Source organism: Carya illinoinensis, chromosome 1 (genome assembly GCF_018687715.1).
Source record: "Carya illinoinensis cultivar Pawnee chromosome 1, C.illinoinensisPawnee_v1, whole genome shotgun sequence".
Taxonomy (NCBI): domain Eukaryota; kingdom Viridiplantae; phylum Streptophyta; class Magnoliopsida; order Fagales; family Juglandaceae; genus Carya; species Carya illinoinensis.
In genome coordinates, this window is record NC_056752.1 from 22,678,786 (window position 1) to 22,822,964 (window position 144,179).

Consider the following 144,179-nt stretch of genomic DNA (forward strand, 5'->3'; position numbering starts at 1 on the left):
CTTGTTTAATCAATTGAAGGTTTATATTTGAGGAAAACAGCATGTCATGATAGGTTTCTAAATCAATATCTTGGGTTGATTGTTTAGCATGTTTCGGTTTCCACTTGTTTGGAGGTTATCCTGTGATATCATGATTAAGCTTCCCAAAGCATGTGTTATAAGCATCTAGACGCCTATTATCATCATGTTAAGAGTTAGAATGCATGATTCCTTAGAGCTATAAGAGCTCATATGTTAAAGAGAATTACATACATCATGCAAAGTGGTTTGGCGATTGCGTGATGTTTTGGTATTGTTCATCACTTGGATGTTGATATGATTCCATGTGGCTTAAAATTGAGTTACTAGTATGTTAATAAGATCATATTCAATGTTTGGTTTTGTGTTAACTTTCTCGGTTATAAAGAGTTCATAGAGATTATAGGCTTAAAATCACATGTAGTGAATATTAAGCCATAAGCATGTCATAGGCTGGATGAATTTCTCGTAGTGGATGTTTGATTCATGAAATTCTAAGATCATATATGAAATAAGAATACGGAATATATGATGTTTTTGCAATTTGGTGAAGTTTGGGACCAAAATGAAAATAGTGGATGTTTTTGGCTAAAATAGCAATTTCGGGAAAGCACAGTTTTGCAAATACTGTTTTTAGTTTATTAAATTCTGGAAATTTCTTGATTCCTAACTCTAGTATGTATTTTATTTTATGCGAGACGATTTTTAGAACTCAGGAAGTTTGTAAGTTAGCTTCTAACTTACACTTGGATAATTTCTCTATGATTCTTGTATAAACACCACATTCATGTTATAAATATTATTTTGATCATGAAATATCATATGATACATCATTGAGCATTTGGCTACTTGCATACATGGCATGTGTTATGTTAATTTTCCACAAAGCATGAACTGATATTGTTTTAGCATGATACATGAAAATGTGTCTTTTTAAGCATGAAGGATGGCATGTTACAAAATGAACGCATGTCAAGAAGCATAACATGAAAATGTTTTATCGCAACCCAATGATCGGGGAATACCCTAGTGGAACTCCTCTGTCCAATCTAGAGCGAGAAAAATAATGGAGTAGTAACTCCTGGGTTGACGAAGAACAATCAACAGGCTTCGAATGGATTCTTTTTAAAGAATTCCAGAGCGAAGTCGCATATGGCATCTAACGCTGGTGGGTGCATATGTTATGAAATGTTTAAGATCAATGCATTGAAAGATATATCTACACAGCTCTCATGACGTAAGATGTGTGAAAGATGTTCTCTATAATAAAATGTGCATCAAAGTTTTCTGAAAGATGTTGAGGAATATGGATGGAAGGCAAATACGGATATTCTGCATATCATGCATACATCTCATGTTTATCTTCTATTATGCATATCTTATCTCTGTATACGTTGGTTGTTTAACTTATTGAGATTTGAAGGAATCTCACAGTGGTAGTCACTACCATTCCCCCAAGAATGGTAAAAGTGGTGTCAAAACCAACTTTTGACAAACAAGATGGTGATGAACTCCACCCCTTGGCTACAGATGATTGAGAACGAGCCCGACCCCGACTGCAAGATGGATTGAGTTAATTGTGATATTCTTAGAGATGGTCCTATTCACCAAGGAGCGTATTAGAGAGATGATCTAAGTTATCTTCTATGAAACCACTATGATGTCTATCTATAATAAGGAGATGTCATCTCCAAACCATGTTTGAACATATGTCTTACCTTTTGGACCTCTATTAAGTAAGGCTCTATCTATGTTAATTTGAATGTTGGGATGTTTAGTTCGTTTTGGTAGAAAATTTAGAAGTCACCCTTTTTCCGCTATGATTATTGCATAATGCTAAAAGCATGCTAGGTTGCAATGCATATTATTTAACATAATAGGGGTATGTAATTTTGTATTGTATATCCCGACGCTCCAAGTCTCTATGTTAGACCCCCTAGAAAAGTTGCCCCGGGACAAGCCTCGACACACTCACTGACATGCCTAGTCGGCCCCCAGGGTGAGCCATCAGCATGCCATGGCCCATGCCATGGCAAGCCCACGGACCAGCCAACGCCCATGGCCCGTGCCATGGGCCATTTTTAGCACCGGCCAGCACCAGTCAAGCCGTGGGTCCCACATGGGCCCCACGGCCAGAATTTTATCAGCATTTTATTATTTTAATAAAATCATCTAGTATTTATATATTTCATTATTTCCTTGTTTTAGTTTTTTTTTTGATAAATAAATAATTATATTGATCAAAGAATGGCAAAAAGCCTGAATTACAACTCTGATACCCCACCTAAGTGGATACATTAGAGGCAAGAAAATCTCGAAGGGCCATGCCATTAAAATCTACAGCAATGGCCCAACTACAAAGAGTTCTAAAAAATAAGAATTTAAGCTCCTCTATAGATCTTTCCTTGTCCTCGAAAGTCCGCTCGTTGCGCTCCCTCCACAAACTCCACAAGATGCAAATAGGGATCATCTTCCACATAGCTCTAATCGGTTGCCTGCCTCTTATGCTAGGCCAACTAGCCAACGTTGCCTCCACCGTTTTTGGCATCACCCAAACCATTGCCAAACAAACGAACACTTCATTCCATAGAGTCCTTGCTACCTCGCAATGTAACAGAAGATGATTTACCGATTCTCCCTCTCCTTTGCACATGCAACACCAGTCTGCGATAATGATCCTTCTTTTCCTTAGATTATCAGTGGTAAGAATCTTACCCAAAGAGGCTGTCCATACAAAGAAAGAGGCTTTTGGAGGTGCCTTGTGACTCCAGATCTTTCTCCAAGGGAAATGAGAGTTGGACTCTGGGGTGAGAGCCTTATAGAAAGACTTGACCGAGAAAATTCCTTTTCTTGCTGGAATCCACCACATGATATCCTCTTGCTGGCTGTTAACTCTTATAGCATAAATAAAACTGTAAAAATCAGCAATGCTACTCATCTCCCAATCCTGAACTGCTCTATCGAAATTAATGCTCCAAGAAATCTGTCCCCCCGACACCTCCATAGCATCTGCCACTGATAAATCCTTTACACTTGCCATTTGAAAAAGAGAGGGGTACAAGTCTTTTAAAGCCCTGCTATCACACCATATGTCATTCCAGAATTTAATCATGGTTCCTGTACCCACCTGAAGCTTAACAAAGCGATTGAACACCTCCCAGCCTCTTCTGATGTGTTTCCACAATCCAACTCCATGAGCCCCACTAACTTCCCTAGTACACCACTCTCCCAATAAGCCTCCATATTTCTTTTCAATGACCAATTTCCATAGAGAATCTGGTTCCATGGCAAATCTCCATAGCCATTTGCCTAATAGTGCCCGGTTAAAAACCCTTAGGTTTCTAACTCCCAAACCTCCCCCCGGGATAGAGCGGCATACCTGTTTCCATTTAACCAAATGAAACTTGAATTCATCCCCCAAACCCCCCCACAGAAAATCTCGTTGGAGCTTCTCGATACGGGTTGCCACACTTGCTGGTATCGGGAATAGAGATAAGAAATATGTAGGTAAGTTAGATAATGTACTTTTTATCAAAGTGATTCTCCCACCTTTGGACAAGTACATTCTTTTCCACCCCGCCAAACGCCGCTCTATTTTCTCAATCACTGTATCCCATATTGAAGAAGCCCTCGAGACACTCCCCAACGGAAGCCCCAAGTAAGTAAGAGGGAAAGAGGCTATCTTGCAACCCAACGTTCTTGCCAAGAGGCGAGTGTTAGGAACAGGCCCGATTGGCACCAATTCTGATTTGTCCAGATTTACCTTCAATCCTGAGACTGCCTCAAAACAAAAAAGTAGGGCCTTTAACGCTTGAACCTGCCTTTGGTCTGCTTCGCACATAATCAAAGTATCATCTGCAAATAATAAGTGGGAGATATTGATAATACCCCTACTCGGGGTTCCGATCGGGAAACCTGATATAACACCATTCGCGACCAAAGCCGATAGCATCCTGCTTAACGCCTCCATGACTATGACAAATAGCAAGGGTGATAATGGGTCCCCTTGTCTCAATCCACGTGAGCTATGGAAAAAACCCACTGACACTCCATTCAATAAGATAGAGAATTTTGCCGATGAAATGCACCAATGGATCCATGTTCTCCATCGCTCTCCAAAACCACACCTCCTTAATAAATGAAGGAGGAAATCCCAGTTAACATGATCATATGCCTTTTCCATATCAAGTTTGCACATTATCCCTGTTTTCCGGGCTTTCATTCGACTATCAAGACATTCATTAGCTATTAACACCGCATCCAGGATCTGTCTTCCTTTTACAAAAGCATTTTGAGGTTGACAAACAATCTTCCCCATCACCTCGCTCAGTCTATTCGCAAGTACCTTGGAGATTATCTTATACACCCCACTCACTAGACTAATAGGCCTGAAATCCTTAATTTCCGACGCCCCCACCTTCTTAGGTATCAAAGCAAGGAACGTTGTATTAAGGCTTTTTTCAAATCTTCCATTGCTGAAAAACTCATGAAAGACCTTCAGCAGGTCTTCCTTAATAACTTCCCAACAACCCTGAAAGAAACCCATAGAGAAGCCATCGGGTCCTGGTGCCTTGTCCTTTGCCATTTTCCTCACTACTTCAAAAACCTCCCTCTCTTCAAAGTCCCTTTCGAGGCGTGATGCATCACTCAAGCCTATGGTGTTAAAATCCAGCCCATTCAGTGGAGGCCGCCATCCCACCTGCTCCTTGAGTAGATTCTCATAGAATTCCACAACATGATTTTGGATTACCTGTACATCTCTGCACTCTTCTCCATCCACCTTCAACATCTCAATATTATTATTTCTCCTGTGTGAGTTTGCAATTCTGTGGAAGAAACCCGTGCTCCGATCCCCTTCCTTCAACCATAGAGCCCTTGATTTTTGGCGCCAAGACATCTCTTCTAAAAGAATCAACCTTTCAACTTCTGCAACCAGCTCACCCTTCCTCTCTTGTTCCGCCTGAGTGAGGTGTTGTACCTCTTGCAGTCTCTCAATCTCCTGGATTTCTAACTTCGCTTTTTTCATTTCCCCTACGTTGCCAAAGGATTCCATGTTCCATACTTGTAAATCTTTTTTGAGAGCTTTCATTTTTGCCGCAAAAATGAAACTGGGAGTACCTTGGAACTGGTAGGAAGACCACCACTGTTTTACCCTATCCACAAACCCTTCCGATTTCAGCCACATATTCTCAAATTTAAACGGCCGACGACCCTTACGGATGCCTCCACAATCGGCCAATGATCCAAGCAAATACGAGGCAACCACTTCTGCCAAACCTCCGGATAATGACATTCCCATTCCGGTGAAATTAAAAACCGATCCAGTCGTGACCATGACTGATTATTAGACCATGTAGCAGTACCGCCAGCTAACGGCAGGTCTACCAAGTTCAGATCGAAAATGCATTCCGAAAAAGCTTCCATTGCTGGCCGTAATCTTCTACTTCCCGATGCTTCGCTTGGGAATCTCACAACGTTGAAATCTCCCCCTATACACCAAGGGAGATCCCACCAGTTGTGAATCCCAACAAGTTCATCCCATAACAAGCTTCTGTCTTTGTCTAAATTGGCGCCATAAACACCTGCAAAAGCCCAAAGATAGTTATCTGCTACACTCTTAAAAGAGCAAGCCACCGTATAATCTCCAACAAACTCCTCCACCCTTTCTACAACACGTCTATCCCACAATACCACAATTCCTCCTGACGCCCCATTTGATGCCAAGTAAGCCCAATCTACATGAACCCCGCTCCATAAACTTCGCACAATTCCCCTATCAATATAATTCAACTTAGTTTCTTGCAGACAGACAATATCCACTTTCCATTCCCTAATCATATTCCTTATCCGCAAGCGCTTATCTGCATCATTAAGCCCACGGACGTTCCAGGACACTATTTTTGGTTTCATGGAAGAACGGTCTGCCCCTTCCCCTTTACTCTACTCCTACTAGAGCTGCCCTCCACGTTCATAGACCAAGACAGTCTTTTGAGCTCCCGGTGCTTCTTTGATTCTCCCTTATTTTTTTGTTTATGCCCTGCCTCAATTGCTGTAAACAAGGCCATGAACTGCTCCTCGTACCCCTCACATTCAAGCCCCACTATTTTCTGTATTTCTTTCACCTTGTGAAATACCCAATCCGATACGTTCGATTGAGCTGGAAAACAGAAATTCAATGGAGTGGGTTCCTCCATTCTATTTAACTGGTTTCCTTGAAAAACTCCATCTAGAGTTATGTTTTCCAGCCCCATCTGTTCACCATCAAAAGGAACCTCAAAAACCCCCTCCACCGAAAGGTTACAGTTGTCGGGCCCCTCCCCCTCCAAAACTTCCATCTCCGAATCACTTTCTGAAAGGATTGAGAGTTCCAATCCACCTCCCTCTTGATCCCCTGCATAAATCGGCATCGTCTGGCCATCTCGGAGTGGGGAAAAAATTTCTGCAGTCGCCGGAATTGAAACACTAAGGATTTGCCTAGGGTACTGTACACCCCTCGCTGCCGGCACCTTGCCGGAATTTCCCCTGCTCCCGTCGGCACCTTCTGTGGACTCGCCGTTGGCAAGTCATTCGCCGGCGAGCACAACACGAGCTCGGGCGTAGCCGAGACTACGTTGATGGCTAACGGGTCAAGTGAAAGATGCTCCGGGTCACGCGAAAGGGACAACGGGTCAGGGCTCTGGATGCGAGTGGGCTGGGCCAGCCCAAGCCCAGGCCCTGGGTCACGCGAAATAAAGGGTGAGCCGGTCTCAGGGCTCAGGATGTGAGTGGGCTGGGTCAGCCCAAGCCCAGGCCCTAGGTCCCCTTCCTTAGCCGAGAGAGGCTGAGGCCCACACCTGGGCCCGTCTGGCCCTAGAAACGGCCCCGAGTCCACTACACCCTCAGCAAACTGCATCTTCCCCTTCCCTTTTATATCCTTTCTCATCCCGACATATTCACTGTAGACGAAAATGGAGAGAAAAGTGGGGAGAAAATTATTACTCTCTTTTCTTATTTCCACAGTGTACACACAAGCATATATATATACCCTAAAACCAAGAGACACATATACCCCTATACAAACACAGTATAGACAATATATTCTAACACTCCCCCTCAAACTGGGGCATATACATCATATAAACCCAGTTTGAAACAAATAGGTTTTAAACGACTCCAACACAAGGATTTAGTAAACACATCTGCGAGTTGATCTGCGGACTTCACAAAAGGCGTAGCAATGTCACCACTTAGTATCTTATCTCGAATGAAGTGACAATCAATCTCTATATGTTTAGTCCTCTCATGAAATACCGGGTTAGAGGCAATATGCAGTGCAGCTTGATTATCACAAAATAGCTGGAGAGGGATAGGTGCTGGAAACCCAATCTCTTGAAGAAAGTGTTGTAACCATGTCAGCTCACTAGTAGTATGTGCCATTGCCCTGTATTCCGCTTCCGCACTAGAACGAGCTACTACTGTTTGTTTCTTACTCTTCCATGTAACCAAGTTACCTCCTACAAAGGTACAATATCCAGTAGTAGATCTTCTATCTGAAGGAGATCCTGCTCAATCAGCATCTGAAAATGCTTCAACTCTAAGATGTCCATTTGGTCGATATAGTATTCCAAGACCAGGTGCTCGCTTGAGATAACGAAGAATATGAACCACAGCATCCCAATGTGAGATCCTAGGCGTTTGTAAAAACTGACTCAGTACACTCACTGCATAAGAGATGTCTGGTCTAGTGATGGTAAGATAGTTCAATTTCCCAACAAGTCTTTGATACATACCTGGATCTCTAAACAGCTCCCCTTCTTCTTTCAAGAATTTACGATTGGGATCCATAGGGGTGTCAATAGGTCGTGCACCCAACATGCCGGTTTCTTCTAACAGATCGAGTACATATTTCCTCTGAGATAGGTTGATGCCCTCTTTAGATCTACTGACTTCAATTCCAAGGAAATACCTAAGCTTGCCCAAGTCTTTCGTCTGAAACTGATCATGTAAAAATTGCTTTAGTCTAATAATTCCAGCAGAGTCACTCCCAGTAATTACAATATCATCCACGTATACAACCAACAAAATGTGACCTGCATCACTATGTAAGTGAAATACCGAGTGGTCTGTTTGGCATCTGTGAAGACCAAAGTTCAATACAGCATCAGAGAACCTTCCAAACCATGCTCGAGGAGATTGTTTCAAGCCGTATAATGCCTTTTTTAACCTGCATACAGTACCTCGATACTCCCCCTGAGCAACAAACCCAGGTGGTTGCTCCATATAAACTTCCTCATGCAAGTCGCCATGGAGGAATGCATTTTTTACATCCAGCTGAAATAAGGGCCAGTCTAAATTAGCAGCAAGAGAGATTAGCACTCGGACAGAAGAGATTTTGGCAACTGGAGAGAATGTCTCTTCGTAGTCGATGCCATAGGTTTGAGTATAGCCCTTTGCAACCAGGCGGGCTTTCAGACGTTCCACAGAACCATTAGGATGAAATTTGATAGTGTATACCCATTTACAGCCAACAGGTTGTTTACTAGGTGGTAGTGGAACAAGATCCCATGTGTCATTATGATGAAGAGCATCCATTTCACTTTCCATAGCTGTCCTCCATCCCGGATCAGATAATGCATCCTGAAGTGTCTTAGGAATAGAGAGTTTTGAAACTTGAGATGTAAAACATGAAAATGAAGGAGATAAGGCATGATATGAGACAAATTGACTAATAGGATGTTGAGTAACACAAGAACGACTACCTTTGCGAAGAGCAATAGGTAGAGAGTCTGAAGTACTGGGTAACTCAAGATCTGAAGATGGAGGCACGACTGGTTGGGGCAACTCAAGATCTGAAGATGGAGGCACGATTGGTTGAGGCAACTCAAGATCTGAAGATGGAGGCACGACTGGTTGAGGCATGGGAGCCGGCGGCCGCGAGCGACGTGAGTAAACCTGCGGTTGTGAGGGAGATTGTGAGGGAGATAATGTAAGGGTAGGTAATGGTAGAGGGTCACACTCAACACTTGAAGATGTATTTGAAAAAAAAGGTATGGACTCAAAGAAGGTAACATCAGCACTTGTGAAATAGCATCTAAGAGTAGGACTATAACAGCGATATCCTTTTTGAGTCCGAGAATAACCAACAAAGAGACACTTGGTAGAACGGGGGTCAAGTTTATCAAAGCCTGGACCAAGGTTATGAACAAAGCAAACACATCCAAAGATTTTTGGTGGAAGAGAAAAAGGTGAAGATGACGGAAACAAGACGGAGAAGGGAGATGAACCATTAAGAACAGATGAAGGCATACGATTAATAAGATGACAAGCAGTAAGAACACCATCACTCCAAAACCGTTTAGGAACATGCATATGTAGCAATAGTGCTCGGGTTACATCTAACAAATGTCGATTTTTGCGTTCTGCCACCCCATTCTGTTGGGGTGTATATGAACATGATGTTTGATGAACAATTCCTTTGTCACTTAGGTAAGTAGCAAAGGCACCAGATAGATATTCCCTACCATTATCAGAACGCAAAATCTGAACTTTTTTATTAAACTGAGTTTTAATTTGTTTCCAGAACATTTGAAATATGGAAAAAAGTTCAGATCTGGCCTTTATCAAAAACAACCATGTCACACGAGAGTAGTCATCAACAAATGTAACAAAATATTGAAACTTGTTTGATTCAATGTTGATTGGTCCCCATATATCAGAGTGAACCAATTCAAAAGGACTCGATGCACGTTTATCAATACGAGGAACAAAAGACACACGATGGTGTTTACTAAGTTGACACGCTTCACAAGAAAAGGGAGACACACTCCCCAAGTTCTTAATTTGACACTTCAAAAGAGAAAGTGAGGGATGACCCAGGCGACAGTGCCATTCAAAAGCAGATGATGAGGGGGTTGTAAGAGCTCGAGTGGGTGACTGTTGAACATCAAGATAATACAGACCACCAGCTTCATGCCCCGTACCAATCTTGTTCCCCGTCTTGAGATCCTGAAAAACACATGAAGAGGGATAAAAAGTTACTGAACATTGTAAACTTTGAGTAATCCTACTAATAGACAACAAACTAAAAGGAAAACTCGGAGCATGTAGGACAGATGACAAGGATATGGAATCAGTGAGTTTAGTGGATCCAATGCCTGTAACTTTAGCAAGAGAACCATTAGCAAGAGTGACACTTTTTACAGATGGTACAGTATTTAACTTAGACAGGACAGAAGACAAACCGGTTAAATGTTCGTTAGCTCCTGAATCAATGATCCATGGACCTTGAGTGGGTGAGACAAGACATGCAGATGCTATACCTGAGTGGGTAAGAGTAGCTGTGGAAGATGAAGCCCCTGTGTGACCCAAAAACCGCTCATACTCATCCTTTGATATACTAATCATCTCTGAAGATCTGTTGGAGCTCGTTGACTGTGGATCATCTTGAACAGTGGCTTGATTAGCAGACCCAGATGGTCTACCATGTAGATTCCGACTAGCAGACCCAGATGGTCTACCATGTAGATCCCAACAATAATCCACTGAGTGGTTAGTGCGACCACAATGGGTGCACTTACGAAATTCACGACCCCGAGTGCGATTATCTCTTCCCCCACGTGCACCCCCACGTGCACCTCTTCCACTCTGACCTCCACGTCCAGCAGGAGCAACATAGGAAGCAGTTAAAGCAGATCTCTCGTTACTCTGATCAGAAGATAATGTAGCTCGTTGAAGTCGAGAGAATACATCAGGAAATGACGGAAGCTGTGGACTTGCCAAAATCTGAGAACGCACTGACTCATATTCCGGTTTTAAGCCAACAAGGAAGCGAACAATATTAAAATCTTCTCGTTGTTTTAGCATACTTGGAACATCAGAAGTGACGGGTTGATACACTTTGAGTTCTTCACATATGCCCATCACTTGAGAATAATATTCTTCCAGGCCCAAAGCATTCTGTTCCAACACGAAGAATTGTTTACACAACTCATAAATACGAGTAATGTTTCCAGCACCTGAATACATCTGTTTAAGATGCCCCCACACCTCTTGAGCAGTGTCAAAATGTATTAAACTCGAGCAGATACTAGGTTCAATACTAGTCAACATCAGAGATAATATTTGAGCATCTTCCTGCTCCCATTGAGCAAATGTAGGACTAGTCGAAGCAGGAATAGGATCAATCAGATGAGTACGGCGAAGACCCTTGCCTTTCAAAAACATTTCAACGGATCTTGACCACAACATGTAATTCTTTCCATTTAACTTCACTGAAGTCATAGGCATACTTATATTTGGTGCAAGTGACATCGACTCAAATTTATTTGCCATGGGAAATATACCAATATATCACAACAATCCACTTAGAAACAAGGATTTCACATAAAAATCATGAAACGTGGACCAAAACTGGAAAAAACAATCTGGAAACGTAGAAATCCAGATTAAAAACCCAAATCCCGAGCCTGTATTGAGTGAAATAAGTCTGAACGGGTCAAAAAAGCGTTGTACCGGTTCGGAACCGGACTGTATCGGCCAGAAAGTCGCCGGAATCGGACTGTATCGGCCGAAATCGGCTCTGTTTCGGCCGGTATCGGCCTGTTTCGGATCGGATCCGGTTCGAGGCCGATATGCGCTGTCTCGGGTCCGGGTCGGACTCGGGTCAATTCCGGGTCGTTTTCGGATCGGGTCCGGGTCTGGCTTGTTTGGGCTGCGCCGGATAAGCCTATCCTAATCGAGGATAGGTTTATGCTATCCGCGTTACCAAACGCGTTTTATTCCAACCTGGAATAAAACCCTATACAGGTTCAGGGTTATTCCTACTCCAGAACAGGGATACGAGTTTACCTGCAATCAAACGGAGCTGGATCTCGGCGACGGTGACCTCTTCCGGCGGCTGGAGACGACGGCAACCACCTCAGTACCCACAGAAGCTGCCGGTGAGTTCAACCCTAGTGTCCGGTACCCGAGATGAGGCCGGAAACTGGCCGGAAAATACTTCAACCACCACACGGCGCCGGCAAGCACAAAAAACCCACGGAAAGCTCACGGAAACACTCCGGCGAGCACAAACACCACACGAGCTACACTTGAAAAATATTCTCAACCCATACAGAGCTCGGATTCGTGAGAATCGGCTCTGATACCATGTAGACGAAAATGGAGAGAAAAGTGGGGAGAAAAATATTACTCTCTTTTCTTATTTCCACAGTATACACACAAGCATATATATATACCCTAAAACCAAGAGACACATATACCCCTATACAAACACATTATAGACAATATATTCTAACATTCACGTAACTCCTGCATTTCCCGCTGTCGCCTACTACTCACCCACGTCTCCTGCCCAACCTTAGGCCTGCCATAACCTGCACCCCGTACAGCTTGGATGGCAAGAGACGCAACCCCATCCCGCCCGTAGTCACCTGGTTTCTTCTCGCCGTGCACTGGTCTCGCCACCATGAGAGCTTCTGCATACGTCAGGTTGGATTGTCTCACATTCGTTCTATACGCCTGAGCCCCAGCAACCTTCACTACCTGTTCCTTCAACCTGGTCATCTCCTTAGCTAGTTCCTTTAGACTCCTCCAACCCCGTCCACCTGAACCTTCTGGAAAACAGAGAAGGGAAACTCTTCCCTCACGTCCGTACTCTGCAACCGAGAGATAACGCCCACGGTGGTTTGTGCAACGTTGTGCAATGAAACTCCTAAAACCCTCCCTTACCACGGAATACACCTCCTTGCTCCCCCCTCGCAGACATTCCTCCAGAACATGTATGAGCCATAGCACCGTGTTACGGCACACAACCACCTCATATTTTTCCTTCCAGCCTCTTTCAGAGATGCGAAAGTTAGCTCCTACTCTCGCAAACACAATTCTCTTTGACTCTACCACTATCTCTCCAAACATTGCGAAAGTTACAGTTCCTTGGCTGATATTCTAAAAGTGAAAGCTTTCCTTGTTTTAGTACAAATAGGAATTAATTCCTTAGGCTAGTGTTACTAGGAATTAATTCATTTCTGGGATTTATTTCCTTGTTCAAGCACCATTAGGACTCTCCCCTTGTAAGCCTATATAAAGGCCACCCCAATCCCATTTTTCATTATCTTTTGACAAATTCCCTTTGTGATTGGCTTATTTGTTCTTGAGATCTCTTTCGGTGCTTGACACTTGGGCTATTTGGGTGCAACCCGTGTGAATCCCAAATAGAGATTCAACACCTTGACGTTTGTGGACGGGTGTTGCTTCATCTATCAATCTATGAGCAAGTTTGTTTCTCTTTTCCATTATTGAGTTTCAATCTTGTTATTTACTTGTTATTTGCATTACTCTTTTTGCACTTAACATTATATCACACGCCCATATCATCCCAACACACTAGATCTACTTTGCCAAGTAGATCTAGCCTTGTTGGATTATTCCCTTCATATTCCCTTCACTTCCATATCATTCCATCACCATATTATCATCCATATTCCTTTCATAATCCTAGATCTAAACCCCTTTCATCATAAAGCCCTAGATCTACACTAGATCTAGTGCCTCCATATTCCCTACCATAAACCCTAGCCTCCATAAGGATTTCCTATATTTTAGGAAACCTTAAACCCTAACCTCACTTCCATAATTACCATAATACCACCCAAGAGGTGCCTACCATAGCCTAATCACACCATTCGGCCATCATCATACCATACCATACCATCATCATCCCATACACCATACCATCCCACCAAGATCCAATTCACAAACCACAAACACTCATCATCCATATTCACCAAATCTCATCACTCAAGTCTAGACTCAAGTAAGAAGGCAAGCAAGAAAGATAGGCTCATCGGTCATAGTTGGGTGAAGTGGATCTAGAGAACCATAGTGTTTAGAGACTAGACCGAGGTCCCTAACACTCTACTCCATCTCAAGCGAAAGGTTGGGGGCATCATAAAAAATTATACAAAACACAATTATAATGAAATTTATGACATTATTGTAGGAATTTGGATTTTAGTCCAGATGATCCTTTATCTCCATTACTCTTGTTTTTGTAATAGAAGCTTTTAGCAAAATGATTTCACGTAACATGCAAGGTAGATTCCTTTTAGGATTCTTAGTGGGGGAAGCAAGTACCGGCATACTTGATATATACCATCTCCCATTTGCAGATGATACACTCATTTTTTGTGGGGCCAACCAAGATTGCATCCGAGCATTGAGGGCACTCTTACTTTGTTTTGAAGCCACACTTGGTTTGAAAGTGAATCTATCCAAAACTAGTTCCCATGGGAAATGTTCCAAACGTTGAGAGAATGGCCCACATTCTTAGGTGTAAAGTATCATCCTTGCCAATGAAGTATCTTGGTCTTCCCTTGGGTGCTTTAGAGTAACTTTGATAAAAAATAATAATAATAATTAAAAAAAAATACTCTCTAACTTGCCTATTGATTTCACCTCTTTGTTCCCCATTCCAACTAAGGTGGGCTACCGTATGGAGAAATTGTGGCAGGATTTCTTATGGGGGGATGGATGATAAGTTTAAATTCCACTTGGTGAAAGGGGTCATGGCATGCACTCCAATACCAAAAAGAAGGTTGGGAGTTCAGAATTTGTTAGTCTTTACAAGGCTCTATTAGGAAAGTGGTTGTGAAAATACCAACAAGAAAATGATCATTTTGGAGGGATGTTATAGAATCCAAAAATGGTAGGACTTGAGGAGGATAGTGTTCGAATGTGGTGAGAGGGCCACATGGGGTGGGGCTATGGAAGCAAATAAGAAGAAGGTGGGCCACTCTCTCTAGATATACTTGCTTGTGGTTAGTGATGGGTCTGAAATAAAATTCTGGCATGATTTATGGCAAGGTGATATAGACCCCTAAAGGAAGCTTATCTAGAATTTATGAAATTGCACATACACAAGGAGTCTCAATTGCAGATCTTCTCAATGTATCTAGTGGCCCTTCCTCAATGGAATATCACCTTTATTGGAGCTGCACAAGATTGGGAAGTTGACACAATCATAGAGTTCTACAACCTTATACTCTAGCAAAGTGCGCCGGAGAGACTCAGATAAGATCTTTTGGTGTCCTTCTAAGAAGAGGAATTTGCCGTATGGTCATTCTACAAGTCTCTAATCATGTGAAACACCAATGCATTCCCATCGAAGAACATATGGAAAACTACAGCCCCCCCTTAAAAGTTGCTTTTTTTGTATGGATGACCCCTTAGGAAACATCCTCACATTAGGCAATCTTAGGAAACACCAAATCATTGTCATGTATTGGTGTTGTATCTACAAAAAGAGTGGGGAGTCTGTTGGTCATCTACTACTTCATTATGAAGTTATCAGAACCCTATGGAATGATATATTTGTTAGAGTCAGCTTAGCTTGGCTGATGCCGAGAAGGGATGTTGAGTTTTTTAGCAAATTAGAGAGGCTCTCATGGTAACTCACAAATCATGGCAATTTGGAAGATGATCCCAATTTGTCTATGGTGGTGCCTTCGGAGAGAGAGGAATGAAAGAAGCTTTTAAGCATCGCGAGAGGTCAATGGACAAGCTTAGAATGTTTTTCTTTAATACTTAATTTCATTGGTCAATTGGAATAGATTTTAACTAGATGAATGCTCATGACTTTTTTGTATACCTAGAGACAATCATGCATAGGTGTTGCTTTTGTATATGTCCCGTGTACTTGGGATATACCTACTTTCTATCATCAATAAAATTCTTAATTAAAACTAAAACAATTCGACATACTTACCTCTCCTCATGAATAATAGCTTTTGTTGAAAAAAAAAAATGAATCAGAGTTTATGAAGTACTGATATAGATACAAGATGCAGACAAGCAATAACATGATACAGCTATAAATCAACCCTGGAAACGTAAGGTATAATATAGCACAGACGCATTTGATAGTAAATACATACATATCCTCAAAATAAACGATATGCTACTTTTTGCTTTAAAGATAGCTAAAAATCTATATTAAGTGTAAAATATGGGACATATTAAACCAGTTTGAAAGCTGTAAATAATAAGAGAATGCATAATGAATAGTCCATGATAAGAAATTCAGACTTTTGAAAGTTTTTAACTTCCTAAAACACTAGATATCTTATTTTATACCTTAAAAAAATTGTGAAAGAAAAAATCTTCTGCCAAAAATATATCTAAGTTATATATAAACCATAGCTGGCCCTATACATGAAAAAACAAAAAACAAATATTTCTGTTATGGAGATGTAGATCATACATATTTCCATTATGACATCAAATACGTATCTTTTTTCTTTTTTTTTTTTTTTTTTTTTTTTGATGTCAGGGAACCTCTCCAAGGCAGGGCCCTTTGGACCCACCCCTGCAGAATAAACCTCGGTCCCGTGCACCGCACTCTCGAAAGTTTCCCTACACGGAACTGGTTAAATCGCTGGCTTTTCACCAGGGGGTGTGGCCCCAAAGGATTGTTTGCACCCATGAGGTGTTGAACCTTGGACCTTGAAGGGAATGAGACCCCAAGACCAAGGCCTTCACCACTTAGGCCAACCCCTTGGGGTTATCAAATATGTATCTAATACAGGGACAGTAGCTATTTTAAAGCATCCCTTCTTCCTAGAGTTTAAAGTGAATGGAAGTTTACATGATTCAAATAATTTCTATGTGCTATAGGAAGAGCTCAAGAAAAGAAGAAAAAGTAATATCATGTGGAAGGTAAAGGTTAAATCTGTTATACTTTATATTTTATGGGCTAATCTTTAATACTTAAAGTAGACAAAAAGCTAGCTCTCTCCAACCTTTGCACAAAGATTGCGAGCCTCATTCCAGTCGATTTCATGATAGGGGACCGTATATAGCTCCTTTCTCAAAGATTGGATGGTGGGTGTTAAAGGACCAACAAACCTCTTCCCATATAAATATGACATGGGCAAATACACCATTCGACAATGACACCACATCCTTCCTGTAAGAAAATATGTAAATGCATCACCAGGAAGCTCAGGACATCATTTGCCACTCATGACTCAAAGTTCTGAGTTGTAATGTAAAAATATGCAGATTCAACAAATTTTTAATGATCTCATTGGAAGCAACACATGATACTTTTTCATCAATGAGGCTGAATATCTCATGTTGATAATGTAAGAATGAATATTTAAGTAGCAACCTGGATGGATTGGGAGAAGGTAAGGGCAAAGCCATACTTCTGGTGGCAGTGGATTATTCCCAGACCATTCATACACCCCAAGTACCTGAAACCAGTGTCAATCAGTCACTACTTAATATTTTCAAGGCATTACCTTTCTGGAACAATCTAACAAAAGCTAGTTCGGAGTTCATACTGAAAGCCACATTTTCCCCCATGAAGTGATTGCAGTTGCACCACCATGATCCAAGATCCATGTCCGAGCTTTTTCTGTTGCTCCTACTCCATCTGCAGCTCCTTCACCAAGCAATCTCAAACTAACATAATTTAGTGCAGTGCCAAACATGGTGCTTGGGCCCTCAATATGTAGACCCCACCCCCCATCTTTATTCTGCAATTAGATGTGTCACCATTGAACCTTTGTGTTCATCAATGATACAAGTGCTACTACTGAGTTCAATTTGTAAGGCTTTCATCAATAATATGAGAAATTATCTAGGTATTGAGGAATATAATTTTTAAATAGAATTCCGTCTATATTGAAGCCAAAGAGATTACATTATTAGCTTTCTTTTCTTTTTTTCAATTAACACATGAAAAGAGAGTATCAAGTGGAAAAGGAGACATAAAATGTTAATGTTGCAAGAAAATATTCTTGCCTGATGATTGTAGAGATATCTGCAGATCTCACGTTGATGTTCTTTTGATAAGATGGCATTTAGAGCACCAGTAATTGAAAGAGTAATCACCTGTCGAAATTGATAAGAAGAATATTCTATCAGCTCAGAATCACTCTTCTTTTCTCTTTTTCTTTTTTTGGGGTTTCTGTTTTTTCCTAAGGCAAAAAGGTATCGAATTCCTTGTGAAAAGTTTTTTTTTTATCGAATTCCTGGTAAAAAATGCCATGAAAGTCTGAATCAAATATACAAATTTTAAAACATGCAATACTGTGCTCACAAATTCAGACAGAATACATAAAATAGTCACTTTTTGACACACAAATTTATGGAGAAGACTTCTTTCTCTCATTATTACCAAACCAGGAATTAGAAACATGGGACCCCCATAGTCCCCTGGCCAATGACCGTCATGTGCCTGGATGGTCGAGTAGAAACTTATGGCCCTTTGTAAGGTCATAGTTACTGACTCCTCTCCGACCTCTTCTGTATCTTCAATTTTGATGTGTGGTGTATTTTTCAAAGCAGGTTTCTCCTTTGAAAACTGCATTTCAGAAAGAAACGTCAAGTTAGATACTGAGAATAAATTATAACAGAAAGAAAGTCCAAAAAAACCAAGACAGACACAAATATAGGGCCTCATTTTATTTAAATTCGAAGTGCATAAGTTTCCCTTGCTCATGTTATAAAGGAACGAAACGATATGTAACAGAAAAAAGGGAAAGGAAATTAACGGAATGGAATGAATAGAATTAACTGAAAGAAATGGTATGAAATAGAATGGAATCTATCTTGTTTGGATGTTTTAAAAGGAATAAATGGATCGGAATAAAAAAGTAAACTGCTTCGAAGCATATAATAAAAATGAATAAAAATAAATATTTTAAAACAACATTACTGTCATGCCCTTTTCTTAAATTTCCTTTTTTCAATTTAAAAATTGTAATTTATTGATATGAACTTTCAAATACCACTTTCATTTAATAATCATACTGATAGACTTGCAAATATAATTTTCACTTGATAATTTTATCAATACGAAATTCTTTTGCAACCAAACAAGAAAATATACTATGAATCTATTATTATTATCTTTCTCACCATACAACCATCTAAACAAAGCATTTTTTAAAGGAACACGTAGAGAGAGAATAAAAAGAAAAATTAAGAAGAATCTAAGAGTGAAAATGACAGAGATAGATTAGTATTTTAACAAAATATAAATAGAACAATACGAACTTTGGTCAATCTTCTATTAATTCTTATTACATTCCCTCTCATTCCAGTTTCGTAGGGAATCAAGTAAAAATACGAGAGAAATGGAGGGAATGACAGTTCCCTCTACCTTCTTAGAAACCTTCCAGAGTGGGTCCTGACCGTATAATCTTCCAGTTAGTGTCCCTGCCACTAGTCTTGACCGTATATTCTTCTTAACCACTAGCCAGTGGTTTCAAGAAACTGAGAAACGCCACTAGGGAAATATCTAACGGAAAAACGAACAGAATATTGTTTTCCTATTATGATGATCACAGACCCCATATCAAATAACCAAACAAGATCAACAAAGAATTATCACATTTGGGGTTCTGAGCTGACCTGAATCCGCATGAGGAGGTCGGAGCTGTGCCGCTTGTCAAAGCGTCTTTCCGAGAAATCCCGGCGAGCATCTTGGATCTGCTGAAGCTCTTCAGGGGTGCCGAGCTCTGGGTGAAATTCCCACACTTGGCGGCCCAGGTGGTTGTTCAGACTCCTCAGCCATCTTTCACTGCCACTACCGCCACCATCTTCTCCGACTGTCTCAGCACCGATGCTCAGCTTCCACATTGCACACTCTGTTGAAGAATTATTTCTCACAGGAAATGGAAGAGATTGAAAAGGAGAGGAAGGGGAGCCTGACACCCTGTTTTTCCCACTCTTCCACTTGATTAGCAGGAATAATTAATTGTTAATTGTATAACAATATAATAATTCGAAGGGATAGCCTTAAACAATAAATTTATAATTGTGCAAGATTGGAAAAATAAAATAAAATATTTATATTATTAATCGGAAAATATTTTAAACACATAAAAAAATCATAAAATTAAATTTATAAATTAATATAATTTAATGTGACATGTTAAATTATCAAATTATTTTTATTTTAAAATAAATCTAATAATTTATATTAATTATATTAATTTATAAATTTATTTTTACAAATTTTTTTTTATTAATAAATTCATGCCCGACTTGGTTTTAGCGTTGACTTTTAAAGTGATTAAAAAAATAAGAAAGTAGTCTATATTTAAAACAAAATACACTTCAGCTATCTCCGCATCTAGTCAAGGCATTCTTTATTATTTATTGAGTGGTGTTACATCTACGAATGATCAGTTTCAAAAAGTGTACTGATCACGTTACTTTCTTAAAATTATTGTGTGTATTTTTTTAAAATATTAAAAAGTCACTTATCAATATATTTTATCGGTGTAATAAACATTTATAAACATCTGTATAATATAATTTAATTTGTAAAATTTATTTTTTAAAATTTATTTTTAAATCAAATTATATCACGTGAATAGTGTATATTGTAAAATCCTCTAAATAAAATTATTTTTATTTAATTATTTATGTTATCATAAACATCTGCAAAACATTTATAATAGAAAAAATAAAAAACATTACAACTTTTTAAATTAATCATTATAATTTTTTCAAACTTTCAAATAAAAAAAATCAATTTTTTCAAATTTTAAAACAAAAATAATATTATAAAACTATATTCTAATAATATTTTAACTTTATAATATTTTTTATTCAGTTTTATCTCTCACATTTCTCAAAACTTAAAAAATATTTAAGTCAAACTATCTCACTACTATTTATAAGCTATCCTACTACTATTTACAAAATTTTTAACTCATCTCACTTCGCAAACGAGTTATAAATCAAATCATCTTGCTCGTGACCAAAATCCAGATCGAATGTAAATTTTATGAATCTATAATGCATTCCTAATTGCTTTTAGCCATATATCTCCTCAATCAAGTTTCACTATTGCAATCAAAGTTAATATGATCAATACCACATTTTCTTAAGGTTTTAATCAATAAATAATAGCCTCAATCACATGATAAACATTTCAATTAATATATATATATTACTAAAAGTCTAAAACTAATTTATTAGTATCCCCAAAATTCTTATTGCGCCGAAACGCACATTTTTCAATTTTGGAAAATTAATAGAAATCAATGAAATTGAATTGTAAAACATAGTACTTAGTTACAGACAATTAATTTCTAGAAACATAATAAAGTTACAACTCTTTAAGTACTCTATATTAAATGGGGAGTTGTTGCCCAAATGACTAACACAAGAGGGGGGTGAATTGAGTTGTATTAAAAAAATAACAATTATAAATCAAATATATAATATAAAATATAAACAAAATATGAAATAATAATAAATATAAAGAGTAAGGGTAAGAGAGAAGCAAACTCAGTATGTTAATGAGGTTCGGCCCCACTGCCTACGTCCTCACCTCAAGCTACCCCTTGAGGATTCCCAAATTCACTATTCAACCTCCTTAAGGTGGAGATAAAAACCTATTACACCTTTGAACAACATCGCTACAAAGGATCCGTGTATACAAAGGATCCGTGTAGAACACCCTCTACACTTGCAATCACCTTACACGTAGTGATTCAACTATTTCCCGTGTAGAATACTTTCTACACGCACAAGGGTTATACACACCCTTTTTCTGATACAAAAGCTGATAGTGGGTAGATTATCAGAAAACACTCCTCAATGAGTGAAATAAGAACAATACAGTGCAAACTATATCTCTCAAAATAAACAAGGATTAAGGCTCAATGCTTAGAGAAGAGAGAATGAAAGCTTTGAATGAATGTTGTATCCTCTTGGTGTTGTGAATGTGAAGCTCTCAAATGATCTATTTATAGGCATATGAGACTTCATATTCAAATTTAAAAAGATTCACATGTCAAAGACAACATCATTCACTTTTTCAAAAAATTCAAATAAAAGGTTTTTCTTTTTCAATTATCAAAGACAACATCATTCATTTTTTTCAAAAAAATCAAACCTAATCTTTTACTTTTGGCATATGACAAAATAAGCACACTTTCCTTTTCAAAAAATTCAAACCTAATATTTTACTTTTTGTATATGACAAAATGAGCACACTTTACTTTTCAAATTTTTCAAACAAAAACATCTACCTTTTGTATAAGTCTAAAAAAGCATCAATTACTTTTGAAAATATTCAAATAAAACATGCACATGTGAAAGATGACAATCAATCATCTTTAATATTTTCAAAATTTAACCCTTTAATCAAGGCATGCACATGTAAAAGATGACAATCAATCATCTTTCAAAATTTTCAAATTTAATTTTCAAAAAAATTCATGCACATGTGGAAAATGTATTTTAATGCTTTATGATAAAATATTAATTTTGAACATTAATCCTAATTTCGAATTTTAAGAGATTTACAACATTACTCTATGACTTTAATATGAATCTGTTTCCTTTTTGCTCATGCTTGATTCTTTGATATGCTTGATTCCATTGTGTGGACAACTTGAGTTTGAAACTTCTTTATTCTTTGAATTCATTTGTTATCATCAAAATCCATGTGTAGATTTATAATCACATGAAATTTGAAACCTTGGGTTCAACAATCTCCCCCTTTTTTATCATAACAAATACTTGATAGAACTTGAAACATGTATTAATACTTAAGCTCCCCCTGAAAATATGCGTTAGTTTTTCAAGCAAAAGTATAAATATAATTCCAACCATATATAACAAGTTTAGCAATTCAAACAATGTTAATGTTCTAGTTTAAAACTTCTCCCCCTTTTGGCATCATTAAAAATGATCAGCAGCAAGTAAATGGACTAAAGAAAAAGATGCGTTTAATAGTCACTGTAGATAGTTGAAAAAGGAGCCGTCCGTGACCCGACAAATGCTGCAAAGTCTCGATGCCTAACTCTATAAATTTAGTGCGGCTGGAGATTTAAACAATCGCCTGATGTTGTTGATAAACATGATTGAAGGCTCTGAGTTGCTATAAAAAATGATCATTTTCATCTATTGGATGCCAAAAAAATAATTGCTTCTTGACTTGAGTTCTGTTTTTCCACAACAATAGAATGGCTGAGCAATTCTCTTCCACTAATGTTCCAGACTTGAATCAGGAACCCTTGACGCATCAATCATCAATCTTCTCTTCTGAGGCCGTCAATACCATGATAGGAGCAGTGAACCGTTTTTCTAGTAAGGCTGATTCTGAGATTATTGCAGAATCAAGAATGCTCAGTAGTCAATATGCTGCCTCTGTTACGATCATGTCTCGGAGGTTAATGGCGAGGGTGAGTGAGATTGATCATCTTAACATGCAAATATTTGAGTTACGACAGAAGCTTGCTAATAAGGATAGTGAGAATAAAAGGCTAAAACAAGAAAACTAAGAGTTGAAAAAATTTACAGATTGGTATGCTCATGATCTGCAACCACGAATAGAGGAGCTGGAACAAGAAAGGGTTCAGATACAAGGTCAACATCGACAAATAACAGCAGAGTTTCATCGTTTACTAGAAAAATAGGGACAATATACTGTTAATCTCGCTGGCTTAGTAAGAAAACTTTTGACAATGTGTGTCCAGCATATTTTGTATTTCTTTTGACTAAATAAGATTTGAAGAGACAATAGTTTGTCTTATTCTTTATGCTATCTCTATAAAATCAGTCTTGAAGTTCATCCAATCCGCATCAAGTTTTCTTCTCATCTCTATAACTCATCTGCATTCCTTCAACATTCTCGTTTTAAGCCTTCTATTCTTTTCTCAATGGCTCATTCTTCTAATATTTCTCTAGATCCATTCATGAGGAATTCTGCATCTCAACCTCCTGTCCTTTCTGCAGCTGCCATTGGTGCCATGTTGCAGCAGAAAAATAATAATCTGACTAATAAGTCAGATTCTAATGCTATTTATGACTTGGTGAGTCTTGGGACTCGCTACTCTTCCTCTATTGTTGCTTTTTCTCAGCGGTTACAAGCCAAAAATCATGAAGTTGAAAAGCTCAAAGAACGAATTGTTCAAGAGTCTCACACAAGGGAATGAATCATTCGGCAGAAGAATAAACAGTTGAAATTTTTATTAGATTCTTCATTCCGCTTGCCGGTTCTCATGGATAAGAATAACATGATATTGTATGAAAAAAATAAGCGTCTCAAACATGAGGCTAAGAATCTCAAGTTTATGTAAAAGTATTTAAAAAATCTATCTCTATTTTTATTGACTCTGGTCTATCTTTTAAGAGATATTCATAGCATGCATCATACCTATTTCTCTTCTGATCATACATAATCTATCTTCTGGTAAAGGTTTTGTGAAAATATCTGCTAACTGATCGTGTGTGTTTGTGAACTCTAATATTATATCGCCTTTCTGCACATGATCTCGAAGAAAATGATACCTTATTTCAATATGCTTAGTTCTAGAATGTTGTATTGGGTTCTTTAAAAGATTTATAGCACTTGTATTATCACATTTGATTGGAATGTGATTATACATGAGTTTAAAATCTTCAAGTTGTTGCTTCATGTAGAGAACTTGAGCACAATAACTATCCGCAGCAACATATTCTGCCTCAGCAGTAGATAGTGCAACAGAATTTTATTTTTTGCTAAACTAGGAAACTAGTGCATGATCTAAGAAATGACATGCTCCACTAGTGCTTTTTCGATCTATTTTACAGCCAGCATAATCTGCATCTATGTAACTGATTAGATCGAAAGATGTGTGCTTAAGGTATCATAACCCTAGGTGAATTGTACCACTAAGATATCTAAGAATGCGCTTAACTGCAATTAAATGTGATTCTTTTAGAGATGATTGAAAGCGTGCACATAAGCACACACTAAACATAATATATGGTCTACTGGCTGTTAAATATAATAAGTTACCAATCATACCTCGATATATTTTCGAGTCAACTGGCTTACCGGATTCATCTTTATCAAGTTTAGTTGATGGGCTCATTGGTGTTCCAATTTCCTTAGCATTTTCCATCCCAAACTTCTTCAGTAATTCCTTAATATATTTTGATTGATTGATGAATGTCTCACTTTTTGCTTGCTTAATTTGCAATCCGAGAAAGAATGTAAATTCTCCCATCATGCTCATCTCAAATTCTTCTTGCATAGTCTTAGCAAAAACTTGACACATATTTTCATTAGTAGCACCGAATATTATATCATCAACATAAAACTGAATCAAAAGAATATCATCATTTTCATATTTAATGAAAAGAGTTGTGTCAATTTTTCCTCTTGAAAAACCTTTTTCAATCAAGAAACCACTGAGTCTCTCGTACCAAGCTCTAGGAGCTTGTTTAAGTCCATATAGTGCTTTTGTGAGTTTGAAAACATGATTTGGGGAAATATGATTTTCAAAACCTGGAGGTTGCTCAACATATACCTCTTCATTTATAAAACCATTTAAGAAAGCACTTTTAACATCCATTTGAAATCTTTATAACAAGCATATGCAAATAGCAATCGAATAATTTCTAATCTTGCGACAGGTGCATATGTCTTATCATAATCGATTCTTTCTTCTTGATGAAAACCTTGGGCTACAAGTCGAGCCTTATTTCTAGTAATGATTCAACTCTTCTTGCATAGCTAGAATTCAAGATTCATCAAGAAGTGCGTTATCAATATTTTTGAGTTCAATTTGAGATAAAAAAAGCAGTATGATTGCAAATATTTCTAAGAGATGATCGAGTACTTACACCTTGTGAAGGTTCTCCTAAAATTTGTTCCACTGGATGATCTTTCACAAATTTCCACTGTTTGGTTGCATCTTGTATTAAATTTTGATGATCTTTCTTGATGGCTTCATGTTGAACTTCCTCTATTGTTTTCTCTTTATTGAGATTGAGACTTTTCGTGTTATTTATATCTCCTGTTTCTTCATCAATAGATTTCTTGGAGAGTGGAGAATTAGATTCATCAAATACTACATGCATAGATTCTTGTACAGTCAAAATCTTTTTATTGAATACTCTATAAGCTTTACTATTAGTAGAATACCCGAGAAAGATACCTTCATTAGATTTTGCATCAAACTTGCCTAAATTATTCCTGTCATTCAAAATAAAGCATTTGCATCCAAATACATGAAAGTAACCAATGTTGGGCTTTTTCTCATTCCAAAGCTCATAGGGGGTTTTATCTAATTTAGACCTTAGCATAACTCTATTTATAACATAACATGCTGTACTTACCGCTTCAGCCCAAAAATAACTAGGCAAGTTATTCTCATTGAGCATTGTTCTTGCCATCTCTTGAAGAGATCTATTTTTCCTCTCTACTATCCCATTTTGTTGAGGAGTTCGAGGAGCAGAAAAATTATGCAAAAAACCGTTTTCATCACAAAATGTTTCAATATTTTTATTAACAAACTCTTTTCTCCTATCACTTCGGATACTTGAAATAGTATAGTCATTTTTATTTTGAATTCTCTTGCATAACTTGGTAAAGGCATTATGTGCTTCATCTTTATGAACAAAAAAGATGACCCAAGTATATCTAGAGAAATCATCAACAATAACAAATGCATAATATTTTCCTCCTAGACTTGCAACTCTATTTGGTCCAAAAAGATCCATGTGTATCAGTTGCAATGGTCTAATAGTGGAAATATGTTTCTTAGTTTTAAAAGAAGTTTTTGTTTGTTTACCAAATTGACATGCATCACAAATTTTGTCTTTAAGAAAATTTATTTTTAGTAAACCTCTCACAAGATCATTTTTTGAAAGTTTGGAAATAAGTTCCATATTGGCATGACCTAATCTTCTATGTCATAGCCAACTAGTTTCATTTTGATCTGAAAAGCAAATAGCATCTTGTGAGGTAATTTCTTCAAAATCGATTGTATAAACATTATTGTTTCTAAAAGCAATAAAACAAATATTACAATCATGATCATTCAAAATAATGCATTTATCCATTTTGAAAGTAACTGTAAATCCTTTATCACATAATTGACTTATGCTCAAAAGATTATGTTTTAAACCTTCAACAAGTAGAACATCTTTAATTATGAGAGAAGATTCATTACCAATTTTACCTATTCCCATGATCTTCCCTTTCGAGTTGTCTCCAAATGTCACGTGTCCTTCTTCTTTAGATCTAAGATCAAAGAACTTAGTCTTGTCTCCCGTCATGTGTCTTGAACATCCACTATCTAAAAATCACTTGTTTTTGCTTGTGGATGACTTCATGCATACCTATAAAAACAATTAAAATGATTTTTCTTGGTACCCAAATTCTTTGGGTCCTTTATTTATTAGTATTAGAAAAAACAAGATTTTTAGGTACCCATATGGCCCTAACAGTCATTGTATGATTTCTTCTAATAGGACAAGTATGATAATTATGATCATTTCTATTACAGAAATTGCAAATAGCATGTGACATATATAAAGAACTTGAATGATTATAATAATATCTTTTTTTGACAAAATTATTTTTATGAAAAGAATTTTGATTATTGGTTTTTGATATAGAAGGATTATCAAAAAAATTTTTATAAGGTTTGTATTTTTGTTTTGGCATATATCCCAAGTCTGCCTTGTCAAAAACACATCTTTGACTACCAAGAAGTTTTTCAAAATTTCTTTTTCCATTCGTAAAGTTTTCAACAATATTTTCTAAATCGGTTTTCTTCTTATTCAATTCAAGATTTTCATCTTTCAAAATGATATTTTCTTTTCTTAAAATATCAATTTCATTTGTTAAAGAAAAATTTTTCTTTTTCAAAGCAGTATATTTGATACACAATTTTTCAAATTTCTCATAAACCTCTTCTAAAACATTTTGCAATTCTTCATATGAAGGATTTTCAATATTATCAAGATTTGTTACCTCAATGTCATCTTTAGCCATAAGACAAATATTTGCTGATTCTTCATTGCTTGCTTCACTATCTGAGCTATTTGAATCATCATCCCATGTAACTTCATTGCTTTCTTGCCCTTGTTTCGATCTTTCTTTAGCAGAAGACAATCTGGCTTGATATGACCAGGTTTATTGCATTTATAACAAATTAAAGTGTCATTTTTACCTGAATCTTTCTTGGAAAACTTTTTGAAGGATTTCCTCGGAGGAGTTCTATTTTTCTTCAAGAACCTCTAAATTCTTCTTGTTATCATCGCAACTTCTTCATCTTTATCGTCATTTTCCTCATCTTCATCACTTTCACTTTCATGAGGAACAGCTTTAAGTGCTAAGCTCTTCTTTGGCTTTCCTTCTTCTTCTCCTCTTTTCAATGTGTACTCATGGGTGATAAGTGACCCGATGAGTTCATTGATTTCGAACTTCTTGAGGTCTGTAGTTTCAAGAATCGCTATAACTTTTGATTTCCAACGTTTTGGTAAAGAGTTGAGAATTTTTCTTACTATCTCCACCTTGGAATAAACTTTGCTAAGAGCTGTCAAGCTGTTTATGATGTTAGTAAAACGAGTGTGCATACTAGAAATAGATTCATTATCATTCATCTTAAACATTTCATATTCATGAGTAAAAATATAAATTTTTGATTCCTTGACTTGCGAAGTTCCTTCATAAGTTATTTCCAAATTATCCCAAATTTCCTTTGCCGTAGCGCAATTCATTATTCTATTAAACTCATTTCCATTAAGAGCATTATATAATAAATTCATAGCAGTTAAATTTAAAGTATAAAGTCTATCATCTTCACGATCAAACTCTTCTTCTTCCTTTTTGACCTTTACTCCATCAACCACTTTTGTTGGAATATAAGGTCCATTTACAATACATTTCCAGATTTCTCTACCTTGAATTTGAAGAAATATTCTATTCTAACTTTCCAGAATGAGTAATAATATCCACAAAAGAGTGGAGGCCGACTGCTAGATTGACCTTCACCAAATGAAGCTGCAATGTTAGCCATAAGATTTTAACTCAAAAGATAGTTAATCTTATAATATAACTCTTAGCTCTGATACCAATTGTTGCCCAGATGACTAACACAAGAGGGGGGTGAATTGAGTTGTATTAAAAAAATAACAATTATAAATCAAATATATAATATATATAATATAAAATATAAACAAAATATGAAATAACAATAAATATAAAGAGTAAGAGTAAGAGAGAAGCAAACTCAGTATGTTAACGAGGTTCGGCCCCACTGCCTACGTCCTCGCCTCAAGCTACCCCTTGAGAATTCTCAAATTCATTATTCAACCTCCTTCAGGTGGAGATAGAAACCTATTACACCTTTGAACAACACCGCAACAAAGGATTCGTGTAGAACACCTTCTACACTTGCAATCACCTTACACGTGGTGATTCAACTATTCTCCGTGTAGAATACTTTCTACACGCACAAGGGTTATACACACTCTTTTTCTGATACAAAAGCTGATAGTGGGTAGGTTATCAGAAAACACTTCTCAATGAGTGAAATAAGAACAATACAACGCAAACTATATCTCTCAAAATGAACAAGGATTAAGGCTCAATGCTTAGAGAAGAGAGAATGAAAGTTTTGAATGAATGTTGTATGCTTTTGGTGTTGTGAATGTGAAGCTCTCAAATGATCTATTTATAGGCATATGAGACTTCATATTCGAATTTAAAAAGATTCACATGTCAAAGACAACATCATTCACTTTTTCAAAAAATTCAAATAAAAGGTTCTTCTTTTTCAATTGTCAAAGACAACATCATTCATTTTTTCAAAAAAATCAAACTTAATCTTTTACTTTTGGCATATGACAAAATGAGCACACTTTCCTTTTCAAAAAATTTCAAACCTAATCTTTTACTTTTTGCATATGACAAAAGGAGCACACTTTCCTTTTCAAAAAATTCAAACCTAATCATTTACTTTTTGTATATGACAAAATGAGCACACTTTACTTTTCAAATTTTTCAAACAAAAACATTTACCTTTTGTATAAGTTTAAAAAAGTATCAATTACTTTTGAAAATATTCAAATAAAACATGCACATATGAAAGATGACAATCAATCATTTTTAATATTTTTAAAATTCAACCCTTTAATCAAGGCATGCACATGTAAAAGATGACAATCAATCATCTTTCAAAATTTTCAAATTTAATTTTCAAAAAAAATTCATGCACATGTGGAAAATATATTTTAATGCTTTATGATAAAATATTAATTTTGAGTATTAATCCTAATTTCGAATTTTAAGAGATTTGCAACATTACTCTATGATTTTAATGTGAACTTGTTTTCTTCTTGTTCATGCTTGGTTCTTTGATGTGCTTGATTCCATTGTGTGGACAACTTGAGTTTGAAACTCTTTTATTCTTTGAATTCACTTGTTATCATCAAAATCCATGTATAGATTTATAATCACATGAAACTTGAAACCTTGGATTCAACAGGAGTAGTTTTATAAAAATGAAATTTATTTTTAGTAAAGTACTAAGATTATATTAGATAACTGTAAATAGGGTTATATCATTACCCTTAAGCATTAATCACAAACCCCGTAAAATTTTTAATTATCAAACTCTAATTATGGTATTAGTCAATAAATCAATTAAGAAAGCGTACCTTTATGGGTTTCATTGAAGAAAACTAGGGCTGGGCTTTGACTCCTACAGAGTCAAAAGAGTCAACTCTGATAGAGTCAAAAGAGTCAGCTCCAACCTTTGAGTCGGAGTAAAATTTTTACTCTGACTCCAAACGGAGTCAGAGTTTGACTCTTATCTCTGATCGGAGTATGATTGGGCTACAGCCCACCTTCAAAGGCCCATGTCCTATCTAAGGTCCAACTACCTAATTGACTTTCAATTTCAAGAAAATACTGTAAAAAAATAATAAAAAAGCTTAAATACAAGTTGGCAATGATTAAATTATAATCATATGGCAATATGATCATATGATTAAATTCTATATAATTTACAAAACCAAAGAATAGTAAATTAGTAAATGAACATTGACAAACACAATAATATAATATGACAATATAAATTAAAATTAAGAAATGAACAAAGTCTTGATTCTTGAATTTGAAGCCACTACCATTCGTCCTCACAAGCTTTTATCTACAAAATAATATATTCAAAAATACTTTAAAAAAAATATGGTATGAATTACGTAATGGTCAATAATATTTTAAATGATTTAAATATACTAATATAGTACCTGAATAGCATCACTTCAACATATGAACACAACTCCTCATTTTATATAACTTGTAAGACTCTCAATTATCACTCATCCACAATTATGCTAGGGTTCACAAATAGGTCTACAAAATTATAAAAATTAGAAGTTAAATAATTAAAACATTACAAATATTTAAATTATCATTTAAAAGCATATAAATCATAAAGTTACCTGATTCAAACCTATAGCTCTCGAGATCAATGATATCTAGTCCAGTGGGCATTTCACATAGCCGGTTCTGTGTGTAAATGAGGGCCTCCACAGTTGTCGGTAACAATGAACTCCGATAAGCATCCAACACATGATCTCCAGTGCTAAACGCAGACTCAGATGCAATTGTGATGATAGGAATAGCTAACAGATATCGGGCTATTCAAGAAAGAATAGGAAACTTGGTAGAATTAACCTTTCACCAAGTTAATAACTGAAATGCATCACTAGGTACCTCGACATCTTCCATCAAATAGCACTCAACCTCAGACCCACATTGCATAATATTCCTCGATGCATGCCTTTGATGATACCACTACGCCAATGGTAATAAAAGATTTGCACCTCTGTAATCACAAGAAGATGTCGAGTTAGTTGGGTGTGAGAAGCTATGGCTACCACTTGTTAGAGTAGGCTGACCACTATTGTTATAGTGACTATATAAGTCATCAATATTTCTCAGCTCTCTATAAACTCTTCAGCCTTCTCTTCCCCGAGGACGTCAATAATCCAAAATTCTATAATTTCCAACTTGTATCGAAAGTCAAGGATTATAGCCATAAGTAATAATCTATTTAGCTTCACAATATCTCTCAATATTTATCATATTTGGATTTCATCCTCATAACTGTAGCACATAGCAATCACTCAATGTTAGCATAACTCTGTTGCAAGTGGTCATGAATCCTCGAAAGCTCGTCGAAGTACAAGTTGGCAGTACAATATTTGGATCCAGATATCCGCAAAGTTGTATCATAAAACAACTTTAAAAAATCAACAAAACACTTCACATTGGCTCAATCAACTGTATTCGGCGCACTGAGCCCCCTTCTCCCCCCACTAGACTCCATCAAAGCATACCTTAAGCCCACATCCTCAACCTTCATCCGCTGGAACGCTCTTTTGTACTTCTGTGCCACTTCCAACATCATATATGTCGAGTTCCATCGAGTCGGATTGTCCAAGCACAACATGGCAGAACATGGAATTTGAAGTTGTTCGGCTATCGCCTTAAACTTGCCAAGCCTTTAGGAGGGAAGCTTTCACATATCTTACAATGTTGCGAATTTTGGTAATGGAATCATCAACCTCCTTCAACCCCTCCAAAATTATGAGGTTGATTATATAAGTACATTATCGAGCATATATAAACTCGTTTCCACGAATGATATCATATTTTACCGTCGTATTCCTCTTAAACCACTCAATTACAGTGTCATTGGCATTGACATTGTCAATTGGGATACAAAAGACTTTTTGATTTCCCCAATCCTAAATACAATTATCTAACATTGCTCCAATAGATTCACCCTTGTGATCAACAATCTCTTTAAATCCAGTTATCCGCTTATGCAGTGTCCACTCACTATCTACAAAGTGGGATGTGATACACATGATTCTGTATGGACGTCTATGTATCAGTGGTAAATGACACTCTTTGGCCAGTCCGACTAAACATCTCCTTCATTTCCGCATTCTCCTTCAATGCCTCTTCAAACAATCTCGTATAACCGTATACCTTGAATGCATGGGAAAAGATGGCTCAAGAGTGCGCACAAATTTATTGAAACATTTTTTGTCAACTGTGATAAAATACATCTCATCAATAATGATCATATCTGCAGGTATTGCCCACAATATCTTCTCGCTGTATTAAGGGATTGTAAGCTTCTTAACATGCATACCGGTACCATCAGTTGCCATTTGAGTTTCGTAACTAAGCTTGGTTTGATCAGTGGTTGCCAATCCCTTTGCAATCTTATACCGTTGGCAACCATTAAGATGTACTATTAATACACTAGTGTCTTGCTTTTTCAAATGGCAACTACAAAATTGCCCACAGTGGTAATATCTTGCTTGTGGGTTTGCTTTATCACCGGAAATTTTAGTGAAATGCTCTCATGTCCACAACCATTTTTTAGAAGCCCGTGGTGAAAGATCGTACTCAATGGGCATCTCATCCTCTTCATGGAACATATCTTCACTTTCTCCTTCTACATCCAGTAGGAATCGACTACTTGCATAGGAAGTAGCTGCTCTAGATTTTGGTTTAGATGGGGCTTTAGGGGTGGAAGTACCCACTTGTGTAGGAGCACTGGCATCGTCTCCATAGACTCCACTTCCACTAGGTCTAGCATCTATATTATTATCACAATCAAAGAAGCTAAAAAAAATAAAAAATAAAAAAAACAAGGAGTTAGTTGAATAATAAAATGCAAATACTGTAAATAAAATAAAATTTGAATGCTAAACTCATCAATAAATTTTGTATAGGTTAATCTTATTAGTTTTAGGGTCTATTACTCCATAAACTCATCAATCAACTTGTTGTTTGGAAACAATTATGAGTTTTGTTTAGCTAAAGAGAGTTTTGTTTTTGGGTTTTATAGAGAGCATACATATGATTCTATATATTTAGAAAAGAGCATGGTAAGATTACAGCATGATACATCAATCTTGGTTTATGTTGTGAATTGATGTTGAATATTTAGAAAAGTAATTACTTCTTTGGTATGTGAAGTTCGTGAGTTTTATTCAATTAGTCTTTAGAATATGACTTTAACCTTATGATTTGATTGTTTTTGAATCTTGGGTATCTAAGCTAGACAAGTTTGGACAATTGAATATAGAGTACAGGGTTGCAATGGAAATTTATAAAAAATAAATTAAGAACTAGGAAAAACAGACTGAAAAGTATACAAGAACCAAATATCATCATCCAGATTACTTATAGTTGTGTTGTATGACGAGACTGCAGGAAAAAATACAACAATAATTGTAATCATTACTGTGTATTTACTCTATTAAAACACAATTGTAGTTCTAGACTGCCTCTAACATTTAATCTATTTTGCTACTTAGAACAAGAAATTCCATTCTAAGAATTTGACAATTCACCATCAATGGACATAAGTATGCATGTTGGGGATCATGACAAGAGTGGAGAAATGCATTACTTCAATCTAAATACCATACTAATTGCTACAAATAGGGCAAGCTAATAAATGGAAAGGAAGTAGTAGTAAAAATAGAAAATAATGTTGATTGCTTAGTTAGATTTCCGTTAACTTTCCCAATATAATGTTGATTGCTTAGGTTACAAACAATATAAGAAAATTACAAACACAAAACAGTTCAAATAAAAGCATGGGTTGTGGAATGTATGGTTTGTGTGGCTATCTCATTGTGATCTTTTGTTTTGAATGGGTGTGGACATGTTTTATGTTTGATGTGATTAGATGTTGAAAATAACGTGTAAAACTAATATATTTGGCAGCGGGGCAACACAATGATTTAGTTTTTGTTGGCTTCTATTTATGGTTTTTCAAAATGGAGATTACTCATGTGTTAGCTAGTTCAATTGAATAAGCAGCTCATCAATCAACTTGTTATTCACCATCAATTGAAATGTTAACATCTATTATTATCTTCTAATATGACTTCTAATAATTGACAGAAGTGAAAAATAAATAGTTTTCAAGCAACTCACAGTGTCATTTTCACAAACACATTTCAAGCATTAGATAATTCCATTTCTATTCACTCTATTGTGTTCCTATCCACTCTATAGCATTTGATTTTACAATTACAATTAAAATTACAAGCATTCAAGTAACCTAACAGGCAACAAATATATAAATGTAAAGCATCAATTATATTGTGTATAATCCAACATTTCTATTTTGTTCCAGTCGAACCATTGACCACTCCATAGAATTTAGGGCTCCGACTCCACTTACTGTAAGTTACGGCATGATGGCATCCAACTCAGCTCAAGGGAATACAAGAGGCTTGTGCTTGTGATGACGACAAGACGACAGCAGATGGGCACTGGGCAGGAACAACTAACAGGGGACCTCCATTTTGCTTCAGTGAGGGGATTCGGGAAGAAGGAAGGAAGAAGGGGAGGTCCTGCTTTTTGGACCCCCATTCTGAAGCAAATGACATTGTTCCACATTAAATGGAATAACGTCGTTTAGTTATTTTTGAAAAAACAAATTCAAATGTAAAATGACATAGTTTTACATCTAATTTTTTTTTTAAAGTCGGAGTTCGGATCTCGGAGCTGTAGCTGAACTCTGATTCTGACTCCGACTCCTTCTACATCTTCAAATCAACTCCGATTCTGACTCCGAATTTTGATTACTCCAACTCAATCAAAGTTGGAATCTGAGCAGAGGTCAAACAGATTTAGAGGGTCAGAGTTTTTGCACAGCCATAAAGAAAACCATCGACAAATGTTTGATTAGACCATTAGCATTAAATTGTCTATCCATTAGTCAAGTATTGTATAATATTATACATTTTACCTTTTACCTATTCTACTTAAAACCTAATCTCACATTGAATTCTCTATCTAAATTCTATATAATCATAAAATAGTATTAATTTTAAATTTTTAATTTTTTTATCCATTTTATTTTTGTCATGTCTTATAGTTCTACCGACCATACGTTAATTTGTAATCAAATGAAATATAGTTTGTGTTATGTTTCATAATTTATAACATGCACTTTTCTAATATTTTTCTAATATTTTTATATTCAATAATGTAAAGGTTTTCTAGTTCATTATAATTAAATTATTGTTTTTACTTCTATTTTCAATGGTCATTTGATAGTAATACATAAAATTCATTATAATTAAATTTGATAGTAATAATTTGGGTTTAAAAAAATATTTTTAGACTCAAAAATAATTAGTCTAAAAATATTTTTTAAGCCAAATGTGACATAGTGTTCTTGAAGTGGGCGGGAGGCAAGGTGGATGGGATGTTCGCCCCGCCCCTGCCACCTGGAGGCGGACATGGGATGGAAATACCACCCCCCTCCCCCGCATATGTGGGGGTGGGGTGCGAGGAAGGGGTGACCACGTCCCCACATATGCAGGTAGCACCCCTAACAAATGTCATTGCATGAGATGAAATAATAGAAAAAAAGAGACAATTGCATGGGAAATAAAAAGAAATAGAGAGAACAAAAAGAGAGTTTCATTGGACGGGACGAAATAATATTAAACAAGTGGTTTAGCCTTGCTATAGTGCCAACCAAATATGACTCCTAAGAACTAGCTAGTTACCATAGCTCTAAATTCTTATAACTCCAAGATGCCTAATCCATGGTAGATATTTTTTAATTGAGATTAGGCATATTGAGGACTTTATTGACATCTTTGGCTAAGCCAATGTCAGTGCTCATATAAAAAGTTTTTTTTTCTCTTTTTTTTTTTTTTTTTTTTTTTTTTTTTTTTTATAGAAAAAGTAACTTCGTTGAAGATAAACAAGATTACAAACATTTATCAAGTCAAATAGCTTGACAAAAAAAATCTGGAATACAATCTTCCCACATCTCAATACTCACAACATTCCAAGCATGTATTACAAAACAATGTGTTGTCGAGTTACCCTCTCTAAACACGTGTAAAAGAAGAAGATTCAAAACAAGTTTTTAATCTCATTACTTCACTATAAAGAGCCCTAAGGTCAAAATCAAGCATATCGTTCTGGTTCAGAGAATTCACAAGCAACAGGCAGTCAGATTTCACAATTACATTCATGACACCCCCACCTGCACATAGCTACAGCCCAAGAAAGATAGCCAATAGTTCAATGGTTTCTAGGTTTTCCACTTCATTTTCAGCCATGCTTGTTGCCATAAGCATTTCACTATTGTCATCTCTAAGTATCACCCCAATACCAGCCTTCTTGAGATCACAGAACATAACCCCGTCAATATTAAGCTTCAAGCATTCAACTGGAGGTGGACACCATCCAAGATGTTTCTTCATTTGTGTAAGAGACTGACCCTTAACATATTTGTAACTTCTCAGGAGGCCTTGTGCATGTTTAGACACCTGTTTTATAGGCAATACCACATTCTCAAGAGATTGTTTCTTCAAGAGATTATCTTTTGTTGGAAGTCCATCTCTACATGCTCGCCAAGCAAAAATTTTAATCTTACTTGGCACCGGTAATTTCCACAAAACCTTCCAAACCACTTGTTTTCTACCCATCTCTAAAGTCTCTACTGCAGCAGCCCTTAATTGACTTGAAATAAAATGATAACAATTTCTGACTGAAAACTTTCCATTCCTTTCATGCTCCCACATTTGGATTGAAGAGAGATATAAGAATCCCCATATCCCAACATCTATGATTTTCAGCAAACAAACTCTCCACCAGGTCCTTTCTGTTATCCTCAGGTATTTCATAACCTTCTTGAATTAGAGTCTTATGTCCAGGTATCCATTTTTCAATTCATATTTATGCTTTTTTTCCATCACCAATCCTCCTTTTGCACCCTTCTTTAACCATCTCCTAGATTCACATATACCTCTCCAAGTGTAGGAAGGGCAATGACCCAAACCTGCCTCAAAGAAATTAAAATTTGAGAAGTATCTTGCCTTCAACATTTTATGAAGCAGAGAAGTGTCATCTTGAAGCAATCTCCATCCTTGCTTAGCAAGGAGAACAATGTTGAAAATCCTAAGGTCCTTAAAACCCATTCCCCATTCTGATTTCCTCTCTGACACATGCTACTCCAACTCACCCAATGGATCCTCCTTTCCTCTTGCCTTTGGCCCCACCAGAATTTAGCCATAAGACTCTCTAGATCAACACAAAAGCTACTAGGTAAAAGAAAACAACTCATCGCATAAGATGGAATGGAGAGTGCTATAGCTTTCTATAATACTTCATTCCCCCTTGAGATAGTAGTTTTTCTTTCCAACATTGAAGTTTTTACCATACTTTTTGTTTAATGGAATGAAAAGCCCTATTTTTTGATCTACCAACAATTGGTGGTCGACCTAGATACTTTTCATATTGTTGGAACTCCTCACTGCCCCACAACAACCCAATTTCTTCCCTCTTTTCTCTCCCTACATTACTACTGAACACTATAGCAGTTTTCTCCTTATTTATTTTATGGCCTGAGACACTCTCATAAGCATCCAACAAACCCTGAAATTTGTCTCCTTACTCCAACTTCCTTTAGCAGAGCAATTAACCCCTCTATATAAAGAAGAAAGGGGTAAGGAGACAAAGCATCCCCTTGCCTCAATCCCCTACTTAGTATAATAGGTCCCTTTTGCTCCCCATTGATTAACACTGAAAAAGCAACTGAGCTCACACAAAACATTATCAATTATGTAAATGACCTCTCAAAACCCATAATATTCATAACAGTTATAATAAAATTCCACTCAACCTGATTGTATGCTTTGCTCATATCCAATTTAAGTGACATGAAACCCTTCTTCCATTTTTCTTTTATGCTTAAGGAAGTGAATCAATTCGTAGGCGATAAGCACATTATCAGTAACTAATCAACCCAGGACAAAAGCACTTTGACTTTCCTCAACAACTAAAGGTAAAACAACTTTTAGCCTATTAGCTACCACTTTACCAATCAACTTATAGACCACATTACATAAGGAAACAGGTCCATAATCAGCTATAGTTTCAAGAGATTTTTTCTTAGGAATAAGAGTTATATTTGTATGATTAAGTTCAATAGGGAAGACACCTGAGTTTAAAACATTAAGGACTGCACTAATGACTGAAGATCCCACCAGATGCCAATATTTCTGATAGAACGGTGGTGACATCCCATCGGGCCCTGGTGCTTTTGGAGGATGCATTTGTGCCAATGCAGCAGAAACTTCAGCTTCAGTGTACACCTTGCATAACTCTTCATTCATTTGTCTTGTAATCTTACCAGCAAGTGGTCCCAAAAACTCAAGAGAACCTGTAGGATTGGAACTTTTGAAAAGATCCTTAAAATAGTTAAGGATAATCTGATATCTCTGCTCACCGGTATGCTAGTCCCCATTTCCATTTTTAATCCTCACCAATCTATTTTTCCATTGCCTCTGAGAAGCCTTCATATGAAAGTATCTCAAATTTGAATCACTTTCTTTTAACCACATTACTTTAGACCTCTGTTTCCACATTAATTCGTTCTTTCTAGCCACTTTTGTACATCATCACGAGCCTTACAATGAGCCTCCTTATTTTCCTCCAAAGGATCACACTCATGTAGATGAACAAGGTTTTGCCTTGCCAAGTGCAACTATTTTTTAACATTCCCAAAAGAATTTTTATTCCAACAGCTTAATTGAAGCCCACTCTCCTTGATCAAACCCATGACATCATTCATGCTACACCCAGCCCCAACCCTCTTCTAAGTGGACTAGATAATGTCTTCACAAACCTTCTCCCCAACCCACATTTACTCAAATTTGAACTATTTTCTAGTCTTAACAGGGATCTCCTCACCATTAGTATTAACCCATGAAGGAAAATGGTCTGAATAGGCAGCTAAGCCATAAACAACAAAGGCAAAAGGAAATCTAGTCCCCCATTGTAGGTTAACAAAAGCCCTATCCAATCTCTCATGAACACACTGCACTCCACTCTTACGATTACTACAAGTAAATTTCTGACCCCTATTCCCAAAGTCCTTCAGTTCACATTCGTTTACAACATTTCGGAATGATATAATCTGCCACTCAGGTCTATGGTTACCACCCCTATTCTCATGGTGATGCAAAACCTCATTAAAATCACCTAACACTAACCAAGGCTCCCCATTCTTCACACAAACTTCTCAACAAATTCCAAGTTTGAACTCTCAGTCCCACTTCAGGATGCCTATAAATTCCAGTAATAAACCACGGCCCCCCCTAGCATTAGTCTAAATGGTAGCATGAATATGATATTGCGAGTAACTCAAAATAGAGAGTGTTATATCCCTTCCCCAAAGCAAAGCAATCCCTCACTTACGACCATAGCAATCCATAGCTAAACAATTTGAAAAACCCAAATGAAACTTTCATACCTCTTCATGAGTTTTTAATCTTGCTTCTTAAATGAACAAGATGTCAAGAGCTTCCCTCTTCACTAAATCATAAAGGGTACGAATGTCTTGTGGGTTCCCAAGCCCACAAACATTTGAGCTGAGGACCTTCATTGATTCCAACGGCGTTGTTCAATAGCCGCCGCCAATTCTATTTGCTCGGAAAAGCAATGCACGGTGCTCCTCTTATCAAATCGCTTCCTAGAAATGAGTTCAACAGAACTACCCTTCCTCTTTCTGGTTTGTGGTGAAACTAACCATTGAGACCTATTAGACTTAGGATGTTTTGAACCCAGACCCGACAGCCTCCTCCACTTTCTACTAACGAGCCCATCTAGCTTTTCATGGCCCACCAACAACTCCTGAGAACTACAATTGACTCCTTTAACTGGCCCACTGACCAGAGCTGGCCCTTCATCTTGACAACTCACTTCAACGGGATTTTGAAATTCAAACGTATCCACAAATAAATCAAATTGATCACCTTCCTTCAGTAACGGCTCCCTCAACTCCTCCTGAACACCTGCCACCCTTTTCGCAAACACCGCTACTATCATAAAATTTGTATCCGAATTGTGCAGCAAATTCATCTCATCTATTACAATATTTAAAAGATTATCACCTGAATCAGCCTTACCACCTCCCTGCTCTGATGAACCACCTACTGCCAATGATCCACCCACCTCCTGGCTGCCATAGAAGACGGCTTCTACTAATCATGGTATCAAGCTTTACCATCTTTAACTTTGTCACTAAAAGATGATGCTCTCAACCATGCCCCATAAGGAAACAAAACTTCCTCTATGACCTCTAACAGTCATCTGACACACTCATTATCACCATGTCCCAGATATCCACACCAGTAACAAAAGTTTGGTAGATGCTCGTGACTCACTCCAAAACGAGCAGCATAAAGGCTATCCCAAGTGCAAGAGGATGTCGCGTAATAATTAGGATTAAAATTACTAGATCGTCTCCTTAAGAAAAGTGTGCTTAAAATTAAACTCATACAATGATGGAAGATATTTACAAAGAAAAAATAAAAGTGATGGTATATACAATGAATGGAAGATAAAATTACTCAGATGAAAATTTTGAAAGTAGCATAATACAACTAAAATGATAAAATAAAGAGATATGAAAAATGTTTACGGTTTCAAGGAACGACTAAAGTTTCAATGATCCGTATAATAATTTCGAATAGTCTCCAATCAATCTCTTCAATTAAACTAGAATAATGATTCCATTTAATTGAAAGATTTAGCATTTAAGGTCAAGAAAATTAATCACTAAACATTAAGAATAAACAATTGATTATTCAAACATTCACAAATCTATTTGAATATCACATGGATTCTTCAAGCATCCAATGTATTCGAAAATTACAATAGATCAAGAAAAATATATAGATACTCAAATTTTTTAATAACAAAATCGTTCAATCGATCAAACTCACAATATAAACTCTATTATTGATTGGAAATAATATCTACATTATTAAACTTCACCTTTAACTTTAGTAAAATGCAAGAAAAAAAAATGACATAAGCGAAATAAATAAACTGAAATTAATAAGAGCTAGAGAGGAAGCTACAGGCAGAGGAGGTATGGGAGACCATGACAATAGTGTCACTCCACTGTGTTGTCTCCCTCTCCCTACTTGAGTTCTCTCAAAAACAAAAGAAAGCTAAGAGAAAATTAAATTGACTGAAAAAAAAGACTCATTCTAATTATAATTGTGCCCCCATCAGAGAATTGCTTCCTTCTTTTTATAACCGAGCGTCTGCATTAAAGACCAAAGGATATAACCATGCATCCATGTGCCCATGTTTTCATGCGAGAAAAAGCGTGCTTGCTCTGTATCCCAAACTCGACAAAGAGGACAATTGAATTCGGATAGTTGTTGTGCGTTGAACCAAGACAAGATCTGTAACCTGCATTACTTCAGTCCAAAAGCAGGAAAATAATTTATAGCATGTCTTTTGCCTTTTCATAAGCACGTTTCTTGTTTTGCATGTGTGAGGTTCCCAAAAAACCAGAAAATCAGCTGCCCCATTCGATTTTTGCTTCAACATGCTGCAAGGTCTAAGTGAATTACACGGTCCAATGTGTTGTGAAAAGCTGAAAAGATGAAACTCATAAAGGTGTTTTCTTTTGTCTAATTGCTTTTTGGCCTCCACGTGCATTTATCTATGAGAGAAATAAATATTTTGTCTACTTTATATTAAAACATATAAATATATATATATTTATATATGTCAAAACAAGAAGTTGTCGTCCTTTTCCATTTCTCGTCCTTTTTCATTTTTCTTGATCTTCATGGCTTGGTGGTCCCATATTTCTTTGTCCCTTGTGAAATAAACCAGCGGGTACTTATCTTGATAGTGCCATGCGCTCTTGCCATGAAAAGAATATTCAGCTTCTTGGTGGATGAACCAAATTGACCGTTTCTCTTTTCTTTATTTCAAGCATGATCTGTTTCCTTGATGCACTTCCCATTGAAAGTGTATGCGCATAAATCAGAGATATATCAGTTTTATTTAAAATAATAATAAGAAGAAATAACATACTTAAAAAAATAAATTAAAAAAATAAAAGATTAGAATATTAAAAATATGTTGTGCATGTGAAGAATAATTATCAAATTAAATTACTAGTTATAAAATAAAGTATAAACTATGATATTAAACAATTTAAATTACAACTCAAATTCATGCTTATTAACCATATTTCTATCTAAAACCAATAATAATATCATGAAACAATTAAAATACATTGATTTTAGATATATAAAATATGCAATATTTTAACTCAAACAGCTCGTAAGAGAAACTAACACAAACTGGAGCCTCCTCCCATTGCAAACTTTGTTCCCCGTAGCAGAGGTTTTGTAACATCCAGAGTAATACGAACAATCATAAATTCTGCCCAAGCCAACTCTCCCTCATCCAAATCAACCTCCTCAACCCTATTGATTTTTAAACTAACATTCTTCCCCATATAAGCATTCATTGTCCTAATGGGGAGATCATGAAGCCGAATCCAAAACTGAGCCTAAGAAATTTTTATAGTATGAATTTGTTACCTGCCATCCACCTCCTTCATCAATACCAAATGCTTATCAAAAGACTAAGGACCTTTACGCACTACCTTCTCTTTATCACAGAGATCCTCAAATTCAACCAAAAAGGAGAGGAACTAAGATCACAAAACTAGACACTCTTAACCAATCGCCAAGCCTTCCTCATAGTTGATTTAAATGCATCCCTATTAAAAAGCTTCTCAATGAACAAAAACATCACCAAACACTTGCCTCGCCGCAGATTCAGCTCCTCCAACTTTTCCACCTCCACAATCACTTCATCATTTTCATGTTCCGTCAATGACAACTGCTTATATTGCTCTTGTAAATCACTATCCATACTTCTAGTGAAGAAACACCCCACGGAAAAAGAAAATATTCAACACTGCATGGAGGCAGTGAAAACACACCACCACTTTCGCCCTAGAAGCCTAGAGAGAAAGACAGGAAAAATGTCAAAAGTATTGATAATAATATGAATTGAGATATATTTATATCTCATTCTTTATAAAAAAGTTTTTAAAATACTGTTACAATATAATTTTTTAATATTATTTTTGTTTTAAAATTTGAAAAAGTTAAACTATTTTTTGTATCTTGTTTGGAAGTTTGAAAATGTTGTAATGATTAGGTAATTATTAAATGAAAAAAAGTTGAAAATTTGAAATTGAAAAGTATTTTTGTTTGAGCTATGTTTGCGAAAAAAAATTATAAGAAATTCTTAAATGAGATGAGATAGTTTGTGTTGTCAAACGAGGCCTTAGAGCCACCATGGTGTACTTGGGGCATCCCAAATGGGAGACTGACATTATGGTGGCACTAGAGGGACTCAATCTGGGTTGCCGAAAGTGGAGATCCAATTGTGTGGCCATTTGATACCCATTTCTTAATTTATGTTTTTTAAATATTTTATTCTCATTATGCATTTTATTAATTTTTTTAAAAGTTGACTGTGTATAAATATGATACATGTCCTGTTCTGCTTAATAATAATGCGGTAGAGCCATGTTAGAGTTCGTCATTGAACTAGAACTGTGCATTTCCTTAGTAACTCCAACTCCGCCCGACCACCTGCTCCGACTTCAATTCCAATGCAGTCGGAAAGTCATAATTCAGAGTTAGACTTTTTGTTCAAAAATTGATCAGAATCTCTGACCTTATAAAAAAAATTCGCGACTACCACTTTTAATTCCAATGTTTTCCATGTTTCTTCCGACCTTTTATTTGTTTTTTTCACTTCTGATTCCAATCTTTTCCATTTGAGAAAAATTATCTTCCCAAGCCACTTTTCACACCATTCAGATTCCCAACATCTGACACTTTAAGAAAATTTTCTTTAATATGTTTTCTTCCACCACTTTTTCTTTCCAAGTAACAGAGTTTCCTTTATGTTTGTTTAACTACACACAACTCTCTCTCTCTCTCTCTCTCTCTCTCTCTCTCATGAGAGTTTTGGATTGTCAAGAAAGAAAATAGAGAAAAGAGGAAGAAAATTCACACATTCCTTTAACAACGACAAGTTCATTCCTCTTATTGTTGGTCTTGTTCTACTTTCAACGAAAGGTTGAACAAACATAAATACAAAAGTAGTGAGTTGAGATGTTGAACTGACAACAACAAGTTCATTAATTTATGAAAATAGAAGGTGGTTTACAGAGAGGCAACTCAACATATTTTAATGAACTTGTCGTTGGTTGTGCTCAATACACTGAAAAAGAAAACCTCATTATAATAATTGTAGAACTCGGGGGATATGAGTTAAAATGAAAAGGAAAAGGGCAATGAACCACATGTTTAGGCTCATGCTCCTTGACTGAGCTAAAAAGGGATCTGCCGAAAGTAGTTTGCGTTAATTCAATAAGTGGATTAATTTTTATTTACTTTTAAGTAAAACTTTGTATTCATTTATAAATTGTATCACTCAGTATATGATCTTTCATTCTCTATAATGTTTCTAATACAATCTGGTACTTCTTCTATCCAAGCTAACTCAAACTGTAAATGTAAGGCTTCCTTTGCTAACAAATGTGTTGCCTCGTTTGAATTTCTGTACAAAAACTGGACATTCCACCCATTCTTTGTGTTCAATAGTTTCTTAACATCTTCTATAACACTCCCATAAAAAGCAATATCTTCTTGCACATCATTTACTGTATTAACATTAACTTGGGTATCTTCTTCAAAAATTACCTTGTTAAAATTAAGATCCTTGCAGAGTTCCATAGTTTTCCATAGAGCATAGCTTTATCCAACAACAGGATGATCTACATTGCTTCTTTGTCTACCCATTGCAACCACCTTTATTTCTTTTTGTTCCACAACTGCATCTCAGTTAGCCTTTACATAGTTTTCCTTTGGCTTCTTCCATTTTAGTTTTCTCCTTTCTTCATTACTACCTTGACTCTTCCTTAAAGTTTGTTGAGCCAATTGGAATTCTTTAAGACCATCCTTTGCTATTCTGACCACTTGACTTGGGCTTTTGAACTTCCCTTCAAATATAAATTCGTTTCTTCTTAACCATAGGCTCCACATAACAGTGGGTATCTCTTTTATCTCTGGCTTACTTAGCTTCTCCATCAACTTCTCTCATAAAGCTAATAGATCAGCTTCTTCGTTTTTCCACTTATGCACTACACTCAGAGATTCTGACCAAACATCACTTGCGGTAGGGCATTGCCATAACACATGCATAGTAGTTTCCTCTTCCTTTCTACATACAAGATAATAAGGATTATCTAAATTTTCTTGAGGAATAGGTTCATCCTCGAGGCTAAAAGCTCATTTCCTACTCTCCATATAAACAACATTACTTTCCCTAGGACATTCAACTTTTACAACCTTTTCCATCTTCTATCAAATTCTCTTCCCCCTTAAAATTCACCTTTAATGGTCTTTTTTTTTGGTCAACTTCCACATGGTATACACTTTTTACTGAGAATAGACCTTCTTTTGAATGGTCCCACACAAGTTTATCTTCAATATCCATTCTGCTTATTGATATACTACATATTTGGTTTGCTTCCTTTTTGTTAAAAATTCTTCTAATCAACTGCTCATTCCATTTCCCTCTGCACTACATCAGTTCACTAACCTTTGCTTCTCTATCCAAAATCAATATTGAGGATTGTATACTAAATGTTGAGGGAGTAGATAGCCATTTATTTCCTCATATCTTAATACTTTTGCCATTGCCAACCATCCACCTCAGTCCGTCTCTCAGTAAGTTCACTGCATTCCACACACCTCCATATGAGAGATGGTCTATAAGCCAATTTTGCCTCAAGCAAATAAGTTGATCTGAAGTACTTCTCTTTGTAAATCTTGACTACCATACTTCTCGAGTTCTGAATGAATCTCCACTCTTGCTTGACCAACAAAGCCATATTAAAACTTTCTACAGTAATTCTATGCATCAGCCTCTATTCATGCTGCACACCACACACTTATAGGTTTTTATAGGGTGTAGAGATGCTTTTCATAGGATATATAGATATTTTTATAGGGTGTATAGTGTGCAGTGATGAATAGTAGTTGCTCCTAATATTTTCTCAACTTTCTAAGTGCCTAAAACCAAGTCCACATCTTCATTTTTGCTTCCCCATCTTTTCCTAACAGCACCAGTGCACACTGTTGCATTTTTGTTGGTTTCCCCATCAAAATTTTGCAAGTATTATATTGATCTCTTAGGACAAGTTTTTTGGGAGTTTGAAATACTAATAGTGTAGGTTGCAACTGGTTGGAGTACAGCCTGTGACGCCCCCAGATTTCTGTTTGAGATCGGACAGACATCTGAAGTGTCAAGACATGCAATACAAGGTTACCTGCCCTATGTCATGACATATAGGATGTAATGTTCCTAACATACGTCTAGCATTATGCAATATTCGCAGCGGATAATAATTTTTTTTAATACTATGCACCAAACTTATAACATCCCAAATAATTAAAACATAATCCATGCATACTTAACAAAATAAATATCCACAATTACATCACGGGTCTCAAAAGACTGTAATCTCAAAACATGGGAGACTAGACTCCATATTTACAGTACCAAAATACACTACTGAACCAGTTCGTTGAGTAACTCGCTTAACTCAACTAACGAGGCTAGAATACTGTAAAAAAAACTAACTATAGAAGCTGAAAGCTTTGCATCGCGTCTGCGGTGTCTAGTCAACCTCCTCAGCCTATCGGTGTTTGCTCCATGTTCTGAACCTAACACATCACCTACCATTCGGAAAGAATGGTAGTTGGAACTATTACCGTGAGATTTGATTACCAATTTCAGCAAATTAACATGAAACTTTCACACAGGTTAATGATGCATGCATAAAAATAAAAAGGTATGAATGCACCATCAAAATCAAAAGTAAATATAACATAACTTGACATAACATGACATAAAATAATAATCATAATGTGACTTGACATAACATGGCATGAGCTGACATAATTGAACTGAAACAGAAACTTAGCTTGATGTGACATAAACTTAAATCATAACATGGACGTGAACTTGAAACATAACATGGACGTGAACTTGAAGCTTGACATGAATGTAAACTTAAACATTACGTAACGTGAAATATGACTAGAATGTGAAACACATGAATTTGGAATCTTATTCAATAGATTTAATTAATAAACTGACCATATGGGTGCTACACGGGACCCCTTGAGCCGTGTGTTCCTGCCGATTACCGCATCACAACACAGGTATCACACCATCTGTGAGTGTGTTAATACGTACTCCACAGTTGTTGTAGCACCACGTATTCTACGTGTTACAATTGTTGTGTCTTATGTAGTGTATACTCCATAGTTGTTGTGACCTCATACTTCATGCTCCACAGTTGTTGTGGCCCCATGAATTGTTTGTGCCACACTTGCTGTGTAAATTCGTAAAAATAAAATATGACTCCATCAGTGTTAGTGTCTGGCGCGCTCTGGTGACCAGCTAGTTAGGCCTCATTTGTAACCTGTTGACTGTACTTCGTCAACACAAGGAATTTCATATCTATTTAGACACTCAACGTGAACAAAGGAGTTCCATTAGGATATTACCTCATCCTATCACTTAGGGTCATGATTGATATGAATAACTTAACATGACTATTCTCGAGATACACAAACTGTATTCGAGACCAGACGCGACATGAATACGAAAGGACAGGAGTCCTGATATAGCGTAACGTGACATGAACGTAAGATGACAGACATGACGTACTTTGAGACATTAATATAACAAACAACATTTCATAACATGGTATAGCATGTAACAGACAATAGTACATAACGTGGCATAACATGTGATAGAATATATTGTGTAACAAATAAGTATTTCATGATAGAATAATTCATGTAACAGATAAACATGTGATGACATGGCATTGTATGGCATATATAACAATATACAAACATAAACTATAGTTTTCCTTACCCATTACACATACACAAAAAAACTGATAGTAAGTTAAGAGTTAACTTATATTGTTTGTCGCGTTCAAAAAAAATAAAGTACGAAACACGAGAAACTGTAACAGGATATTTTAAAAGTTAGAAATTTAATTACTAACAATTAGAAATGTGTAAAAGAGACAACTTAGAGTAAAATTACCATTTTACCCTCTACATATGGAAAAATGACTATTTTACCCTAACTTAAGGATTTCACATCTTAATTCCAAAAATTTCTAAAATTTACATTCCTCATGTAAATTTTATCCTAAATTCAAATATCAAATCAGAAAAATTTAAAAAAAATTACAACTATGGAAAACACACTATGGCCAAAACATCCATAGACCATTTCTCTTGATTTTTGTTGCAATTCCTTCCAATTTCAAAACTCATGCTTGACCCAAAATTTTGCAACAAGGATCTTCCTATCCTAAGATTAAAACCACACTTAAAACATCTATTTAGAAAAAACTAATAATCAACACCAAACTTTTTGTAAAAAGATCCAAACACTTGAGTCACAAGTTTTGACCCTAAAACAAAACATCTCCAAGAATTCCAAAAAAATCAAATCTTACCTCTAACATATTCATAACATCATCTTAAGATCAAACATGCTTTAAATCATCAAAATAAAGTCACCAAAGTCACAAAATAACACTTGGAGTTTTTTACACTTAGTCCAAAAACAAAAACTTTTTCCTCAACTAGTTTTGATAAATCTCTTGATTAATAGCTTAAGATGTGAGATATTTGAAATAAAACATCACATGGTTTTAAAATGTGTCCTAAAGAATATCCAACCATCAAACTTAAAATCACATGGCTAAAACTCAATAAAACATGGATCTAACCCAAAAACATCAAATCTTAGGCCTAACCGAAATTCTCTTGCATAGAAAAATCATATTTTTAAAACTAATGGTAAATATATTTAAAATAACATCCTAACATGAAAATAAGAGACTTAGAATCATCATAGAAAAATATCAAAACCATTAGAGTAAGATCAAGCCACGAAATATTCAAATTTTCTCCAAATAAAAACTGTTTTTCCACTTCCAGTTCTCAAGTTTCTAAATTTAAGAAAATCTATCATCAAAAACTTTAGTCATGCCACAAGACTTCATTGAACACTCTTAAAAACATGTTAACAACACTCCATAAAATTTTTGGGCCAAGATATGTCCATTAGGTTGGTCAAAAATTTCAAAACATAACATACTCTCCAGTTTCAAGCCCAGAATGACATTTTCATGGTTAAAAATACTTTCGACTAACCAAATGACCATGGGATGATACAAATAACATATCTATAGAAATTAGAATTAAATAAAAACAACTGTTATGAATGAATCATCGTGTAAAAATAATTACAAAAGGTCGAAAAGCTCCACGCAAAAATACCCAGAAATCTGTCCGAGAGAGTTCTTTTGGGTTTCTCTCTAAGAACGGGGTGAAGAAGTTATGAAAGGGAAGGAAATGTGTCTTACACGACTCAAAGCTTTTGTAGGGGAAAATATGGACCTGAATGACCTTGATTAGATGTGGCTATGTGATATAAAGTGGAGAATAGTGAGGGGCAAAGGACAGTCTGCAGAAGCTATGAGATATGTAGGTTGATGGGGTGGGTTTCTCCCTCTCATCAAGGCACTATTGGGTGCAGTCAAGGGTAGTGAATGGTCTACCATGTGGAGGAGGAAACTTCTTCTAGAAGCCTTACCAAGGTGGCTAAATTGGTGGGCCTTAACCAAGTGGGCTTCAACTTGGGATTTAAAGAGGGTTTGGTTAGGGTTTGAGATGCTATCAAATCCAAATCCAATTTTTCTTGACCCAAACAAATTTTCAAGGTTTAAAAGGTTGGATAATGATGTCATAACAAAAATTTGAGAAATTAATAACATGTAGAAGTGATTTAATCAAATGATTAAATACAATGCTAGAAATTGGATCAAAGAGGGTTTGAAGGCCAACTTTAGGGTTTGGGAAAACCGTTTAGGGTTTCGGTTTCAACCAAGTTTTTGGAATTCCAATTGGATTTCAACCATTTAGGGTTTCATTAGGGTTGAAACCCTCTTTGATCAGACTCAATCTGGTTGATCAGATGAAATTATTTTTTACTTGGGTGGCATAATCTTACACCTTGATTTCCTTCACAAATCCATCTAATGGTTTCTCTTTGTGCCAAATGTCTAATACTTTCACTATGTATGGCTAAGATCTTGCCAAATGTTTAAATAAAACTTCTCTAACCTAATTTGGACATTTCACACTGTGATTTTGAAAATACTGCACTTAGTACGCTTATCGAGGTTACTATTCATTCCAAAGAAATGTATAATAAATTTAGTACTGAAAAATCCTAAATATTCATATTAACCTAAAGTTAAAATCGTTTACCAAAATTCAATACTGAAGTGCCCCTAAAAATTCAATACTGAAGTGCCCCTAAAAATTCAATACAGTTTATTTTTATCCTTGTTTAAAAACTGACTTCAAGCTCTTTCATATTTCAGTAGCAAACCTTATAATTTTACTCATTCCTCCACCCTGGCTCTTTCAAAAAGTATATAATCATCAGCAAACAATAGGTGATTAATTCAAGGTTTAGCTCTTAGGAGCTCTGCCAATGCTGGCTCGTAAGAGCTCTCATCGTTCCTTTTTCATACACACTAGTGGTGAATTAGCATTTGAACCCATATCCTTTCTCTCCTGAAATTTATTTTCTATAGTGGTGTAAAACCATTGAATTGCAATATCACAAACAGTTTGTTGTCAAAGAGCCATGGCCTTCCTTCCATGATGCACTGCTTATCAACTTGATTGGCAAATACCATTACGAAAAATATTCGATCCCACCTCCTAAAACTTAGTTCTCTTGCTCATCCTCAACCCTTTGGCTATCATATATTCAATCACTACTTGATTGATACTCCTCTCCATCCATACCTTCCCAACCAAGCTTAGTTCTCCTTTGTAGTTCAAGTCCTCTGATATGTCATCTCCAAGCTTTATATTCAGAGCTTCCTTTTCCGTTAACCTCAACCTCTCCCATCTTTCCTCTATGTCGTTCATCCTTTTCCACCTCCAATGCTCTATCGTCTCCCGCCAAATTTAGTCACTACTTCACCTCATCCACCACACAACCACGTACAAATCATTTTCCACCTCCTAAAGTCGTCATGGTACCTCTACCACACAACCACCTCCAATTCTGTTAAAATCTTAGTGGACCCCACTCACCTCATCCTTTTTCTAGAGAGAAAAGACTCTCAAATTATATCCTACTTCAACAACTTGCACATGGTTTAATAAGTGGATTGATTGGTTGTACCTTTAGATCACAATTAATACAAAGACAATACACGTAGGGGAATTCCGCTTCCACTACCTATATTCTCATTTAGGAAAAGTAAGAATAGAAATGGATAACTAGAGTTGAAAAATACGATCTTTTGAGGCACAAAAAACACACCATTAGGCCTCATCCACCAACAGAAATAAAGTAAGATCAGCCTTATTTTGAAGATCCAAAGCTAAAGAATCCATTGGTGTTGTGCGTATAGATGATTGAGGGGCGAATTTCATGTGGCTGCACATAGGGTTCACGTGCACAACTTAGACAACACATGAGTTAAACATGTTGGTCGAATGGCGGTAGTATTTGATCCATATTGTAAAATGTAAATCGACAACTAAAAAGTGTGGTAGGTGGTGGTATAGTGCATGTACATACTTGATGGCGGAAGAGCAATAGATTGAGCATTTACCTACAAAAAAAGTTGAAAAAAAAATGCTATGAAAACAGAGAGGGGGAAGAGGAAGAAGGAAAGTAGAAGGTTCCAATAGAAAAGCTTTTGGTTTCTAAAAAGAAGAAGAAATTTTAAATGTTGGGTTTGAAATTGTTAGTTTATTATTAGTTATTACCATAAAAGAAATTATCCCACAATATAGTCAAAAGGAAGGCGCATAGAAGATTTTCATAAAAAAAAAAAAAAAAAAGCCGGTACACACACATATATTGAATTCCCCATGATTTTTAATGTATCCAACAATTTTATATAGCCTTGCTAACTTGATTTGGATTGACACAAGCTAATAGAGTCCTAGTTCCTTCATAATTCATATTCCACATTAGTGACCTGTTTTAGCATTAGAAAGAAAATGAGTTGTGTTAACCTAATTATTTGTTTTAGGATTCATCTATAAATTTAAATGGGTAAATTCAAGCTATCTTATGTTGGGGTCAATTCAGATATGACTCGAATAATTATAAATATAAAAATCTGATTTGTTTATTATGCAGATCAATTAAAATAATAAAATTCAAATTTGAACGATATTATGACAAGTCTCAAATGTACAAGCTTCAACCTGTATAACAAACCAACCAATATGACATAAATTATAAACTATATTACATCAACTGGTGATTACGCCCAAAGAATAACGCAGTAGTTGTAGCACATCTTTGGGGTGTCGATTCCACGGGGAGACAAATTAAAAGAATAGCAAGAGGGACAAAGAAATTAAGAAAAATATTAAATAAGTAATGGAGAATAAAAATTAATTTTAAATGTAAATTAAAGTGAAGCAAAGTGATTAACGGAAAAAGTACTCAAATTTTACGAACAGTAGAGCGTCAAGAATCTCTTGCACAAATCCGGTATTTTAATTATTCTTAATTCATTGGATAACACAATTAGGAACTCAATTTACGAAATTTTCAATCGGAAGGTATAGACTTATAAACCAAAATTAAATCAAATATAACCCTTTGAAAAAACATTCACCACTTTTAAGATACGTAAATTACTACCCCTATTGAGAAAATCCAATGACGACAATATACTCATGGAGCGATATTGTAGCAAACAACTAAATCAATATAGATAAATAATTGATCCAAACATAATCAAAGAACTAATCCATTCAATAGAAAAAGCATGACTGAATCCATAAATAGAATAAATTCTATGATTATTCGGAGAAGAAAACATCAACGATGAATTGAGAATGATAAAACAAAAGAGTTTTAATAATTGAAAATCAAATACATGAATTAAAAATAAATTAGAAATACCATTTAATGTGCAAGTTCATCCCTAACCCTACTTGAAAATTTAGTTACCCATAAATATACTGGACAACAAAAATCTTCAGAGAAAACTAAAGTAAATGGTGGCCATGGAAGTGATTTTCTCCTCTCTTCAGATCTGTCTCTTGTGCCTCCGCTCTCCTATTTCGTGCTAATGATATGCTTATATAGTGTAAGAAAGAAACCATAATGTCCTCTTGATTTCCGCATAAAAAAATCGCCTAAATTTTAAGACTTACCTTGGCAGTCACGTACACCCTTTACGAGTTCGAATTTGGAAATCCTTCTTAGAGACAAAGTTATAGCCCTTTAAGATAGCTTTCTAATGCATCAAGAATCGCATTAATTTGATATGTGAGTAAAAAGATACAGTCAAAATACTAAAATATGTCCAGACTGTCTCCTAGCGAATTTCAAACTTGGACTTCTTGTGGTTTCATTTTGTGATTTTTTTCTTTTTCTTTTCTTCCAAATTACTCTCAAACCCCATGAATTTCCTCCTTTGAATTTGACTGGGCTTGACTTGCTCTTTTATAAACTCTGAAATTAAATATAAAAAAAACTGCCCAGGAGTATCCCAACGTAAATAGAAATTCAATTAAAGAATACACATTAATTGCTCTATGACTTCTATTCACATTTTAGCATTTTAGTCCAATAATAAGGTATTTAGAGTACACTTTCGCACACTCATCAACTGGATTTAGATAGTGAGCTGAGTTGAAATAAAAGTTAAATAAAATATTGTTAGAACATTATTTTTTAATATTATTATTATTATTTCAAAATTGAAAAAATTGAATTGTTTATTATATTTTGTGTTGAAATTTAGGAAAATTGTAATGATGAGTTGAGATGAGATAGGTATCCAAACCAAGGATAGTAAGTTGAGATGAGATGAGTTGATATGAAAGTTAAAAGTTAAATAAAATATTATTAAAATATTATTTTTTAATATTATTATTATTTTGTGATCTGAAAAAGTTGAATTATTTATTATATTTTGTGTAGAAATTTGATAAAATTGTAATAATGAGATGATATAAGATGAAACACTCTTACTATTCAAATGATTGATGGACACTTTGTGCTACACTAGTTTTCTTTTTGTATAAAATGATCTTCATCCTTTATAACAAAATAATTAGATTTTTAAATTTGTTATAATTGATCTAACCTTTTTTAATTTTGTTGAGGAGTGAAATCCAAAGACTAGAAGCCATTTTTAACAACCAAATTTATAAATAAAAGAAAAATGATATTTGTAATTTTGAATTATACAATCTTAGTGTATTTATTTTGAAAAAATAAAAATTCTATGTACAGTCATTTTTTTGCATTCTACTGATGTGATTAGTTGTGTATTGAAAAATTGATACAGTTAATTATATTAATAAAATATATAAAAAATACATAAAAATTACTGTATATCGAATTATTAAAAAAATAGAATACTTTAAAGCAAGATGCTTCTGCCGGATCTTCTTAGGGCGATCCACCAACTGGGCCCAGCATCTTTGGGTCAACTCTAGTCTATTCATGAAAATAACGTGAATGCAACTCACCACATCTTATATAACAACAATGGAGGCACGTGGGTAACGAATAATCCACACCTAAAATTGGGCAATTCTAATTCAATAATTTTTTTAAAAAAATAAAAAAAAATTTGTATTTTTTTTTTAGCTTCTTCAGCAGTCTTCTCTGTTTTAGCTAGTAAAAAAAAAAAAATCACTTTTAGGCCTGTTTGAATACTTTTTTTAAAAAAAATATCATTTCTATTGATGAAGAATGCAAAGATAGGAAATTTTGTCACCGTTACATAAACTGTTCTCACAAAACAATAGACATAATTTGCATTGGGCCATCTCTATCCAAATTTGCTCATTTTCTTAAAATAGAGCATATTAAGCTAACTGATGAGCAACACCATTAGCTTCACGATAAACAAAACCCACCTGCCAACTTGGCTTTTTTGAAAGCATAACTCTAACATCATGGATGACATGTCCATAGTCAGTACATAAATGCTCTTCACTAGTTGCAGCCTTCACAATAATCTGTGAATCACCTTCAAACACTACCCTGACAAATCCTAGCTCTGTACATACTTCCAATTCCTTTCTCAGAGCCATTCCTTCTGCAATCACAACCTTAACACAAGGCTTAATTTATGGACAAACGCATGCCATAACTTCCCCATATTCATTCTTGAAAACAATACCAAGGCCTACTTTATTCTGTCTTGTACACACAAAGGCATCCCAATTAGCTTTTATCCATTGATGACTTGGTTTCTTCCATCTTACCTCACTTTTGTCAAATGCACTAAGAACAACACATGTATCTTCTCAAATTAGTGATATCACAAAAGAATCCCTATATGATGATGTTGAGGACTCTCAAGATCTTTCCCATGAACTACATAGTTTCTTCTAATCCATATCCTCCTTAAGATGAAACAAGCCAATTGAAAATCATCCACATATAGCTTAGTGGACATATGCGACCATAACATAGAAAATTTTGGAAATGTAGCGGGCCATTTCTGTATTTGACATTGAGAAACAACCCATACATCACTTGCAGTAGGACAAGTCCACAAAACATGCAACACTGATTCAGTCTCCCTTTTACATATCCCACATACATCAGACTCAATTACTCTTCTTGTAACCAAATTTTGTGAAATAGGCAGAATATCATGTACATCCTTCCACACAAAAAGTTTAATCTTTATGGGCAAAACTAAATTCCACATCTGCTGCCAATTTATCACCCCTGCTGATACACTAAAACATTCTCATTCCATTTGTTTTGTAAGAGTTTGTTATAAATAATAGACACTTCTGACACTAAAAGATCCATTTGCAAAATAACCTTATATCAATTTATCTCGAGCATTTCTTCTACTTAGTGAAATCTTACAAATTAATTCCACCTCCTCCATCTGAAAAATCTAAGATAAGACTTCCTTCTTCCAACAACCCTCCTCTTTATTGATCAATTCTGAAATAGTAGCATCACTACCCATAACTTGTATAAGAGATTGTATCTTACTAGGAACATTTCTAGAAATCCACTTATCATGCCACATATGCTAATATTAATCTCATCCCCAACTCTCCAAAGGCAACCAGCTTATAGTAAAGAAATTGAGGACCATAAACTTTGCCAAATCATCGAAGAATTATTACCATTTTTTGCCTTAAGTACATTTCCATTCCAAAAATACTTCTCCCTCATAATTGTTGCAACAAGAGAACTTGGATTATTCAACACCCTCCATACTTGCTTTGCCAACATAGCACAGTTGAATAATTATAAGTCCCTAATGTCCAATCCCCCATCCTTCTTAGATTTCCCCACACTCTTCCAATTCTTCCAATGGATCTTATTTTGATTATTACAATTTCCCTACCAAAATTTTTCCACCATAGAATAGATCTCCTTTAGCAATCTCTTTGGCAACTTGAACACACTCATAGTATATGTTAGGACAGCTTGGATCATAGCTTTTAACATGACTTCTTTTCCAGATAAAAAAATTAAAAATTGTTCTTCTAGTTTGAAATCTTAGTCCATATCTTCTCTTTGATAGCTCTAAAAGATTGATACTTAGACCTACCAATCATGGTTGGAAGGCCTAAATACTTATCATAATTGTTGCTTGCTGAAACAGTAATTGCATTAACTAATTTAGCCCTTCTAACAACACCAGTATTTGAACTGAAAAAAAAAAAAATAGCTTTCTCTTTATTCAAATACTGTCCAAACTGTTTGAAGGCTTGTTTGAATACTAAATACTAAATTATTTTATTTCATTTAATAATTATTATAATTTTATCAAGTTTTTATATAAAATATAATAAGTAATTTAATTTTTTCAAATTTTAAAATAAAATTAATATTAAAAAATTATATTATAATAATATTTTATTTTATTTTTAATAAAATATCTCATATCATTTCATCTAAATTGTGTAACTAAACTAAGGCTTAGTTTAATTGCTCAACTAATTGCTATAACAATTGGTTTATCTTCTGATTTGGTCAAAGACGTGAGAATTGAAAAAACAAGCACCGCACTTAAGAGTTGGCATTGAAAGTTGGCAAGAGACTTGATTTTTCATGGAAGTTAGGAATCATTAATTGCATATATTGAAAATGAAAAGATTGTTTAGATATATAGTAAGTTATGTATTCCGGTTACGTTGATGGGTTGACTATTATTTTGAAAGTAGTAGCTTCACGACTTTAAGGCTTCATTTGATTATACATTATAGATGAGATGAGAAATTTTATTAAAAGTTGAATAAAATATTATTATAATATAATTTTTTAATATTAATTTTATTTTAAAATTTATAAAAATTAAATTATTTTTTATATTTTATGTAAAAATTTGAAAAAATTATAATAATTATATAAAATGAGATGAGATTAGATAATTTGATTTTTGTTAACCAAACCAGTCCTATGGTGTGTTTTTTTTTTTTTTTTGTTAATTTTTTGACAAATCTTGATCTCATAATGACATTAATGTAATAGAACTTCTTTGTATAATTTGTGTGAGCTTGCTGAAGAGTGGAGGGTGTGCCCTCCTAGTAATTACACAATCAATAGCACCAAGTTCCAACTATATGATGAGATGTTATTCTGCCATTGGTCAGCCTTTGTAAAAATGATCGTAGCCCAACAAGAAAATAGATGAAAAGATTTTACATGCAGCCCAAGGGAGTTAGGCCTTTTTTGAAATTTAAACTGAACGGAGATTAATCTAATTTTAAACTGAGTTTAATATCTAAATATTCAAATATCAAATCACTAAATTCATCTTAACTCAAAACCTTTTTATATGTGAGACTCACAACTTTTTTCAACTCAACACCTTTTTACACATATGACTCACAACCTTTTCAATTTTCTATTAATACATCTAAACTCATATTAACATCAAAATATATCTAAATTCATCTTATGTGGGTTCTATAAAATTTACTCCACCATCTCAACTCAATACTATTTATAAAGAACTCAATTCAGCTCAATATCCAAACAGATCTTTAGTGAGAACAAATGTTTTTAAAAACTTGTGCAGCTATTGAATTGGGGTTTTTGAGTATTCTCCATCCTTGTTTTGTAAGCAAGGCTAAATTAAATATCTCCAAATATATGATTCTATGAATCCCAATCCTCCTCTTATTTTTTGCATTCACATCTAATCTCAGCTCCTCCATTATATTCTCTCATCTCTTTCTTTATTTCTCCACCATAATTTGGGAAGTGTAGAGTTAAGTTTTTAGTATATGCTCCTCGAAAACTTAAAGACATTCATGATATAAGTAGGAATTATTTGTAATATTGTTTTAATAAGGATCTCTTTCCCAGCTTAAACTAAGAAATTGTTCTTCTAACTACTTATCTTCTATCATACTCTCTCTTTTATACACTTGAAAGTATTGTATGCAATGGATCGAATACTTCTAGCACAAGCTACAATTGTGCATGGGGCTTCACGTTCTTGAAAATGTGAAACATTTAAATACATTACGAAGGCATGGCTAATAACATATAATATGATCACTGAAGGAAAGTGAAATGCTGGCCATTCTATTGACTTCAAAAATATGAACAAATTGATTAAACCCCCCATGTATCCATGAATCATGAGTGGACCCTTGAATTCATGGATCTCTTTCAACATCATCAGAGCTTGAGAGATAGAGAAACTCATTCCCAACTTCAATCATACATACTTATATTTTAAAATTCAATGAATAATGGTGTCGATCTATAATCGCTATTCATTGTCAATCTTATCAAATTATTACAACTTTGATGAAGTTAACACAAGCACGAGCAGTGTCAAAGGATTCATACACATGGAGTGATAACTGATAAGGTTGCCTTATATGTCCTTATCTCTATTCTTCATATCGTCTTGATCTTCTTATGTCCAATCAATTCCATTTTTTTCTTCTGTTGTGATCTCCTCTTCATCATCATAATAATGTTGAAATTCTTTTGATCAACTATAAATAAAATAATGCTCAACAATTTGGGCTAGTCATCTTAGGTTGCAATAGAACCCTACGAATGCTAATTCTCAAGCTCATTTTCCTCAAGCTAGTCATGATAGTTGCCATAGAACCTCAAGAATACTCATTCTTAAGGATAAAATCTCAAGTTTCCTCAACCTTGTTCTTCACTATCATAATCATAAAAAATTCTATGTGTAGTCACTTTTACGTACTCTTTTGTGCATTATCATAATCATAGCCATTATCTTCCAAGTCTCTTGTCGGATAAAGAGGATTCTAATGATGTCACAGCCGTGGTGACACCTCCAAAGTTTCCATCCTAACAATCAGAGCTACCATCCTTGCATTCTCATTCAGTCGTTACATTGTATTCATGCAATTCCTCCACTTGAGCAATTCGTTCATTACTTCCACATATTATGACCAAGATTGAATCAAGCTCTGATGCCAATTAATGCAACGTGCAAGCCAAATCTAACATTGCAAAAAATGTGACGAAATAGACAAAACACATATATGCTTCACAAAAACAAAACAACTCTTTCATAAATTTTAAAGCACTCAATCTAAAATAACAATTAACAGGTAATAGAAAAAACCTCTGCCAAAGATTATTTTCATAATTACATATTCAATAATAATAATTGTTCCGCAGACATCCTAATTGTCTTAATAGTTACTGGATTAAAATTGTGTATTAAAATACACATTAGGCTGATTTACCTATTTTTACTCGAGCGAGACTAGAGTGAAGTCCGCTCAAACTTTTTTGGTTGATTCTCGCTCGACTGAAGTCACGCTATTTCGTAAATTCACTTTTAATTATAAGATACATTTAACGTTTCATATCAAGTCATATTAATTTATAATTTTATTGTTATCATATTTCTATATAGACGTAGTGCTTATCCTATTTTGGAACCTATCAAATCTTAGGTCGAATGACTTGAAAGTTGTTTTCATGAATGGTGAGCAGGTAAACACTTTTGTATACTTTCTTTTTCACATTTGAAGCAAAATCAAAGTCATCATTTGCTTAGTCAAAATTCATCATTTTCATAAACCCTATTCTATGATAACCTTTTATGAACTTTCTCTTTCGTTTTTTGTTTTTGGGGTCAAGTAGTTATATTACCACTATAATGATTAATGATAGTCTCCCAACACAAGTGAATTTAGAACATCTATTTTTTCTATTCTCTCACGACATTCATTACCTTAAAAATGGGATAATCAGCCTGTTTAATTACAAGATTAATTGCAACTTTATTATAATTTCTTTTCTCATTTAACGTAGAACATAATTAAACAAACAACACACACATATATATATATTTCTTTTGAATTTTTTAAATGGTTTACAATCTAGCATATGAAAGACGTATATTCCTTTTTACTTTTTTTTTTAAATTTTTATAAAAAGACGAATATAAATATCATTTCTCTATTAATATATTTTCATGTGTTATCGGTTGACTTGTAGTTTAAAAATAGAACGAGGTCGTGGATTGAATTCAATGTTTTTTAAAAACATGAGTAAATACGAGATTCATATATAAAAAAAATTTAATTTTTTTAATAGTAGATCTCGCTCTTTTTCAAAACGATTGTGCGGCATTTGCATACTTTACGACTGTATATAGCATTACTCTATATAATAATTTAATAGAAAATATTAAATATACTTAAGAAAAATTTACAAAAAACTTACTATTTTACATATCAGTTATTGATATATTAAAAAATTATAGAATTTGAAATTCAAAATTTGAATTTCAAAAGAAAAGTACGAGTCTTATAAGTAAAATTATAAGTATATGTAGCACTACTCTAATATAATAAACAAGTAAAGTGTAATAAAAGTCGAATTTAAATTTTAAACAAGGACATTGCAAATTTGCAATTGTACTTATATTTTAGAAAAATGATATTCCCACGCAAAAGTCACCATTGCTTTTTCTCTTTTTTTTTTTTTTTTATTTTTTTTTATTTTTTATTTTTTATCTTAAGGATTAAGAAAGTATTTTTAATAATTTTTTTAATTTTTTAAAAAATATTTAAAAACTTAAAAAAAAGGTTTATAAAAATAAAAAACAAATTGGCATTATGGAGGAGACTCTCCCTCTATGTGGTTGTAGGTAGCATCACCCTATATTTTATTTTATAGGGTGGGAAAATATATTTGGCACATTTATTAGTTGACCTTTGTTAAATGACAAGACTTTAAGCTAATTCTGTTAAATTGTAACGTCTAAAATAATAACTGGTTGAATGTGAACAAAAATAACTGTTCAAATTTGGAGTCCAGCGTGATTTGCAACCCTGAAAACTGATCGAGAATATCCATTCTAATACTTTTACAAACATCTTACAATTTCATTTGGTCAAACAAACTATTATCGGAAATAAATATGGATTCATCTGAAAGGAAAATTAATTTTCTTAATAATGAAATTTACTGTTTTTTAAAGTGATTATACGAATTTGTACACTTCACGACTATATGTAATATTACTCTTTGGCCAAGAACTTGTGGCTTTGATGGCATGAGACCCAACTTCTATAAGAGAGGTCCTGGGTTCGATCCCCCTCCCCATATCCCCCAATATAAAAAAAAAAACATTACTCTTATTTGAAAATCATATTTTTTCTATTAAATGTTGCATTCTCTAATCATTTTATTATTTATTAATAATGATTTTCCACTTTTATATCGTTAACTCCAATGCATATTTTACAATATTTTAATTATAATTTTATTATAAAATTTAGTTATTCATATATTTTAGGCGTGTAACCGGTCCGGTTCGGTCCGGTTTTGTACAAAATCTAGGACCGAACCGGTAGGTACCGGTTTTGTATTTTTTAAAACCGATTACGCACCGATTTTCATCCTAAACCGGTATTCCGGTTTTACCGGTTTTCGGTCCGGTTTGGTCCGGTTTTCCGGTTTTAATAAAATATAAATTTTTTTATAAAAATTCTGTTTAAAAAAAAATTGATTTAAAAACTTCTATTTATCATTTACAAAAATTTGCTTTACAAAAAAAATCTGCTATGTTAAAAAATTCTGATATAAAAAATCTGCTTTATAAAAAAAATATGTTATATAAACAAAATTCGCTATATAAAAAACTGCTATAAAACAAAAAATAAAATAAGAAATCTAGTGTAAAAAAAAAATCTGCTATAATCCTATATTAGACGATTAGTATTAGTATATATATATTAGTATTAGTTATAGCTATATAATATATTAGACAATATAATAATATTAATATTAGACTATTAGTATAGTTAGTATTAGTTTTGATGATTTAGTATAACTATATTAATATGAGTATAACTATAATCTATATTAGAATATTAGTATTAGTATATGTGTGATTATTTTTTATGTGATTAAAAATTATATATAATATAAAATATATTATATATAATATTAATATATAAATAGTACCGGTCCGGTCTGGTTCGGTCCGGTCCAAAATTAACCAAAACCGAAACCGGATCGGTTCCAGCCGGTTTTTCATTTATGAAAACCGGTTCCGGACCGAACCGGTCCAAAACCGGCACAACCGGTCCGGTCCGGTTTGGTCCAGGCCGGTTTTCCGGTTTGTCGGTTACTTTTTACACCTCTAATATATTTTTAAAATAATTATTATATATATTTTTAAAATTTTATATATAATTATTTTTATATAATTTTTATATATTTTATTAATGTAGTTTTATATATAATTATTTTTATATATTTTATTAATGTGGTTGATTACGTCATTTTTTTATAATATAAAATGATATTTTTGACTAATCAAATAGTGTATAAATATTAAAAAAAAATGAATAGCAGAATATTTTTTTAATTTTTATTGTCATTAATTGAATTGAATAACTGTAAATTATTTTTTTAATGATATTTTATTTTTTAATTTTGCCGGAAAATTGAAAAAGAAAGGGAAAACTAAGAAAGGGAAAGGAGTAAACAAAACAGCAGGCGAAAGGAAACGGTCTTCTGTGTGGGGGTGTGGGTGTGTGTGTAAATGGTGAGGAAGGAGCTCCTCATGATCTCAAAGTCTCACATCGACACTCCAATATTCTCTTACATTGGGTAATCTGATCTCTCTCTCTCTCTCTCTCTCGATGTTTCTTTTCCTACATATGAATTGCGATCCCATTAATGATCTGATCACCGTTCAGAATCGATTCATCATTTCTATATCGATTTTCGTACTTTTCTTTGTAATTAAATTTTTGAATTTTCATATTCCTGGAATCTAATTTTTTTTTTTTTGAAAGCATATGGTTGTTTTTCAACAACATAAACTTCATTTTAGCTATCAAATCTATTTGTATTGTTGTTTTCCTCGATGTAAATATTATTTTATTCATCCATTATTTTTTTGTAGTTGTTGAAGGTAGACAAGGTGAAAAAGAGTGGGGAAGAAGGGGGTGGGGGGATTTGCGGGACTGTGATGTCTTGTGGGGGTGGGGAGGACAGGCAATGGAGTTGCGGGAAAGCCGGGGCTGTCAATTTGCAGAAAGTGAGTTCGATCATTGGAGAGCCTTGCCTCTCTCAATCGCCTAAAAAGGTTGTAACGGCTGTAAGAGTCTCTTAAGCTACATTTATAGTATCCACTTTTTGTTCTCTGCACTTTACACTTTTGTGTTATTCCAATACACCGTTCTTATACTTCTTTTTAGGTCCCAAGTTGTCCCTGGAGTTAGGACCATAACTGTTCGAATAGTTGCAGAAAGTGTTTTTTTTGCTGCATTATGTCTTTAAAGCTTCATAGTTGGGAAAGATATGATCCTAACATAACGCTTAAAACATGTTTTTGGACCAATATGTGTAAGACCAGTGGGAATTTTTTGTGACAAATTAACAGCACAAAACAATCTATAATAGTTTTTTTGATAAGTAAAAATATAAAGTTTTTGATAAAATCAATCTATAATAGTTATATTTTAGATGCAATATTATAACTAGAATTATGAAATAACCATTTCCAGTATCATTTTTTTTTAAGTAATTAAGTATTTTATTGATGAAAGCTACAGAAATGGTCCATGTACACAGGACGTATACAAGAGATACACCTTAGTATGACTGAATTTTGATACAAGAAAATTATGGACGGCCCATTAAACTTTATTGCAATTGACTAGTGGAATAATTTATTAATGAAGAAAACTATATTCTCATCCGTTGGCCTCTTGTGATCTTCGAAACTTCTATCATTCTTTTATCCTCAAAGACACAGCAATAGATAAATGGGACCATCTTCCATATTGTTGTGATTTGTAGATTGCCATGTAAACTCCTCCATATTGCTAGGGTATCAACCACCCTTTTAGCATCACTCATGGCAAACCTACTCCATCAAAGAATTTATTCCATAGGGCATTGGCAATCTCACAGTGTAGAAGTAGGTGACCATTGGTCTTCCTGCTCCTTTTGCACATATAAAACCAATCCTCACAATTATTTGATGTTTCTTTAAGTTATCCCTAGGGAAGCTTTTTTAATGTTATGCTAAGTAAAATAATAAATATCTAATATTGTGGAGCTGAAAAACATCCCTCCCCCTACCCCCACAAAAGAAAAGAAAAAAAAAAATGTTCAAGACTATGACCTTGTTTGGTTATACAGATAAGATGAGATGAGAAATCTGCAAATAATAGTGAGATAGTTTGTGAATAGTAGTAAAATGTGTTGAGTTAAGATGTTTTATGGGGTTTTGGGAAAGGAGAGAGAAAAAGTTGAATAAAAATATTATAAAGTTAAAATGCTGTTAGAATATAATTTTTTAATATAATTTTTGTTTTGGGATTTGAAAAAGTTGAATTGTGTTTTGTGTTTTGTTTGAAAGTTTGGAAAAGTTATAATGATTGGGTAATGATTAGTTGAAAAAATTGAAAAGTTGAAAATTTGAAATTAAAAAGTGTTTGTGTTTGAATGGTGTTGGATGTTGAGTTGAGATGAGATAAGATGAGATGTGATGAGATAGGTCCCATCCATCTGTAAAATCAAATGGGGCCTATGATGTATCAGTAGCTTTTCTTCCCTTCTACTATTGAGCTTTCTTCTCCATGGATATAAATAAAGAAATTGATACCATAAAACTAAATGCTTTTCTTGGTTGCCTGAAGAATATTATGTGATTTAATAGATTTTTGTTTGACGGTATTTACTAGTGGATGTTGAGTTTATTTCAGAGGCACATGATTGGGATGTGGAAACATTACTTTGTTCAATGATTTAGTGTACTCCATGTAGTTTAGAAGGGTTGGTGAGGATGGGGTTTGCTGGGTTCCATCAAAGTGAGGGGACTTTTAAGTTAGATCATTCTACCAAGTATTATCTCCTCAGGGTATGCCCTTAAATTGGAAGCAAATTTGGAGAAACAAAGCTCCACTTAGAGTCACATTTTTTGTTAGGACGCTTTATTAAGATTCTTACTCTTGATAACACTAAAAGAAACACATTGTGGTGGTAGATTTGTGCTGTACATGTACTTATAAAAAAAAAGAAAAAAATTTGTGATGTACGCATAAAAGGAGAGGAGAATCGGTTGGTCATCTCTTAATTGATTGTGATGAAGCTTGTGATTTATGGAATATTATTTTTGAATCGTATGGCCTTCGTTGGGTTATGCTGTATAGAGTGGTAGATCTCTTTGGATGTTGGAAGTGGAAGTTATCTAGTCTTGAGAGATACTTCATGGAAACTGATCCTGCTTATGGAGGGAAAGAAAAGCTTGGACATTTTGACTATTGCGAGAAGATGGATACAGTTTTCAAATATCTTGTCTTTAGAACTCTATTCCATTAGATGGGTAATCGATCTTGTTACCCTTCTATTACTTTTCATGATTTTCTGTTACTCTTTTCTTCTCTTGATTAGGTGTATATCCTCTATACTGCTTGTGTACTTGGATTTCACCATTTTGATTATTGATAAAACTTAACTTATCAGAAAACTATTATATGTCCATAGAAAGACATGCCTGAAACTCAGTGTCCGTATTAAAGCATACGGGCATGGCAATGTCTGCAAATCATAGTTCATGAATGAAATTTGATTTCGCTGAAGGACACTGGTTGCACTGTGGCTGGGAGACCCTTAGGGTCAGATGATGTTAATACTTACTTGGAATTACACTAAGATATAGAGAAGGACTTTGAGAATCATGTATACTCCATTGATCATTTACCTCTCTTTTATGTATAATTAATCTTCACTTTTCACTTTCTTCTTCTTGTTTTTTTTTTCCTAATTTTTAAGATTTTGAAGAGTGAGTGTTGTCGAATTGGTTTGGGTAATCCTTTTATTTGTTTATTTACTCTTTTACTTTAAATAGACTTCAAATTACTAGTATTATAAGATAGTTTGGTTTTGAGAATTCATCATTCATAATGGTGCAGGTAAACAAAATGCTTAAGGCAGAAAAGTGGCACGCAACTTTTGATAGTGATGGAAAGGTTTTTGGTTTCCACAAAGCACTCAAGTTGATTGTTTTGGGGGTACGTTGCTTCATTATTATCATAGATTCCTTGACACCACTTACAGGTTGTTTTTAGCTCAGTTTAATTTCTTTTGGATTATGTTGTTGCAATTGGTATGCTTTTTTAATTGGGAGCATTTTACTTGCTTTACAAGACATTTCTTGGCTCCGTGGTTTGGATCTATTTTTATTTCACTCCTCAATTGTTGTCGAAAGCACGATTAAACCGCAAAGCACCCAAGGTTAAGTGCTTCACTTTTGCATTTCAAAAAGTGCAATTTAAGCACTCTTTTGCACCTTTAGTGGTGAGCTCATTTTAATGAAAAAAAGTTTCTTTCAGTCCTTAGCACATGACTCTGTAGCCAAACACCAAAAGTAATAAATATATAAAACATGGGTTAATAGAATAAACCTGATTATATAATCTAGGAGTGCATTGTATTATAGTATTTTTTAATATACTCCAACATTTTTTGTGTGGTTTTGGGCATTGCCTTTTAGAGGTATTTTGAATTTTTGAGTCAAGTATGTACTTTATTTTGGTGATGGCTATCAAATCATGGTTGTGTATATTTTGTAAGCCATAAGAGAAGTATATAAATTTTTTTGATTGAATTTCATATAATTAGTTGATCGCTTAGTTGTCACATTGCATAAATACTCTAATAAAAGAGTTCATATGCTAAATATATTATTAGATTGCCTTTTTAAAACCTTTTTTTAATTGTATTTTTTTTATCATGTTTTTTTTTTTTAATTGTATTTTTTTTATCATGTTTTTTTTTTTGTTTAAAAAAAGGTGTGCTTACTTCACTCAGGCGTGTGCTTGTGCTTTGCACCTAGGCTCTAGTCAGCTTATGAGCTTAAATGCACCTAGCACTTTTAACTACACCGCTTCTCATGGACTTAGTTCTGAATAAGTTTTTTGTGTCCTTATGTTTATAAACCAATTTATTTGCTGCATGATAGGGGGTGGATCCATCTATTAGGCCAGACGTTTGGGAATTTCTACTCGGTTGTTATGCACTAGGAAGCACTGCTGAGTACCGAAGGCAACTGCGGACAGCCCGGAGGTCTAGGCTCTTAATTTTTATGCTGATATGCTTTCATTTTTACTGCCTTTTACTTTGGCTTTTTTGCTTGAAAATAAAAACGATTGATTTTGCTGGGCATCGTAAGTATGTTAATGTTGAAAATTCTAATTGTAATCCATCTTCAGACATGTGGATTTAGGTCAATCTCCCAAATTCTTTGAATTATATACATTATTCTACCTAACAAAATAAATTATATGCTTTCAATTTACCCTTTGTTGTTGTTGTTGTTGTTATTCTTTTATCGAACTATGGATGTGTGGGATCTTAACCATCTATAATCATTGACCATCTGTAGTTCAAATTTATGTTTAGTCCTTTCCCAAGTGGAAAATATATTCTGTTGTTAAGACAGTGACCATATAATTATGGTGACAGTTTTTACAACTTTTATTCAATCTTATATCTGTGGGCCCCCCCCCCCCCCGGGCGCATTCCGGGGGTTGGGGCATCCTAAGATTTATCAACTAGATAATGAATGCTTTGTTGCTGAAAATTTCTCTTTTACACTATACGTCGTCTACGATTGATTGAAGGTGTTTGATATGCTAAAGAAAGTGTTAAACTTCTTAGAGTACACGAAGCAATTAAAGTTGTATCAATTATTTACATTTTCTTGTAATATTGTTTTCTAAAAACTTTTGATATGACAGTCTTCTAATACTTTTTATGCAGGGAACGCTACAAGGACCTAATTAAGGAATGCCAAATGATGCATTCCAGTATAGGAACTGGTTCACTTGCCTATGTTGTGGGGTCCAAAGTTATGGATATGAGGACATCCTCCAAAGATGAAAGGATAAGGGAAGCTAAAGTGGAAAGTAGAAAAGCTTCTATTGACACCACTAATAATTTAGAAAATCATCGTGATTGGAATTGTAATTGTACAGATACATCATATGCATGTCAAAGAGAAAGCTCTAGCAATTCAGCCGACCTTGTCAGTGTGAGGGGAAGCACGGATAGTGGAGCATATGACTCTTCGTGTTATATACCTATTTCTGGTCCATACAACTGCAGTTCTCCAAGAGAAGGGAGAGAAGCAGATGGATTGCAGTATGTGCCTGAAGATTGTTTCATTTTTCCTCCTTTACCTGTCACTGATTTATTTGAGAAGAGTGGAGAAAATAAAACATCATGCAAGTTGCATGATGATGATATTTCTAGTAAACATAATCTGAGATTTGAGGACGACAGAATGCACAGTTTTCAAATTAACAACAATGAAGATTTAATTATAGAATCAAACGGCTCGCCATCTAGCAATGCCTTGCATACTATAGACTCTGAAATTGAAATGCTCCATCATGATTCCCATGAATCAATATTGTTGTCCAATAATATGCTGAATGAAACCGAAATAGCAAATCGGTTGAGAATATCAGATGTACCACAAGCAGCAATAACTTCGACAACATCTCAAGGACGGCCTGCCAGTGAGGACAGAGTATCGGAATGGCTTTGGACTCTACACCGAATCGGTAACTCATTTGTGATTTTTTCCTCTCAATTTGAACAAAAGACAGTAAGTTCTTTTTATGTCAGAATTAGACATTCTTCTTAGCTACTTGTCTGAGGTGAAAAATTTTGTTCTTCTGTAGTTGTTGACGTTGTAAGAACAGATAGTCATCTTGAATTCTACGAGGATACAAGAAACTTAGCTAGGATGTCAGATATTCTTGCTGTTTACGCTTGGGTTGATCCTGCAACTGGTTATTGTCAAGGTTTTGGCTTTTTTCTTTCCTCTTTTTTTTTTTTTGGTTACATGATTACATTTTAATAGATTTCTCTAAGTAACCAACTTTATACTATGAGTTTTAAATTCTGTGTAATCATACTTTCCTTGGAAACTTGGTTTTAGGTATGAGTGACTTGCTGTCTCCTTTTGTTGTCCTCTTCGAGGATAATGCTGATGCTTTTTGGTGCTTTGAGATGCTTTTGAGGAGAATGGTACTACTGAACTTGGCAAAGATGTTAAGGTAGATAGCATTACTCTCTGTTACTGACACATACTTTTCACAACTCTACAGCGTGACAATTTTCAGATGGATGGACCAACCGGAGTGATGAAGCAGTTGCAAGCACTGTGGCATATTGTAGAACTCACAGACAAGGAAATGTTTGCACATTTGTCCCATATAGGTGCTGAAAGCCTTCATTTTGCATTTCGGATGCTGCTGGTACTCTTTCGTCGGGAGTTATCTTTTAATGAGGCTCTTTCTATGTGGGAGGTCTGTGCTCTTTAGTTCTCTTTGACTGGATGCTGCAAACTGAAATGCTAATTTATAGGAATTGTTACATCATAATATACCCAGGAAACAGTAAAATAGGGGTATTGTTATTGATGGTCATATTTAGCACAACACCCAGCAGATTGACACAAATCTGATTATTTAATGATGTAGAAGAGTCATGACATGGTTATGTGCATAGTGCAACTTTTGTCTGTGGCTTGTTACATGCCATGCAGTGGTAGGGAAGATCGTTGTGAGAATCTCCTGGAAGATGTTATGTCCCTATGGAGCCGTCATTTGAAGCATGGTTGCACACTGACAAAGAAATACCTGTGACAAAGAAAGACTCACAGAAATTCCTAGTTCTTTTCTGAAGTTTATGTTGGGTTAGGTAGCTCAGCTGTTAAATTCAAAGATTGGGCCTTCTACGACAATACAGCTGGCTTATGGTTTAGTTGTAGCATTTTTCGCGAGTTTTACTTTAGTGGCAGCTGGGATTTAATTGTAAGGTTTAAAGGGACTTGAAACCAGCTGAAAGGAAAGAAATAGGAGACCTTAGAATTTTACAAAGGTTTTCTAGTATTCTTTTATCTTTTGTTCTTCGTGTAGTCTCACCTTGAAGATTTTAGATGGAGTTTTCACTTTAGAGGCAACTATAGTGAAATAAATCATATGCTTCTTAATGAAAGAAACACAAAAAAATGTTCAATAGAATCTAGAATAGGTTAGGAAGATCTCCAATTTGGCCTCATGTCAAAATTATCAAGATATTCTTTTCTTTAAGCTTGCTTTTCTCCGGCATAATTTTTAAATTTTTTTCTTAAAAATATAAATTCTTTACCATAATAATGCCGCAAATTAATGTATTTGTTAATAAAACTGCAAAGAAAGTGGCTGATTTGTAACTAACCCTTCTTGTGTTATTCGTCTATCATGTAAATATGGTTTTGATAATTTTGTTAGAATTTGTATCCTCGTACCAATTTCTAGATTGGAGTTTAAGAACTTCTCCTCTCCTCTGTGTTTGTGTGTCCCCTAAACTGTACACTTCCTATCTCATATCCCATTGTGAGGACTGTCTATGGTGAAGGATATTTCACATGCAGAATGAATGGGTATGGGCCTTAACGCTGGCATAAGATCTCAATTGACAGGGTAAGCTGTAGCACCGAAATGGCAAAATAAGACTGGGTAGACATGGGTAGATAAGCTGGCTCCATCCTCTCATTGCATGATGGGTTTTGATTTTGATTTTGTTGGGATCTCCTGGAGTATCAGCACTATCAATCGAAATTGCTATTCGTTATTAGCATGGTCTGTTCGAGTAAACATGTTGAGAAGTTATATTTAAGAGTATCATGACTGATGAAAAACTTAAACATATAAAGCATGTTTACGTAGAGATTAGTTTCTTTTCATTTATTAAGCCCCTCATGATCTATGTTTCTTTTTTCTTTTGCATTTGTTTTTTCACATTTATCATTATTGGTCTAAATGCAGATGATATGGGCAGCTGACTTTGATGAATCAATGGCCTACAATTTAGAGGAGAACTGTCTTGAAGCCTTGGTAGTGCAGCTTCCTAGGGATTCTGGACTAGAAATGAGAGAAAAAATTAGCGAAAATGGTAATTGTACCACGAAGGGTGGGGGCTTGCCATCAAATTATGGAGATGTAGACCACTCCATGCCACACAACATTGGAGTGAAATCAATATCATCCCGTCCCTTTTGTGGCTTGACGAGGAATTTCTGGTCAAAGAATGATCGTTACCAAATATATACTGTGGTCTCTTCAACTAGGACCGGGCATAATGAGTTACCAGTTTTCTGTGTGGCAGCAATTCTTATTATGAACCGTCAGAAAATTATCAGAGAAACCCATTCATTTGATGATATGATAAAGGCAGGTGCATCATAATCCTTTTTGGTCATGGAGGGTGCAGTAGTTCCTTTTTTGTTTTTATTTTTTATATCCCTTTGCTAATCAATCTTCGGGTACTGCCATTTGTTTTCATTTGTTGGATAAGTACTAGTTTAATCAAATAAAGGGAACTAAATGATGATTGAAGTTTCTTTTCAATTTATCATGATTCTTATCTTCTGTATTTCCTGTCAAAATTCCTTACTTTTTACATGAGTAGCTGGAATAACAAAAATCGTCTTTTATACTTGATCGGTGGTCCGTGTAGAATTGCTTGCTATTATTCACATGCATCAGGAGGCTGAATGGAGGTTATGATATGCCATAAATGCAGATTTCAGCCTAACCTTTTAACTAGTGCCTCTGCTTGATTTTGATGTAGATTTGTACATGAAACATAGGATTTTATGTGCGTTGCATGTAATTGCTCCCTTCTTTGGTTATGAGTATCCTCTTTCCTTTATCTGTGTCAATTTTATCTATGTGGAAGAGCCTAACCTTTGCCTAACTTAAGTTGCATGGAAATGTGGTACTTAAGTGAATAGGTTTTGTAGATACGTGCAGGGCCACAAGCTTCTACTGAGATCCTTATAGTTTTCTATGTCTATCTGTTTTTTCGATTTTCATGGTTATTATCTTTTTCTTTTTCTTGATCTTGTCATGAATGTCCCTTTCGTGTTTGAATTCTTTAAAATACTCCTGAGATAGGAAACCATTTAGATTAAAATTTGAATACGATGTTAATAATACTAATAACTATATAATAAAATATTCAATATCACTATAGTTATCACTGTTGTCGCAGGTATTATGTGTTTGTGAAGAAATGAAAAAGAGGGGGGAGGGTTGTCCACGCAAAATTTTATATGTTGACACAAGTTTTATGCATTGCAGATTTTCAATGATAAAATGCTGATAATCCATGTCAAAAGATGTATACGCACAGCAATAAAACTCAGAAAGAAGTATCTCTACAAGGTTTGTTTGCTCCTTTAGATGCTCCATGAACTCCTGTAATGATACCACTGTTTCTGCATTTTCCTTTTCTTCCCCTTTTTGTCACATAGTAATCATGGTGACCAATTTGCCGAATAAAAAAAAGGACAAACAATATGAGATTGAACATAAATTTACCTCAACTCCAACCTGGTCTTGCACTTGGGTTACCATCTTCAGTGATGACCATACAGGTGGCATGGGTATTCTTGGGCATTTAAGTGCCACTGTTCTAGTGCACAACACCCCTCAAAATTTCTTTGTATAATGTATGTATGCTTTCTCTAAGATCAATATCTTCCTCGAACCAGATAATCAAGATAAAGAGTCCTGAAGCTCGTAATGAGGACTAGGATTTTTCCATCTTGCAAATGGGCAAGTACTGCCATGGCAAAGGCACAGAAATGGCACTGTTGAGTTGTATTTACAGATTGGGATTTCAAGTTGGAGTAGGTGTGAAAAATGCTGTTATTTGGTGTAGAAGGGAAGATTTCAAAGCAGGAGCGCTTTTGCATTTAAGATTCACCCAGCTGTTCATACCTCCATATGTCATCTTTTGCAAGGTAATTGCCCCATGTTCTGAGTTTCTTTTACAATATTGTTAACTTTTCCTTATCCAAGAGAAATGTTTGTCCCTTCATATGAGAAATCTGAGTATTGAGCTGAATGGGAATTGTTTGTGTGTGTGTGTTTCCTTTTGTAAAGTATAAATAGTATGACTCATGGCTTTAATTTTGAAATTATATAGTCGTAAAAGTATAATAAAGTGAACATTTTTTGTTTGATGAACTGGAGATAGTGAGCTGATGAGTAATGAATTCAAACTCTTAGTCATTAACCACCAAGAAGTTCAAGTAATCTAAATGATCTTTCCTGGTTGGTTAGATGAGTTCTTTTGATGGGTTTGACTTGAAGCCAATCTTTGGTAACTGGATTTGCTCGTCACCTATAAAAGTGGTTATTTTATTTCTTATTTGGTCAGAGTGAGGTGCTTCATGGGCAACTGTTTGCATTTTCTACAAATAAGAAAAAATTGTTCAGCACACCGTATTTCATAGAAAAGATAGCAGGTTTATTTTCGTTGTCATTTTAGATATATATTGTAACACCCCCTTCCTCTAGGATAGGAATGATACTAGCTTAAAAATCACTTGTGAGCTAGGTATAAAAGATTTCATAATGATAAATCAAACTTTATTTGTAAAAACAATTTAAAGAGCACATTAAAATACTCCAAGCCTTGTGCTTTTCTAAAGATATATATTGTAACACACCCCCTTCCTCTAGGATAGGAATGATACTAGCTTAAAAGTCACTTGTGAGCTAGGTATAAAAGATTTCATAATGATAAATCAAACTTTATTTGTAAAAATAATTTAAAGAGCACATTAAAATACTCCAAGCCTTGTGCTTTTCTAAAAAAGTTCTAACTAATTATAAAAGGCATAAGTTTAAAATTTCTTAAAATTCATTAATGAAATTCTAATACTTGTCTTGTCCCAATGAGCCATGCTTGGTTCTGCACTTGAACGTTCAACACATAAAAACAAATGCGAGTCAAATACTCAGTAAGCACATTGCACCGTAAAAAGTATAATGACATATATTTTCATGTTATAATAGAACATGCTCAAATAAAATTTTATCAAACATGGGTTTGAGCCCCACAGTGGGCGTTATTGATCTCTTTAACCGATCAAAAATAAAATACATCAAACATACATACATCTTGTTTCATTGTCATACACTTAAGTTCCACTTGTTACACATTGTTCTTGTGTTAAGGTTAGTGATCCTTTGATCGTTCCACCCATGGCCATAGATAGGAATTCAAACATGAGGATAATGTCACTAGGTGCCCGCCAGTGTGATTCTTATGGTGTTGCAATTAGCCTTTGTCTTTTGGTTCATCATTCTTATAATACATATGCCCCCTAAATATTTTAGATGTCATGCATTCAATCATAATCATGCTTTCTTGTCTTGTCTTACCTTACCTTACCTTGTAATGCCATATCTTATTATATTCTTGTCTTCCATTCATTCTTAAGATTAATAAAGCATAAAGAGACATAATATTATGTGTGGAAGCACTCTTAGAATTCGTTTGCATTCATTTTTTCATAAATAAATATAAGGGTGCATGGAACATAGGCTACCAAAGAGCAAGCCATCCATCATACAACTCTAGATCAAAGCATGTACATATCTTATAATATAGAAAAAGAACAAAATAATAACAAAACATTTGTGGTCATGCTTACTCGCATAAAATAGCGAAATGGGTGTGGTGTCATCATGATTAGTTACCTCTTAACTTATGCAATAATCAAGTGCATTGAAATCACCTATATAATCACACAATCAACATCTAGTCAACTTTTAAAATTAACAATCACATGCTTGTATGGTGTTTCGTGGATGCAAACATTTTGCTGTCAAAATCATGAGAGCAGCTATTTGATATGTTTCTGGTGTGTATTTGGCATTTGTGAAGCTCATGAGTGCATAACCTAACTTCTACCATACATTCATGTGTTGTGGTTGACATGTGTCTATTTTCTATAGATGTGTTATTGAACATAATATGGTTAAATGCTGGAAATTTTGACTTCTAGGGAAATTTGGGGTTGTTGACAGCAACCCCCTTCAATAATTTATGAGATTCAACATGAATTGGAAGGGATATGTGTATCAAACTCTCGGACATGCAGTTTGGCAGCAAAGAGACTTCCTTATTCTGGTTTTGTTGATGCTATAAACATTTGTTTTATAAGTATGATGCTGTAAACATGGACAGCATCATGTTTTAGGGAGTAATGATTTGCTCTAGATTTCATGGTTGAATATTGTAGAACTTTTCCAACCATTCATACCTAGGGTGTCGGCTACTTGGGAAATTTGATAAACTTTCTTGAGAGAAATTTTAGTCTAGGGTTCTCTGTATATTGGCAGATAATACTCTTGGATTTTGGTTTCTTGACGTGATTAAATCATGTATATGGTTATGCGTTAAGGGTGGCTGCTCTATAGTTCAGATTTCATAAATGACAAGTGTGCGGGTTTGATCATTCACTTACTGTGAGTCGCTGGAAATCGGGAGAAACTGGGAATGGTCTCCAACAGGGTTATCCCTAGCACCTGGACAACCTAAATTTGGCAAGTTCAATGAGCGTATTCAATGCTAGGAATCAGGTGGAATCATGTTTTACCTTCTCTAGCAGCAAGATTTCTTGATTTCCTGCAATTCTTGATGACGAAAAACAGGGGAAAGGGCAGGGATATGGGGCAGCACAGCAGTGAAGGTTTCTGTATGTATGGCAGTGAGGGTGTTTTGTGACTCAAAAGTCTGGTGTTCTTTCCATAGACTGTGGATATGATTTCTGGAAATATTCTAGGGTTTTTTGAGATGAATGGGGCAGCAGCTGTGTATTAATTGAACCTGTATTTTACTGTTTGTTGAGGTCTAGAATTTTTAAAGCTTCTTGAGAGTGGCTGCAGTACTAGGGTTCTTATGGGGCCGGTTGATTTGATTGGAACTCTATGGGCTTGTGAGTGGAGAAGCATGCAGGAAAATCGCTTGGGATGAGTTGCTGTCATTTAAAGTTTGTTAAGATTTTTTACTTTTACCTATTAAAAAAATGTTTTTTAGGGTTTAGGACTAGCGATAAGTAGTGGCAGCAGCTTGATGTTAGGGGCTATTTTTCAATTGCTTTGAAGCAGATGTTGAGTGGCAGCATAGGGCAAGTAGGTTTCTCCCTGTTCTTGGTTGTTTCTAGGTTATTAAGGTGTGAGATCTCAAGGTTTTGATCAATATTAGGACTTCAAGGTTAACTCATGAGACGCAGCAGTAAGGCATCTCTAGGTTTTGTCTCGATTTGGTTAGAGTTTTATAAAAAGAAGAAATTCTTTACAATTTAGTGGGGGTGACAGCCTTATCTCTTGGTGGTTCTTGGAGGTTTCTTGGATTTTATTTTATTTTATTTTTTATCAGTAAACAAAATTTTATTGATAATAAGAATGAATGAAAGCCCAAGTACATGGGGGCATGTACAAGAGCATCACCCATGCATGATAATCTAGTGATACAATAAACTCATGAAAGGTCATGACGCTAAAATCAATTACAATCAACCAATGGAATAAAGTATTGAAAAAGAAAGTTCTAAGCTCATCCGTTGACCGCTCACAATCTTTCAAACTTCTTTATTTCTCCACCCTCCAAACATCATCATTGGTATGTCGGAATCATCTTCCAGATTGTTGCAATCTGTGAATTGCCATGAAGACCTCTCCGAGATGCTATGATCGATCGCCTTGCTCAACATTTTTTTGATAAATAAACAAGTTTATTGATCAAAGAATAGCAACACCTGAATTACAACTCTGATGCCCCACCTAGGTAGGCACATTATAGGCAAGAAAATCTCGAAAGGCCATGCCATTAAAATCTACAGCTATGGCCCATCCACAAAGAGTTCTAAAAAATAAAAGTTTAAGCTTCTCCAACGATCTTTCTTGGTCTTTGAAAGTCCGCTCATTACGCTCCCGCCACAAACTCCACAAAATGCAAATAGGGATCATCTTCCATATAGCTTTAATCGGTTGCCTGCCTCTTATGCTTGGCCAACTAGCCAGCGTTGCCTCAATAGTTTTTGGCATCACCCAGACCATTGCCAAACGAGCGAACACCTCATTCCATAGAGCCCTTGCTACATCACAATGCAATAGGAGATGATCTACCGATTCTCCCCCTCCTTTACACATGAAATACCAGTCTGAGATAATGATCCTTCTTTTCCTTAGATTGTCAGTGGTAAGAATCTTACCCAAGGAGGCGGTCCAGACAAAGAACGAGGCTTTGGGAGGTGCCTTGTGACTCTAGATCTTTCTCAAAGGGAACTGAGAATTGGACTCTGGAGTGAGGGCCTTGTAGAAAGAACGAACGGAAAAAATATCTTTTCTTGTTGGAGTCCACCACATGACATCCTCTTGTTGGCTGTTTAATCTTATGGAATATATGAAACTTTAGAAATCTGCAATGCTACCTATCTCCCAGTCCTGTATTGCTCTATTGAAATTAATATTCCAAGTAATCCGTCCCCCCAATACCTCCATAACATCCGCCACTGATACTTCCTTCACACTCGCCAATTGGAAGAGAGAAGGATACAAATCTTTTAATGGCCTGTTACCACACCACACGTCGCTCCAGAATTTTATCCTGGATTCTGTACCCACCTGAAGCTTAACAAAGTGATTAAACACCTCTCAGCCTCTTCTAATGTGTTTCCACAACCCTACTCCATGGGCCCCTCTATCTTCTCTAGTGCACCAATCCCCCCATAAGCCCCCATATTTCTTCTCAATAACCAATTTCCATATAGAGTCTGGTTCCCTGGCAAATCTTCACAACCATTTGCCTAATAATGCTCGATAGAATACCCTTAGATTTCTAACCCCCAGACCTCCCCCCGGAATAGAACTGCACACCTGCTTCCACTTAACCAAGTGAAACTTGAACTCATCCCTCAAACCCTCCCCCCGCCCCCAAAACAAACAATCTCGTTGGAGCTTCTCAATATGGGCTGCCACACTTGCTAGTATTGGAAATAGAGATAAGAAATAGGTAGGTAGGTTAGATAGTATACTCTTTATCAAGGTAATCCTTCCACCTTTTGACAAGTACATTATTTTCCACCCCGCCAATCGTCGCTCTATTTTCTCAACCACTGTATCCCATATCGAAGAAGCCCTTGAGGCACTCCCCAATGGAAGTCCGAAGTAAGTCATAGGGAAAGAAGTTGTCTTACAACCCAAAGTTCTTGCCAAGTGGCGAATATTAGGGACTAGCCCAATTGGCACCAATTATGATTTTTTCAGGTTTACCTTCAAGCCAGAGATTGTCTCAAAGCAAAAATAGTAAGGCCTTTAGAACTTGAACCTGGCTTTGGTCAGTTTCACACATAATCAATGTATCATCTGCAAATAGTAAATGGGAAATTATTAATAATACCCCTAACCGGGGTTCCAATCGGGAAACCTGCTATAAAACCGTTCTCAACCAATGCCGAAAGCATCCTGCTTAGAGCTTCCATGACTATGACGAACAACAAGGGAGATAACGGGCCCCTTGTCTCAATCCACTTGAGCTCTAGAAGAAACCCATTGAGACTCCATTCAACAATACAGAGAACTTTGCCGAATATATGCACCAATGGATTCAGGCCCTCCATCGCTCCCCAAAACCACATCTCCTAAGTAAATGAAGGAGAAAATCCTAGTTGACATGGTCATACGTCTTTTCCATGTCGAGTTTGCATATGATCCCTGTTTTCCCAGCTTTCAGTCGACTATCAAGGCATTCATTAGCAATTAACACCGCATCCAGAATCTGTCTTCCTTTAATGAAAGCATTTTGAGGTTGCATAACAATCTTTTCCATCACCTCACTCAATCTGTTGGCAAGTACCTTGGAAATTATCTTATACACCCCATTCACTAGACTAATAGGCCGAAACTCCTTAATCTCCGTCGCCCCCACCTTCTTGGGAATGAAAGCGAGGAACATGGTATTAAGACTTCTTTCAAACCTTCCAGCCCTGAAAAACTCCTGAAAGACCTTCATTAGGTCTTCCTTAATAACTTTCTAACAGTTTTGAAAGAAACCCATAGAGAAGCCATCCGGTCCTTGTGCCTTGTCCCTAGCCATTTTCCTTACAACTTCGTGAACCTCTCTCTCCTCAAAGTCCCTTTCTAAGCGTGAGACATCACTCAAACCGTGGTGTTAAAATCCAACCCATTCAGTGGGGGCCGCCATCCCACCTGCTCCTCTAGTAAGTTCTCATATAATTCGACAACATGATTGGGGATTACCTGCTCTTCTCTGCACTCCACACCATCCACCTTCAACATCTCAGTATTATTATTTCTCCTGTGTGAGTTTGCAATTTTGTGGAAGAAACTCGTGTTGCGATCCCTTTCCCTCAACCATAATGCCCTTGATTTTTGATGCCAAGACATCTCTTCTAGTAGAATCAACCTTTCAACTTCTGCAAATAGCTCAACCTTCCTCTCTTGTTCTGCTTGACTGAGTTGTTGTACCTCTTGAAGTCTCTCGATCTCCTGAATTTCTAACAACTTTATTTTGTTTTTTCCCCTACATTGCCGAACGACTCCAAGTTCCATACTTTTAGATCTCTTTTGAGAGCTTTTAGTTTTGCCGCAAAAATGAAACTAGGAGTAACTTGGAACTGATAAGAAGACCACCACTGATTAATCCTATCCACAAACCCTTCTGATTTTAGCCACATATTCTCAAATTTAAACAGCTGACGAATGCCTCCACAATCAAGCAAAATTGGCCAATGATCCAAACCAATACGGGGCAAACGCTTTTACTAGACCTCCGGGAATTGGCTTTCCCATTCTGGTGAAATTAGGAACCGGTCCAATCAAGACCATGACTGATTATTAGACCAAGTAGCGGTATCACTGGCTAAAGGCAAATCCACCCAGTTCAAGTCAAAGATACACTCCGAGAACGCCTCCATTGCTGGCCGTAATCTTCTACTCCCCGAAGTTTCACTAGAGAATTTCACAACATTGAAGTCTCCCCCTATACACCAAGGGAGTTCCCACCAGTTTTGAATCCCAGCAAGTTCATCCCATAACAAGCTTCTGTCCATGTCTAAGTTGGCGCCATAAACACCTACAAAAGCCCACAGAAAATTATCGGCGACACTCTTAAACGAGCTTGCCACCGTGTAATTTCCAATAAAATCCTTCACCCTTTCCACTATGCGTCTATCCCACAACACCACAATCCCTCCCGTAGGGCTGAGCAACCGGGTACCGGACCGGGTATCTGGGTATACCCGGAACCCGGATTCCAAATCCGGGCCGGAATCCGGCCCGGATACACCCGGGTTATGACTTGGGCTGGAACCCAGATTGATCCGGGTTTTTACAACCCGAAAATCCGGGTTCCGGCCACTACCCGGTTTTTTTTTTTTATTTTTATTTTTTTTAAGCCTATATTATTAAACTTTTTTCAGGAAAAAAAATATTGTGGCACTCTTTTTATTACAAATTTAGATTCTCCATTATATTGAAAGGGAAATCCAATTCTGTGAAGTTGACCCTAAGACACCACTCGAGTATATTGCCAATCAGGCACACCAGCTTTTAATTCATACGCTTATTGATGGGTATTGGAATATTGATGAGTCTAAGCCATACACTTCGATGATCAGGATTCATGCATATGATATTATTGAAGAAATCTGGCCATATATATATATATTAAATTGAGCTGTGTTGAGGGGGGGAAAGGGGGGAAGTTCTAGCTCATGTGTCTTTCGGGGAAATGGAGAGATATAACTAATATATATATTAATACAGTTTCTTTCTTAAGCATTAAAAGGAAATGGAGAGACAAAAAAGAAGAAGGAAGAAGATCTTGGGGCATTTGACTTGTATTGTATAGTCTGAGGGGGCCCTACAAACAGATAAATAACAGTGAACTTTAGGGCTGAAAACCGACCGGCCGGTTTCGGTTTTAGGCCTAAACCGAAACCGACCGGTTCTTAAAAAAACAATACATCAACCGGCCGAAACCGACCGTGCTGGAAGAAGGAAACCGGCCGGTTCCTTTGCCGGCCGGTTCCGGTCGGTTCCCCCTGTTTGGGCCGTGGGTTTTGGGCCCGGTTTGAGGCACTGTTTTGGCCCTTTTATCCAATATGTTTGGATTTTTTTTTTTGTTATATATATATATTTTTCCTGAATTCATCATCCAACATCTTTTTAATTTTTTGTTGTTAACTAATAATTCATCATTTATCATAATTATTTATTATAAATAAATAAAAATAATAAATAACCAAAGCATTCATCATATTAACTAACTAATTACTATATTACTTACTACATAATTAAAAATAAATAAAAACAACTTCACTAGATATTTAGTATTACATATTACAAATTTGAAAAACAAACCAAATTGTCTTAAGCATAGCAAAAATACAAGCACAACAAATAATATAAATAAATGAAAAATATTGCTTCAAGTCTTCAATCTTCAATCGTCAATACTTGTCACGTTCGATTGTGCGGTCAACTCTATAAGAATAAATAAGAATAAAATATCAAATGTTAGTGAATTCATATTATGAAAAATATGCAAAATTAAATTACAATGAAAATTTGAAAACATTACCCGATTCTACTACAAAGCTCTCGACATTATCCATAGCCTCTCGGATATCAATGTGTGTTGCCGGATGCCTTAACCAATTTTGAGTGCAAATAAGTGCCTCAACAGTTCTCGGAGCCAACGAACTCCGAAAAGGATCAAGCACACGACCTCCTGTGCTAAATGCTGACTCGGATGCAACTGTGGAAACAGGCATGGCTAATAAGTCTCGTGCAATCCTCGCAAGTATAGGATAGTTAGCCTCATTTATTTTCCACCAAGTCAACAAGTCAAATGATTCGCTGAGTGCCTCACAAGCATTTGATAAATATCGATCCACTTCAGTTTTGGTAATACCTGCTCCCATGGTGGAAGATGCCCTATACCACTCCTTGAACCATTTGGTCTCATGTTTGCCATCACTAACATTCATGGATCTAGATATTGGAGGGGGTTGAGAAACTGGAGTACTCGTGGTGGAACCGAATGTAGCATTATACTCTTCATACAAATCTGCTAATACCTGTCTCACATTTGAAACCAACTCCTCAGCACGAAACTCATCATGGATTTTCTTCAAATGAAAAGAAAGAAGTCCTAACTTGCTTCGTGGATCAAGCACAACAGCAATTAACATGAACAAGTTCATCCTATCTAATGACCCCCAATACTTATCATATTTGGTTCTCATGTTTATGGCCATACTCTTCAAACAAGTATTAGTACTCTTACTCAGCATAATCAATTCTGTTTGGAGATCACAAATCTCTAAAAAACTGGTGTTAGCTGTCACATATAAAGATCCAGAAAATCTCGTAGTGGCTTCATAAAACATCTCTAAAAACTTGACAAACACCCGCACTGTCTCCCATTCTGTAGCTTTAGGAGGTCCCATGTGCCCATCATCAAAGTAAGAGAGGAAATTATAATCCTCACTCTCCATCCGCCTGAAAGCCTTCTCAAACTTCTCAGCTGCCTCCAACATCAAATAGGTTGAGTTCCATCGTGTCTGTACATCAAGACACAACATTTTCTTACAATCAATTTTTTCTTTTTCTGCACATCTCTTAAACTTCTCTAATCTTGCTGGGGATGAACGCACATATCTCACTGCATTTCTAACCATTGTAATTGCATCATTGCACTCCTTCAAACCCTCACTCACAATAAGATTCAATATGTGAGCACAACATCTCATGTGCATATACTTACCCCCCAACAAATTCCCTGTCAAAAACTGTTTCAAATAGGAAATTGCAGTATCATTCGAACTTGCATTATCAACAGTTACAGTAAATATTCTATCAATACCCAAATCAAGCAAGCACGACTCAACATATCTTCCAATGGTATCCCCTCGATGATTAGGGATTAAACAAAAGTTAATTATTTTTTTCTGCAATTTCCAATTCTTATCAATGAAATGTGCAGTCAGACACATATAATTCAAATTCTGTACTGATGTCCATGTATCTGTCGTCAAGGAAATCCTCATGCCACCATCTCTAAACACTTTTTTAAGCTTCCCCTTTTCTACTTCATACAACTTCATACAATCTCTTGCAACTGTGACACGACATGGAACATTAAACCGGGGTTCAAGAGACCAAGCAAATTTTCTAAATCCCTGTCCTTCAACAACCCTAAATGGCATTTCATCAACAATTACCATTTCTGCAATAGCCAACCTCGCAATCTCTTCACTAAATTTGTGAGTTACAAGAGTCCTTAATGTACTACCATCACTCTCTCCAATCCCCTCCTCAGGTGATGCCTCACCTGTCAATGTTTTTTGATACCTATCCAAAGGTCCACGTTTATGAGGATTTTTACGACATGAAGGCAAATGATTTTGCATCGTTGAAGTTCCGTTCCTCTTTGAGTGGCAAGCATACATCTTGCCACAATAATTACATTTAGCTTTTGGATCATCTACAGGACAACCATCCACCTTCGTAAAATGATCCCATACAATCGACTTGCCCGTCCCTTTCCGTTTCTTAGGTAATGGACAAGTACTACTAGTAGGGGCACTAAGGGGTTTTGGGACATTGGTCTCTCTCACATCTTCTTCCAAATTAATAGTTGGTTGAGTTTCATTTGTATCAACATCAATAGGAGACGAAGAAGAATCCATCTAAATTATAAAACAAAGTATAAATGTTATACAACATCACAAATTTGAAAATTGGCAAACATAACACAAAATATCCCAGCAGCTAGTTTGCAACATGGCAAACATCACAAGTCTAAGACTCTAATCTAAGTTGTTCACTCATCTTCTCTCAATTTATATAAATAATTAATTTCTTATATATATATACATTACACAACAAATTATATAACAGATTTATATACATTATATATATATAATATATATAACAGATTATAATCATATATAATCATATTATTATATATAACAGATATATATATAACAATTAACATTATAATTATATATATAAAATACGATTAATATATATACATTATATATATAATATATATAACAGATTATAATCATATATAATCATATTATTATATATGACAGATATATATAACAATTAACATTATAATTATATATATAAAATACGATTAATATATATACATTATATATATAATATATATAACAGATTATAATCATATATAATCATATTATTATATATGACAGATATATAACAATTAACATTATAATTATATATATAAAATACGATTAATATATATACATTATATATATAATATATATAACAGATTATAATCATATATAATCATATTATTATATATAACAGATATATATATAACATTATAATTATATATATAAAATATGATTAATATATATACATAATATATATACATTACATATATAATTATATTATTATATATAACAGATATATATATAACATTATAATTATATATATAAAATACGATTAATATATATACATAATATATATACATTACATATATAATTATATAACAGATTAATATATACGATTTATATAAGTAGATGTGCAAACAGATTTATATATACGATTTATATAACAAACAGATATATATATAATATATATAACAGAACAAAAAAATTGAAAAATCACAAGAAAACTTACAGAGGCCGGCTTGCGAGGGAGTAAGAGATGTGCTGCGGCGGTTCACCGGTTCAGCCTGCGGCGGCTTTCAACTGAGACCGGCTTGCGAGGGAGTGAGAGAATCGGAGAGAGAGAGAGAATCGGGGGGGGGGGGGGCGGCAGAAGAGAATAGGGAGAGGGAAGAGGGGAAAGGGGGAACGGGAAGGGTAATAACCCTAACCCGTTCCCAACCAAACGACGCCGTTTGGTTGAGACCAAACGGCGTCGTCCAACTTAAATTTTTTTTCTTACTGACTTAAATAAAACGACGCCATTTCATATGAAACGGCGCCGTTTTTTGTATAAGATATATATATATATATATTCGGTCGGTCGGTTTACCGGTTTCCTGTGTGGTCGAACTGGAACCGAACCGACCGACCTCGGTTCCTATTTTTTTCTACCGCCGGCCTACCGGTTCTTCGCCGGTTCATTCCGGTTCCGGTCGGTTGCCGTCGGTGGAGGTCGGTTGGCCGGTTTCTTGTACACCCCTAGTGAACTTGATCAAAAAATGATACTTTGAAATATTAATGAATAAACCATTACGGAAGTGGATTTCAAGTTTACATACTTCAAAAAATAATTGTGGTTTACAGCAGAGAGTCAATCTGGACAGCACTCAACTCGTTCCCCCCTGCCAAGATCCTTGAAGTAATCCTTGTATCGTGTAATATCTGCTGTGGCAGACATCAAGACCAACCTGTAAAATTTTAGTTAGATCCTCTTATAACCTTAGCCCCAACTCTTCCAATCAAAACTATGCATTTACAAAAAGAATAGATATCCACCATTCCTTAGAAGTTTAAAAGATATAGTCAAGCAAACAACTGGATAATGAAGTAGAACAAACTCAATAAGGGCATTTAAATTAATTTGGTTAAAAAAATTCAGTACATGAATTCCACCAAGTACAACATTAGAAAGAAACTGTCAACCTGAGGTCATTGTTTTTTATCAGAGGATCATGTTCTAAGGCTGTCGATCTGCTATATATATATATCATCAGGTCTGCAAAAACCTCAAACAACATTAGCTTTGTGGAAGGAAGCAAAAAAAGGAGTCTAAAGAGATCATACAGATGACTATAATCTCTGGCATATATGCACTAATTGACATGAATTTCAAAGGTATTACCCGTGAAAGATACCAAAATCAATCCTTGAATTTTTCATATATTGCCAAAAAAGCACCATTATATGAAAAACAAAACCCATCAACCAAGTTGTCAACTTGGGGCAGGCCGGGGAATTATGAGATAGAAGGAAATAGAGAATGGTAAAAGGTGAGTGGGCTCAGTTTCAGAGTAGAAACCGTGTTCCAATGAAGATTTAAAGAGCATGCATCAAGGGGCTCTGCCTCATATAATATTCCACATTCCACAAAACCTCAGTTCAATACAATGCACACCCAAATCAGAAACCCAAAACACACCCAAAATCAGAAACCCTAAACAAATCACACCCAAATCAGAAACCCAAAACAAATCACACCCACTAACCAAACCACACCATAAACTAAAAAACCGAAATGGAAGAAGAGTTTATCAAAAACTAACCTGATTTGCAGTGTTTCTGAGGATGACCAGATGAAAGTGACGACAGGATGACGGTGACGACGGGATGAGTGGTTCGTTGAGAGAGAGAGAGAGAGAGAGAGAGAGAGAGAGAGAGAGAGAGATTTGGGGGGGGGGGATCGGGATGCCGGGGGGTATATAACCCAGTGCCAAAACGGCGTTGTTTTGGCACTGGGTTTGGGTTTTTAAAAAACCCGGGTACACCCGGGTTTTAGAAACCGGGTACCGGCCCGGATGTTTTCCGGCCTGGTTATCCGGGTTCCGGACCGGGCCAGAAAAAAATCCGGCCCGGTTGCCCAACCCTACCCTCCCGAAGCCCCATTAGAAGCCAAGTAAGCCCAATCTACATGGACCCCGCTCCATAAACTTCGCATAATTCCCCTATCAATAAATTTCAATTTAGTTTCTTGCAAACATACGATATCCACCTTCCATTCCCAAACCATGTTTCTAATTCGCAAGCGCTTATCAACATCATTAAGCCCAAGGACGTTCCACGACACAATCATAGGTTTCATGGAGGAAAGGCCTGCCCCTTCACTTTTACCCTTCCCCTGCTAGCACTTCCCTTCATATTCATCAACCAAGTCAGTCTTTTGAGTTCCCGGTACTTCTTCGATTCTCCCTTATTTTTTTGTTTGTGCCCCGCTTCAATTGCTGTGAATAGGGCCATGAATTGCTCCTCATATCCGTCACATTCAATGTCCACAAATTTCTTGATTTCTTTCACCTTGTGAAAACCCAATCCGAAACATTAGGTTGAGGTGGAAAACAGAAATTCAACGGGGTGGATTCCTCTAGCCCACTTAACTGATTTTCGTGAAAGTCACCTTCCAGAGATATGTCATCCAAACCCATCTGTCCACCACCTTTAGGGAGAACAAAATCCCCGTCCACTGAAAGCTTAAGTCGTCGGGCCCCTCCCCCTCCTCTCCCTCCACCTCAAAATCGCTAATTGAATGGACAGAGAGGTCCAATCCACCCACAACCTTGTCTCTTGCACAAATCGGTGTCGTCTGACCTCCACATAGCGGGAAGAAGCCATCCAAACTCGCCGATGTTGACACACCTTGTTTCGGCAATGGGTATTGTACACCCATGGCTGCCGGCAAATTACCAGAGTCTCCCACTGCCACCGTCGGCGACGTCTGTGGACTCGCTGCTGCCAAGTTTGTCAACGGCGAGCATGGCACGAACTCGGGAGCTATCAAAGCTCCGTTGCTGAATATCGGGTCGTTTAGCTGGGTCAACGGGCTCTTGGATAAGCCGGCCAACTTACTCAAAAGCAATGTTGGTTGGGATAGCCCAAGCACAGATCCCAGGCCTCCATTCAAAAAGGCTACAGAGCCTGCGTTGGGCCGGGTCTTATCCACGTACAAAGCCCTTTCTGGTTCATTTGGAGAGCATACGGTTTGAGGCTGGGTCCCACACTTCATAACCCCTTGTGGCCCATGATCACGAAGCCTGGAGCCCAGAATCCTTTCTCCATTTTCATTCTCCCCTCTCCCACTTATTTCCTTTCTCTGCTTGGCATAAATTCGTAGCTCCTCCATCTCCTTCTGCACTTTCCTCAGTTGTCCCTGCAACTCCAGTAGGCGCCTGCTACTCACCCACTCCTGCCCAACCTTAGGCCTGCCATAACCTGACCCCTATACAGGTTGAGGGGCTTGAAGCACCACCCCATCACGGCCATCTACGCCTAGTTTTTTGTCGTCGTGACTTGGTCTCGCTGCCATGAGGGCCTCTGCGTATGAAAGATTGGAAGGTTTCACTGCCCTTCTATTCGCCTAAGCCCTTGCGACTTTGCCTACCTGCTCCCTAGTCTAGGTCATCTCCGCAGCAAGCTCCTTTAGGCTTCTCTGTCCCCAGCCACCTGTACCTTCAGGAAAACAGAGTAGACACCTTCTTCCCTCACGTCCATACTTTGCAATCGACAAGTAGCGCCCACGATGGTTCGCACAACGTTGGGCAACAAAACTTCTATAACCCTCCGTTACCACCGAATACACCTTCCTCCCCCCTCTCAAGCACTCCTCCAACACACTCACGAACTACAACACTGTGTTGCGACACACCAACACCTTGTACTTTTCCTTCCAACCCTATTCAGAAACACGGATGTTAACTCCCTCTCTCACAAGCACAATCTAGCTCTCTAGATAGAGCCATTTGTTCCACCATAGTAACTGCGCCCTCCCCAAGAAAAACCTCTCTGGAAATTTTTTCTATCTTGCCTTGCTCAACATCACCCAAGCTAATCCCATCCTAGCAAATAATTCATTACATAAGATCATGGCAATCTCATAGTGAAGTAGTAGATGATAAACAAACTCTCCACTCTTTTTGCACATGCAACACCAATCCATGGCAATAATTCAGCTTTTCATTGTCTATTGTGAGGATTTGCCCCAAGGAAGCCATCCATACAAGAAGATTGCTTTTAAGGGATCCTTTGTCTTTGTCTTCCAAAGATTATTCCACGAGAATGGACTTGCATCAAGTGTACTAAGGGATTGGTTGAATTAGCAGACAGTGAGCTTCTCTTTCTTAGAGGGGTGCCAAGAAATCTTCTCTTCATCTCCCCCCTCATTCGAGTAGAGTGCACAAGATTATAGAACTCAGAAAAGGATCAAATTTCTAATCTTGAGCATATCTAAAGTATGTAACATGCCATCGGATAATTCTAAAAGGTTCGCAATTGAGGCTTCTTGCATTCTCGCAATATTGAAGGTTTCCAGGTAAGCTTCCTTGAATGCCTTATCACCACACCGTGTATCATGGCAGAATTTAATTCTTGACCCATCACCCACCTCAAAGTGGGTAAATTGAAAAAGGTATCCCATCCTCTTCTTATGTGCTTCCAAAGACCCACCCCATGTGGCCTACACACCTCATTTGAACACCATCCCCCCCTGCTCCACCATGCATTAATTCTATGGCGGTTCTCCACAAACCCTCCTGTTCTTGTTGATCTTCTCCATAGCCATTTCCCCAATAAAATCCTTTTAAAAAAATCTACAGATTTTGGATGTCCAGTCCATCTTATGAAATCGGGGACCATTTTACCATATGAAATTTAACTCATCATCTATCGCCCCATATGAAATGCTGCTGAAGTTTATCTGTGCGATGGACCACTATAGCGGGAAGTGGAAATGGAGATAAGAAATGTGTAACCAAGTTCTTTTATGTAACCCTGCCACCTTTAAATAAATTTATCCTCTTCCAACTAGCCAATTTCCATTCCATTTTTTTTTTCAAACACATCATCCCAAATAGATTTTATTTTGAAAGGAGCACCCAAAGGGAGGCCGAGATATTTCACAAGGAAGATATCTTGCATCCCAGGATGGAAGCCATTCTCTCCATGCTAGGAACATACCCTATCGAAAATACTTCTGACTTGGCTAGGTTCACCTTCGATCCAGAAACAGCTTCAAAGCAAAGGAGGGCGATTTAGATAAGAATTCACCCTCCACAACACCTACGATCATCTTGCTGAAAGCTTCCATTACAAAAACTAATAAGAATGAGGTTAAATGATTACCTTATCTCTAGCCAAGGGAGCATTTAATAAAGCCCATTGGTGTGCCATTCACCAGCATAGAGAAGCATGCAGTAGGGATACAATGTTGGATCCATGACCTCCATTTCATGCCTAAACCACATCTCTTGAGCATTTGAAACAAAAACTGTAGGTCTTATCCTTGTCTAGCTTGCAAAGAAGCTCTGGCTCACTCGACTTAAACCTACTATCCAAGCATTCATTGGCAATAAGCACCTAGTCTTTGGACCATTTCCCTATTCTTTTGGATTGTGGAGGCATTTACGGAAGTCATAGATATTTTTTAAGTTTGAAAATATGTGGTTGTTGGCTGATGGTTTCAAAGATATGGTGAAGTTACGGTGGACTTTCTATTAATTGTGTGGTATCCCTAGTTTTAGATTGGCGGGTAAGTTAAATGCTTTGAAAAGGGATTTGAAGGAAGGGAACGAACAAGTCTTTGGGAATGTGGATAGACATATGGAGTCTCTTATTGAGGAATTGCAGGGATTGGAGAGTCGGGTAGAGGGTAGTGTTCTTTCTGAGGATGAGATTTTGAGGAGAAGGTTTATTGGGTCTGAATTAGAGAAGGTGATGCTGATGGAGGAGATGTTGTGGAGGTAGAAATCAAGCGTCCTATGGTTAAAAGAAGGGCATAAATGTACTAAGTTTTGTCACAAGGTGGCAAACTCTCATTGGAGAAACAATGCTATCGAAATGATTGAGGTTAATGGTGCTGTTTTTTTTTATCAGTCTGACACTAAGGAGCACATTTGTCTTTTCTATGAAAATATTCTTAAGGAGCAGCATGATTGGAGGCCAAAATTGGATGGGTTAGAGTTTGATACTATTGATCCTTTGAGCGCTTAATGGCTAGAGTGACCTTTTGATGAGATTGAAGTTCTTACTGTGGTAAGAGGGATGGTCAGAGATAAGGCTCTTGGTCCAGATGATTTTACGATGGCTTTCTTTCAAGATTGTTGGGACATTGTGAGGGAGGATGTGATGGAAGTGTTTCATGAATTATTCTCTTTTGGTAAGTTTGAAAAGAGTTTAAATGCTACTTTTATTGCATTTATCCCAAAGAGAACATGAGCTTTTAATGTGAAGGATTTTCACCCTATTAGTCTTGTTAATGGGGTCTATAAAATTATTTTTAAAGTGTTGGCCAATCAATTAGGTAAAGTCATGGTGATGATCATTTCGGCATTGCAGAATGCGTTTGTTTGAGGGAGGCAGATTTTGGATTTTGTATTAATTGCAAATGAATGTCTAGATAGTAGAATAACATCAGGTGAGCCAGGTATTTTAGGTAAGCTTGACATGGAGAAGAAGGCTTATGACCATATCAATTGGAATTTTCTGTTTTATCTTTCAGGGAAATGTGGTTTTGGGGGGAGGTGATGTGGTTGGATCAAACATTGTGTTTCGATTGCTCATTTTTCAGTTTTAGTGAATGGCTCTCTTGAGGGGTTTTTTCACAATTCTTGTGGGTTGAGACAAGGGAATTTGTTGTGTCCTTTTCTTTTTGTCACTGTGATGGATGCTTTTAGTCGTATGTTGGGGCCTATGGTTGGCAATGGTTTGTTGTTAGGTTTCATGGTGGGAAGGCCTCAAGAAGGCTTGGTTACGGTTTCTTATCTTTTGCTTGCAGATGATACTTTGCTGTTTTGTGATGTTAACCCAGGCCATGTGCAAACTTTGCGAGCACTTCTACTTTACTTTGAGGCTATATCGGGCCTTAAGGTAAAGCTGGGAAAGTCTGAGATGGTATAGGTGGGCCAGGTGAGAAATATGAGTAGGTTGGCAAGTATTTTGGATTGTTAGGTTTCTTCTTTGCCGGTTAGCTACCTTGGGCTTCTTGTTAGGGATCTCGGTCTAGTCCCTAAACACTATGTTCCTCTTGCCTTGGTTCTCTTTGTGATGACCGAAAATGCTAGCCCTCTTGCTTGGGATTGATCAAATCATGGCAATGATGGGTCCCTATGTTAACGGAGGTTTGGGTGTTTAGTGATGGAATTGTGTATGATGGTGATGAAAAGGGTGATCTAAGGGATGACCTCAAAGACTTGAGTGAGAGGCATGGCTAAGATGAGTGTTCTTGGAGTTGGCGCCACTTGTGGTGTAACTAGGGTTTGGATGATGCTTGAGGCTAGCACTTGGATGGAAGAGTGTTTCCTAAATTGTAGGAAACAATTGAGGAGATGACGGGTTTCGGCTATGGCAAGATGAGGATGATTTGATTGGATGAATGAGTAATTCTAGGATGATTCCGAGAATTAAGGGATTAAAGATGGTAAGTATGACCAATTACCAAAGATTGAAGGATATGGATATGGAAGGAATAAAGTTTAGAATCCTTATGGAAAGTGGAGAATTTGGCTAGGGCATGTGGAGAATGGAAGATGGCTTGGCTTATAGTGATCCGAATGTGGAAGGTAGTGTTTGGCAATATGGTGGGCGTGTATGATGTTTGGGAGATGGGATTATGCAAGAAAATATATGAAGACCATGGAAAATTGATGAACACGCATGAACAAGAACACAATGAAACTCAACTCAACATCAATTCACGAATTGCACAATGTTGAAAGGAAACATCTCATATATTGGATAAAATGAATCACACATATTTACATATTTCAAGGTAGTGATCCTCTCCTTGGGGTTCACGGATTGCACCCAAGTAGCCCAAGTGCATAAGCACCGAAAATAAGAACAAGAACAAAGTAGTTGTCCTCTAAGGAAATTGCCAAAAAAAAGATGTAAAAGAAATGACTAAGGGTCCTATTTATAGAGATTACAAAGTGGAAACTCCCAAAAGGTCCATTAGAAAATAATTAAATAAAAAATAAATGAAAGCAATAAAATAATCTTGCAAGGGCCATGGTGGCCCGTAGCATGCAAGGCCCATGGATGGGCCTAGTGTGAATCATGTTCCACGGCTGGGCTGGTCTGGCTCATGGTTGCTGGTGGGCATGGCATGGTGCCATGCATGGCCTGTTGATGGGTATGGCATGGTGTCATGTGTTGGCCTGCTAGTGGGCACGACATGGTGTCGTGTGCTGATGCTGCATGACCCAGGTGGGTGGCCTGGGCGTTGGTACTACAAGGCATGGGTTGAAGCTATGCTCTAGATGGCATGCCACTAGCCTCGCTGCCAAGTGTCAAGGACTTGTCAAGGGCAGTGTCGATGCATGGCCCAGGGCCACTTTCCTTGGGGTTTTGACACTTCCTTTGGAGTCTACTTTCAAGGCCTGCACTGTTTGGGATGGGGTGTTGGAGAAGATAGAGAGGAGGTTGGCGGGTTGGAAGAACGTGTATTTGTCGAAAGGTGGTAAAACCACCCTTATCAAAAGTACGTTGTCTAACATTCCTACATATTTTTTGTCTCTATTTCCCATTCCAAATGGTGTGGCATATCGGTTGGAGAAATTATTTTGAGACTTTTTGTGGGGAGGTATGGGGGAGGAAGGTAAGTTTCATTTGGTATGTCGGAATAAGATTTGTACTCCCTTGTCATGTAGTGGGTTGGGGTTTCAAAAGTTGAGTATCTGTAATAAAGCATTACTAGGGAAGTGGTTGTGGAGGTATCATCAGGAGTGTGGTTCTTTGTGGAGAGATGTGATTGATTCTAAATATGGGAGTGCTTGGGGGTGTGGAGTTCCAAGGAGGTACGAGGTACTTATGGTGTGGGGGTGTGGAACAATATTAGGAGAGGTTGGGATGCTTTTGTAAAACATGTCATCTTTGTGGTTGGGGACGGCTCTAGAATTTGTTTTTGGCATGATCCATGGTATGGTGGTAGGGCTCTTTGTGCTGTTTTTCCAGATCTTTTTCATATTTCTCAAAATCCTGATGCTTCTGTGGCTGAGTTTGTGGATTGATCCAGTGGATCTCTGCAGTGGAATGTTCTATTTTCTAGAACTGTGAATGATTGGGAAATGGGGGCTGTTTCCGAATTGTTTGGTTTATTGTATGCTACTCAGCTTGGGAGGGATATGAGGGGTAAGATGGTCTGGCTGCATACTGGTGATAAGAATTTTCAGTTCGTTCTTGGTATAAGACGCTGTCCAGGCCGAATGGGGTTCATTCTTTTCCTAGGAAGAGTATTTGGAAGAGTAAGGTGCCATCAAAGGTCGTGTTCTTTGGCTGGTCTGCTTCTTTGGGGAAGATTTTGATGTTGGATAATCTCAGGAAGTGTGGATTGTGTTTTTTATGCAAGAAATCTGGTGAATCAGTGGATCATCTATTATTACTCTCTGATGTGACCAGGTTGTTATGGAATGAAGTGTTCAATAGGTGTGGTGTGACTTGGGTGATGCCTTGGAGGGTGGTGGACCTTTTTGCTTGCTGGAGAGTTTTAAGGGATAATGTGCAAATTGCCACTGTTTGGAATATGATACCTTTATGCCTTATGTGGTGCATTTGGGTAGAGAGGAATGGTCAATGCTTTGAAGATAAGGAGCGCTTGGTGGATGAACTTGGATGTTTTTTCTTTAATTCCTTATTTCAATGGGCTTCGGCTATTGTATTTAATGGAACTAGTGTCCCATGGTTTTCTTGTTTCTTTTTCTAGTTCCTGACATGTAATAGGTTAAGTTTTTGTATATTTCCTTTGTACTTGGCTTTGCCTTGTTACTTGTCTCAATAAAATTTTTATTCATCACAAAAAAAAAAAAGGTAAAAAATCTGTACCTTTTTTAAAGACATATTGGGGCTTTTATATAATCTTCACCACCACCAGACTCAATGTATTCACCCAGACTTCTGAAAGGATTTTGTTCATCCCACTCACCAAGCTAGTGGTGCGATAATCTTTTATCTCTACCACACCTGGTATTTTTGGAATGACAGAAGGTTGCATTGAGACTTAATTGAAACCTTCCGTTTTCATGGAATTCATGGAAGACCCTATGATATCTCTCATCTTTGAGCACTTCGCAACAATTTGAAAGAAATCCATAGAGAAGCCATCTGGCCTGGAGCTTTGTCGCCTACCGTACTTTATTTTTATTTTTTTGATACTTGAAAAAAAAGTATGGTAGGTGACAAAGCTCCAGGTCAGGTATCCACCTTTTAACACTTTCCGGATCTCCACCTCTTCAAAAGGCCATTAGAGCCACCCTGCTTCTGGTGAATCAAGAGTGTCAAGAGCAAGTCCATCTAAATTCAGTCTCCAAGAAAATTGTTCTAAAAGCAACTTTTCACAGGAGTGAACTATGTGATGCATGATCTTAGGATGATTTGAGGTTGTCACCCCATCCACCATCAGCTTCTCTATGGAATTGTTTCTCTTGTGTGAGTTAGCCATCCAGTGGAAGAACTTGGTGCATTTATCCCCCTCCGTCAACCATAAGGTTCTTGATTTTTGCCTCCAAGATATCTCCTCCAATAAAGAAACCCTTTCAAGTTCCTTGATAGCCAATGGTTGCGAGTTTCCTGCTGTTTCTTGGATTCCAAACCAAGATTAGGAGTTCTTGTGATCTCCCAAGTTGGCAGCAGCATGTGTTGAAGCTTTCCTTAGGGTTTTCCCTGTAAAGTGTAAACTACCAATGGATGAATCCTAATTAGGCAGGATCATTTCCGAGTAAAACTAGGGTTCCTAGTTCATCTAGGAATCTTGGATTTCTCTAGAATCATGTATATTCCTCTTTGAAAAGTGCAAGATAAAGTTAAGGACATTGTTAACAAAACAATATGAAAACAATTTCATAGGCCTGGGGGCCTAGATTTAAAATCTAGCGCTATCCCTAGGGCCTAGGCAAGAGAAAAATAAACATATAGAGGTCTTGTTCAATTTATTTATAGACCTGTAACTTCTTTTCTGTCTTGAACATTGTGGTTTGTCTGTATTGTTCTCGCTCCTGTTTCTCTCGCGTACCATCTTTTATATGGCTTAGGGTACAAGGGGGAGTAAACTCGCTCTTATATTTGCCAAAAGCATTTGTTTCCAACTTATATGATGGACCTTTTGCAGCTTTCAGGGTGCAAAACAATGTGTTGGTGGGTTCAAACTTGTAATCCTTTGCTGATTTAAAAGAATTGGTCTAGCTTTTCTTTTAAACATACAATATCCTTTCCAAAATTATTTTTCTTACCCTTTGAACCATTCATTCGTGGGTCTGAAGGCCCCCCTGCCTTGCTGGGGTTCTATGTCATTAAATAAAAGGGGCATTTGATCTTTGTAAAAGAAAAGCTTATACCTTTCATTTTTTTTATTATCCTTTTTATTTTCATGATTTGTTTTCTGTTCATTGGTGTTTTTTTTTTCTCTTGCTGAGTGTGATGACTTCATTTGCCAAGATGTCAATGTGTGAAAAAATAATACTATAAATGTCTCTCAGTTCTTTGACCAGCACGTGATTATGCTGATGCTTACATTTGTTCCACTTTTTTACATCCCCTAGAAGCCAATGGAATGATTGGAAGTGGGAAGAAGTTCGTTTGTTGATGCACCCCAGATCTGATCGTTTTGCTACCATGGATCTCACAGGTTAGGTGAACACAATCATTATTTTTTTTTTAATTTTTTTTTTAACTTATAAAATTTTATTGTAGTACAGAGTTGGGCATGAATCAACAATTTTGACTGTTCTGAGAATTTTGATTTTTTTTGGGAAGGATGAGAGGAAAAGAGAGAAAAGGAGAGAGAGAGAGAGAAAGAGAAGGGGGGGGGGTGGGGGGGGGGGGGGGGGGGGGGGGGGGAGGGGGGATCGTAGTTCTTGGAGATGGAGATTTGGGATAACTTGCTTCATAATTTAGGAGTGTGCTGTAAAATTTTATTTGTAAATAGAAAGATGGAATTTTCTTTATCCTAATTTATGAATTATTCATCTTTCTCTAGACAACAATTTCCATTTATATGAAGATGCTGCCTGACAACTTTGTGTTGACTAGTTCAACCCTCCCACAAATAGGACAGTGGATTCCCGATACTTTTAGTTGTGGTAATCCTTAATTATTTTTACGATTACAAATTTGGCGTATCTCTCCCTGATTTCCAGTTAGAACATTGATATTTCCCATTCTACTCATTGACAGAGAAAATGACTTTCGAAAATCTTCGAAACCAGCTGCAAATTCTTCAATAATTTGTGCAGTGTCGTTACCATAGAGTAGTTGCTGATCAATTCTGAGGACTCCTTTTTGCGATTGAATTCTAGAGTAGTAGGACTGAGTGAATTTGTATTTTGACCCTGATTCTTGGTTTAGGAACACTAGTGGGTCGGTCTGGCCCTTCTTCAACCGTTGTGGGCATAGCTTTCTCATCTCGGTGACGAAAGATGTGGCCATGCTTGGGTCTGGCTTTCTGGTACCGTTGAAGTTGTAGAGACGATCAATGATGTAGCTACAATGTGTCCTGCCCATTGAGTGTGCTCCTGATAAAGAGAGACAGGTCTTTGAGGATGTGTCTATTTTCTGTGCGGTTAAACCTAATGAACAAACTTGAAACTTGACCAAGAAATATTCATTTTTATTCAGTAGACTCGAAGGGACATAATTAGGAGTTACGAGTTCCGTATGCGTAGGATGATGTAGATGACCATTTTTTTGTTCATCTAAAGAGCAATTTATGGATTTGGAGCAATGATGCAATGCCTTCAGCCGAACCTTCTTAGTCTTTTGCAATTTATGTCAAGTCAGTTGTGGTCAGTCTAAGCATCGTGGTACGTACGTTAGTCATTTTAATGTTGTAGCATATTTATTTATTTACCTAGTAGGGTTCCCAAGTCCAATACATCTAAGCTCTTTGATTTGAAGTATGCGAGTGCTTCTTCCCATGAGATGGACGGTGATGGGAGGTCCACTGATGCAGCAGTTGACGTCAGCCCATCCCGTCGTCCTGTGAGAACAGGATACGATGGGGCTCCTGCCTGTGAATAGATAAAAGAGGAAAAAGAAAACCTGTAATTTAGACACATCTCTGGAAATGACAAAGTCAATCTTTGCTTGTAGTTTAGAGGGTGTCAAAAGACACACCAAATGGACAGCGTCTCTGGTGGCAAGGTTGAGAATGTCGGCACAAGAGACAACTCCTGGACAACGTTCCTCCAGAACAGTCTTGATTTTGTCGATGATTACAAATCCTCCCAGCCCTCTATTCTGTGGTGCTTTCTTCTCCGTGTTTGTCCCATCAAGGAGGATTGATGCATCGCAGCCCTAGTTTAGTTTAGTTTAGTTTAGTTTGCAGTTAGTCAACATAACCATTTTCACAATCTTTTACATAACCATGTTCTCAATGAAGGGTATTTTTGTAAAATAACATATAAAAGTATTCATTTTACAAAAATACGGAATTTAAAATGGTTTTTTAAAGGGTTGTGAAAAGAGTTTTGTGTCTATCTAAATTATAATTTAAAGATAGGGATAAATACTCATAAAAGATGGGGATAAATAATAGGTCTAAAGGGTAAAGTATTTTCTTTTCTGAAGGTTATTCTCAATGGTTTATTCTTGCAAAATATAAGAAAAAGATCTGCCCACTTGGGCTTAGGCATGCTGTATTCTGTTGAAAAGTGTTAGGGAGAAAAAAAACACAAATGGCAAGATTGGCAAAAGAACTTGAAGATGTTCATATGTATATGACTAAAAATCCTGTTGAATCTTGTTGTCTATTTTGTAGCATGGAATAAAAAAACTTAATTACAGTGATATTACAATAAACTGCTAAAATATTATAGCACTCAATAATTTACTATGTGAACAAATAAATGTTATATATGTGACAAAAATTAAATTGCTTGCCTATTAAAAGAAGAGAAGTGATATTCAAAACTTCCTTTTAATTGCCTTCTTTCATTAGAAGATGATGAATAATATTTTTCTTAGGAGAAAATAGAAAGAATAAAAGCAAAAAACAATAGATGGATAGCATATTACAAGAGATGGGCTAAAGAAATTTTAAGCACATACATTGACAAAGCAATCTGAGTAGAGCAGGCGGAGGAGCTTGGGAGTGATGCTTTTATCCTGGTCCCAAAACTTCCTCACTTGGTGCTTAATAAAGACCTCAGCATTAGCACAGGTGTTGTGCACCTTGTAATAATGCCAAACCAGTTTCACCCCCGGTTGAAGCGACGACGCCGCGCCCGCAAACCCTAGACACAGACTTAGTGCAACAGCTAATAAAAGGGGGAAAAACACGAAAGTTTCCTTTCTCATTTTCTGATCTCCTTCTATGGAATTCTCCGAGTGTAATATTGAATTGCTGGTACCCGTGGTATTTGAGCTCTGTTGCTTTAGGTTTATATAGAGTAGAATTTAGGGTTCGTTCACTTCACACGCATAGGTGGCCAACAATGCCGAGTTGGATCGATTCAATTTATAAAAGATGATATTTATTTAATAATGTGGGTTTAAAATAATTTGGTCAATTTTTATTTTTATTTTTATTTTTGGGGTTTTGAACCTTGAAGTCCAATGCTATTGTTACGGCACCGTGTGAGACATGCATTAAGCTGTTCACATGGATATATATATATATATACCTGCAAACTGCTTCAAAATTCTTCGACGTCCTGTGAGTGAGCAAAAACGTTGTATCCAAGCAACGTGCATGCATGTGATCATATGTACCTTGGATCTGGGGCTTTCATTTTCAATGCAGAAAAATTATATATTTTGCGATTAAATTTTATTTTATTTTATCTATCCAAAGCGTGGTGGCATTTGGGGTACTCTTTAACCAAAGTTTGGGTCATTGTAAGTAGTTCCTCCACCAGCTAATAAATAATATCATGGGATTTTGTTTGGACGGTGCATGCCGAGATTTTTTTTTATTTATTATTTTCCTATTTTTTATTTTCTAATTTCTTGAAAAGATCAGAGAAATTATTCTATATTTGTGATATATATATATATATATATATATATATATATATATATATATATTTATCAATTGGGATGCCAAGTATCATTTCTCTTATTTTCTTTTTGAGAAATACTTTAATCACAAATTAATTATATAAAAATGAATCCACAAAGTGATATGGTTTGATTAAGTACTTTAGATTGATAAAGTTACTTTTATCATAAAGTAGATTTAACAGATGACATGAAGTTATGTCGGATTATAAAGTACTTTTATCATAAAATAGATTTAACAGATTACATGAAGTCATGTCAGTTTGTGGATTTATTTTTATATAATCTATTTGTATATGTATCACTTTTCTTTCTTTTTAGTAATGCTACGATAAATCTTAAGTGTGCAAGTATTGTGTAGATTCTTTATAAAAAAAAAAGTGGATTTTACTAGGAAAAAATGATTTATTACATTTTTTTTTAATAGTGAGATCCACTTTCTTTTCTTTTTTTCCTTAAATTTTCATTACAATATAATAGATCACATGAAGTTACGTTGCATTGTAAAATTACTTTTATCATAAAATAGATCGAACAGATCACATAAAGCTATGCTAGTTGATAGGCTTACTTCTGTATAATCTATTTGTATATGTAGCACTTCTCTTTCTTTTTAGTAATGCTATGATGAATCTTGAGTGTGCAAGTCTGTGTAGATCCTTTGTAAAAAAATGGACTTCACTAGGAAAAAGTCATTTCTTACTTCTTTTTTTTTAATAGTGAGATTCCCTTTTTAAAAAAAAATGAGTATTGCATGCATAAGACTTATATACTGGAGACTTATACAAATCATTATTTTCTTTTAATTTACATTATAATACAGTATATCATATAAAGTTACATTAGATTATAAAGTTACTTTTATCATAAAGTAGATCTAATGGATTACATGAAATCATGCCAATTTATGAATTTATTTTTGTATAATCCATTTGTATATATATGTAACACTTCTCTTTCTTTTTAGTAATGCTATGATAAATCTTAAGTTTGAAACTCTTGTGTAGATCCTTTATAAAAAAATGTGGGACTTCACTAGGAAAAAATGATTTCTTATAATTTATTTATTTATTTATTTTTATAGTGAGATCCACTTTTTTAAATAAATGAGCACTGCATGCACAAGACTTATATACTTGAGAGTTAGTACAAATCATTATTATTTTTTAATTTACATTACAATACGCTAGCTAGCATTTGATTTGCACCATAGAATCATCTGATTACCGTTTCGGTGGTTGTGATATTAATCACCTCATTAAACGTGACATATTAGTGTTAGATATAGTTTATCGTTTCATTTAAAAAAACTATTCCATTATTTAATGTCAGAATATTGCTTAGACTTTTGAGTGATGTTAAGAACTTGAGAAAAGAGAGAAAGAAGAGACGGAAGATAAATTTGTACTGAATTGTATTAAATGAATTGAATTGATACAAGCAACTTTACAATGTATTTATAATGAAATGAAGGGAAAATAACAAATAACATAAAAGTCAATTCTTATTCTCTAGTTTGACTTTTTCTTCTTTGGACTTTAATTCCATATTTTCAATGGGTGAGGCTATACTCCAACACCACCCCACCCCACCCCCCCCCCCCCCCCCCCCCCCAAAAAAAAAGATGAACATGAATATTAAGAATATTCATCTTGCGAAGAGTGTGATGAAAAGATAAAGAACCAAGTGGCTTGATAAGAATATCTACCAACTGTAATTGAGAAGGAATGTTGAACAATTTGATAAGATTTTGTTACAGCTTCTCTCAAACAAGATGGCAATCAATCTGAATATGTTTGGTTCTTTCATGTTGGACTGGATTTGTTGCAATGGACATGGTAGATTTGCTATCAGTATATAATAATGTTGGCTGAGGATGATTAATCTGTAAATCTTGTAAGGCATAACATAGCCATTGAACTTCACAAGTTGTTGTTGCAAGAGCTTGATATTCTGCTAGCAGAAGATCAATTGATGGTTGCTTGCTTTTTAGATTTCCATGAGATCAATGAATTGCCCAAGAAGATCGCAAATCATGTAACACTTCTTGTATCAATGCATCTTGCCCAGTCACTATCTGAGAAGGCCTTAAATTGAAGTTCTGAAGATGCTAAAAAGAACAAGCCCTGTCCTGGTGTGGCCTTCAAATACCTTAGCACTCTAACTGCTGCTTGATAATGACTAACAGCAGGGTTAGTAAGGAATTAACTTAGGAATTGAACAGAATAAGCAAGGTCTGGCTTGTGAGTGTTAAGTACAATAATCTGCCAACAAGTCTTCTATAAGTTAGTGGATCTTCATAGAGGTTAGGATCATCAGCAGTTAACTTCAGATTAGACTCCATTGGGAAAGCAACATGCTTTGAACCAATGTTACGAGTGTCTTGAAGAATATCCAATGCATAATTTCTTTGGCAAAGAGAAATGCCTATTTGGATCTTGCTACTTCCAAACCAAGAAAGTATTTTAGTGGCCCCAAATCTTTTGATGAATAAGGAGCAATCAGAATTACCTTGAGTAAAACCATAGCTGAGAAGAGCAGTAGACAATTTTTCAAACCATTGTCTAGAAGTCTGCTTGAGGCTATAAAGGCTTTTTAAAAGTCCGCAATTCTTATTATCTTGATTAGTTAGTTCAGGAGGCAACTCCATATAGATCTCCTCATGCAATTCACCATGTAAAAAAGCATTGTTTACATATAGTTGGTGAATATGTCAGCTTTTAATTGCAGCAACTGCAAGTAATAGTTGATTAATAGAAGTTATCTTGGCTATAGGAGAGAAGGTGTCAAAAACATCTAATCCTTCTTGCTGAGTATATAGCCTTTTGCCACTAATCTAGCTTTATGCCTTTTTATGGTTTTATCAACTTTATACTTAACTCAAAATACCCATTTACAACCAATGGTTCGTTTATTTTCAGGAAGAGTAACAAGCACCCATGTTTTATTTAACTCTAAAGCATCAATTTTATTTTTCATAGCCTTTTACCATTTTGGAAATTTAGCAGCCTGTTTATAAGTTTTGATTTCTGGACAATTTAAGATAAAAGCAAGAAAAGCTTTATGTGAGGTTGATAATCAACTAGCAGATCGGAAAGAAGAAATAGGATAGAAATTACTTTTGGTAGAATAGTCAGTAGAAGAGATGGAGGAGGGTGCATTTGAAGAAACATTGCTACAATAGTAGTTCTGTAGAAAAAATAGGTGTTTATCTAACCCAAGAAGATTTTATGATATGTGGACTGTTAGTAGAGTTAATATGAGGCAAAGGCATGTCCTGATTAGTGTTTGGGACATGTTCATTAATAGGCAAACGTGATGATGCACTTTGGCTGGGAATAATAGTTGAGTTAATAGGAAGAGTACTTTAGTTGGGAATAGCAGTTGAGTTACTAGGAGAAGAGTAATTGCTATATGAAGTTTCTGAAGGAGGAAATAGAAAAGAATGATTATGAGAGTTAGTAGGAACAACTATAAAAGGAAAGACATTTTCATAGAATACAACATTTCTAGAAATGAATACTTTGTTGGTGTTAAGGTCCATCTTTGTAACCTTTAACATTGGAAGGGTAATCGAGAAAAATGCATTTTGTGGCTCTTGTATCAAATTTTTGTCTGTGATGTTGAAGTGTAGAAGCAAAACAAAGGCAGCCAAAAACCTTGAGGTGAGAAAAATTGGGTATTTTGTTGAAAAGCATTTCATAAGGTGTTTTATTTTTAAGAAGTGGAGTGAGAATTATATTTATAATATGTGCAGTAGCTAGTACACAGTCACTCAAAAAAGACAGAGGAATATTGGCTTAAAACATTAAGACTCTTGTTATACTAATTAAATGTTGATGCTTCCTTTCAACTACTCCATTTTGCTATAGAGTTTCTACACAACTTTTTTGATATAAAATTCCATTTTCATGATAAAAAGCATTAAGAAAGAACTTTGGTCCATTATCTGATCTTATAGTTTTGACAGATGTATTAAATTGTGTAATTATCATTTTGCCAAAGTTTTTGAGTAGAAGTGATACTTCAGATTTAGGTCTAAGCATATAAACACAAGTATAATGTGTAAAGTCATCAATAATTGTTAAAAAAAATTTATAACCCGAATAAGAAACCATTGCAAATGGACCCTAGATATGACAATATATCAAATCAAAAATTTTATTAGAGCTTTTATGAGATACAAAAATGGTATCTTTCTTTCCTTTGCAAAAGGACATATGTCACAGACATTTTGATAGTCAATAAAAATAGAAAGATCTAATTGTTTAAGGGAAACAATCTAGAAGCAGGTACGTGGCCTAATCTATAATGCCAAATATCTAGTGGTTTTTGTGAAAAAGTTGAAGTAAAAGAACTAAATCGGACTTAAAAGTGGTAGTATAGGAATAAGCTTGGGAAGGAGTTTGTGATAGATGATAGAGCCCTTATTTCTCAAATGCAATCCCAATCATCTTCTTCACTTATTGGTCCTGTAAAGACAGTAAGAACCAAAGAAAGATAGGCAAATGTTAGAATTTTTGGTTAGCTTAGAAATAGAGAGAAGATTAAAAGTGAATGAAGGTAGACATAGGACATTTGATAAGAAAAGATCGTTAGAAAGACAAATGGTGCCAATGTGTGTGGCTAGTACAATATGACCATTAGGCAGATTTATAGAAGCAGTTATCTATTTAGGAGGAGAACAATACAAAAGTGGTGACGCACCAGTGTTGAGAATCTAAGAATGATTGGGTTTTGGAATAAATGAAGTTGAATTGCAAGAAAACTGATTGCAAGAGACTTTACCAAAAAATTGAGAAGAAATAACAACATTTCAAGTTGGTGGAACACTCTGAGTATTTGGAGAAGGTAGTGAAGAATTGGCAAGGGCTAAGAGTTTATTAATTTCTTTAGCAGTTAAAGAGAACCTTTGTTGCTCATTACTATTTTGATTGTAGACCTCATCAATTGAAATGGCAGCATGTGCAGTAGAGTGATTCCTTTTTTTCTTTTGGTTCAATCCACTCAGGAGGATATCCTTAAAGCTAAAAACACTTGTAAATAGTGTGCCCATTATATCCACAATCTGTACAATGAAAAGAAGATTTCTTAGGTTTTTCTTTTGAAAATCCATACTGATTAATTGTTGGATTCGACTGCTTGACGCATGAGTTTCATGAGAAATCGAGTTAGTAAGTTGTCTTTGACTCTCTTTTTGAAGTAGAAGAGAAAATACTTTGGCCATAGTGAATAATGGAGCAAGAAGAAGCAATTGACTCCTAAGAGATGCATATGAGTTATTCAAGCCAACAAGAAACTTTAGAACATAATCAAATTGTTGTCTTTGTAGCAAGAAAGTGAAAAGATCACAAGTGCAAGTCGACATTTTTCTACAAGGACAAGTTGGAAGTGGACGGAATATTCAGTGACAGAGGAAGAACCTTAATTTATGCAGCTTAAAGATTTCTCAAGATGAAAGACTCTTGGGCCATCACTTCTTAAATATCTAGTCTTCAACTCATTCTAAAGATCAAGAGCTGAAGAAACATACAACAGGTTATTTTTGATTTCTTTAGAAATGGAGTTTATTAACTAAGAATGTACCAAATTGTTTGCACGCAACCAAGTTGTGTGGGCAACATATTGACCAACAGTAGGAGGGTTGATTGAGCCATCAACAAACGCAATTTTATTCTTGGCTATGATAGCAACATATTGGCTATGATAATCGAGTTAGTAAGTTGTCTTTGACTCTCTTCTTGAAGCAAAAGAGAAAATACTTTGGCCATACTGTGTATTGGAACAACAATAAGCAATTGACTCCTAAGAGATGCATATGAGTCATTCAAGCCAACAAGAAACTTTAGAACATAATCAAATTGCTGCCTTTGTAGCAAGAAAGTGAAAAGATCACAAGTGCAAGTCAACATTTTTCCACAAGTACAAGTTGGAAATGGACGATAGCTAACATATTGATCCTAAAGTGTTTGGAAGGCATTGAAATATTTAGTGACAGAGGAAGAGCGTTAATTTATGCAGGTTAAAGATTTCTCAAGATGAAAGACTCTTGGGCCATCACTTCTTAAGTATCTAGTCTTCAACTCATTCCAATGATCAAGAGCTGAAGCAACATACAATAAGTTATTTTTTTATTTCTTTAGAAATGGAGTTTATTAACCAATAAAGTACCAAATTATTTGCACGCAACCAAGCTGCGTGGGCAACATATTGAGCAACAATAGGAGGGTTGATTGAGCCATCAACAAATGCCACTTTATTCTTGACAGTCAAAACTATGATAATCAATTGGCTCCAAGCTACGTAATTGTCTCCATTAAAGATCTCTAAAAGACTAAGAGAGCACCAGGGTTATCACTCAGATGAAGATAATAGGGACTAGATGAATCATCTGATGGGTTTGGAATGGCAAAATTTGCATAAATGAGAGAAGCCATTCCAAGAATAAACAAGAAAACATAGAATTTGTAGAACGTGTAGATATCAATACAAAATCTTGGGAAAGATATTGTAATCCAGAGATCAAGTTTTGAAAGAAGATAAAGTAAGTTCCAGAAAAGAAAAGAAATTTGCTGAATTATTTTTTAATTTGATACCAGGTTAAGAAGTTAAGAAAAGAGAGAAAGAAGAGAAGGAAGATGAATTTGTGCTGAATTGAATTGATACAAGCAACTTTACAATGTATTTATACTGAAATGAAGGGAAATTAACATATAACAGAAAAGTCAATTCTTATTCTCTAGTTTGACTTTTCCTTCTTTGGACTTTAATTCCATATTTTCAATGTGTGAGGCTATACTCCAACAAGTGACATTCACCAAGAGTGATATACGGTCATAAAAGGACTAGATGGATGCCCACAATTAATACAGTTTAGAGATCGATTATATATATATATATATATATAGAAAATTCTATACATCACACCACCATCTCACTTTCATCATACTATAGAAGATATGGTGCATTTATCACCATTAGATGATCATTTATTGAATAATTTTGTATCATCTAATGTATAAATATACTACATATTATACATACATGCATATATATGTATATATATATATATAGAGAGAGAGAGAGAGAGAGAGAGAGAGAGAGAGAGAGAGAGAGAGAGAGAGAGAGAGAGAGAGAGAGAGAGAGAGAGAGAGAGAGAGAGAGAGAGAGAGAGAGAGAGAGAGAGAAGTAAGGATCATTAGGGTGATTATATATACAAGATTTGAGTCTCACCTTCTTATAGAAGATGTTTGGATATAAATTTTTCTTGAAAGTTTACCAAGCTTATGAGAAAGTCTTAGATATGGATTTTATGGGAATTTATAGACGTGATGAAAATTTGAAATTTATTAAAAATACGTTTGAATTAAAACAAATTAATGATAATTTAAGTAAAGTTTTAAAAAGTGGTTGAATTATGGATGATAAAATAAAAATGGGAAAAAAAATTTATAAGAGACATTTTCTACCTTTCTAAATTAAGTTATTTTGTTCTTTATTTGTTATGCAAATCGAGGTAAGATTCAAATATTGTGAGATATTTTTGGAAAGAGAAATGATATTTACAGTTATAGAGTGCACATGTGCCACACACCTTTTTTAAAAAATGTGAGTAAATACATAACTCACATGCTAGAAATGATATTTACAGTTATAGAGTGTGTAAGTATTGTATACTCATTTTTTAAAAAAATGAATAAATATGAGACTCACATGAAAAATTAATTTTTTAATGATATATCCTTGTCTTTTTCAAATAGAGTCTACAACGTTTGCACTATCCATGACTATATATATCTAACATTAACCCATGAAAAAATAAAATTTTTAATAGTAATTCTAGCATTTGTACAACTTATGTCTATATATAATATTACTCATTACATACTTTTTGTGCGTAAACCACACGACTTACAAATAATTTTTTTTAAAATAAATTTGGTCCGTAAGCGGCAAAATTTGAGATACTTTTTCTCTCAAAATGATATTATGATCAAATTGATCATAATTACAGTTTAATTTAGATCAAAGAGGTAAATTCTTTTTTAAGTGTATTTTTATAAACACAATTTTTTTTAATAATTTTGTAAAACTCTGTTTTAAATTAAGTGTATTTTTATAAAGTAATAGTACTGTTATAACTTTATTTTATAAAAAAAATTTGAACTTAAAATTTATAAAAATAATTTTAATTTATAATCATTGGGCTGGAGATTTTGAAAATGACTAAAGTCTTGTGCTTGCTTGATTATGATTGCTTCTCTTTAGCCTGCATTCAAGCATAAATCTTTTTGATCACACTTAACCCACCAAGTACGTTTAGTACAAAAAAATGAAGCACAACTACAAGTACACTCTCTCTCTCTCTCTCTCTCTCTCTCTCTCTCTCTCTCTCTCTCTCTCTATATATATATATATATATATATTTTTGACCTTTAGCTGCAATTTGTATTGTAAAGTAAGCATGAACTGTCATCATCCCACTTGCTGAGTTGGATAAATGGTACTTTCCTTGATTAATGTTCAAGTCTAAAACATTTATTTTAAAGTACTTTGTTACGCAACGTATTGGCTAGCCCTCCCATCAAATCAATATCGACCCCCATAATCAATTATTATTATTATAATATTATTTACCATTTTAATTTAATGAATAATTAATTTCATCCATGAGATTAAAGCCTGACTTAGAAAGTGAGATAAAATGAAAATTTTATAAATAATAATAAAATAATATTTATAAATAGTAATGAAATGATTTGAGTTAAAATATTTTAATAGATCTTGAAAAATGAGAGAAAAAGCTGAACAAAAAATTATAAAATTAAAATATTGTTATAATATAATTTTTTTAATATAATTTTTATTTTAAAATTTGAAAAGTTAGTATTTTTTTTTGTTTTTGTGTTTTGTTTGAAAATTTTAAAAATTTATAATAATTAGATAATATTTAGATGAAAAAGTTGAATATTTGAAATTGAAAAGTATTTGTATTTGTGTGATATTTGTAAATAAAATTAGGAGATGAGATCATCTCACTTTTCAAAGAGGTCCTAAATTTGCAAAACGAACTAACTCCATCCATTTGATCTTGATGGTAGCAACTTATTCAAAGAAGATCGCAACAATACACACCTTTAAACACACAAGGCACCATAAGAAGCACAATCACTCCAATATTTATTCAAATGCAAGGCAATGTCTATTCCCACGACTTAACATGTAACCACGTCTTTCTTCGCAACATAGGCCATTCTAAAAGGGAGAGGAATTGATAAAAGTTTCAAATTTAAGGCACTCCTCGAGCCAATAAAAAAAGAAGATAAACCACTGTAAGAAAATAAGTGCCACAATATACCTTTTTCTCAAGGCTTTACAAAGATAAGCGATTTTACATGCAAAATCCGTGTCTATCACTCCATCAATCCATAACCTCATCCTTCTTAACATCAGAGAAGATCATAAATCCAACCCCAACAATCAAGACTAGATACTTTCTAGACCAAGGATCAACTCCAGCATAAAAGAAAAAACCTACCAATGCCTACCAACCATGCTAAAAATTCTAAAACACCAAGCTTGTCCTCGAAACATGCAAAGAGAATACCTTTTTTTTTTTTTTTTGCCTAAGCAAGTTTGATATTTTATAAATAAACTAATGGATACAAAATACAAGTTCAATGGGTGGGAGTCCCTTACAGTCTTTCCAAAACCAACACACATTACAATACAAAATAAAAAGAAAAAAGAGGGTGATTGGAGCCAAACAATTGGCTCCCAACCAAATCCCACAAAGGGAGACCGCTTGGTGACGGTTTTGAAATAGTTTGATAAACAGACTATAAAACTGCAGCTAAAAGCCACAATAAGGGGTATGCTGCAATGTGTTGGTATGGATTGGCCGGAAGGAACTGCCACTACCACTTTCACTCGATCTTTGGTTAGGGAAAGTGGGAACATAGGAAAACAAAGAACTAGATGAATTGTCGGTGAGGGACCTTCATTGTCGGTGACCGTCACCGACAGTGAAGCACACGCGCTGCAACTGGAGAGGATGGGAAGGTCGGACCATGAAGAAGCAACACCAATGATCCCAATTATGCAGTGCGTGGTGGCAGAAAACATCCCTAGGCACGGCGGCGCATGGAACTAACGCATGGTATTCTCATGCTGTCGCTAAGAGAATACTTTAGTCAAATTCATCATCTTGAATATGGAACAAGTTCAAAAACCAATGGCCCTCTTTCGATATAAAACTCAAAGAGACCTAATTTGATTTTGAACTCTGAAACTAACTCAAGCATTAAGAGATTTTGTGGAAACAAAAATGTAGAGTCATTTGGCTCATATCCAAAGAACTCAATACCAAGTTCTTTCACCTCTCAACCAAAACCCGGCTTCAACACAACTATATTGACTTCCTCAAAATAAATGACTAGAGATGAGTTTCAAAATGGCAAGTCATGGGCACCTTTATCTGCAATAATTTTTCAAAACTCTTGAAATCCTCTCTACTTTATATATATAAATGGACACTTAGGGAAATGAGCCCAGGATAGGTCGGAATGGCCTTGGGGTTTAGAAGAGTTACCACATTAAATGTAGAGGTATGGCCCCCCGCCCCCAAAGAGGATAGTGAATTGAAAGACTGTTTTCATATAATAGATGGGAGACTCAGCCCTGAAGGGGTGCGAGGGATACAAAAGGGTAACAGGCAATGGACCCCAGGGTAAGAAAATGAGAAGTCTTCATTACGTGTTATCTATTTTTTCTCCTCTCAAATATTCATATACGTCAACTGCTTTCATCGTGAACTAACTTTAGCATTAGAAGTATCCCCTAGTTGGGAGGCCAACCAAGCTTTCTTGACCTCGGGTGATAGGTGTATGCAAGTGGACTCCCTAAGGACACAATCATAGGGGTGCGAAACACGTCCTTAACAATTGACATCATCTGTGGAATCTGAGTGTTCCACGTGCTTTTCGCATGCTTGCAATGACGTGCTCCCAAGCAACCCATGTAGATGGTAGCACAAAGAGGAGGTGTGCAGAGATGGAGGAGAGGCTAATAGCCATCACCTTGGAAGTGGAGAGCCTCCAAAAAGTGAACCAAACTTTGAGACGAAGAGAGGCGGGGTCTAGATGAGATGAGCAAAACAAAGCAGAATTCCAAGGTGGAAGAAGGCATGCTCTCAATGACGAAAAGAAAAAGAAGATGCACGATGACCTACGCAATGGGCAAATACAAAGAAATGGCCAATACGTAGCTATTCCTTATTCAGCTTGGCAAGTTGTATAATATTGGGATCCACCACTATTGGTGTTTGATTCCTAAAACTCTTATTCAAAGACTAGGACATGTGGAAAATATTGTGAATTTCATGAAACTCAGTTGGCAACTCCAAATGACACGCAACTGCTATCACTTTCTTTACTATTTCATAGGGTCCCACATATCTTAGACTTAACGTGTCTTTCACTCTGAAACGGCTTACTCCTCTCATAGGAGATACCTTCACATATACTCAATCTCCAACTTCAAAATCTATACTCCTCCTTCGATTATTGGCATAGCTCTTTTGTCGATTATATGCTATTTTCATCATTTCTCTAATTAGGTGGATTTGGTCTTTTATCTCTTACAAGACTTCTAGTCCAACCACTTTACTTTCCCCTACTTTGTCCCAATACAACGGCGATCTACACTTCTTATCATACAAGGCTTCATATGGTGCCATCTTAATGGTGACCTGGAAACTATTGTTGTAAGCAAACTCTACCAGAGGTAGTTGTTTCTCCCAATTCCCTTCATAATCCAAAACATAGGCTTTTAGCATATCTTGCAAAGTTTAAATCGTCTCATTTGTTTGCGGATGATGTGCACTATTGAACTTCAAATGAAAGCCCATTGAATCCTCCAAACCTTGCCAGAATCGTGACATAAAATAAGGGTCTCTATTTGACACAATCATCTTAGGCATTCCATGCAATCTGACAATCTCTACTATATAAATTCTCATCAATCTCTCTAGAGAATCTATATTCTTGATGGGTATGAATTGAGTACTTTTGGTCAGACGATCAATTATCTTCCAGATGGTATTATTTTCAGCTGAGGTCTTTGGAAACCCACTATAAAATCTATCGAGATATCCTCCGATTTCCATTTTGGAATAGGTAGTGACTGCAATCCACCTGCAGGCTTCTGGTGTTCTGCTTTAACTCATATGCGGATAGAACACTGTTCACAAACTCTGCTATGTCCTTCTTCATTCATTCCCACTAGAAATGCTGCTTTAGATCCGGGTACATCTTCGTACTACCAGGATGAGCAGTGTAAGACGTGGTATGAACTTCCTTCAACACCTTTTCCTTTAACTCTTGGTCTATTGGGATGACCCTTCGGTTCTTGTAATACAGAGTCTCATCCTCTTTAAAACTAAAGTTCATAGATCCTTTTGACTTCTCAATTTCCTAACGACTTCCATAAGTTTACTGTCTTTCTTTTGATGGCCTTTCAATTCTTCCTAATCCAATGGGATGAACTCTTGAACTGTGGTCAACACAAATTCTTGACTATGATTCTTGATCAACAGTTTCCTCGTACTTCATAAGAGGGAACTTACTTCTGATGATAGAACAGATGAAACTTCCTATCATTCTGATTGTCTAAGTATCTCTTCTGATTGTCAGAGTATTACTCGGTACTCCTGGCATAATCATTCTAATTTTTTGAGTCTCTCTAATAGAATACATTGGACAAAATCATTTTGATTGTTTACTATTCTTAATGAAACCACTGGTGAAATCATTTTGATTGTCAAAATTCATTTTATGTTCATGTTATGTCCATTCGTGTTATGTTCACGTTCAAGTTTATGTTATGTCAAGTCAAGTTTAGTTTACGTTTCAGTTCAAGTTATGCCAATTATGTCATGTTATACGTCAAGTTACATTATACTTACTTATGACTTTGATTATTGGCGTCATTAAATGTATAATCAACATATGTTAATGATGCATCCATGACAGTAAAAGTATAAATGTATAATTAATGTTATAAGTAAGCATAACATAACTTGATATAAAATATAGCATAACTGATGTAATTTGAATTGAAATATGAACTGAACTTGACTTAACAAAACATCAACATATGTTAATGATGCATGCATGACAGTAAAATTATAAATGCATAATCAAAGTTATAAGTAAGCATAGCATAATTTGATATAAAAGATAGCATAACTAACGTAATTTGAACTGAAATATGAACTGAACTTGACTTAATATAACATGAACTTAATCTGAGGTTTGAATTGACATTACATGAACTTGATCTGTGACTTGACTTGACATGAATGGAAAGTAACATAACATGAATGTGAGCTTGAACATAACATAAACGTGAACTTGAACATAACATGAATTGAAAATCTTGTTCATTAACTTAATAAACGTGACCGTTTGGGTGCTACATGGGTCCTCTTGAGCTATGTGTTCTTGTCGATTACTGTATCACAACACAGGTATTTATACCAGCTGTGAATACATTAATACACGTGCTATAATTTTTGTAGAACACATATATTCTACGTGTCACAATTATTGTGATTGCACGTAATGTATGTGCCACAATTGATGTGAAACACATATTTCTTCATTCATAAAAAAACGTCATTTAAAAGAATGAGATTAAACATCACATTTCATGCAGTTACGTATTTTCATACTTTAACATTCTTTTCATATTTTTTCTCTCTTTGCAGTTAAACATTTTTGTTATCTTTTCTTAGTTCGATGCATATGCATTTAATTTGGAAAAAAAAGAATATTTCATGTCATGCTTACATATAAGTAGGGCATTAATACTTTGAGAGAGCATGTATGAAAATCTCACGACTTAGCATCTATGTGCATGCATTATCTTATACACATACAAACAATTATAGTCGATATGGTGCTTAATAAGGGCTACTAATAAATGCTTGTACATAATATATACATTTATAATTTTTTATAAGAACATTTGAAGAGAGAGAAACCTTCTTTCATAAGAGAAATTTGTGTGCAAGAAGCATGGTCATAACTACATACCTCTATTCTCCTCGATACTTCCAATCGTCAATATGAGTCATATTCCAATAAATAATAAACATGTTAATACTCATCCAATATCCTTTAGGCCTCCCTTTAAACGAGAAAGGTATAATGTTACAATCTAATGTCCTTTCTACAGTGGCTTATCTTATCTATAAAACTATGGTCTGATTACTGGCTGCCAGATCACAAGCTCATATCTCATCAATCTAGTTTTGAACACCTAAGGGATTATATAGTGGCTTACCTGATGCATGATGATCAAAGAAGCTGGGACATTGACAAGGTCAGAAGTCTACTACCAGTTCATATGGCCACTGAGGTTCTTAGCATCAGAATTCCTTCAGAAAATGTGGTAGATAAACTTGTGTGGGAACATGAGAAGAGTGGTATCTATAGTGTCAAGAGTGCATACTCTTTTTTCACTAAAGTGGAGCAAAATAGACAGGAAGCTGAGAGCTCAACAGCTGCAGATCAAAAGCTTATATGGAAGAATATTTGGAAGCTTCATGTTCCTCACAGAATTAAAGTTTTCGCATGGAGGGTGTGCAAGAATATACTCCCTACTCTCAGCAATTTGAAAAGTCGAAAGTTACTTGTAGATGACAGTTGCATTTGGTGCCAAGAAGAAATGGAAGATGTTAACCATGCACTGGTTTATTGCCCTTTAATTATAGATTGTTGGATGCATATCTTTCCATCTCTCAAAACATCTATTCAGAGACAGGATTTTTTACAACTTGTTCTGTATGTCATCAGAGGAAAATCTGAGGGTGAGTTGGAAAAGCTCTTTCTAATGGCATGGGGTTTCTGGTATAGGCGAAATCAGTGGATGTATGATGATAAATTTTTGACACCAAACCAAGTCATAGAGCATGCTTTATCTTTATACCAGGAGCATAAGGCAACTGCAGCAGAGCTGAAAGTTGGTTTGAGGTATCAATGCAGATGGAAACCTCCTCCTTCGGGCATGCTAAAGCTTAATGTAGATGGGGCCCTCTTTAGTGATCAATTCAGGTCAGGTATTGGAGTGGTTTTAAGAGATGACAAAGGACAAGTCTTGTTTGCAGCTAATAAACCAGAAGAAGCACTTGCTGATCCTATGAAAATTGAACTAATTGCTATGTTAAGGGGCCTGCAATTGTGCATTCCCTTAGGCATATCAGATTTACAGATTGAAACAGATGCTTTACTTGTTGTTCAGGAGCTGCAAAAACAGGATTACTCTTCAACCTTGTGGAGTACTCTTGTACATGATATAAAGCTTATACTTAACATATTCCCATCATGGAAAGTACAATATAAAGGGAGGGAAGCAAATGGAGTGGCTCATTCTTTAGCAAGATATGCATAGAATCTTAATGATATAGTTGTTTGGTGGGATTCGGTCCCTTAATGTTTCTCCCAAGCTATGTGGGCAGATTTATCTTTGTAATGTTTAATACTTGCTTATTTGAATATAGTGCATCGTGGTTATCAAAAAAAAAAAAAAAAATTAACTAACATTTCGTCTAATATTTACAATAATAACATAAGAAAATAATTAATATAGTTAACACATTATTTAGTTAAGCATAACATAGAAAATAACTAGAATAGCCTATTAAGTAATTTAAATCCTTAACACAAAAGTTTGTACTTAAATCATTTAACACCCCTTTTTAAAACAAGTTTATAGGATTACATTTAGCCAAAATAATCTAACACGTCTAGCCTCCTAAGGAAGAAAACATAACACTACTTTCAACATAAACTCTCTATACAAATACTCATACCAAATTTACTCCAAGAGTCATTTATGATTCTAAATAAGTTCATTTGTTAAAATTCATCTTTTATCTCAAATATACATAAAAGCACAATACCAACACAATCTCCTTATATCTTTAGTTACTCAAAACAGTCCATAAATACATACACATATATATATATATATATATATATATGAAAGTCACTACAAAATACAGCCCATACATAATTGGTCACTTAAAACAGAGTACATATATATATGTATGTATATATAAAACACAATATCAAAACAGCCACATATATATGTATATACACCAAACACAACCTCAAAACATCCTTTCATATGTATTTACACTAAACACAACCTCAAAACAGCCTTACATATTTATATACACGAAACACAACCTCAAAACAGCCTTACATATGTATATACATGAAACACAACTTCAAAACAGCCTTACATATGTATATACATGAAACACAACCTCAAAATAGCCTTAGATATGTATATACGTGTAACACAACCTTAAAACAACCTTACATATACTCGGCTAAGCAAAACAGAACACATGCACATATATATACCAAATCACAACATAAAGAGATAAAATAATAAAATTGAACACAAATACCACACATGGTTCGATTAGTCTTAACAATACCTCAAAATCGAATACATATATACAAGATAATTCATATATTTCAAAACCCATATATTACCCATAATAAGAAATGAGTTAAGAACCTCTTACCCCAAACTTCTTCACTTCTTGGAAGATAAAAGTAACTTGAAATTTTCAAACTATGAACAACTTAAAATGGTATGGAAAAGAGATGTATTGTACGGTTTGGGAAAAATATTTTTTTTTCTTCCTTTTGGGAATCACACGGTTTGAATGATGGAAAGAAATTTTAGTTTTCTCTTGAATTGGGAGATGAAGGAAGAAAAAGAGAAACTAGTAGTAGGTGTCGGCTTGAGAAAGTGAGAAAAAACTTACATATCTCTTGGCTTTTAACCGACAGAAATCCTAAGGAAATAAAAGATTTTATTAAAGCTCATCTTGATTAGGTGAGGATTGGGATGGTTTAGATAAAGCATAAGGAAATAGTTATTGCACCTACCTCAATCCAATGGTATAAATTCAATGGGCCAAATTCATAAATAATTCAAAGTTAAAGACTTAAGGGAAAATATATTAAGGGTATTAAAATAATGCCCTCAACTCATTTTAATAATTCACATAAAATAAAAATGCACACATCTTAAAATAAAATTAAATAAATAAATAAAATAATAAAAATCTTTACATGAAAATATTTAACTTAAGGAATAAAATAAAATGACTTAAAGACCCACCACGTAGTAAAACTCGGGTATTACACCAATACTTGTGAGAATATCCTAATAGAACTCCTCTGTCCATTTTGGAGTGACTAAAGATGGAGTAGAGAAGAACAATCAATGAGCTTTGACTGATTCCTCTTTAATGGATTCCAGGGCTAAGTTAAGTTATGACATCTAATGCTAGTAGATGCATATATTATAAAAAAAAATTATAATCAATGCATTAAAAGATATATCTGTGCAACTCTGATAACATAATTTCAAGTAAAATTATACTACGGTTATCGGCAGGTATTCATGATGCAGATGGGGAGCCATTATATTACCATATGTTAATAATGATTTTGATAAGAAAGATGAGATGTTTATCTGTCAGAAAATGTGTATTAAAGTTCTCTAAAAGATGGTGAGGAATCCAGATGGGAGACAAGTATAGATTTGCTTTTTGCATTACATACAAGCATTGCATATTTATTATTTGTCATGTTCATATTATCTCTGTGTATATTGGTTGTTAATTAACTAAAATTTCAAGAAATCTTACTATGAAAGTTTAAATTATCATCCCCCTTGAAATAGTAAAAGTTGTGATAGGACTAAAAAATGGTGATGGATTTCTACCCCTAGTTGAGGATAATTGAGGAGAAACCAAACCCTAACTTATAAATTAGAGTTAATTGTGATGTTCTTAAAAATGGTCTTGTCAACCATTCAATGCATCTGAGAGATACTTTGAAATGTTTCCATTTGAAACCCCCGTTCAACCAAGGTTGTAATAAGGAGATATATTTTCTAAAACAAAATTAGAACTATTGCCTTACAAATGGGACATCTAAGGTATTTAAGTATGTTTAATTAAGCTTTGAGATGTTTAGTTTCATTTTGGTGCAAAATTTTTACAAGTCACTTTTTTTGCTACCATTTAATGAATACTGCTAGAAACGTGCTAGGTTGTATAGTACGTTATCTGTCATGAACATGAGTATGTAGCCTTGTATTACATGTCATGATACTCAAAGTCCCAATTCCATCCCCAGAGGTTGGGGGCATCATAATATGTCAAGCCACTCACGCAGTTCGGTTATTAGTTGCAAAACCATATTAAAAAATTAAAGTATTATCCCCATTAATTCTTCGAGGCTAGTCCTCGATCTACTCAACATCATCCAATTTGGGACATGGTGCTTCATTGGGCACTTACACAAATGCTATCATTTTGGAGGAAATGGTAGTTGGGGCTATCAAGTGAAATTTGTTTACGAATCTTAGCAAGTAAACTAATAAACTACTATTAGTATAAATATGCATGAATATCATAAATATACCGCACATATACATATTGCATGCCCATAAGCTATTAGCATGAGATGTAGTTGACTTGAAAATAACACGACTACACATAGACATAACATGACTTGACTAAACCTAGCATGACTAGAAATAACTTTACTTGCGTGAACATGGCATGCTTGCTCGTGTAGAATGAATTCATGCATTTTAACTGAGAATAAGAGTACTCAAGCAGCTCACATGCCTTCACACTGAGTACCCTTTATATTGTGGCAAATGTATGCCTTTCATTGTAGTACATGAAAACTCATATGCCTTCATTGTAGTACTTGATGGATCATATCTACTTGACTGTAATACAATTTAATTTAATAAATGTTTCATACTTGACTCGTAATATTTCATTACACTCTTATCTACTTGGGGTCATGATAAGATAAAAGACTCATGTATGACTTAGAAATATTTTATAACATACTAAATGCTTATGACATGGCATTCATGGCAGATAACGGACAATCACAAAATAGAAATGAAGATGTGGCATTCTTGACATGTAACAGATGATATGGCCTTCATGACTTGTGACAAATAAACATGTGACATATGATATGGCGTTCGTGGCACATGACAGTGACATGATATTCATGTAACATATAAATGTGTAACACATAATTGATGACATGGCAAGGCCCATTATAACAATTACAATAAGTATAAGTGACATGAATATAAATCACAATAGTCTTTCTACCGTACATACGTAAATATACCGAGAGTATGTTAGAGCTAACTTACAGTGATTAGCTTTACATAGAGAAAGTGTAAAATTCATGAATTAAAATGACATGTTTCTAACATTAGAATCTCTCTAATTTCTTAGAAAATTAAAATTACTAACTTATGGTTAAAATTGCAAAGTTATCCCTATGCTAGTGGGAAAATACAATTTTACGTCTAAAATAAGGATTTTGCATACTAATTATAAATCTTACGTAAATTTTGTTTTAAAACAAAATGTCAAATAAGAAAAATTTAAAACAAAACATAACTATGAGAACTACTCATTGGTCAATTCATTTTATAGGCCAAAATCTGATTTTTGTTGCAATTTGACCAATCATCAAACTAATATGCTTAAACCGATTTTTGAAACATTAAAAAATCACATCCTAGATTCTAAAATAATGCTAAGACATCAAAATACACCATTCATTAAAATCTTAAACTCACTATTTCAACAAAAATGCCAAAACACTATGTTTAGGTGAAAAAAAAAACCACCTTTGATGTTCTTGATCTAATACTTTCAAATTAACTCTAAGGACTCTAAAAATCCATAAATAACTCTTCTAGCATGTTTATCATTCAAGATTAATTGATATCATGATTTATCAAAAACAAAAAATAACAAAATAACACTCAACACAATCAATTTACATCAACACCATGAAACCATTAAGAAATCACTAGATTTCAAATAAAATCACTAGATCCTTGATTTTCATGGAATAAATCATCAAGAAATATAACCATATACCTCACTTAAATTTATAACTTGATCCTAGCATTAAATCTAGCATCACATGGCAAAAGTTTCATCAGAACGCAATACCAACTCAAGAGCCTCTAGTTTAAGTCCTAAACAAACCTTTGTATGTATACAACCATTCCATCAAAGATATAAACCACATTCTCCAAAACACAACTATTAACACATAGACAAAAGCCTCAAGAAGAACATATGTGAAAATCAAAGCCATTATATCAAGTTTCTATAACCAAAAATTACAACTTCACCAAAACAAAAACAATTTTGGTGAATCATCCAGTTTCTAATACCTCAAAATCATATAAAACTCTTTTATAAAAATATTAGCATGTTATAAATCTAAACTAACTTGCATAATAACATGTTAACACTTCAGCATAGCAAGATATACCCATGAAGTCCTCAAAAAATTCACAAAACTTCAAAGTTTCACACCAACATCAAAACTATCACCACTTCGACTTTTGCATCATCAAATTAAACTTTTCACCAATTAAAATTTCATGAAATATTTTCCAACATATACTCACATAAACTAGACTCAAAATGGAACAAAATACATGAGTTTGAGTTATAGAAATTGATTTACAAATATGGTTGGAATCAAGCAAGCAATACTACCTAGAAATTGTCTCACAACTCTCTCGCAGTTTGTTCTTGAAAATGGGAGGAAAATCTGTATTAGTGAGAGAGGAAATGAAGAGAACGTGTGGGGATATAGGGGGGCCAACTTAGGGGTTAAGTTATAAAACTTTGATAGGAAATGTGGTTTGCAAAAGGAGAAAAGCTGATGGGAGTGGGTTGATTTTTCTACTGCATGTCTAGCCAAGTGATGGGGCTAATTTTTTGTAGGCTTTTTGACTTACCATCAAGCCACCTTTTTTAGGCTAGCCATGGCATGTAAGCCCTAGCTTGGTCTTGGGAGTAGGAAGAAACTTCCTCAAGAAGCCTTGAATTGGTGGTGATTTTCAATGGGTCAAAGATGGGCCTAATCGAGTGGGCTTCAATTGGGGTATAAATTGTGTTCCATTTAGGGTTTTGGTTGGATTAAGTCTAAATCAAAACTTTTTTGACCCAAAATAATTACCAAGATGTAATAGAGTGGTTAAAGGTGTATTAGTGTATCATTAAGTGGTTAATAGTATGTGAAAGTAATTTAGTCAAGTGATTAAACACTTAATTAAAAATTGGGTATTTTAGAATTTGAAAACCAAGTTTAGGGTTTCAGCCATCACATGGGATCTAGATTTTTGGCTGAATTCTAATGGTTTGAGGTTTTATTAGAGTTGAAACTCTGTTTTGGTTGGTGAGAATAGTGTTTGACTTTGGTGTCATGATCACGTGGCTTAATATGCCCTCCTTTTTATTACACTTCAATCTTCACGTGACAAGTGTCCTAACACTATCTATAGTAATGGCCAGGATTGTGTCATGTGTCCAACCAAAAGTAATCCTAGTAATTCTAAGCAGATTTTGACTTTCTACATGGAGATTTGATAATTGTCTAAACCGGTTGCTACATGGCACTCTATCAGGTATTACAATTCACCCAAAAGATTGTGAAACTTTTTATTACATGATAAATTCTTAAATATTCCTACTTGTCTAATGGTGCAATTTCTTTCATAAAATTCTACTCTCAAGTGTCTTACTTAAACAAAAGGAACTCTTGGCTACTATTCGTCCGGTAAACATATTATTACACTGAAAAATCATAAATTTTCAAACGAGTCTAGTGATGTAATTCGTTTCCTAAACTTATACCCCGAAGTGTCTTAATTAAATAGAGAGACAACTTCGTTATTAGAAACTACTCGATCGCTCAACTCGTGGCATTTTTTTAGGATTCCAAGATGTTTTCTAAGGTCTAAAAAAAAAATCACCTATTGAGTTTCTTTCGGGTTGTTACAACAGTCATAGGGAAATTTTAGAATAGAAATTGTTTTGAGTCATCCAATTTCCAACACTTCAAAATCGTGTAAAACTCTTTTATAAAAATATTAAAATTTTATGAATCCATATCTAATTTTCATATTAACATGTTAACACTTCACCATAATAAGATTTACCCAAGATTTTACCAAAAACTTTACAAAACTTTCAAAGTTCCACACCAACATCAAAACTGTCACCACTTAAACCTTTGCACCATCAAACCAAACTTTTACTAATCAAAACTCCATGAATATTTTTTCAACATATACCCACATAAAGTAGACTCAAATAGAACAAAATATATGAATGTTGAGTCATAGAAATTGACTTACAAAGGGTTGAAATCAAGCAAACAAAACTACCCAGAAACTATTTCACAACTCTCTCTCAGTTTGCTCTTGGAATTAGGAGGAAAATCTGCACAAGTGAGGGAGGAAATGCAAATGACATGTGGGGGTATTGGAAATGGAGCTGATTTTTTTGCTGCATATCTAGCTAATTGATGGTATCGATTTTTTATAGACTTTTTGACTTGTCATCAAGCCACATTTTTTAGGCTAGACATAAGTGGCATGTCAGCCTAGCTTAGCTTTGGGAGGAGGAAGAAAATGTCTTGGCTTGGTGGTGATTTTCGGTGGCCCAAAGATTAATGAGTCCTTCTACATGCAAGCGCGCCGCGGAACGGTTCGGGCACCAACGCTGACGTGGCGTTCAATTAAAAAAAAACAAAAAGAAAACAGAAAAAATGAGGGACTTCTTGCAGGAATCATTCATTTTTCTGTCCTTGCTCTTCTTCCTCGAGTTTTCCAGAACAAGAAGAAAGAGAGAGAGAGAGAGAGAGAGAGAGAGAGAGAGAGAGAGAGAGAGAGAGAGAGAGGATTGAAGTTCTTGGAAAAAATTGTACGTTTCAGATTCTTGGGCTTTGGTTTTATTTCAGAAGAATTTGTTTGGCCAAGGAAATCTACAGCTGGTTGACTACATTTTTGCCCAAGAGATCTATTTTCTGAGCCTTGACAGGTTCAAGATTTTTGGGTTGCAGCTGGTTACTTTCGCCGGCATCTCTTGGAGTCTTTCTTGGAGGGTAAGCTTGAGGGGTTTGATTTTTTCTTATGCGAGATGCCATTGATTGTGCAAAGAAAAAGAAAAAAGTTGAACTCTCTCTCTCTCTCTCTCTCTCTCTCTCTCTCTCTCTTTACGCATGGTTGTCGTGGGGTTGGACTTGTGTAATGCTGGGGTCAGAAGCTCCAACGGTGTCTAACAACCTTTGTCTCAATCGGGTATCTCCGATTTTCGACGCAGATCGCCTATAATCGAAGTTCACCGAGATCTGAAGTTCTTCGAAACATCTTAGGCACTAACAAAAGAGAAAATGAGCTAAAGATGATGAGAATGCAGACTAAGACCACAGGGGTGGAATCAATGAAGAAGGCATCAAAATCTACCTTGAGTTTGGGGGGAGATTGATGGCAGAGGAGATCTCGATGAGGGGTTGCAAACAGGGGAAGGGGACACACGATACATACCTTGATCGAAAAAGAATAAAATGGGCAAAACCCATAAATTTCATCTCTTCTGCTTCCATGAAACGCGCCGTATCATTTACGTGATTAAACTCAAGATGCTAATTACATGAAACACCCCGTTTCATTTATTCCACGTCAGCATTAGTGCGCGAACCGGTACGCGGCGTGCTTGCATTCAGAGTTTTCCAAGATTAATTGAGTGGGTTTCAATTTGGGTATAGGTGTGGCTTCATTTAGGGTTTTGGGTGGACCAAGTCCAAATCAAAATTTTCTTTGCCTAAAATAATTACAATGTTGAAGAAAGTGGTTAAGAGTATATGAGTGTATAATTGAGTGATTAATAGCATGTAGAATTTATTTAATCAAGTGATTAAACACTTAATTAAAACTAGACACTTAATCAAAACTAGGTGATTTCGAGTTTGGAAATCAAGTTTAAGGTTTCGATTAGGGCTGTGCATCCGGGTTCCGACCCTGGAAACTGGGTATACCCAAATCGGAACCCGGACTGGGTAATCCCGGATCAGATCCGGACCGAAACCCGGATGAATCCGGGTTTTGTAAAAACCGGATTCCGGGTTCCGGATTGAACTTGGTTTTTTTTTTTTTCCCTCTCTGAGGCTTTAAAAGCATAATTATTTTTTAAATAAAAACCTATATTATATTAAAGATTTTTTTAAGAAAAATCAATGTTAAAAAGCATAATTATCTTTATGTAAAAGCCTATATTTATTATAGAAATTTAAAAAAAAAATTGAAAATCATACTTTTTTTTAAAAAAGCCTATATTTATATGAAAATATTGAGAAGCATGATTATCCTATATTTTAAAATATTAAAAAAAGTGATGAAAATCATAATTTTCGTCCAAGCCATATATTATATAAAAAAATTTTTAACTCATTAAAAAGCATAATACTAACATTTTCCAGAATAATAAAAATATATAAAAATGAAAAAATAAAATGCATCCAATCCACTACATATTACATTATTTTATTATTTACACATTACATTATAATACAAAATACAAAACTACAAAATATAAATTACAAAATAAATCCAGGAAGTAGCAACTTCGAGGGATCTGATTGAGAGAGATCTTGCACAATTTGTATGCAAAGAAAGTTAGTAGTCTTTAGAGGCTTTAATTGCATAGTATTAATTATCTAATTTACTACTAATAAGATTACCACTCCTTGAAGCTGATGAGGTTGTTGTGATGGATTTGATATTTGCCCATATCTTAGTAGTTGGCATCAATATCATCATTATCTTACTTCTTAATTAGTAAATATCATCTTATAAATAATCATAAATAAGGTATACAGGCTGCATAGGAAAGTATTCTATTGATGGAAACTCTTGCCCTTAAAAGTCTGCCTAGTTCACCAGATCTACACAAAACAGAACAAAACTAGCACAGCCATAAAAACCCCATCCGACAGGTTCCAAACCAAAACAAAATGTAGAACAAAATAAGCAAACCCATACAGAGATTATGCCATCCAATCAACTCAACAGTGCACTTAACAAGTTGGCATTTACCACAACTTCAAATGAAGCAAAGCACATCCAACCAACGGCTCTTAACAAGTAACAATTTGGCATTTGAGTCTCAGAATTACATGCAACTTCAACTATGTAATGGTCTATTACGATATTAGACATCAAGGTAAAAAGGTGTATCACTCACAAGGCAAAATGCCAAAAACCTTTTGAGAATTACAAAAGCACCAATGGATATAGAACAATGAGCATCAATACCTCAAAGCAATGTAGCAAACATTATATATACAATACCTTTCAGCAAGGCTTTAAGCTTAAATACTTCTAAACCCCAAAAGAAAACAGTCATTGAGAGACTTTTTTATTTATTTTTACAACAGTATACTCCATTGGAAGCAAAGTTACCAATGATAGAGGACTATATATGTAGACAGACGTAAGAAGATAAAAATTCAAGTCTTGAAATCCATAATGATAGATTTGGAAGATAGTGCATGGAAGATGCCCATTCAAAAGACTCGTGGATACTGATATCATATATAGAGAACAATGTCAGCCATCAATAACACACCATCCACATCACTATTCAAGCCATAGTGCCTTATAGAACCATGAAGAAGTCCTAGACGTGAAGCCACACCCTACATGAAAAATTAGAGAATTAATTCACAATCCACAGAGAATACTATTTATATTTAATGCAAACTTCATTAGAAGCCCAAAGAGGCACAACCTAAGTACACACTACACATGATGTATATAAAGGCTACACCCAAGTAAAAAGGAGGAGAAAAGAAGCAAAATTACTAGAAATCTAATAGGCTGGAAAATATTGTTCAGAACATTAAAAAGCTTGATGCCCCCAATTATATTTATAAAATGATATATCTTGGTGAAGGATCAGTGCATAAACTTTTACCAACACACCCCTTTCACACCTAACTGCAACAACACATTAAATAAGTGTTTAAACAATTGATTGTACTCAACAGTGATCATAAAAATAATACAGAAATGTAAGAACCACTCACCTTAAGCACATAACCTAGTTTTTGTAAATTCTTCATCACTGTAATCAACATCAAGGACTCTGGATTTTTCTTCACGTTTTCTAAAATCTATCAAACTAAGAGCATATACTTTATACCCATGTTTAACAAAATAACAAAAAAAAAAAAAACCCCAAAACTAACACAGAATGTCGTAGCACAAATCTTAGCTGAACAAAAGCTACACAAGCCGTAGCATTTCATCATCGTCATTCCAAGGTATCTGATGACGCGAGATAGAGAGGGTGAGAAGAGAGAGAGATCGAGGGTGAGAAGAAATATCAGCAAATAGCTTTTTCTTTTCGTAATAAAACAAACCCAAATCGGAAAAATCGTAGAGAACAAACCTTGGTTCACGAGGATGAGGCGATTTCGCGTGAAAAAGAGGCCTAAGCAGAGTGCTGTGGGTATCTGTCAGGACTCTGCCGACGTGAGGAACCCACTTGAAGAGAGCTACCTCGTCGTCTTCTACGCACTATGGACTGCGGAATCACGTAGGGTTTTTTCGGAGGGAGAATAACGAGCAGAGTGCTATCACAGAGAGAGAGAGAGAGAGAGAGAGAGAGAGAGAGAGAGAGAGAGAGAGAGAGAGAGAGAGAGAGAGAGAGAGAGAGAGAGAGAGAGAGAGAGAGAGAGAGGACGGGGAGACGGCAGAAACCCTAGTATTAAGAAGATGAATATCGGGTTAGGTTTATACTGAAGGGTTTTTTTTTCAACATATATAAACCCGGGTACCGGATTGTAAATCCGGAACCCGGTTTCCTTACCCACAACCGGACCGCATAGGTCTGGATATTATAATCCGAGTTAAATCCGGGCCGAAACCTGTAACCGGAATCCGGTTATCCGAGTTCCAGACCGGGCCGGAAAAAAATCCGGCCTAGATGAACAGTCTTAGTTTCGGTCATCACATGTGATTTAGGATTTTGGTCGAATTCTAATAATTTGGGGCTTTCATTAGGATTGAAACTCTCTTTTGGTTGACTAAATAGTATTTTGGTTGGTCGGAATAGCATTTGGCTTAGGTGCAATATCACATGGCTTGATTTACTATCCATTTTATCACACTTCAATTTCCATGTGACATGTATCCTAATACTATTCATATCAGTGGTTAGGATTGTATCATGCATCCAACAAAAAGTAATCCTATTAATTTTAAGTGGATTTGGACATTTTACATAGAGATTTGACAATTGTATAAACCAGTTGCCATATGATACTCTGTAGGGTATTACTATTCAAAAAAAATTGTGAAATATTTTATTACATCATAAAATTCTAAATATTCATGCGAGTTTAATGGTATAATTTATTTTACGAAATTCTACTCCTAAATGCCTTAATTAAATAAAAAGTCACTCCTTGCTACTATTTATTAGGAAACGAGAAATATATTATTGCACGAAAAAATTCCAAATATTCAAACGAGTTTAGTGATGCAATTTGTTTAGTAAACTTATACCTCGAAGTGCCTTAATCTACCACAATGGATCTAGTCCAACTATGCTTATAGATTAGAACCTAGTCCGTTGCTCGATTCATGAAATTTTTTTCAGGATTTCAAGATATTTTCTAAGGTCTAAATATCGAAAAATTTAGCAGTCATAAAGACATTTTACAAAGTAAACCTATAAACTGATATTAAAAATGTTAATTTAGTATTAAAAATGTTGGCATTGAAATGAAGACGTTAAACAAGTCATACTAGATTATGATTTTCAAGAGCTCTCTTTAAATTTTAGAATACAATTCAGAAAGAGATAAATATAGTATATGAATTTAATAATATTTAATTCTTAAAATATACATAGAATTTAATATGAATTTGATATATACACATGTATATACATATGAGCAACAATAAATATAGTAAGTAATGAGATTGTTACAAAGTTAAATTCGAGAAGTGTTAGATCTACATACAAATCTTATAAAAGGAATAGGGGTGTAAAAAAAATTTGGTGAACCAGTAAATTGTACCAAACTGGTGGGATTGGCCCGGTCCTGAGTTTGGTTCAGTCTAATACTGGTTTTATTTTTCTTAAAACCAGTCAAAATGAGTCCGGTTTCGATTTTTCTTTTTCTAAAACCGGACCGGATCTGTTTTTATATATATTTTTTAATTTTTTCTATTGTATATAATTTTTATATATAATATATAATTATATATAAAATAGTTTTATATTATATGATAAATTACTAATTAATATAATATTAAATTTTAAAATCTTATATTATTTTATTTATTGTATTAATAGGTATAATAATATTATATAGCTCATATTAATAGTTATACTAATACCATATCATTATATATTATAATATACTATAACATATCACTATAGTCTATAATACAATTATAATATCCTACAATATATTATCACTATAGTATTATATACTATAATATACTATATTATATAATATATAATATAGTATATTAAAACCAGAAAACCGGATTAGAAATCAGTAAAATTAGAGTACAGATTTAAGAGGATAACTAGTACATAATTGATTTTAAAAAATATAAAACTGGTACATATCGATTCAGTCTTAAATTTTGTCTAAAACCAGATTAGACCGAACCGGTTAAAACCCAAAATAGAAAATTGACGGAACTTAACATAATATGTTTGATCGATATATTATGTGATAAAAGGAGTTTTATAATATAACAAATTACCTTAGTGTATAAATCTTTTTTATATAAGATTTCTGTATAGACGAAACATATATTAATTCTAAAACATGAAAGGAATAAGAAGGCTCTACATATCAAGGAATATGAAAATTGTGGGTTCCCCGTGTCTTGGTGACAAATGTCAGCATTCCAAAATCTCTCAAAGATGCAATGTTTCAATATACAAAATTAAGAATATAAGATAAAAGAAAGTTAATCATTGAATCAAGAGGAATATCATGAGTTGATTGGAGTTGCCGGAGGACATACATATAATGCCACTTCTTTAATTGAATTGGGCTTATTGTTGGCAAAGGCACACTGGATGGACGTGAAAATACACATTAAAAGATAAAAGATATTTGTAATTGTAAATTGTATAAATATCGCATAATTATTTTTAAAAAAATAAATAAAACATGAAATCTAATTAAAAAAATTAATTTTTTAATAACAGATTCTACGCTTTTTCAAAATGATTACGTGGCGTTCATGCACTTTACGATTATATATATAATTATTATTAATTTTTTTTTAAAAAGGCACAATTCCACACACTCTCTCTCGCCCACTTTGCTGACACTAAGATCTTTATGCCCACACCCCCACATGCCCATTTCCAAGAACTAGTACAATAGCTTTCTCGCAAACTTGATCATGTTGTTCGTGCATATGCATGGAAAAAGTCTAGAGGCAAAGGAAAAGCAAAAAGGTCTCGTCCAAAAAATTACTTCCACTCTCACTACTAAATCATTTAAATTGTGGGTGGTCCTTTTTTTTGAGATGGACAGGGAAAACCAACTCTCGTTATCTCTTTATTGGAAAGAGATTCCTCATGTTTCCCTAGGTTGATCCTTTACTTCCTTGTTAATTTTATTTTTGTCTTATAGTAGAATTTAGTTCCATTTTCCGTTTTGAACGCAAGAAAATGAGATGAGATATAAAAGTTATAAGCGTTTGAGTTGCAACTTTGAAAGATGTTAATCATTCTCTTAACTATTTTTATTATGAGAAATAATTTGGAAAGTTGGCAAAATATATTAACAAAAGAAAAAAAATTTTGATAATTATTTACGAGAAATATTCGTAATTCTCTACTATCATTTTTTCTATATATATCACTGAAATGATTTGGAAAAATATAAAATGTCAATTTCTTCTTAAGCATATTTCCTTATTCGGGGCGTGAGGTAGCAAGTTGCAGAGTGTGAAAATGAAAAGAAGAAAAGAGAAATTGATTACTTTAAGACAAAAAATAAAAAAATAAAAAAAACAAAGAAAAGAATGATGAGTTCTGGTTCAGGACATACTCCACCTTCCAACGTGAAAACCCTCCTTCTCATTGTTTGTCTCTCTGTTTTTTTCCCTATGGTTCGAGAAAATACAATAGTCCGTTTCACGTAGAGCTCCCTTCAGTCTCATACTTGTATATATAGTTTTGCAACTTCTGTACGCTTATCTTTCTCTCTGGCCTAATCTTGGAGTTTTCAATTGGTTTTTACGTGGATTCTTGGTAATTCGTGGCGGGAGAGTGAAATTGGCGGGAACCAACGATCGGTTTTGAGGTTCTAAGAATTGGGTTCTGCTGGGATTTGGGTTTGGAGTTGAACTTGAGATTTCAGTGTGTATTTTTTTAGTGGATTCCATGGCTAATCCGTCTGGAAACCATCAAGAGGCATCGTCGTCTTCGTTCAACGGCCACGTGGCCGCAGGTGGGAACATGAGCAACGGGAATTCAGGTGCGCCGCCGGACAACCAGTCCATGAAGCACAACCCGGGAATCTCCTTGGACTGGACCGCGGACGAGCAGGCCACGCTCGAAGAAGGGCTCGCAAAGTAAGTAGAGAGTAACGATTTAAGTTATTCTGTTGTATTATTCGAGGTTGTTTTGTAGGTTTACTGCAATTGGGTTTTAAGAATTTTGCTTGCTTTTGGGTTTATCGGTTGTAATTCGTGTTTTTATTAGCTTTTTTCAGATTATAGTAGCTGTTGTTCAATTGGGTATTGAGGATTTGGAATGAATGGTGGTTTGTGAGTGGTAATTTGGCTTCTTGTTGAGCTATATACTTCTATGAGGTTTGGTAGGTTTGACTCAATTGAGTTTTGAGAAATTTGATTAACTTTTTGGTTATGATTGATGGTTCTGCTTTTCTTTGGGTTATTTGAGGTTCTTTTATGTGTATTCAGTTGGTCTATGCGATCTAGGATGGATTTCAGGTTCTCTCCGAGTTTTAAAAATATATCATTGCTTTAGTTTTCAAGGACTACGAGTGTATTTGGTTTATGTAGTTCGAAATTTTACCAGTTGGAGGTTTGACGTTCATTCTTGGATAGTTGGTCAGTTTGAGAATTATAAATTGTAATTTTTCCCATCTTATGAAGTTTTTGTGGGTTCTTTTAAAGGTTGCGTTGCTAAAAGGCTCCTAGTGTTTTTTTCCTCAAAACAGAAAACTTGAAATTTTAAACTAGGAAATTTGTTAGAAAACTAAGATTTCCAGTCTGCATGTTAATAGTTCTGCATGCTGAACCATCAAAGTTTTACTGGTTCTGTCATCTTCCATTGTTTCCTTGTTTTATTTTAATAGAGCGACTTTCGAGTTTCAAAGTTTGAAATTTTTCAGCTAAATTTTATTTTCAGTGTTTCTTTTTGTGGTTATTAACACTCTATGTATGTGAGAGTTTGAAAAGTTTGATTTGGGTATTTTAAGTGCGAATTATATATAGAGGGGGAATGCAGATGAAAAGCTTTGCATCCGCCTTTGATGATATGACATTTTGGTATGTTTTGCTTAGAAAAATTGTTCTGAAATGGTTGATGGTTGATTGGTTGACTTTTTCCTTGTGTCTTTCTTGGACTCGGAAATCCTACAACATCAACTAGAATTTTTATTCACTTTTCGCGAGTATTGTAATGGGGGAATTTGTTGCTTTGAATGATCATCTTGATTGGGTATCTAATTTCTATCTCATTGGTCTTCTCAGATCCCAAGAAATTACTTTCTACTAATGACAATTACTTCTGTTGCTGTATATGTTCCTAATCTTCATCGGGGGGATTTATGCATTACTAAACTGATAGAAACACTATTGCCCAGGCATGCTGGACAATTACAAAAGAAAAAAATGAAACAGAAAAATATGTCTTGCTCTTTTGTTCCAACCTGTTAGACGTGTAGAACTTAAGATCTGACCATCGGGTATTTAACTTTGTTTCTTTTCTCTTTTTCTTCTCCTCCCTTTCCAATGCATATATATATATATAATAAGTGGTGTTTTTAGTTGCACCAAGTTACTAGATGTCGAGATTTGAAAGATTTCCTATTGCCTTTTAGTATTCTATGTATCCCACTTTTAATCTGATTTCAGTTTTTTTCATTTCTTTTGTTGCAAAAATACAATTTGCCGAATCCTAAAGTTTTTGATTTAATATAATTTTCTGTACAATCTGTTCCCAATACTGCTGATTGAACTACTGACTTATGTCATTCTACTCGGCTTTCTTGGACTTGGAAATCCTACAACATCGACAAGAATTTTTATTTTGATGCTCTAATTGGAAGAAAATAGTGTGATCAATAGGAAGTGCCTCTCCTACATAGAGTTCTCATCCCTCCTTTGCTAGCCACCTACACATGGCTGGATTTGGAGGGATAGGAAACTTCTTTAATGAGTTTTCTTGTTATGCACAATTTATCAATCAGCTAATAGATAAAATAGATAGATACCAGAGGGTATAATGGTGAATTTTTGAGTTTATTCCTCTATGTTCTCATATAAACATTGTGAAAGAAGGGCAGAATATTTGTACACCATCCCTTTCCTGTGTTCTTCCTAGGGATGCATTTATACTTTCTTCTTCTATTTCTTCTATCCTCCTGAATATAGTGTCAATATCTCTGTTGAAGTCAAATTAAAGTTTCACATGCAGTTTTGAATTAGAGATCTTGAATCTACATGGTACCTCCTTTCTTATGATTGCAACCTTAAAAATGTTGATGCTGGAAGTAGAGTTCTATTATTTTTATGTATGACTTTTTTATTGTTTGATTGTAGGCTTGAGAAAACTGATGTTAAATACATGTAATGACTATTTAATTTTTATTTATTTTGTGTCTAGAATTACAGTTTTGTAGCTTTAAAGGGAATGAGTTGCTTGAAATGGTATTTCTCTTACCTTTATGTGTGGAATTACAGTTTTTTTTCTTTTCTTTTTTTAATCTCAATTAGGAACTGACTCTTTGGTTTTTAATTTATTTTACATATCAATTTCTATTTCATGCATGATTTTCTTCATTCAAATGATATGGTATTTGCCTTGCAGCTTTTGTTCAGAATCAAACATAATACGCTATGCAAAGATAGCTATGAAACTGCCAAATAAGTCGGTTCGGGATGTGGCATTGCGTTGTCGATGGATGACTGTAAGCTCTATTATTCTTCTGGCTCACTTCTTATATCAATAATCATCAAATTAGTCCTACAATTTAATGTGCTATGCTTTAGTTAAATACCCCGAGTGGTCAAGATCACGGAGGAGATGGTTTATGCATCCATAGGGGATTAGTCTCCAGAAACAAGCGTTGGGAATACCTGGGGAAGATTGAAAATATGGATAGGCATACTTTTTTTGCAGTTGGTTCTATGAAATGTGGTAGATGTGATGGACTTTTTATTACAGCATGGAGATTTCATCTAGTTCATCTTCAAATTGTGTGCACACATGCTATCTCACATGTGGACAATCTTTTGTGGGTGATTGACCAAGAGTTTGGGCCTTTCTCCAACTGAAATGCTCAAACCAATCAGGGAGTGTTTTGGTTGGCTTTAATGTCCGTCATAATGGTTTCGGGCATACTAGTTTATTGTAATTTGGTCTATCCTATTTAGGGTTTAGTGTAAAGTTTGGATTGTTTGGATCTAAGGGCCAAAATTAGGTTTTGTTAGAGTTTACTAATAAGTAGTGGGTCGTGACTCTTCCTGCTTTCTGAAGCTTGGGGCAGTAAGAAGTTTCTTGGATCCCACCCATCATTACCCAGGGAAGTACTAGCCTTATTTGTGCTATATGCCAAAGGACTAGTCAGGTTAGGTTTGGAGCTTCCTGCATGCTTATATTGCATCTTGAATAAAATTTATGTTGCATATAAAGAAAGGTACGATGTGGTCACTTTGACAAGATGGAAAACTGCAGGTTAATGGCATAGAGCAAAATAGGAACTTGCTGAAATCATTTTTCTATAATTCCTTGAAGGTACCATGAAAAGTAGCATTTTTTGGATGGAAAAATACTTTCTCTAGTTCAATAGTTTACAATTTTATGAAAATGGGTAAAATTTGTGTGGATTGGAGTTCTATAATTCCTTGAAGGTACTATATAAGAAGTAGCATTTTTCGGATGGACGACTACTTTCTCTATAATTTTCAACAGTTGACAATTTTATGAAAATGGGTAAAATTTGTATGGATTAGGGTCCTGTGCAAAAATTGCGGTGATACAGGAATTCATCCCATCGTACATCATGAGGTGGCAAAGCAAATTGTGGTCATTAGCATTGTCTATATTTGGGATGCATCAGCTGGTGTTGGAAGGCTTGATAGGTTGGAAAGGTAGGTCTGGTTGTGAACCGAGTGGTGTGATTTTAGGTGCAGTCTCACTCTGTATTATGTGGACATTTTAGCAAGACAATGGCATAGAGCTTAATGGGAACTTGGTTAGATAAATTTTTGATCATTTCTGTGAGTGATTTGGGTTTTAGTCAGTATTTATTTCTTTTCATTCGTGGGTGTCTTGAATTTTATTGCTTTTTAAATTTTTATTTGTAACCTGTCGAGAGGACGCTACTCTATGCTTGTTCTCTTTTTGTTTGATAGAAAGCCTGAGTTTCATATGAAGAAACAAGGTAACTGTATTTTATGGTTACCTTGCTTTTGTTCTGATTGATTCTTTTTGTTTCCCAGAAAAAAGAGAATAGCAAGAGAAGGAAGGATGAACATAATTTAACAAGGAAAAACAAAGAAAAAAAGGTACGTTTTGCAGTTATTTTGCGGTTCTTTTTTATTTTTCTTTTGGATGATATTTTGGGAATTACTTGTGCGAGCTTTTTAGTTTGTCTACATCTGAACGTTTGGCAAATGTGTTTTTGATTCATTTTTGTTAATTCCCTTGATGAATTGGTCCATTTATATGTAGGGGTGTAAATAATTCGGTCTAGACCTGCAAAACTGACCAGACCGGACCAAATTATGGACTAGTCGGTCTCAGTCCCAAAATATGTGGATTGATGACATTCCGTCTACAAATTTTGGACTGGACGGGACCGAATTGGATTGAACTCCTATATATATATTTAAAAATTTAATATATTATTTTTATATAATAATTATATAAGTTAATGATGTAATTTTCATCTAATTTATTATCATTGACCATATAAAATATAAAATAATATATGTTATCACTTAATAATAAATCATAAATCATGTGATAATTTATGTCATATGTAACTAATTAATACATCATACATTCATACATACTCTACTATTTACAATTAATTAAAATAATTAGGTAATTTTTTTTAAAATACCTAAGTTGCAAGCAAGCATGAATAATCTATGTACAATAAAATTATTTGATATTCATTAACCATATATAAAATGTATGACATTACTAATAATTATGCATACTAAAGAGTAAAGTCTAAGTTAGTAAGTAGTAATTATCAACATCATAAATATAGTTATGGTAAAATATTTTTTTAACGAGTTAGTTACATAATCCACATCAATAATTCACTTATTTTTAATTTAGTAATTTAAATAATTTTTATTAATTTATTTGAAAAAAAAAAGATAAAAAATAATAATTATAAAATAATTATGCCAGATCGAGTGGACCGACCGGATCGATAGATACCGGTCTGGTCCCTATGGATGTTCGGTTTGGGGAAAATGATGGACCATACCAGACTAGACCAGACCAATTTACAACCCAAGTTATATGTATCAAATCATCTACACTTCATCCAGCATGCATAGGTGATGCTCTTGTATATGTCCTGTGTATATGGGCTATTGCCTATCCTTATAATCAATAAAATTTTGTTTACCAATAAAAAAACTTATAATGTTCATCCCTTGAAGAGGGAGATAGAACCCTACGTTGGGAGGTTGATAAATAGTTGCGGTTGTGTTAGCAATGCCACTCCATTTTGTGCCACATTAGATAGATTATTTAATGATGTTAATCTTTGGTGACATTCATGCGATGATGTTCAAGTATTTAGATTGTTCAAGGGAAGGCCTATAACCATAGTTTTCAATTCCATTCTATTCTGGACGGAATTTTCTGTTTCGGTGTAGTATCTGGTACAATATACCTCCTCATTTCGTTTTGTTTCAAATTCCGGCCCGTTTCGATTATTCTAGCCATTCCCGGCGGAAATGACATTCTGGGCCCTATTTTGTTCCAGACTATTTTAATGGCATTTTTATATTTGGATGGTATTTTTAAAAATTTTAAATCTAAATGGTATTTAATTAATTCTAAAATTTTAAAGGTATTTATATCATTGCAATTATTTTGTAACTTTAAATATGTCGCCTCATACTCATCATTATTTTTAATAATTTCTATTCTCTTTTATTTTTGTCTTTGCTCTTTTTGTGTCTCAACTCAAGTTTGTGATTTTTTTAATAATATTATTTGACACCAATATCTCTAGCTTTTTTTTTAATATTTTCAACATATATTCATTTTATAAAGAATTAATTCTTCCACACACACACACTTACATATACATTTATTTATTCTATTAGTTATTAGTTTACATATACATATAATATATATATACACACACATACATAGTTAATCCCGAAACAGTTATTCGGAATGCACCAATGCCAAAATATTCCATTCTAGTGCTTCAACCGGAATAATCACTAGAACGGAATTAAAAATATTGCTTGCAATGTACCAAGGAAGGCCCAAGCAACCTCTAGGCCTATCTTCCAAAAGAACTAGTCAATTATACAATTAGAATCCCTTGAAATCATTGTTTTTTTTTTTTGATAGGTAAGAGATAAATATTATTGATATGAATGAAAAAGGCATAAGCCATGTACACCGGAAGTGTATAGAAGGACACCTAAATACATTCTAACTGCGCTGAATTAAAGACAAAAAATCATGAGCGTTGTCCCCATTGTAAAGTGCAAGAACTTCTCCGTCATAAGCATAGTGGGATATCATTGACCACTTGTACTCATTCACTGTGGGGTATCACTGTCTCCCCCTTTAAATTCTGCACGTCCTCTTCGGGCCATTCCATCATTGGTGTCATGGCTCAAGTCCTACACTTTTGGTTAGGATTGACTCTAATACCATATGTCACAATCCATAGAGAGCTCAAGCCACATTTGGGCTCGTACTCCAAAAGGACTAGTTAATGATATAATTAGGGCCCCTTAAAATCATTATAAAGAGCAAAACTTCTCCCTATCTAGCATTGTGAGATCTCATTCACCATCTATGTTGTGTTTAGAAAACATGCTCTCTCTTTTTTAACCAGCCTTAGAATTATAATGCTTTCCACGCCACGTGAATGACATGAGGCTTGAGAGTCGAGAGTCCTGGTCTTATTTATGGTGCACATTTTGATCTTTGTTCCCTTATCTTGTGAAATAGTGTTTAATGTATCATGGTGCAATGTTTTAGTTTTACATTTCTCTTGATTGCCTGTTCTTTCAGCCACCATATGCTCCATGATTGTATTTTCTATATTCTTTTTTAGGAAAGAGTCAATGATTCTTCAGCTAAGTCATCTTCCTTTGTGGCACGACCCATTGTTCCCCCATACACTCCACCAACGATGGATAATGATGATGGCATCTCATTCAAAGGTCAGTTCTTTGGTTGTTTTTTTATAAGTTTCCAATGCAGCGGCATGGCATCATTTGCTTATTCCTGGGTGCTTTTGTTGCATTTAAGAAAAACTCATTTCTTTAGTTTACCTCACTCAAGTTGCATCTCATTCAAACAAGTGGCTTCCCCATTCTGTCACGGTTGTTTGATTTAACCTAAAAAATTGTAACTATTAGCAGCATTTAATTAAGATTTTCAGTTTCATTCTGGAATGTTAATCATATGACTATTGCATTTTATTTGCTGGTATTTGTATCCTACAATCAATATCAGGCTTGAATCAATGTCTTTGCACACATTTGCGACTAAACTGGGAGTTCTATCATGTCTAGGCTTGGTTTTCCGTATGAAACTTTGATGATTACTGACTGAATAACACTTGTTTTCTGTACATAATATATGTATCGTAATTCTAAGTTTCCAGCAGATGAACCTTTTTCGCTTTTCAAAGTTATGCAAAATCACTACTAAATAACTTATTTAAAAGAATTGATGTCGTGGCATTGATGTGGTCTTATTATGTTGGTGACATTATATTGCTGGTTGTACTTAGGAATCAGTGCTTATAATATAAAATACAAAGTACACTCCTTCTAATTTGAGTGGGTATGTGTAGGGCTGCAAACGAACTGAATCAAGTCAAATTCGAACAAGGGTACTCGAGCTCGATTAACATGTTTACTTGCTCGAACTCGAATAAAACTCGAATATCCTTGCTCGAATTCAGCTCATTAACCTTTAATGTTGTTCGAATTCAAGTCGAGCTCGACTAAAAATAAACAAATGACTCGAGCTTGAACTTGATTTTTTATTTTGAAATTTCTAATCGTATCCTTTGATTAATAAAAAAAAAATTTGAAATTAAAAAAAAAAAAAAAAACTCAAACCATTTAACTATTCAACCAAATAATTTTGACTCAAAGTTTTTATGGTGTAACCTTTTCTACAAAAATAACTTATAGTTATAAATTAAAAGAATAATACACAAGATAAATGTAATCAAATAAACTACTTAATACATATAGATAATATAATAAATCAATAGTTGTAGTTGTATGATATATTATTATACAAATTATCCTATACACATTTGGGAAATATAACATATCTATATTAAATATGGTAAACTATAAATAAATTAGTAATGTATAATCAAGTATATAAAATATAACTAACATATAATATATATAACACATACATATATAAAACATATTACGAGCTTCAAAATGAGCTCAAACGAATCAAGCCTAGCTTATACGAGTTTTGTTCCAGAGTCGAGCCGAGTTTATATGAGTTTTGCTCGTTTAATATTCGAACATATATTAGTGTTTACGAACATCTCATTTATTAAATGAACTGAGTTCAAACTGAGTATATACATGAGCCGAACTCGAACTGTTCATGAGCTACTCTGTTCATTTGCAGCCCTAGGTATGTGTGTACGTGCATGTGCATCTGTGTGTTTACATCTATGTATGCGAAGTAGTTTAGTTGGTCTTGAACCATCTTTACGTCAACGGGCCTATCAGGCTAAACAATTAACCATTGTACCTGACCTGGCTGAAAGTTCTGATCTGACTTGAGTTGAAATGACCGACCTGAAACAAAATGGGTCGAAAATGGAAATTTCCGTTGCGTTTCCGATTGTGGGTCGGTTTGGTTCAGGTAATTACCCCATGCCTGAACGTGGCTGTCATCCCAATATTCTTCCATCATCACGACTCCCCTCCCCTCACCACATACTAATTTATTTAATCAAGGTTGTCACAATCTCACAGACCCTAGCTAGCTATATATCTCTCTGCACTTGGTTGGACGATATTCATGACAGACACTCACCTCGAAGCAATTTTTGCCCAACTTTTGATTTCAGGCCATCACACAACCCTTTAATGTCTTTTATCTGCTACTCCAGAGTCCACACGTATGTATCCCTTTTTGTCTTATGTATATTATGTGGCTTGCTCCAAACTGTGAGATTAGATATGGAAGAAGTGGTTAAACGGTGAGGATCATAATTACTTATGGGAGTAGTGAGGCATGCATGCAGGTAGAACATGCTTTGAGGTACAACTTCCTTTTATTTTGTTTATTGGTTGTCAGAATCAAGACAAAAGCAGGTTCCAAGCAAAAAATCCTACAATTGTACATTGATATGTCACAAATCAAAGCAGAGAGAGAGTTAAAATCGGAAATTCCACTAGACCATGCCAGTTACCAAGGAAAATCAAAACTGCGGAAAAACCTGATTTTTCGAAATTATATTCAGCTTCTGAAATTCGGTTAATATGTTCGGTCTGGAATTATTTATTCGAAAGTGTGCTTTTCGGGTTGGGTTGGAATAGTGGCTTTTCAGGCCGAGTGAACAGTCCTTCTGGCCTGTACAGGACTGGCTGTTTGATCTTGTCATACTGCAAACTTACCTTTTTCTCATACTGGTATGGTTATTGGACCATTCTTGTTTGGCCCGTAAATAAAAGCGTTTCTTTTTGGTTAGTGTCCAAAAAGTTTCATAGATAGATTGACTTGAATGTTGAGTCTTTAAGCATTTGGCATGCCAATTAATCAGAGAGAATGTCCGAAAGCAATGTTTTAACATGCTTTAGTGCGCTCACTAATTCTTTTATTTAAAAAAAATGGTTTCAAGAAGAGATTTTTTCTTTCAACAAACAAAACCTCTTTAACAAATGTATAGAGTCTCTCTCCTTTAGGCAAGTATGTTTTGGTGCAGAGTTCGTTTTCTTTGCAGCGTAAAAAAAGCCTTAAGCAAAGTTTAATTCTGCTGTTTGCAGCTATTGGTGGTGTGACAGGAGATCTTCTGGAGCAAAATGCACAGGCCTTACATCAAATTTCATTAAACCTTACAGCTATGCAGGTGAATAAGAAATTACCATATGGATTGATTCTAATTATTACATTAGTTTGGGACACGTCTTAAAGTCAAGAATGCTGCTACAGATTTTTCATAAATCATTGATGAAAAAAATCGGCAGCCCTCTCTTGTAAACATTGATTTTGCTTGCTGCTATATTAATTTCTATGCATGAATGCACAGAATGCTTATGTTTAGATGGGTTGGTGGATCATAGATAATCTAGCTGCAATTACACTTTTTTACGCTACACCATGATTTTTGCTCCGAACTTGTAATTTACCTATTGTATCTCCCAAACGCCAACCCTCAAGCTTTTGACCTCATTTATTATTTAAAAAAAAAAAAGGTTTGTTTTAGGTGCAAAAATTGAATACCCATTAGTTGACATACTACTAATAGAGGTTCTTGTAAGAATTTACTTTCTGAAAAGTAATGGCTAATCTTAATGTACCTGTCCATTTTTAACTCCACACAACAGTTCAGTTTATAAACGCCTGATAGAATTTATTTTAACTTTGTCTAAGATCATCTGTGATTGTATCAAATCTATTTTACTGCAATATTTTAATAATCATAAATACCACGATTAAAAGAGTGGATTTTTTTGTTATTAATCTCATGTATTCTTTGTGATTACCTAAATGACTTGGCTGTATTTTCATTTGTATTCAGCTACGGGAGAACACGAGTCTCTTCTGTCAAACTCGCGATAACATCCACAAAATAATGAATGAGTACGTTGCAGACCATGCTTAGTAGTGCTTTCTATTATTGCTCTGGTATTATCTTTTGCTTTTACAGTGGTGCTAGCGTTAGTTTATATGAATGTATACTTTTCTTTCTGCATGTGTGAATATATAGTCTAGATCACAATAACTATAGAGAACAACTATTCTATAGATTTTGGTTCATGTTTTGTACATTGATTTAAATTGCCCGATCAACCATTTGCATTTGTACTGGTGACCTGCATGTTGTTGGCCTTCTATAATCCGGGTGCACCAAAATCGCCTTGATAACTTTGGAACACATTTATCTGATGCATCATTATGTAATACTTTTTTATAAGTAGCTAGCTCTACTTGTAGCTGTTGAGAAAAAAGTTTTTTAATGGAAAATCAAATTACCTAAAATTATACTACAATAGAAGGTTTGGGGGACCCAAACAAACTCTCCAAACAAAGGCAGAAAAAACATCCAAAACAAACGGAAAATGGAACCTGATGGTCCTGGTTCCATATGTTCACTGGTGTTGGGGCTGTCAATAAGGATCCCTTTTCTGCATCTATTGATAAGAGAAGTACATGCTAATGGCTCCTGGCAAAAGAGGCCTTTTGTCTCACACAAAAGAGACAAAAGAGTGGAACGGGTGAGATCTGGACCTCTAAAGGCGCATACAAGCCACAGAAAGAGACGGTGTGTGAGCCACACGTATTACTGATATGGTGACTGGGGATAGGCTACGAGGGAATCGAGGGCTGCAAGTCTAGTAGGGGCATGTGTAGGGTGGCTGTGGTAAGAAAGGGCCAGCTTGCGATTGTCGGCAAAGGACTTCATCATCAGCGAAGGACTTCCAGCTTACACATATATCTTTGATATGGGCCAGCAATGCATGAATTTTCTGAATTTATCTTTGATATGGATTTGGTGGATTTACCACTTGTTGGTGGTAAGCATACTTGGTCTAATAATCGGTCGTGGTCTCGTTTAGACAGATTTTTGGTGTCCCCCTCATGTGAGGTACATTACCCTACAATGATGCAGAAAAGAATTGATAGAGTTTGCTCAGACCATTTCCCCATTGTTCTAGATTGTGGAGGCATTCAAGAGGGTAAACGATACTTTAAGTTTGAAAATATGTGGCTGAAAGTTGAGGGTTTTGTGGATAAAGTGAGGTCGTGGTGGACTTCGTACTCATTTGAGGGTTCACCAAGCTTCATATTGGCTGGGAAATTGAAAGCCTTGAAGGGGGACTTGAAGAGGTGGAATGCAGAAGTTTTTGGGCTTATTAATGATCAAAAAAGGTCTCTTATGGAGGAGTTAAAGGATTTGGAGGAAAGGGAGGTGAGCGCCTCTTTCAGAAGAAGACTCTCGCAAGAAATTAGCTACCTCTTCGGAATTGGAAAGGGTGTTACTAATGGAGGAAATTTCATGGAAACAAAAGTCAAGAGCCCTTTGGCTGAAGGAAGGAGACCGTTGTACGAAATTTTTTCATCAGGTGGCTAATTCACACAGTAGTAATAATGCTATCGATGTGCTTCAGGTTGAGGGCCAAGTTTTTTCCAATCATGTGGATATTAAGAACCACATTGTTAACTATTATGAAGCATTACTCACGTAAAAATTCATGTGGCGGCCCAAATTGGATGGTATGCACTTTGAGAATATTGATCATGCTAGCTCTGAGTGGCTGGAGAGACCTTTTGAAGCTAATGAGGTTCTTCGGGTGCTTTGTGGGATGGCTAAGGACAAAACACCGGGGCCGGATGGGTTCTCAATGGCCTTCTATTATGAGTATTGGGATGTGCTAGGGGAGGATATTATGAAGGTCTTCTAGGAGCTATACACTTTTGGTAAATTTGAAAAAAGTCTTAACGCATCCTTCATTGCTCTAATCCCTAAGAAAGTTGGGGCAATGGAGATGAAGGGCTTTAGACCGATCAGCCTCATTAATGGGATATACAAGATTCTTGCGAAGGTGTTGGCCAATCACATGAGCAAGGTTTTGATTAGTATTATAACAAAACCCCAAAACGCGTTTGTAAAG

At 35.3% G+C, this 144,179-nt stretch overlaps 3 protein-coding genes across 8 annotated transcripts in view; 2 read left to right on the forward strand and 1 right to left on the reverse strand.

Annotated features, from left to right (window-relative positions):
* The first annotated feature begins 63,802 nt into the window (after positions 1–63,802).
* On the forward strand, positions 63,803–106,240 carry LOC122313573 (small G protein signaling modulator 1-like). 6 transcript variants are annotated; one of them, XM_043128705.1, is made up of 13 exons: positions 63,803–63,949; positions 64,248–64,442; positions 67,267–67,365; positions 68,316–68,419; positions 69,116–69,921; positions 70,042–70,164; positions 70,302–70,390; positions 70,471–70,671; positions 72,175–72,579; positions 73,492–73,575; positions 73,905–74,156; positions 97,433–97,518; positions 106,222–106,240. In XM_043128705.1, the coding sequence occupies exons 2-11, from the start codon at positions 64,314–64,316 to the stop codon at positions 73,944–73,946; spliced, it is 2,082 nt and encodes a 693-aa protein (XP_042984639.1). In that variant the 5' UTR covers positions 63,803–63,949; positions 64,248–64,313; the 3' UTR covers positions 73,947–74,156; positions 97,433–97,518; positions 106,222–106,240. The 6 variants fall into 6 exon arrangements, with proteins under 6 accessions (XP_042984639.1, XP_042984622.1, XP_042984650.1 ...); XM_043128688.1 differs by lacking the exon at positions 106,222–106,240 and adding an exon at positions 98,238–98,616; XM_043128716.1 differs by lacking the exon at positions 106,222–106,240 and adding an exon at positions 98,238–98,616 and having other exon boundaries at positions 97,436–97,518.
* Positions 97,720–100,248, reverse strand: LOC122313602 (probable peroxidase 61). Its single transcript, XM_043128751.1, has 4 exons — positions 99,939–100,248; positions 99,006–99,185; positions 98,740–98,899; positions 97,720–98,404 (listed from the first exon to the last, which is right to left on the reverse strand). Exons 1-4 carry the CDS (start codon positions 100,185–100,187, stop codon positions 97,980–97,982), a joined length of 1,014 nt encoding a protein of 337 aa, XP_042984685.1. The 5' UTR covers positions 100,188–100,248; the 3' UTR covers positions 97,720–97,979.
* A 24,604-nt stretch (positions 106,241–130,844) lies between the features above and the next one.
* Positions 130,845–144,179, forward strand: part of LOC122313610 — a 16,900-nt gene continuing 3,565 nt past the window's right edge. Inside the window, exons 1-6 of the mRNA XM_043128760.1 lie at positions 130,845–131,456; positions 133,942–134,041; positions 135,576–135,641; positions 138,407–138,515; positions 141,330–141,412; positions 142,085–142,146. Coding sequence (XP_042984694.1) covers positions 131,266–131,456; positions 133,942–134,041; positions 135,576–135,641; positions 138,407–138,515; positions 141,330–141,412; positions 142,085–142,146 — 611 coding nt within the window. The 5' untranslated portion in view covers positions 130,845–131,265. The remainder of the gene's footprint in view (positions 131,457–133,941; positions 134,042–135,575; positions 135,642–138,406; positions 138,516–141,329; positions 141,413–142,084; positions 142,147–144,179) is intronic.

Bases quoted from the DNA above. Each gene is read 5' to 3' on its own strand.
- LOC122313573 (XM_043128705.1), top strand. From the start codon at position 64,314: ATGTCTTGTGGGGGTGGGGAGGACAGGCAATGGAGTTGCGGGAAAGCC. The intron at 68,420-69,115 runs GTCTAGGCTCTT...CTTTTTATGCAG, and splicing joins CAACTGCGGACAGCCCGGAG to GGAACGCTACAAGGACCTAA. The intron at 70,165-70,301 runs GTTTTGGCTTTT...ACTTGGTTTTAG, and splicing joins TGCAACTGGTTATTGTCAAG to GTATGAGTGACTTGCTGTCT.
- LOC122313602 (XM_043128751.1), bottom strand. From the start codon at position 100,187: ATGAGAAAGGAAACTTTCGTGTTTTTCCCCCTTTTATTAGCTGTTGCA. The intron at 99,186-99,938 runs GTATGTGCTTAA...AAACTAAACTAG, and splicing joins ACTCAGATTGCTTTGTCAAT to GGCTGCGATGCATCAATCCT. The intron at 98,405-98,739 runs GTAAATAAATAA...TCTCTTTATCAG, and splicing joins GGACTTGGGAACCCTACTAG to GAGCACACTCAATGGGCAGG.